The sequence below is a fragment of the Coregonus clupeaformis genome, chromosome 3 (assembly GCF_020615455.1).
Source record: "Coregonus clupeaformis isolate EN_2021a chromosome 3, ASM2061545v1, whole genome shotgun sequence".
NCBI classification, from domain to species: domain Eukaryota; kingdom Metazoa; phylum Chordata; class Actinopteri; order Salmoniformes; family Salmonidae; genus Coregonus; species Coregonus clupeaformis.
The window spans coordinates 36,687,748-36,831,926 of NC_059194.1; the positions used below are offsets into that span (position 1 = coordinate 36,687,748).

The window sequence follows — 144,179 nt, forward strand, 5'->3', positions numbered from 1 at the left end:
ACATTTTGGAACATTTGCGCTTATGGCCTACTGCCGTGTGCGCATTTCTGCGTTTATAATGTGAAGAAATAGCCTTATAGTTTATCTACATTTTAAAGTAAACATTCTGATCTGTTGCATCAGTCTCCCAAAAGTTTTTGTGATGTACAGTGGTTGAATTAATTTGGGATCTATCACATCCCCAAATGTCCCAGAGTATGTTTGGAATATTTATTTCTTGCACAGAAGGACAATCTGACCAATAGAATAGGTCAACTTTTGTACTATGGGGGATGGTACACTGACATAGGCTAGTGCTTTTGCTATTCGTTAGGCCTACTCATCTTGCTGGCTGACAAAAATGTGGATAGTTTTTCTAACATCTTCAATATGCGCCTAAGTAGGACACGCGCCATTGCTTCCCCGATGTGTCTGTCTTCACTTGTAGCCTACTTCAGAGCTGTGATGCCTCTGAGAAGGACCCGATCACGTGACAGCCATTGGCTAATAAGAATTGAGATATCTGAGAGAGCCATGTGAGTGAGAGGTGCTTTGGAGTAGGCTAAGGCGATTGTCAGCCGGGAGAAGAGGGGTTGCAACTTAATATTAGGAAGGTGTTCCTAATGTTTGGTAAACACAGTGTACACGGGGTACCAGTACCGAGTTGATGTGCAAGGGTACGAGGTAATTGAGGTAGATATGTACATGTACAGTGGGGGAAAAAAGTATTTAGTCAGCCACCAATTGTGCAAGTTCTCCCACTTAAAAAGATGAGAGAGGCCTGTAATTTTCATCATAGGTACACGTCAACTATGACAGACAAAATGAGAAAAAAAATCCAGAAAATCACATTGTAGGATTTTTTATGAATTTATTTGCAAATTATGGTGGAAAATAAGTATTTGGTCAACAACAAAAGGTTCTCAATACTTTGTTAAATACCCTTTGTTGGCAATGACACAGGTCAAACGTTTTCTGTAAGTCTTCACAAGGTTTTCACACACTGTTGCTGGTATTTTGGCCCATTCCTCCATGCAGATCTCCTCTAGAGCAGTGATGTTTTGGGGCTGTCGCTGGGCAACATGGACTTTCAACTCCCTCCAAATATTTTCTATGGGGTTGAGATCTGGAGACTGGCTAGGCCACTCCAGGACCTTGAAATGCTTCTTACGAAGCCACTCCTTCGTTGCCCGGGCGGTGTGTTTGGGATCATTGTCATGCTGAAAGACCCAGCCACGTTTCATCTTTAATGCCCTTGCTGATGGAAGGATGTTTTCACTCAAAATCTCACGATACATGGCCCCATTCATTCTTTCCTTTACACGGATCAGTCGTCCTGGTCCCTTTGCAGAAAAACAGCCCCAAAGCATGATGTTTCCACCCCCATGCTTCACAATAGGTATGGTGTTCTTTGGATGCAACTCAGCATTCCTTGTCCTCCAAACACGACGAGTTGAGTTTTTACCAAAAAGTTCTATTTTGGTTTCATCTGACCATATGACATTCTCCCAATCCTCTTCTGGATCATCCAAATGCACTCTAGCAAACTTCAGACGTGCCTGGACATGTACTGGCTTAAACAGGGGGACACGTCTGGCACTGCAGGATTTGAGTCCCTGGCGGCGAAGTGTGTTACTGATGGTAGGCTTTGTTACTTTGGTCCCAGCTCTCTGCAGGTCATTCAATAGGTCCCCCCGTGTGGTTCTGGGATTTCTGCTCACCGTTCTTGTGATAATTTTGACCCCACGGGGTGAGATCTTGCGTGGAGCCCCAGATCGAGGGAGATTATCAGTGGTCTTGTATGTCTTCCATTTCCTAAAAATTGCTCCCACAGTTGATTTCTTCAAACCAAGCTGCTTACCTATTGCAGATTCAGTCTTCCCAGCCTGGTGCAGGTCTACAATTTTGTTTCTGGTGTCCCTTGACAGCTCTTTGGTCTTGGCCATAGTGGAGTTTGGAGTGTGACTGTTTGAGGTTGTGGACAGGTGTCTATTATACTGATAACAAGTTCAAACAGGTGCCATTAATACAGGTAATGAGTGGAGGACAGAGGAGCCTCTTAAAGAAGAAGTTACAGGTCTGTGAGAGCCAGAAATCTTGCTTGTTTGTAGGTGACCAATTACTTATTTTCCACCATAATTTGCAAATAAATTCATTAAAAATCCTACAATGTGATTTTCTGGATTTCTTTTTCTCAATTTGTCTGTCATAGTTGACATGTACCTATGATGAAAATTACAGGCCTCTCTCATCTTTTTAAGTGGGAGAACTTGCACAATTGGTGGCTGACTAAATACTTTTTTTCCCCACTGTACGTAGGGAAAAGTGACTAGGCAACATGATAGATAATAAACAGTAGCAGCAGTGTATGTAATGAGTCAAAAGAGTGAGTGCAAGGGTCAATGCAGATAGTCCGGTTATCTATTGGTTATTTAGCAGTCTTATGGCTTGGGGGTAGAAGGTGTTTAGGGTCCAGTTGGTTCCAGACTTGGTGCATCGATACCGCTTGCCGTGTGGTAGCAGAGAGAACAGTCTATGTCTTGGGTGGCTGGAGTCTTTTACAACTTTTAGGTCCTTCCTCTGACACCGCCTGGTATATGTCCCCTTGCGCAAAGCAACCCTATACCATCTGAATGCGACCCCTATCAAATCACATTTTATTTGTCACATGCTAGACAACAGGTGTAGACTAACAGTGAAATGCTTACACACGGATCCTTTTCCAACAATGCAGACTTAAAGATAATCTAAAACAATTAATAAAACATTGAAATGGTGACTAAAGGAATAAATACACAGTGAATAACAAATACAAATAACGAGCAAAAATAACATGGCTAGGGAGTATATAGGGAGTAGAAAATAACATGGCTATACACAGGGAGTACCAGTACCGAGTCGATGTGCAGGGGTACGAGGTAATTGAGGTACATATGTACTGTACATACTCTATACAGTGCATTCGGAAAGTATTCAGACCCCTCGACTATCTCCACATTTTGTGACGTTACAGCCTTATTCTAAAATGGATTAAATCATTTTTTTCCCCTCATCAATCTACAAACAATACTCCATAATGACAAAGCAAACACAGGTTTTTTGAAATTTTAGCAAATGTATTAAAATAAAAAACTGATAACACATTTACATAAGTATTCAGACTCTTTACTCAGTACTTTGATGAAGCACCTTTGGCAGCGATTGCAGCCTCAAGTCTTCTTGGGTATGACGCTACAAGCTTGGCACACCTGTATTTGGGGAGTTTCTCCCATTTTTCTCTGCAGATCCTCTCAACCTCTGTCAGGTTGGATGGGGAGTGTCGCTGCATAGCTATTTGTGTGGCTGGGCCACTCAAGGACATTCAGAGACTTGTCCCGAAGCCACTCCTGTGTTGTCTTCGCTGTGTTCTTAGGGTCATTGTCCTGTTGGAAGGTGAACCTTTGCCCCAGTCTGAGGTCCTGAGCACCCTGGAGCAGGTTTTCATCAAGGATCTCTCTGTACTTTGCTCCGTTCATCTTTCCCTCGATCCTAACTAGTCTCCCAGTCCCTGCCGCTGAAAAACATCTCCACAGCATGATGCTGCCTCCACCATGCTTCACCGTAGGGATGGTGCCAGGTTTCTTCCAGACGTGACGCTTGGCATTCAGGCCAAAGAGTTCAATCTTGTTTTCATCAGACCAGAGATTCTTGTTTCTCATGGTCTGAGAGTCCTTTAGGTGGCTTTTGGCAAACTCCAAGCGGGCTGTCATGTGCCTTTTACTGAGTAGTAGCTTCCGCCACTATACTGTAAAGGCCTTATTGGTGGAGTGCTGCAGAGATGGTTGTCCTTCTGGAAGGTTCTCCCATCTCCACAGAGGAACTCTGGAGCTCTGTCAGAGTGACCATCGGGTTCTTGGTGACCTCCCTGACCAAGGCCCTTCTCCCCCGATAGCTCAGTTTGGCCGGGCGACCACCTCTAGGAAGAGTCTTGGTGGTTCCAATCTTCTTCCATTTAAGACTGATGAAGGCCATTGTGTTCTTGGGGACCTTCAATAATGCAGAAATGTTTTGGTACCCTTCCCCAGATCTGTGCCTCAACACAATCCTGTCTCGGAGCTCTACGGACAATTCCTTTGACCTCATGGCTTGGTTTTTGCTCTGATATGCACTGTCAACTGTGGGACCTTATTTATATAGACAGGTGTGTGCCTTTCCAAATCATGTCCAATCAATTGAATTTCCCACAGGTGGACTCCAATCAAGTTGTAGAAACATTTCAAGGATGATCAATGGGAACAGGATGCACCTGAGCTCAATTTCGAGTTTCATATCAAAGGGTCTGAATACTTATGTAAATAAGGTTTTTTATTTGTAAAAAATTTGCTAACATTTCTAAAAACCTGTTTCCACTTTGCCATTATGGGGTATTGATGAGGAAAAACATTCATTTAATCCATTTTAGAATAAGGCTGTAACAACAAAATGTGGAAAAAGTCAACAGGTGTGAATACTTTCCGAATGCACTGTAGGTAGGGGTAAATGGACTAGGCAACAGGATAGATAACATTTTTTGATAATAATGGACTTCCACTGCATGTTGGCCAGTGAATCTACAGTACATCAACATAGAGCTGTGAGTCAGTCATTTTGAGGTATCCCTATTCCCGTTCCTTTCTCTAGAGTGGGTCCCCTGCAGTGCCTGAGGCATGGTTCCTAAACAGACTGTGGGACTGCATTCCCGTTTGTTGCCTCGTTTCACCACTCATTCAGACTGGAGCCAGAGCATTATTGATGGCCTTCCTTCACTCTCCCAGCAGGAGGCGAATATCAGGCCCAACTACTGTATGTCTCTTCAACAGGAATAAACCATTGATTACAATGTGTAAATTCCATCTGGCAATGCAGCAGTGTTTGTGTTGCATTAGAATGTGAGGTGAATAGCAAACAGAAGAGTTGAGACCTTTTTTAATCAAGTTTTGTTACTGCATATGTTAGTTGGCCACATTTATAAGTGTTTGAACATATTTATCCCAGAGAGGTTCCCTGTGCAGAGGGTGCATGAGGGGCAATTAGCTCTGGGGTTACAGTCCCACAATACCTTGGGGGAAAGCCTCTCTCCGCCGGGCTCTTCTTGTTGTTGCTGGTTTGATGTCCATCTCTAAAGTCAGCTAAGGGTGCTAATTAAAGCTTAGCGCTGCTACAAGGTTACATTTGTGAAAGCTTTTGTGCAAGCTTAAATGTCTCTCTGAGGATTTCATTCATAAAACACTGCAAATTGCTGTAGCACTATTTGTGTTGAGGTGGTGTTACTTTGTATTACTATGAATGGACTGAATGGCAGATGTTGTTGCTTTTTAACCTGGATTTTGACATGCCTTTGCATCAGATATTGCCAAATATGTTTTGTTCGCCGCCATTTTTCCATGTATTTACCTTCACATTACTGTCGTCTGGAACTTCACTTTCAATGGTACGTTTTAGTTGCTTGTACATGTTTAGCTTAGCATTGCCAGATAATTTCGGCAGCTTGCAATAGGTATCTAGGTAATTAGCTTTCACAGTAGTTAGTGTCCTTTCATCACTTCGCCGACATGTCCAAACAAGCTAGCTTGCTAGCTGTGAACAGCTAACTTGTGCTTCTCTCAGATTGGTAGAACTCCACAAAACACCTCAGAAGTCGAATTACTTTAGTGATAACATTTTGGGGGGCAAGTATATGACGCTAGAGAAATGTTTTGTGGTATTTTTGTGAAAACCCGGGATGGTGTTATCGCCAGTCAGCACAACAAAGAGAAATTGTGCTCCTGTAACGTTATGGCAGCGTGATTGTGAAGCAATGTGTTGTTATGTGTAGCTAGCTAGCTAATTTAACCTGGTACCTGGTAAGTAAAACACCACGACATACCTCAAAAGTTATGTAATTCTAGTGATAAAATGTTGAGGAACAAGTATAATTCATGTGAAGAATGTAGAGAAATGTGTTAGGTGCTATTTTTGTGTGTGAAAACTGATATTTTTTTGTCAGCACAAAGAGTGAACCAAATGGATTAAAAGTCATATTTTCGAAAATATGCATGTTATAGTGATTATAGAGGTGACGATGTGTTTAGGAGTTTTACTACCAGTAAAAAATGACCCGAGAGTGCCAATGAACTAAAGAGGCATAAGATTACTAAGTACGGTATATAAATTAAATTCATCCATCCTCAATAGTAGGCTAATTGCCTTTTTGGAGGATCAAAACATTCTGGTGGAAGAACAAAATAGTTTTCGTAAATCCAGAGCCTGTATCGATCATATCTTCTCGGTCTGCACAATAGTCAGAAATAGATTACAGGAAGATAAGCCTACTTTTGCACGTTTCATTGATTTCCAGAAAGCTTTTTATTTTGTAAATAGGGATCTTTTAGCCTATAAAGACAGGAGTTTATGGGAAGTTTTATCACACAATCCAGTCTCTCTACAAAGCACCAACTGCCTGTGTGCGTGTTAATGAATATCGTACAGATTGGTTTCCAACACTCTCGGGTGTAAAACAAGGAGATGCCTTATCTGTTTGCTATGTTTATTAATGATTTGGCAAATAAATTAAACAGTTAAATATTGGGGTAAGATATGATGATGAAATGCTAAGTATCCTCTTATATACTGATGATAGTATTTTGATATCAGAAACTGAACAAGACCTGCAGAAAATGTTATTATGTACAGTCAATAGGTGCAAAAGATGGAGACTCATGATCAACCAGAATAAAAACACAGATAATGCATTTTAGAAAAACAGGTACTAAGAGAAGTGTTTTTCAGTGTTGTTGTGGTGGAGTTTACTAGCAATTCTGATGAACATATATGACCATTCTATAAGGCACATCTGCCCTGGCTGACTCAGAAAGTAGAGCTCTTGGGAGAGTCATAGGAATAACAAAACCACTCAAAGATATTGGTTATGGCACGTATTCCAAACTGTATCAGACATGCGTGTGTCCAGTTCTGGACTAATCAGCAGGAGTGTGGGGTGCTAAATGGTGTCTAAAAAACAAACTGTTGGATATGTCAATTGCCAGAATACCCAGCAAAGATTTTCAATGGGATCTCTCCATAGGGGGAGCTTGAGCAACCAAAATGTCTGACCTTTTCCAACAGTCTGACTGTGAACAGTTGTACAAAAACAAATTAAGGGAGACATAGACGCTATTAAAAAACAACTGATAATGCAATATAAAAATAATGTGTAGAGGAGATTAATCATGAACCCAAATTGAAAACATTTTGTTTGATTAAGGGTGAATTTGTGTATGAGAGATACAGTGGGGGAAAAAAGTATTTAGTCAGCCACCAATTGTGCAAGTTCTCCCACTTAAAAAGATGAGAGAGGCCTGTAATTTTCATCATAGGTACACGTCAACTATGACAGACAAAATGAGAAAAATAAATCCAGAAAATCACATTGTAGGATTTTTTATGAATTTATTAGCAAATTATGGTGGAAAATAAGTATTTGGTCAATAACAAAAGTTTCTCAATACTTTGTTATATACCCTTTGTTGGCAATGACACAGGTCAAATGTTTTCTGTAAGTCTTCACAAGGTTTTCACACACTGTTGCTGGTATTTTGGCCCATTCCTCCATGCAGATCTCCTCTAGAGCAGTGATGTTTTGGGGCTGTCACTGGGCAACACGGACTTTCAACTCCCTCCAAAGATTTTCTATGGGGTTGAGATCTGGAGACTGGCTAGGCCACTCCAGGACCTTGAAATGCTTCTTACGAAGCCACTCCTTCGTTACCCGGGCGGTGTGTTTGGGATCATTGTCATGCTGAAAGACCCAGCCATGTTTCATCTTCAATGCCCTTGCTGGTGGAAGGAGGTTTTCACTCAAAATCTCACGATACATGGCCCCATTCATTCTTTCCTTTACACGGATCAGTCGTCCTGGTCCCTTTGCAGAAAAACAGCCCCAAAGCATGATGTTTCCACCCCCATGCTTCACATTAGGTATGGTGTTCTTTGGATGCAAATCAGCATTCTTTGTCCTCCAAACACGACGAGTTGAGTTTTTACCAAAAAGTTCTATTTTGGTTTCATCTGACCATATGACATTCTCCCAATCCTCTTCTGGATCATCCAAATGCACTCTAGCAAACTTCAGACGGGCCTGGACATGTACTGGCTTAAACAGGGGGACACGTCTGGCACTGCAGGATTTGAGTCCCTGGCGGCGTAGTGTGTTACTGATGGTAGGCTTTGTTACTTTGGTCCCAGCTCTCTGCAGGTCATTCACTAGGTCCCCCCGTGTGGTTCTGGGATTTTTGCTCACCGTTCTTGTGATCATTTTGACCCCACGGGGTGAGATCTTGCGTGGAGCCCCAGATCGAGGGAGATTATCAGTGGTCTTGTATGTCTTCCATTTCCTAATAATTGCTCCCACAGTTGATTTCTTCAAACCAAGCTGCTTACCTATTGCAGATTCAGTTTTCCCAGCCTGGTGCAGGTCTACAATTTTGTTTCTGGTGTCCTTTGACAGCTCTTTGGTCTTGGCCATAGTGGAGTTTGGAGTGTGACTGTTTGAGGTTGTGGACAGGTGTCTTTTATACTGATAACAAGTTCAAACAGGTGACATTAATACAGGTAACGAGTGGAGGACAGAGGAGCCTCTTAAAGAAGAAGTTACAGGTCAGTGAGAGCCAGAAATCTTGCTTGTTTGTAGGTGACCAAATACTTATTTTCCACCATAATTTGCAAATACATTTATAAAAATCCTACAATGTGATTTTCTGGATTTTTTTTTCTCAATTTGTCTGTCATAGTTGATGTGTACCTATGATGAAAATTACAGGCCTCTCTCATCTTTTTAAGTGGGAGAACTTACACAATTGGGTGCTGACTAAATACTTTTTTCCCCCACTGTATATTATGTACAACCTACCTACAGTATAGGCAAGAGATCACTTTGTGAACAGGTAAGATCAGGGATATTGCCCCTGTATATTGAAACAGGTCGGTTTTGTGGTGAAATGGCAGAGGAAAGACTATGTAACTAACTATTGTGTTCTCGAAGAAATAGAAAATAAAATTATTTCTACCACAATATACGCTTGTCATTATTCCAGAAAGCCCACCAGATATACTCTGGCATTATGTTGCTGAGCGATGAGGAGAAACTGAAATGTTTTTTGTTGTCCGTTGTGTATTTCCGTTTGCGGAATGTTTAAATAAAGCCTTGAAAATAAGAAAAGGGGCGACCTATAATTAAATGATCAAATATTTAGCTCCTTTATAGTAAATGGCACATATGTGCAGTATATAGATTGTGTGTAGGCCTGTCTCTCACTTGAATCTTCTCTTTGTGCCAGACTAGGTTCAAACACCTTTTTAAAAAAAAATCTGTATTTATTTATCTTTATTTATTTTTATTATTTTTACTGCTCTATGGTTATAATTATTGCTTGGATAACTTTATTTACTATTATGTATTGATTTAATTTTCACTTTTTCATGCGTTGCACACTGCACAGAAAACTGGAAGAATCATCACTGAATTATCACAGTGAATGATTGTATTGTCTGTTTATCTGTCAATTAATCCCATAAGGGATGGGTTGCGAACACGTGAAAATTACACAAAAATAAAATGTCATTCATTCATTCACCAGTTGAGCAAGTATAGTGCTCACGAAGTCAAGTTATTCCAGATTTTGGAGAAAAGGAAAATAACAGTTAGCTAGCTAGCTAAAGTTAGTGATATAACATATTTTTATATAGTATTTGTTAGTGTCTTTAAACTCATGAGCTGTATTTGGGAGAGAGGATAAGGACACGCCATGTAATTATTTCCGTCACTGGTGGGTGCCTGTCACGCCATGGCTCTGGGACTCTGTTATGTTGAGCCAGGGTGTGTAGTTTCTATGTGTTTGTGTTCTGTGTTTAAGTTCTAGTTCATGTGTAGCTATGTTGGCCGGGGTGGTTCTCAATCAGAGGCAACGTGAATCAGCTGTTGCTTGTTGTCTCTGACTGGGAACCATACTTAGGCAGCCGTTTGGCAGTAGTGTATTGTGGGATCTTGTTCCGTGTTGGTTTGTGTAGGTAACCAAGGACTTCACGTTATCGTTTTGTTGTTTTGTTTCGTGTGGTGAAATAAATAAAGTATGTTCACTTATCGCGCTGCGCATTGGTCCACTTCCTTCAGCGATCGTGACAGAAGATCCCACCAATACAGGACCAAGCAGCGTGCCCAGGAGCAGACAGCCTGGACGTGGGAGCAGATATTGGACGGGCAGGGGTCCTGGACTTGGGAGGAAATCCAGGCCGGGATGGATCGCCGTCCGTGGGAGGAGACGGTGGAGGCGCGCCGGAGAGAGGAGAAGCGGCGCCAACCGGACCGGCGAGAGGCACATGGCTGCTGGAGGCAGATAAGGGGCGAGTTCGTGGACGAGGAGAGAAGGCCACCGGGTTACGGGAGCCATTGGTGAGAAGAGGGAAGGAAGATGTAGAGGCACGGCGAGAGGTACTGAGGTGTGTTGACAGTCCGGTCCGGCCCGTTCCTGATCCCCGTGTAAGGCCAGTGGTGTGTGTTCCCAGTACGGTCCGGCCTGTTCCTGTCCCTCGCACCAAGCCTACGGTGCGCGTCGCCAGCCCGGCCCGGCCTGTTCCTGCCCCTCGCACCAAGCCTACGGTGCGCGTCGCCAGCCCGGCCCGGCCTGTTCCTGCTCCCCGCACCAAGCCTACGGTGCACGACGCCAGCCCGGCCTGGCCTGTTTCTGCTCCCTGCACCAAGCCTATGGTGCGCGTCGCCAGCCCGGCCCGGCCCGTTCCTGCCCCTCGCACTAAGCCAGGGGTGCGCATCGTCAGCCCGGCCCGGCCTGTTCCTGCCCCTCGCACCAAGCCTACGGTGCGCGTCGCCAGCCCGGCCCGGCCTGTTCCTGCTCCCCGCACCAAGCCTACGGTGCACGACGCCAGCCCGGCCTGGCCTGTTTCTGCTCCCTGCACCAAGCCTATGGTGCGCGTCGCCAGCCCGGCCCGGCCCGTTCCTGCCCCTCGCACTAAGCCAGGGGTGCGCATCGTCAGCCCGGCCCGGCCTGTTCCTGCTCTCCGCACCAAGCCTATGGTGCGCGTCGCCAGCCCGGCCCGGCCTGTTCCTGCCCCTCGCACTAAGCCAGGGGTGCGCATCGTCAGCCCGGTCCGGCCCGTTCCTGCTCCCCGCACTAAGCCAGGGGTGCGCATCGTCAGCCCGGTCCGGCTCATTCCTGCTCCCCGCACTAAGCCAGGGGTGCGCGTCGTCAGCCCGGTCCGGCCCATTCCTGCTCCCCGCACCAAGCCTGTGGTGCGCATCGTCAGCCCGGTCCGGCCCGTCCCTGCTCCCCGCACCAATCCAGGGGTGCGCGTCGTCAGCCCGGTCCGGCCTGTTCCTGCTCCCCGCACCAAGCCAGTGGTGCGCTTCGTCAGCCTGGTTCGGCCCGTCCCTGCTCCCTGCACCAAGCCAATGGTGCGCGTCGTCAGCCTGGTCCGGCCCATTCCTGCTCCCCGCACCAAGCCTGTGGTGCGCGTCGTCAGTCCGGCACAGCCCGAGCCCGTTTCACCGGTGCCTGGTCAGGTACCGGTCAGCTGCTCCACACCGGAGCCTAAGCAATCCGCTCCACCGATGTCCAGTCCAGCTCCAGCCAGCGGGGCCAGACCAGACCAGGGGCACTACGGGGGGGTTATTAGAGGGTGGTGGTCACGCCCAGAGCCGGATCCGCCTCCAAGGAGGAATGCCCACCCGGCCCTCCCCTGTTCGGTTTATGTTTGGCGCGGTCGCAGTCCGCGCCTTTGGGGGGGGGGTACTGTCACGCCCTGGCTCTGGGACTCTGTTATGTTGAGCCAGGGTGTGTAGTTTCTATGTGTTTGTGTTCTGTGTTTAAGTTCTAGTTCATGTGTAGCTATGTTGGCCGGGGTGGTTCTCAATCAGAGGCAACGTGAATCAGCTGTTGCTTGTTGTCTCTGATTGGGAACCATACTTAGGCAGCCGTTTGGCAGTAGTGTATTGTGGGATCTTGTTCCGTGTTGGTTTGTGTAGGTAACCAAGGACTTCACGTTATCGTTTTGTTTCGTGTGGTGAAATAAATAAAGTATGTTCACTTATCGCGCTGCGCATTGGTCCACTTCCTTCAGTGATCGTGACAGTGCCAGAAGGTCTGTGTGCCAAGATAGCTTGGGGGCCACTTAGAAGGAGTACGTGATGGAATATCCTGGCTAGGGTGCCACACGATACAATGTAGGGGGATCCTATTGTAGGAGATGAGTGACACTCAATAATGGTTGGCAACTGTTGGATGGAATTAGCTCGGAAAGCATTATATAAACTGAGAGGTTTTCTATGTAAGTCATTCAGATGACAATAGGCTACGCCCATACAGCTTGTCATATGAATCCAGTACTGTAAATATTAAATAGCTATGAATAAACTCTCCATCTAAGTGTTTAACTATTCTCTTACATCCTGAAGTACTCGATACCAGAGAAACTCGTCAAAACAGTTAGCATCTTGCATACAAAACTGTAAACTGGCCTAATCTACTATGTCATTAACTTTTCATTCTGTTTTGCAGTAGGCTTACTTTTCAAGTCAGCATTTCTAGGGGGCCTTACACAACTACCAACCCTGAAAGAACCAGTTGGGAAGTCATTTATGTTTGTTGATGGATAACACATGTTACAGAAATGTTTTAGTTAGATGGTCCTTCTCCTGGCCCCTTAACCCTTTCCAATCATGGGAATTGGCCTCTTTGGAGAAGGCTAAATGTAAATGTTTCTTACAGAAGAAATATTAAAAGAATATGCATAAGCATGTTAACAATTGAAAGGGAACAGTTTGGAGATTATGGGAAAAGTATTAGACCAAAGGTGAGGACAGCGTATGTGAAGAGTGTGAAAGCGTGTATATGTGTGAGTGTGCTATCAATATACATGTGTGTGTGTGAGTGTGTGTGCGTGTGTGTGTGGGTAGGTAGAGTCCACTGAGTGTGCATAGAGCCAGTGCAAGAATGTCAATGCAAATAGTCCTGGTAGCCATTTCATTAACCAGAAGCTGTTCAGGAGCCTTTTGGTCCCAGACTTGGCACTCCAGTACCTCTTGCCATGCGGTAGCAGAGAGAACAGTCTATGACTTGGGCGGCTGGAGTCTTTGACAATTTTTAGGTCTTTCCTCTGACACCGCCTGGTATAGAGGTCATGGATGTCAGGGAGCTCAGCCTCAGTGATGTACTGAGCCGAACGCACTACCCTTTGTAGCGCCTTGTGGTCCGATGCCCAACAGTACATGCCCGTACATGCCCATACCAAGCGGTGATGCAGCCAGTCAAGATGCTCTTAATGGTGCAGCTGTATAACTTTTTGAGGATCTGAGGGCCCATGCCAAATCTTTTCAGCCTCCTGAGGGGGAAGAGGCGTTGTCGTGCCGTCTTCACGACTGTGTTGGTGTGTTTGGACCATGATGGTTCCTTAGTGATGTGGACATTGAAGAACTTGAAGCTCTTGACCCGCTCCACTTCACCTTACACAAGGCTGAATCCAAACATTACACTGTTGATTTTACAGTATTTGCATTTTACATTTACTGTACTTTTCGTTGTATTTGTTGATAATGAAATCTGAAAACACTCTGGATTCATTCAGTAACATGAGAATATTTCAGGAAAATGTGGGGTAGGTGCAACATAAGACAAAAAAATGACAAGGGTTTGAGTGAGAGGACTAACTGGTGTCTCCAAAATGTGCATTGTTCCTAAGTAATTTCAATGCACGCAGAGAAGAGTCTTCAACTATAAGGTGCTTTTTTGAGCTCTCCTAGCTGTGCCGTTGAGGAACTAGAGCAAGCGCACTTGTAATTGTTTTGCTTGGAACACAGCCCTGCATCCCCGCCATCACACAATTACTGTTGTTTACGCGATCCAAAAACTGCCCATTATAAATCGCAATCTGGGTCAGGTGGGCATAATTTGAAAGCTTGTTATTTTGCCAACATGACTCGCTAAGTTATAAAATACTATCTTACAGTGTTAGGCTTTCACAGGGCAATTCAGAGAAACAGATCGTAATTTTGGTGGGCATAGACAGGAGTTATGCGTGCATTCAGGTGCGTGTCCACTGTGAATTTTCTTCACAATAGACAAACATAGGCTCATTCTGTTCAGAACAACCCAGGGTATGACGCCATGTCATCTTGTAACTGTACATCAAACATAATGATCATAAATGTTGACACTGTATATGACATGAGTTTTATGATATGGAAATGTGAAGTGCACAAACAATAGTACGCAAGTATAAACACCATGGGACCATGCATCCGTCATACCACGCGTTCTGTCTCCTAGAGATGAACGTACTTTGGTGCGAAAAGTGCAAATCAATCCCAGAACAACAGCAAAGGACCTTGTGAAGATGACATTCTTGCCGCAAAACTGGGGGGTGCAGAAGGAATAAGAAGACACTGGAACAATCTCATCGGCCACCAGAAAAGCAATGATCAACATACTGGTTGGAAACATGATAGAAGTTGAGGGGAATGTTTTTTCTCTCAATATTATTGCAAGATGTTATTGTGCTTGGTATGTACCATGAATTCAACCCAACATCATTTCTCTATTTGCCTTGACTGCAGTTGACTTACCAAAACAGTTTATCCATATAAACTCTCTTGGTGAGTTGAATGCAGCCAAGGTAACTGATAAAATCAGATTATATATTGAGTAGAATATTCCTTTAAACCTGCCTGAGATATGCCATAGGTAGGTTTTTCAAGAGGCTCTCTCATCGTCAGACAAAAGAGAGGTACGGATTGAGAATCATATCACTTTGCCTGTCATTGAGAGATCCTGGATACAAGAAAGGCTATGTAAGTTACTGAACTACTCTAAGAAACACACAGACAGTAATCAAATGCAAATGTTTTTACTTCAAAGCATTACTTGGCATTCATTTCTTCTTAAAGCAACAGGATTACTATTGCACAAACAGAAGCTCCAACCTACTGAACAAAACAAACACATTGTCCGAAAATACAGGGATGAGTACTTGTCTAATGCTATGGAACCATTACATTGCCGCTACTGGTAGGGTGGCTAAACTCTAAAATTCCTGTCCAACAGGCAAAGAAAATGTACACCCCCGACAAAGCCACATGAGAAAAGTTCAGAGACCCAGACAAGTCAACATCAGGGAGCTTCAACCCTTAGAAGGGATGTGATTCACCTTAACAACCATCTAGAAGAACACAGTTACAGATCGACTGCTGAAGATGCAATAAATATTTCACTACAGACAGCGCCTCCTCTGCAACCTGGAGACGTCATCGATGGTCCTTACTGTATTTCCTCGGCTTTTGGAAACAAAAGGACTGCTAATATCTTATTGAATTATGAACACCAATTGCTTGTAACATGGTGGTCTATTTAAAATATTAATTGCACAGAAATTATAAGGATGCACAATGTTTTTCAGATAATTCACGATGCTCTTCGGCACAGAAACGACAGTTAAGCTGCTTGACCAGGTTGAATAAAGAGAAAACAATGCATTAACAATCCATAAATGTTTCATTCTTGTGCAATTCATATCTATAGGCCACATTGAGGTTTTCCTTAAATTATTTGTACCTGCCGTTAGTGCGTAGCCTAAGCCTAAGATTTAGGGCCTAACTGTAGAGCGCCAAATACACGCCAACTGCCAAATGCTTTTGGGAACTTGGGCAGAAAAAGTGAACAACGATTCACTGAGGCAAAAAGGACAATGTCTGAGTTTAATTCAATATGAGAAAAGGTGCTAAATGGAGAGTTGAAAATAACTAGCAGGGCCAGAACAAGCATCTAATGTTTGGCAAAGATTTGGTGAAGTGGTAAAAGCTTGTAAGAATTGTAGTTATTGTAAGGGCAGAAATTATTACGGTTGGTTAAGACAGGCGTCCAATCAAAACGGGGCAGAGGCGGGAGAGGGGCAGAGGTGGGAGCGGGAGCTCAACTAGGAGAGGATGCTGGGGGTGACTGGTTTGAAAAGAAAGTTGTTGACAGCAGCACAACTTTTGCAGCAGCAAACGTAAATTGGATAGTAGCAATGCTAGTTAGCTAGCTAGCTGCATTATAGTAGTTTAAAATGTTAGGCCAGCAAGTTCTCACATTTGCTTTTTTTGCACTGGGTTTAGCTATCTATCTATTGATTAGACACTAAATGTGAAATTTGACCCTAGTTGCCAGCTATCTTGCTACATTAGCTAGCTAGCTAGGAAGCTAGCTAATAGCTACCATATTGTAGTTTACAATGTTATGCTAGCAAACTAGTTATTTCGCTACCAAAAGCTACCTACTTGGAATTCCACATTTCATAAATATCTGGCTAATAAATTAGCTAAGCTAGCTCAACTTTCTTCTGCCCTGGGGGAAACTGTAAAACCTTGCAGCTTTGAGGACAACTAGCTAGCGTTCCACAAGGTTCGATTTTGGTTATGGTACTGTTCAGTTTATATATGTTACCCTTGGCAGTGTTATCAGAAAGCATGGCACTGATTTTCACTGCTACACAGACGATACACAACTTTACATTGCTGTGTCACCAAAGGATCTTAGCTCCACAGATAAATTATTAGACTGTATTAGTGATTTAAATACTTGGATGGCACACAACTTCCTCCAGCTAAATAAAGGCTGAGGTACTTATTATTGGGGCCAAAGCACAGAGAGAGAATCTGGCTCCACATTTTAATTCACACGCAATAAAGATAAATCACCAGGTAAAAAACCTAGGTGTCATTTTAGATTCTGAACTCAATTTTTAATCACACATTAGCAATGTAAACAAAATAGCATTTTACCACCTGAAGAACATTGCCAAGGTGTGGCCGTTTCTATCTCAGGCTGATACAGAGAGACTCATCCATGCTTTTATTACAAGCAGGCTTCACTACTGTACTGCTCTCCTGTCTGGTCTACCCAAGAAAGCCATTGGTCAACCGCAAAACATACAGAATGCTGCAGCACGGGTACTGACCAAGACCAGACAGAGAACACACATTACACAGGTTTTAAAGTCCATACACTGGCTGCCTGTGAGTTTTAAAATACATTTTAAGATTATTCTATTGGTTTTTAAATCAATCCATGATTGTGCACCCCAATACATATCAGACATGCTTTTTAGTTATGTACCAAGTAGGTCCCTAAGCTAGCTCAACTTTCTTCTGCCATGGGGGAAACTGTACCACCTTGCAGGTTTGAGGGCAATTAGCTATAAATATTTCTCTAGCTAGCGCAACTTTCTTCTGCCCTAGGGGAAACTGTACAACCTTGCTGCTTTGAGGGCGTCTATTAATGTTTCTCTAGGTAGCTCTACTTTCTTCTGCCCTGGGGGCAACTGTTCAGCCTTGGTGCTTTGAGGGCACCTATAAACATTTCTCTAGGTAGCTCTACTTTCTTCTGCCATGGGGGCAACTGTTCAACCGTGCTGCTTTGAGCTTGCTATCTTCCTAGCTAGCTAGCTAATGTAGCAAGATAGCTGGCAACTAGTCAAATTTCGCTTTCAGTATCTACTCACTAACAAGCAATTGTTGAAAAACTTGCTACTGTCTAACTGATGTTTTCTGCTGCAAACATTTTTTCTGCTGTCAATTGTTTATTTTTAGACCAGTCAGTCCTGCTCGCCAGCGTCCTCTCTGTGTTGATCTCCCGCCTCTGCTCTGTTTTGATTGGACACCTGACTGAACCAATCGTAATAGTTTTGCCCTTAGGGGGTCTTACAATAACTAAAACTCCTATGAGCTGGAAAAAGATTATGATATCAGTGTCAGCTATGTTATGTGTGATGATTGTGAGGCGCTATAGGCTACAAATTCGACAGTCACAGGACGAGGACTTCAAAATGGCACGCCAAGGGAACTGTACTGTTCAGATGGAATAGTAGCCTAACTGAAATCTGGACACTGACTCATATAATATTAACTCCTGCAGAATTAAGCATTTATTGTAGTAAAATGACTCAGGAACAGGAATGGAGAAACATTTTTCATTTCAGCATCTTGAGAGAAAGAATGCGTGGTTAGGTACCGTCTGTAAAGGTGGCGGTGTTATCTTTATCATCGTCATAAAAGCTGATAGCATTTCAACCACATAAAATATGCATCCAAGACTAACTGAAATCTTATCAAAAACATGTTGTGTCGTTTTAACAGCTTTTAATTTCCTTAAAACTGGTCAAACTGATCTCATTTGAAAATGTTAAAGTTTTTTGTTTTGCATTTTCTCCCCGGTCCCTAAACGTTTTTGCTGCGAAAGAGAAGCAGAGATGAAAGAGGAAAGAGAAAACAAACTTCACCGATGTCAACTACATTGAAGCATTCATTCTATGACATTATTCTGGTAAGCAAGGGTTTATTTACTCTTCTAGGGCAACAAGTAATGACAAAAGATAAGCTGCATATATCTAATTATAGAGTTGACTAACAAAATGATGGAAATTATAAGCAGAAAAATAGGCCCATCTAAAAGGCCTTTAAAAAATTCGTAGTCGGATGGTTTTTGTTACTCTGACTGTACATCGCATTTTCTATATTTGCGGGTTAGGGTCGGGTGCGGGCCTCAGGTTTTCTTTCAAATTGTCTTTCAAAGATAATTTGTAAAAATCCAAATAACTTCACAGATCTTCATTGTAAAGGGTTTAAACACTGTTTCCCATGCTTGTTCAACGAACCATAAACAATTAATGAATATGCACCTGTGGAAAGGTCGTTAAGACACTAACAGCTTACAGATGGTAGGCAATTAAGGTCACAGTTATGAAAACTTAGGACACTAAAGGGGGGGTGTACAAAAGATAGCCCTATTTGGTAAAAGACCAAGTCCATATTATGGCAAGAACAGCTCAAATAAGCAAAAAGAAACGATAGTCCATCATTACTTTAAGACAAGAAGGTCAGTCAATAAGGAACATTTAAATAACTTTTAAAGTTTCTTCAAGTGCAGTAGCAAAAACCATCAAGTGCTATGATGTAAATGGCTCTCATTAGGACCGTCACAGGAATGGAAGACCCAAAGTTACCTCTGCTGCAGAGGATAAGTGATCCTCTGTAGCTCAGCTGGTAGAGCACGGCGCTTGTAACGCCAAGGTAGTGGGTTCGATCCCCGGGACCACCCATACACAAAAATGTATGCACGCATGACTGTAAGTCGCTTTGGATAAAAGCGTCTGCTAAATGGCATATTATATTTATATATTATTATAAGTTCATTAGAGTTACCAGCCTCAGAAATTGCAGCCCAAATAAATGCTTCATAGACTTCAAGTAACAGATTCATCTCAACATCAACTGTTCAGAGGGGACTGTGTGAATCAGGCCTTCATGGTCAAATTGCTGCAATGAAACCACTACTAAAGGACACCAATAATAAGAAGAGACCTGCTTGGGCCAAGAAACACAAGAAATTGACATTAGACCGGTGGAAATTGGTCCTTTGTTCTGGAGTCGAAATGTGAGATTTTTGGTTCCAACCGACGCTTCTTTGTGGGTGAACGGATGATCTCCGCATGTGTAGTTCCCACTGTAAAGCATGGAGAAGGTGGTGTTATGGTGTGGGGGTGCTTTGCTGGTGACACTGTCTGTGATTTATTTAGATTTCAAGACACACTTAACCAGCATGGCTACCACAGCATTCTGCAGCGATACGCCATCCAATCTGGTTTGGGCTTAGTGGCACTATAATTTGTTCTTCAATAGGACAATGACCCAGCACACCTCCAGGCTGTGTAAGGGCTATTTGACCAAGAAGGACAGTGATGGAGTGCTGAATCAGATGACCTGGCCTCCACATTCCCCCGACCCCAACCCAATTGAGATGGTTTGGGATAAGTCGGACCGCAGAGTGAAGGAAAAGCAGCATACAAGTGCTCAACATATGTGGGAACTCCTTCAAGGCTGTTGGAAAAGCATTCCAGTTAAAGCTGGTTGAGAGAATGCCAAGAGTTTGGCGATTTGTAGAATCTCAAATATAAAATATATTTTGATTTGTTTAACACTTTCTTGGTTACTACATGATTCCATATGAGTTATTTCATTGTTTTTTATGTCTTCACTATTATTCTACAATTTAAAAAATCGTAAAAAATAAAGAAAAACCCTTGAATGAGTAGGTGTGTCCAAACTTTTGACTGGTACTGTACATCTTCCTCCAGAAAAGTGTTTGAAATTGATGTTGGCAGCACCAGAAATTGCTTCAAGGTCAAGGAACTGAGAGCTAAACTGAGGGATGTAGCTCAGTTTATAGAGCATGGCGTTTGCAACGCCAGGGTTGGGGGTTCGATTCCCACGGGGGGCCAGTATGAAAAATTAAAAAAATTATGTATGTAAGTCGCTCTGGATAAGAGCATCTGCTAAATTACTAAAATGAACAATGTACAGATGCTACTACATCTGCCAGTCATTGAATGACACACCTTGAACTTGGAATTGAATATTGTATGTGAGGAGTGTTCTTATAAGCTGATGAACTGAGCAGATTTTTGTTACACTTTGTCTATTTTCCAACAACATGGATGTTTACAATCACATTTTATTTGGATAGTCCCAAATGATGATCTACAGATGGTCAAATTATCTGTTTATAAGCTTGCTAACGTTCCGGTATAGGGTTAGGTTTAGAATAAGGGTTGGGTAAGGGATAGGGATAGGGCTAGGGTTAAGTTTAGGTTTAGGATAACAACAATATCAATATAAATAGCACTATATACACTACCATTCAAAAGTTTGGGGTCACTTAGAAATGTCCTTGTTTTCGAAAGAAAAGCAATTTTTTTGTCCATTAATATAACATCAAATTGTCAGAAATACAGTGTAGACATTGTTAATGTTGTAAATGGATATTGTAGCTGGAAACGGCTGATTTTGTATGGAATATCTACAAAGGCGTACAGAGGCCCATTATCAGCAACCATCAGTCCTGTGTTCCAATGGCACGTTGTGTTTGCTAATCCAGGTTTATCATTTTGCAATTATGTTAGCACAGCTGAAAACTGTTGTGCTGATTAAAGAAGCAATAAAACTGGCCTTCTTGAGACTAGTTGAGTGTCTGGAGCATCAGCAATTGTGGGTTCGATTACAGGCTCAAAATGGCCAGAAACAAATAACTTTCTTCTGAAACTCGTCAGTCTATTCTTGTTCTGAGAAATGAAGGCTATTCTATGCGAGAAATTGCCAAGAAACTGAAGATCTCGTACAACGCTATGTACTACTTCACAGAACAGCGCAAACTGGCTCTAACCAGAATAGAAAGAGGAGTGGGAGGCCCCGGTGCACAACTGAGCAAGAGGACAAATACATTAGAGTGTCTAGTTTGAGAACCAGGCGCCTCACAGGTCCTCAACTGGCAGCTTCATTAAATAGTACCCGCAAAACACCAGTCTCAACGTCAACAGTGAAGAGGCGACTCCGGGATGCTGACCTTCTAGGCAGAGTTGCAAAGAAAAAGCCATATATCAGACTGCCAATCTTAATCTTTTGTTTTTATTGGCCAGTGTGAGATACAGGGGGGGAAAAAAGTATTTAGTCAGCCACCAATTGTGCAAGTTCTCCCACTTAAAAAGATGAGAGAGGCCTGTAATTTTCATCATAGGTACATGTCAACTATGACAGACAAAATGAGATTTTTTTTCTCCAGAAAATCACATTGTAGGATTTTTAATGAATTTATTTGCAAATTATGGTGGAAAATAAGTATTTGGTCAATAACAAAAGTTTCTCAATACTTTGTTATATACCCTTTGTTGGCAATGACACAGGTCAAACGTTTTCTGTAAGTCTTCACAAGGTTTTCACACACTGTTGCTGGTATTTCGGCCCATTCCTCCATGCAGATCTCCTCTAAAGCAGTGATGTTTTGGGGCTGTCCCTGGGCAACACGGACTTTCAACTCCCTCCAAAGATTTTCTATGGGGTTGAGATCTGGAGACTGGCTAGGCTACTCCAGGACCTTGAAATGCTTCTTTTTATGAAGCCACTCCTTCGTTGCCCGGGCGGTGTGTTTGGGATCATTGTCATGCTGAAAGACCCAGCCACGTTTCATCTTCAATGCCCTTGCTGATGGAAGGATGTTTTCACTCAAAATCTCACGATACATGGCCCCATTCATTCTTTCCTTTACATGGATCAGTCGTCCTGGTCCCTTTGCAGAAAAACAGCCCCAAAGCATGATGTTTTCACCCCCATGCTTCACAGTAGGTATGGTGTTCTTTGGATGCAACTCAGCATTCTTTGTCCTCCAAACACGATGAGTTGAGTTTTTACCAAAAAGTTATATTTTGGTTTCATCTGACCATATGACATTCTCCCAATCCTCTTCTGGATCATCCAAATGCACTCTAGCAAACTTCAGAAGGGCCTGGACATGTACTGGCTTAAGCAGGGGGACACGTCTGGCACTGCAGGATATGAGTCCCTGGCGGCGTAGTGTGTTACTGATGGTAGGCTTTGTTACTTTGGTCCCAGCTCTCTGCAGGTCATTCACTAGGTCCCCCCGTGTGGTTCTGGGATTTTTGCTCACCGTTCTTGTGATCATTTTGACCCCACGGGGTGAGATCTTGCGTGGAGCCCCAGATCGAGGGAGATTATCAGTGGTCTTGTATGTCTTCCATTTCCTAATAATTGCTCCCACAATTGATTTCTTCAAGCCAAGCTGCTTACCTATTGCAGATTCAGTCTTCCCAGCCTGGTGCAGGTCTACAATTTTGTTTCGGGTGTCCTTTGACAGCTCTTTGGTCTTGGCCATAGTGGAGTTTGGAGTTTGACTGTTTGAGGTTGTGGACAGGTGTCTTTTATACTGATAACAAGTTCAAACAGGTGCCATTAATACAGGTAACGAGTGGAGGACAGAGGCGCCTCTTAAAGAAGAAGTTACAGGTCTGTGAGAGCCAGAAACCATGATTGTTTGTAGGTGACCAAATACTTATTTTCCACCATAATTTGCAAATAAATTCATTAAAAATCCTACAATGTGATTTTCTGGAATTTATTTTCTCAATTTGTCTGTCATAGTTGACGTGTACCTATGATGAAAATTACAGGCCTCTCTCATCTTCTAAAGTGGGAGAACTTGCACAATTGGTGGCTGACTAAATATTTTTTTCCCCCACTGTATGGCTTTTTCTTTGCAACTCTGCCTGGAAGGTCACCATCCCTGAGTGCCTATCTCCTCCCTATAGGCTGTCTTGTTGTTGTTGGTAATCATGCCTACTACTGTTGTCATCATCAAACTTGATGGAGTTGGAACTGTGTGAGGCCACGCAGGAGTGGGTATTCTGGGAATACAGGAGGGGCCTGAGGACGAACACTTGTGGGGCCCCCGTGTTGAGAATCAGTGTCGAGGAGTTAATGTTGCCTACCTTCACCACCCGGGGGCGGCCCGTCAGGAAGTCCAGGACCCAGTTGCATAGGGAGGACTTCAGATCGAGGGCTGTGAACTTTATAATGTGCTTATAGGGCACTATGGTATTGAAGGCCGAGCTGTAGTTGATGAACAGCATCCTCACATATTCATTCCTTTTGTCCAGGTTGGTAAGGGCAGTGTGCAGTGCAATGGCGATTGCGTCATCCGTGGATCTGTCAGGGCAGTAGGCGAATTGGAGAGGGTCGAGTGTGTCGGGGAGGGAGGAGGTGATATAGCCTTTGACTAGCCTCTTGAAGCACTTCATGATGGCGGAAGTGAGTGCTACTGGTCGGTAGTCATTCAGTTCAGTTACTTTCCCTTTCTTGGGCACAGGGACGATAGTGGACATCTTGAAGCCGGTGGGCATAGTGGCCTGAGCTAGGGAGAGATTGAAAATGTCGGAGAACACAACAGCCTGCTGGTCTGCACATGCTCTGAGAGCATGGCTAGGGATGCCGCCTGGGCTGGCTGCCTTGCAAGGGTTAACACGTTTGAATGAGTTTTATACGTCCTCAGTGGAGACTGTGAGTGTGTAGCCCACGTTATCATCGGGGGCTCTCGCCAGGAGCTCAGGTTAATTGAGTTCGAATCGTGAGAAAAAGGTGTTTAGGTCCTCCGGTAGGGTGCTGTTGGTGACCGCGATGGCTGGCTTTCTTTTTGTAACCTTGTGTCCGAACCACTGAATTGCTCCTTTGACTTGTGTTTCGCCATCTTGATCGATCTGCGTAGGTTGTATTTGTACTGTTTAACCAAACTATTGTCCCTGGTCACCTTGCCCTGTTTATAAGCAGCATTTCTCCTTTTCAGTTTTCCTACAAGGCTGCTATCTAAATCGGGAACATTTTGAAAGACACTATCGGTATCACGTCATCTATCGAAATTTTTATGAATCCGGTGACTGAGTCGACTTATTCATTGATGTTACAGTATCTGTGATGCGTGATTTGAAGGAGTCAGGCGCAGGAGGGTAAATCGCAGTATACAGAGTTTATTCCGTAATCCAGCGTAACCAGTCCAGTGCGCAAAACAGGCGCACTGGAACAAACATGCACACAGGGAAAATACCCCGGCAATACTAAATACTGAGCTCAACCGAGCTACTAATCCTCACAATGAACAATCACCCACAAGGACAAGGGGGGCAGAGGGAATACTTAAACACGTACTAATGAGGGGAATATGAACCAGGTGTGTGTAATTGACAAGACAAGATAAATGGAATGATGAGCTATGGAGCGGCAGTGGCTAGAATGCCGAAGCCTGCCCGAACAAGGAGGGTAGGTAGCTTCGGAGGAAGTCGTGAGGCGACTCGGAACATATTCCAGTCCACGTGATCAAAATAGTATTGGAGCAGTAATTCTGAATGGTCGGACCAACGCTGTACAGACCTGACCACCGGAACCTCCCTCTTGTTTTTGTTTGTAGGCAGGGAGAAGCAAGATAGAGTCATGGTGGATTTGCCTAAAGAAGGAGGGGGCCTTATACCCGTGTTGAAAGGTGGGTGGCAGTGGTCAAGAGAAGAATTTCCGCAAGTTAGACAGTCGATGTGTTGGTAATAATTTGGCAGCACGGTTCTCAAATTACTTTTGCTAAAGTCCCCCCGCAACAATGAGCGCTGCCTCCGGGAATGCGGTCTCCAGTTCGGGTCCAATTAAGATCTTTGAGAGCCTTTTTGGTGTCATCTTGGGGCGGGATGTACACAGCCATGGCGATAATCCCTGAGAACTCTCTCTGATGACCAAGTATTCCAAGTCGGGGGAGCAGAAGCTCGCAAGATCCTGTACATTTCCTCCTTTGCACCATGTGTTGTTGGTCATAAAGCAGAGAGGTAATGGAGGACGGTAATGGAGGACGGGTCGCCCGGCGTCTTAATCTCACTAAGACCCCGCCACGTCTGCCTCTTCGTCCGAGTCAGTTGCACTAGATTATGGTTGGAGTGAAAACCTACAGGATGGTAGCTCTCCAGGAAAAGGGTTGGAGAGCCCTGAATAAAAGTCCAACCAAAGAAATGTTAGTGGTCAAACATCCATTTTGTTTGTTACTGGATATTTTGTATCATGTCCAGTGCACATTATTGTACCTGTAGAAGACCACAACATAAAATGTTTTTTTTCTGTTTTCTTACCTTCAAATTCCACTCAAGGCAGATGGCTGTAATGAGGCCTCATTGTTATCTTACGCCTTGGGCTAGTCTGTCATGAGGGTATTTGGATGTCAAAAATCTTTAGACAATTTCACTGTTAAACAATCAGTGTAGAAATATTTGTTCTGTACTTTTTTACCCTGGGGGGTGCCACAGTTATGCCTATCTACAAGTATGATTTTCAGATGAATTCTCAGATGGAATTCATTTCAAATGTATTGGCTGCTCTGAATTACAAATTGTTATTAATTAAATAGGGACTGACTGTCAGATATGGAGGAAGAAATTGATACCATGTGAAAAGGAAGGGAAGAAAACAAGAATTTGTCAACTAAAGGGTATGGATTAGTTGTAGGGAGAGGATGCACCGTTACACTACCTACAGTGGCTTGCGAAAATATTTACCCCCCTTGGCATTTTTCCTATTTTGTTGCATGACAACCTGGAATTAAAATGAATTGTTGGGGGGTTTGTATCATTTGATTTACACAACATGCCTACCACTTTGAAGATGCAAATTTTTTTTTTTTTTTGGAAAGAAATAAGACAAAAAAACAGAACTTGAGAGTGCATAACTATTCAACCCCCCAAAGTCAATACTTTGTAGAGCCACCTTTTGCAGCAATTACAGCTGCAAGTCTCTTGGGGTATGTCTCTATAAGCTTGGCACATCTAGCCACTGGGATTTTTGCCCATTCCTCAAGGCAAAACTGCTCCAGCTCCTTCAAGTTGGATGGGTTCCGCTGGTGTACAGCAATCTTTAAGTCATACCACAGATTCTCAATTGGATTGAGGTCTGGGTTTTGACTAGGCCATTCCAAGAAATTGAAATGTTTCCCCATAAACCACTTGAGTGTCACTTTAGCAGTATGCTTAGGGTCATTGTCCTGCTGGAAGGTGAACCTCCGTCCCAGTCTCAAATCTCTGGAAGACTGAAATAGGTTTCCCTCAAGAATTTCCCTGTATTTAGCGCCATCCATCATTCCTTCAATTCTGACCAGTTTCCCAGTCCCTGCTGATGAAAAACATCCCCACAGCATGATGCTGCCACCACCATGCTTCACTGTGGGGATGGTGTTCTCGGGGTGATGAGAGGTGTTGGGTTTGCGCCAGACATAGTGTTTTCCTTGATGGCCAAAAAGCTCAATTTTAGTCTCATCTGACCATAGTACCTTCTTCCATATGTTTGGGGAGTCTCCCACATGGCTTTTGGCGAACACGAAATGTGATTGCTTATATTTCTCTTTAAGCAATGGCTTTATTCTGGCCACTCTTCTGTAAAGCCCAGCTCTGTGGAGTTTATGGCTTTAAGTGGTCCTATGGACAGATACTCCAATCTCAGCTGTGGAGCTTTGCAGCTCCATCAGGGTTATCTTTGGTCTCTTTGTTGCCTCTCCGATTAATGCCCTCCTTGCCTGGTCTGTGATTTTTGGTGGGCGGCCCTCTCTTGGCAGGTTTGTTGTGGTGCCATATTCTTTCCATTTTTTAATAATGGATTTAATGACGCTCCGTGGGATGTTCAAAGTTTCTGATATTTTTTTATAACCCAACCCTGATCTGTACTCCTCCACAACTTTGTCCCTGACCTATTTGGAGAGCTCCTTGGTCTTCATGGTGCCGCTTGCTTGGTGGTGCCCCTTGCTTAGTGGTGTTGCAGACTCTGGGGCCTTTCAGAACAGTTGTGTGTATGTACTGAGATCATGTGACAGATCATGTGACACTTAGATTGCACACAGGTGGACTTTATTTAACTAATTATGTGACTTCTGAAGGTAATTGGTTGCACCAGATCTTATCTAGGGTCTTCATAGCAAATGGGGTGAATACACATGCACCCATCACTTTTCCATTATTTATTTTTTAGAATTTTTTGAAACAAGTTATTTATTTCATTTCACCAATTTGGATTATTTTGTGTATGTCCATTACATGAAATCCAAATAAAAATCAATTTAAATTACAGGTTGTGATGCAACAAAATAGGAAAAACGGCATGGGGGGATGAATATTTTTGCGAGGCACTGTAGATATCACACCCACACCAACTGCCTCTAATTGAGTAATTTGAATGTCTTCACGTGATGTTGTCCCAAGGCTGACGGAATTACACTTTGCAGCATGGTGAACGCTGAGAACACCACCATCTACATCATGCTACCAGCCCGCTCATTACCCAGGCCCCTACATAGGAGAAGAAAGGATGTTGATTGCTGTTCTCTTTTAATATTATTCTCACCCCAGTTCCTTCTCTTTTCATTATAAGGGCTTGGTAATAACATCCCCTCTCTCTCCCGTAGCATGGCAGTGGCAGAGGCTCAGATGTAAATAGGCGCTCAGAGCCACGCCGCTTTGTGCTCCTGAGGTCGTGACAGATGTTCCCTCCGTGACAGATGCTCCCTCCGTCTCCTGGTGGGTAGTAGAGAGACAGTGGCCCATCCATCCATCAGCTCTCCCCATGCCAGGGCTGTGTGATGGATTCCTGTGGATGGGGGGGAGGGGGTTGAGCCTGAGATATACAACAGGCTAGCAGGGGCAGAGAGATGATGAGGGGAGGGGGAGGAGAGGGGGGCATCAGGACTCACTGACTGCTGTGTAATTAAGGCTGTGCTAATTGACGCGGCTGTTGCCGTAGTGACAGAGGACATGATCAGTGCGCTGGGCACTGAAGGGGCCCATATGGAGTTCTCAGGTGGCTCGTACTGGAGCCGCATGAACACCAGTACAAAAACTAAAGGGCTCAGGCTCATTATTAAAATAACACAATGTACAGGTAGATAAAGAAGGAATTACAGCGTATTATTTTCTAAACAACACGTCACTTGTCTTTTACCAGTAGGACTGGAATGATAGCATTCATTATGGGCGTATTATATGCTTTCTGGAAATGATTGACCAAACAAATGAATCAGCACCAATTAATTTCTGCTGACACAAAAGGGGTATTAGTCCTAATGCTCGCACACCTTAGTGGATTGCAGTCCTTACCATCCAACCATGGCTAGCCTAAATATGCTTATATGAATGCTTGCATCTGTTGATTAAGTGAGGGAGCCCATATACTGTAGATGTGCAGAGTGGAGGTAATAAGGGCATCAGGGACCATCTCTAAGTCCAACACAGCCACTGCAGCACTGGAGCTGGGCGGCCTGGGCCTGTGGCCTGCAGCCTTGACCTTGGAGCGTGCCTCATGCCCATGGCTGGTCCCCCATTCCAGTCCTGGAAACTAAACACACAGAGGGCTCTGCCAGAGGACACGGCTCATTTGTCAGCCATTCATTTTCCTAAAGGAGACAAAGCTCTGTTAGCTAAGCGACAGACAGGCCAATACATTACTCATCTGCTAGGGGATTCATTTGGGGGCCCAGGGCCGGGACGGGCCTAATTGTGTGGCTCCTTATTTAACTGGCACAGCCATGGCAGAGCACTGCAGAGCACAATCAGACTGCATTGCATCCCTCATCCTGGGTAAGAGGGCAGAACAGTGGGAGAGAGGAGAGTCGACTGCTGCCGCGGTCCAAAAAATTCAACCACTGCAACAAACCAAGACAGAGGTGGTTTGGCTGTAGAGTGTGAATACATGCCCAGTCCTGTGTGAGCAGTTAGTGAATTAGAGCCTGTGCTTTTGTTGGCAAACACAACAGGCATTCCTCAGCATAGTGTGATACAAATTCCTGTGATTTATTTTGGCCTAAAAGATTCTGGGAAAAAGGCCTTAATTTACAGAAACAATCCGTCAGACTTGTAAGGGGCCATGCTGAAATCTCCTTCTCAACATATTGGCCTTGTACTGTAAATAGTTGGTGTATCTGTGTGCCCGTGTGTGGGTGTGTTTGTGTGCGTGTGTAACAGGGTTGGTTATGTTTCCACTCGAAACTGCAGAAATAAGTATTTTATGTTTATGTATTCCTATTGGTTGGTTGAATTAACATATCAATAAGGTGTTATGCCATTGGTCATGCTTGCAGATAGGTGGATATCGCGAACGTCAATTCTTCTCAGTCTGATATTGACATGCAAGTGGTAGGTCACATTCTGAAATAGTGCATTCTATTTACAATCTGTATGAGTTCACTATGTACATTTCTTGATATACACAGTGCCTTCAGAAAGTATTCATACCCCATTACTTATTCCACATTTTGTTGTGTTAGAGCCTGAATTCAAAATATATGTTTTTCTCTCACCCATCTACACACAATACCCCATAATGACAAAGTCAAAACATACAATATTTTTGCAAATATATTAAAAAAGAAATACAGAAATATCTTATTTACATAAGTATTCACACCGCTGAGTCAATACATATTAGAATCACCTTTGGCAGCGATTACAGCTGTGAATCTTTCTGGGTAAGTCTCTAAGAGCTTTGCACACCTGGATTGTACAATATTTGCACATTATTATTTGTTAAAATTCTTCAAGCTCTTTCAAGTTGGTTGTTGATCATTGCTAGACAGCCATTTTCAAGTCTTGCCATAGATTTAAGTCAAACTGTAACTAGGCCACTCAGGAACATTTAATGTCGTCTTGGTAAGCAACTCCAGTGTATATTTTGTCTTGTGTTTTAGGTTATTGTCCTGATGAAAGGTGGATTTGTCTCCCAGTGTCTGTTGGAAAGCAGACCAAACCAGATTTTCCTCTAGGATTTTGCCTGTGCTTAGTTCTGTTCAATTAATTTTTATCATTTAAAAAAACTTGCCGATGACAAACATACCTATAACATGATGCAGTCACCACCATGCTTGAAAATATGAAGAGTGGTACTCAGTGATGTGTTGGGTTGGATTTGCCCCAAACATAACGCTTTGTATTCAGGACATGAAGTTCATTTCTTTGCCACATTTTTAGCAGTTTTACTTTAGTTCCATATTGCAAACACTATGCCTGTTTTGGAATATGTTTATTCTGTACAGGCTTCCTTATTTTCACTCTGTCATTTAGGGAAGTATTGTGGAGTAACATTGTTGATCCATTCTCAGTTTTAACTCCTATCACAGCCGTTAACCTCTGTAACTGTTTTAAAGTCACTGTCACGGATCCCCCGGTACTGCTGCTCATTCCTTTCACCAGCTCCGGAGGTCTACGTTACCGACCTTCTAGGCGTCACTGACCTGGTTCATTACCACCTACCCCGGACTGTCTTGTCTCATTACGCACACCTGGTTCCCATTCCCCCTGATTAGTATGTGTATATATGTGCCCTCTGTTCCCCATTGTCCTTGTCGAATATTGTGCTGCTGCTACGCTGTTTATTATTTATGCATCCACCTCGACGATGAAGGGGAGTGAGGTGTCGGGATGTGCCAGCACGGTAGCAGTGGAGAAGCGTGCCTGATTGTAGGCGCTCCTCAAGTCCAGTTTCGTGAAGTACTGCGCCCCATGTATTTGTTCGATGATGGTTGGGATGAGTGGTAAAGGATAGCTGAACTTAACGGTGGCTTTGTTCAGTGTTCGATAATCAACAGAGGGGCACAGTCCCCCAGCTTTCTTCTTAACAAAAAATAAGCTTGAGGAGGCTGGTGATGTAGAGGGGATAAAACCCTGCTGGAGGCTCTCCTGTACGTAGGTCTCCATGGTCTCGGTCTCCGCATAGGAGAGGGGATAGACGTGTCCTCTCGGGAGGACTGCGTCCGACAGCAGGTCAATGGCACAGTCCGGAGGAATACCAGGATCTGGAATGGGTTTTCTCATCGCCCCTGGGACTGTGCTATTTTGAGGATCTGAGGACCCATGCCAAATCTTTTCAGTCTCCTGAGGGGGAATAGGCTTTGTCGTGCTCTCTTCATGACTGTCTTGGTGTGTTTGGACCATGATAGTTTGTTGGTGATGTGGACGCTCTCAACCTGTTCCACTACACACCGTTGATGAGTATGGGGGTGTGCTCAGTCCTCCTTTTTTTTCTGTAGTCCACAATCATCTCCTTTGTCTTGATCACGTTGAGGGAGAGGTTGTTATGCTGGCACAACACGGCCAGGTCTCTGACCTCCTTCCTATAGGCTGTCGGTGATCAGGCCTACCACTGTTGTGTCGTCGGCAAACTTAGTGATGGTGTTGGAGTCGCGCCTGGCCATGCAGTCATGGGTGAACAGGGAGTAGAGGAGAGAACTGAGCACGCACCCCTGAGGGGCCCCCGTGTTGAGGATCAGCGTGGCAGATGTGTTGTTACCTACCCTTACCACCTGGGGGCGGCCCGTCAGGAAGTCCAGGATCCAGTTGCAGAGGGAGGTTGTTTAGTCCCAGGGTCCTTAGCTTAGTGATGAACTTTGAGGGCACTATGGTGTTGAACGCTGAGCTGTAGTCAATGAATAGCATTCTCACGTAGGTGTTCCTCTTGTCCAGGTGGGAAAGGGCAGTGTGGAGTGCAATAGAGATTGCATCATCTGTGGATCTGTTCGGGCGGTATGCAAATTGGAGTGGGTCTAGGTTTCTGGGATAATAGTGTTGATTTGAGCCATGACCAGCCTTTCAAAGCACTTCATGGCTACAGACGTGAGTGTTACGGATCGGTAGTCATTTAGGCAGGTTATCTTAGTGTTCTTGGACACAGGGACTACGGTGGTCTGCTTGAAACATGTTGGTATTACAGACTCAGTCAGGGACATGTTGAAAATGTCAGTGAAGGCACTTGCCAGTTGGTCAGCGCATGCTCAGAGTACACGTCCTGGTAATCCGTCTGGCCCTGCCGCCTTGTGAATGTTGACATGCTTAAAAGTCTTACTCACATCAGCTACGGAGAGCGTGATCACATAGTCATCCGGAACAGCTGATGCTCTCATACATGCTTCAGTGTTGCTTGCCTCGAAGTGAGCATAGAAGTGATTTAGCTCGTCTGGTAGGCTTGTGTCACTGGGCAGCTCGCGACTGTGCTTCCCTCTGTAATCGTTTTCAAGCCCTGCCACATCCGACGAGCTTCAGAGCCGGTCTAGTACGATTCAATCTTAGTCCTATATTGACTCTCTGCCTGTTTGATGGTTCTTCTGAGGTATAGCAGGATTTTTTATAAGCATCCGGGTTAGAGTCCCACTCCTTGAAAGCGGCAGCTCTCCCCTTTAGCTCAGTGCAGATGTTGCCTGTAATCCATGGCTTCTGGTTGGGGTATGTACGTACGGTCACTGTGGGGACGATTTCATCGATGCACTTATTGATGAAGCTAGTGACTGAAGTGGTGTACTCCTCAATGCTGTCGGAAGAATCCCGGAACATATTCCAGTCTGTGCTAGCAAAACAGTCCTGTAGCTTAGCATCTGCGTCATCTGACCACTTCCTTATTAACCGAGTCACTGGTGCTTCCTGCTTTAGTTTTTGCTTATAAGCAGGAATCAGGAGGATAGAGTTATGGTCAGATTTGCCAAATGGAGGGCGAGGGAGAGCTTTGTACGCATCTCTGTGTGTGGAGTAAAGGTGGTCTAGAGTTTATTTTCATCTGGTTTCACATTTAACATGCTGGTAGAAATTAGGTAGAACGGATTTAAGTTTCCCTGCATTAAAGTCCCCGGCCACTAGGAGCACTGCCTCTGGATGAGTGTTTTCCTGTTTACTTATGACCTTATATAGCTCATTGAGTGCAGTCTTAGTGCCAGCATCGGTTTGTGGTGGTAAATTAACAGCTACGAAAAATATAGATGAAAACTCTTGGTAAATAGTGTGGTCTACAGCTTATCATGAGATACTCTACCTCAGGCGAGCAAAACCTTGAGACATCCTTAGTATTACATTTTATGCACCAGCTGTTGTTTAAAAATATACACAGACTGCCACCCTTAGTCTTACTGGAGTCAGCCGTTCTATCCTGCCATTGTAGCGTATTTCCTGCCAGCTGTATGTTATCCATGTCGTCGTTCAGCCACGACTCGTGAAACATAAGATATTACAGTTTTTAATGTCCCGTTTGTAGGATAACCTTAATCTTAGGTCGTCCAATTTATTTTCAAATGACTGAACATTGGCTAATAGGATTGATGGAAGAGGCAGTTTACTCACTCGCCGTCAGATCCTTACAAGGCACCCCGACCTACGTCCACGATATCTCCGTCTCTTTCTCATACGAATGACGGGGATTTGGGCCTTGTCGGGTGTCTGTAGAATATACTTCGCGTCCGACTCATTGAATAATTTGTGTTTGTCCAACACGAGGTGAGTAATCGCTGTCCTGATATCCAGAAGCTATTTTTGGTCATAAGATACGGTAGCAGAAACATTATGTACAGAATAAATTACAAATAACGTGAAAAAACACACATAATAGTACAATTGGTTAGAGGGCTGTAAAATGGCAGCCATCTTCTCCGGCGCAATTCTCATGGAACGCCTGTAGGTCACGGTCAGTCTCACCTCCGGGTACCATCCTCAAGCTAATGGGCAGGTGGAGAGGGTAAATCAGGAAGTGGGCAGGTTCCTGAGGTGTTACTGTCAGGACCAGCCGGGAGAGTGGGCGGAATTTATACCTTGGGCTGAGTACGCTCAGAATTCCCTCCGCCACTCCTCCACTAACATCACTCCTTTCCAGTGCTTGTTGGGGTATCAGCCGGCCCTGGCACCTTGGCATCCGCGCCAGACCAAGACCCCTGCGGTGGACGAGTGGTTTCGGCTTGCTGAGGAGATCTGGAACGCTGCGCACACTAGTCTCAAGCTGGCCATGCGTCGGCACAAGGAACAGAACGACCTCCCCGCAGTTCTCTCCATGCGACCGGGTCTGGCTCTCCTCCCGGAACCTGCCCCTCTGCTTGCTCTGCAGGAAGCTGAGCCCGTGGTTTGAGGGGCCATTTAAAGTCCTGAGGAGGGTTAATGAGGTAACGTACCATTTGCAACTCCCTGCTGATTACTGCATTAACCCAACTTTTCATGTGTCTCTCCTCAGGCCAGTGGTGCCTGGGTCTCGCTGAGGCTGGATCCAGTGACGCCCTGCCTCCTCCTCTGGACATCGAGGGAGGCCCGACATACTCGGTCCGTGAAGTCCTGGATTTGAGGCGTCCGGAGGGGCTACTCAAGTACCTCATCGACTGGGAGGGGTATGGCCCAGAGGAACGGTGCCAGGTTCCTGCGGTGGACATCCTGGACGCTTCGCTGACCAGGGATTTTCACCGTCAGCGCCCTGACCGACCCACACCGCGTTCCTGTGGTCGTCCCCGAGGCCGGTGTCGTCCCGCTGCTGGTGCAGCGTGTCGGGGAGGATTCTATCAAGGATCCCCCCGGTACCGCTGCTCATTCAGAACAGGTGTATATATACTGAGATCATGTGACAGATCATGTGACACTTAGATTGCACACAGGTGGACTTTATTTAACTAATTATGTGACTTCTGAAGGTAATTGGTTGCACCAGATCTTATTTAAGGGCTTCATAGCAAAGGGGGTGAATACATATGCACGTGCCACTTTTCCGTTATTTATTTTTTCGCATTTTTTGAAAGAAGTAATTTTTTTTCATTTCACTTCACCAATTTGGACTATTTTGTGTATGTCAATTACATGAAATCCAAATAAAAAACATTTAAATTACAGGTTGCAATGCAACAAAATATGAAAAACGCCAAGGGGGATGAATACTTTTGCAAGGCACTGTATGTGCCCTCTGTTCCCCACCTCGCTCTTTTGTTTGGGTTACATCCCTGTGTTATACAGTGGGGAAAAAAAGTATTTAGTCAATCAATCAATCAATCAATTTTATTTTATATAGCCCTTCTTACATCAGCTAATATCTCGAAGTGCTTTACAGAAACCCAGCCTAAAACCCCAAACAGCTAGTAATGCAGGTGTAGAAGCACGGTGGCTAGGAAAAACTCCCTAGAAAGGCCAAAACCTAGGAAGAAACCTAGAGAGGAACCAGGCTATGAGGGGTGGCCAGTCCTCTTCTGGCTGTGCCGGGTGGAGATTATAACAGAACCATGCCAAGATGTTCAAAAATGTTCATAAGTGACAAGCATGGTCAAATAATAATCAGGAATAAATCTCAGTTGGCTTTTCATAGCCGATCATTAAGAGTTGAAAACAGCAGGTCTGGGACAGGTAGGGGTTCCATAACCGCAGGCAGAACAGTTGAAACTGGAATAGCAGCAAGGCCAGGCGGACTGGGGACAGCAAGGAGTCACCACGGCCGGTAGTCCCGACGTATGGTCCTAGGGCTCAGGTCTCTCAGTTGGCTTTTCATAGCCGATCATTAAGAGTTGAAAACAGCAGGTCTGGGACAGGTAGGGGTTTCGTAACCGCAGGCAGAACAGTTGAAACTGGAATAGCAGCAAGGCCAGGCGGACTGGGGACAGCAAGGTGTCAGCATGCCCGGTAGTCCTGACGTATGGTCCTAGGGCTCAGGTTCTCAGAGAGAAAGAGAGAACGAGAGAATTAGAGAGAGCATACTTAAATTCACACAGGACACTGGATAAGACAGGAGAAGTACTCCAGGTATAACCAACTAACCCCAGCCCCCGACACATAAACTACTGCAGCATAAATACTGGAGGCTGAGACAGGAGCGGTCCGGAGACACTGTGGCCCCATCCGAAGAAACCCCGGACAGGGCCAAACAGGAAGGATATAACCCCACCCACTCTGCCAAAGCACAGCCCCCGCACCACCAGAGGGATATCCTCAACCACCAACTTACAATCCTGAGACAAGGCCGAGTATAGCCCACAGAGGTCTCCACCACAGCACAAACCAAGGGGGGGCGCCAACCCAGACAGGAAGATCACGTCAGTAACTCAACCCACTCAAGTGACGCACCCCTCCTAGGGACGGCATGAAAGAGCACCAGCAAGCCAGTGACTCAGCCCCTGTAACAGGGTTAGAGGCAGAGAACCCCAGTGGAGAGAGGGGAACCGGCCTGGCAGAGACAGCAAGGGCTGTTCGTTGCTCCAGAGCCTTTCCGTTCACCTTCACACTCCTGGGCCAGACTACACTCAATCATATGACCTACTGAAGAGATAAGTCTTCAGTAAAGACTTAAAGGTTGAGACCGAGTCTGCGTCTCTCACATGGGTAGGCAAACTGTTCCATAAAAATGGAGATCTATAGGAGAAAGCCCTGCCTCCCGCTGTTTGCTTAGAAATTCTAGGGACAATTAGGAGGCCTGCGTCTTGTGACCGTAGCGTACGTATTGGTATGTACGGCAGGACCAACTCGGAAAGATAGGTAGGAGCAAGCCCATGTAACGCTTTATAGGTTAACAGTAAAACCTTGAAATCATTTCTTGGTTCTAGTCAGGATTCTAGCAGCCGTATTTAGCACTAACTGAAGTTTATTTAGTGCTTTATCCGGGTAGCCGGAAAGTAGAGCATTGCAGTAGTCTAACCTAGAAGTAACAAATGCATGGATTAATTTTTCTGCATCATTTTTGGACAGAAAATTTCTGATTTTTGCAATGTTACGTAGATGGAAAAAAGCTGTCCTTGAAACAGTCTTGATATGTTCGTCAAAAGAGAGATCAGGGTCAAGAGTAACGCCGAGGTCCTTCACAGTTTTATTTGAGACGACTTTACAACCATCAAGATGAATTGTCAGATTTAACAGAAGATCTCTTTGTTTCTTGGGACCTAGAACAAGCATCTCTGTTTTGTCCGAGTTTAAAAGTAGAAAGTTTTCAGCCATCCACTTCCTTATGTCTGAAACACAGGCTTCTAGCGAGGGCAATTTTGGGGCTTCACCATGTTTCATTGAAATGTACAGCTGTGTGTCATCCGCATAGCAGTGAAAGTTAACATTATGTTTTCGAATAACATCCCCAAGAGGTAAAATATATAGTGAAAACAATAGTGGTCCTAAAACGGAACCTTGAGGAACACCGAAATGTACAGTTGATTTGTCGGAGGACAGACCATTCACAGAGACAAACTGATATATTTCCGACAGGTAAGATCTAAACCAGGCCAGAACTTGTCCGTGTAGACCAATTTGGGTTTCCAGTCTCTTCAAAAGAATGTGGTGATCGATAGTGTCAAAGGCAGCACTAAGGTCTAGTAGCACGAGGACAGATGCAGAGCCTCGGTCTGACGCCATTAAAAGGTCATTTACCACCTTCACAAGTGCAGTCTCAGTGCTATGATGGGGTCTAAAACCAGACTGAAGCATTTCGTATACATTGTTTGTCTTCAGAAAGGCAGTGAGTTGCTGCGCAACAGCTTTTTCTAAAATTTTTTGAGAGGAATGGAAGATTCGATATAGGCCGATAGTTTTTTATATTTTCCGGGTCAAGGTTTGGCTTTTTCAAGAGAGGCTTTATCACTGCCACTTTTAGTGAGTTTGGTACACATCCGGTGGATAGAGAGCTGTTTATTATGTTCAACATAGGAGGGCCAAGCACAGGAAGCAGCTCCTTCAGCAGTTTAGTAGGAATAGGATCCAGTATGCAGCTTGAAGGTTTAGAGGCCATGATTATTTTCATCATTGTGTCAAGAGATATAGTACTAAAACACTTAAGTGTCTCTCCCGATCCCAGGCCCTCGCAGAGCTGTGCAGATCCAGGACAGCTAAGCCCTGGAGGAATACGCAGATTCAAAGAGGAGTCCGTAATTTGCTTTCTAATGGTCATGATCTTTTCCTCAAAGAAGTTCATGAATTTATTACTGCTGAAGTGAAAGCCATCCTCTCTTGGGGAATGCTGCTTTTTAGTTAGCTTTGCAACAGTATCAAAAATAAATTTTGGATTGTTCTTATTTTCCTCGATTAAGTTGGAAAAGTAGGATGATCGAGCAGCAGTGAGGGCTCTTCGGTACTGCACGGTACTGTCTTTCCAAGCTAGTCGGAAGACTTCCAGTTTGGTGTGGCGCCATTTCCGTTCCAATTTCCTGGAAGCTTGCTTCAAAGCTAGGGTATTTTCTGTATACCAGGGAGCTAGTTTCTTATGACAAATGTTTTTCGTTTTTAGGGGTGCAACTGCATCTAGGGTATTGCGCAAGGTTAAATTGAGTTCCTCAGTTAAGTGGTTAACTGATTTTTGTCCTCTGACGTCCTTGGGTAGGCAGAAGGAGTCTGGAAGGGCATCAAGGAATTTTTGTGTTGTCTGAGAATTTATAGCACGACTTTTGATGCTCCTTGGTTGGGGTCTGAGCAGATTATTTGTTGCGATTGCAAACGTAATAAAATGGTGGTCCGATAGTCCAGGATTTTGTGGAAAAACATTAAGATCTACAACATATATTCCATGGGACAAAACTAGGTCCAGAGTATGACTGTGGCAGTGAGTAGGTCCAGAGACATGTTGGACAAAACCCACTGAGTCGATGATGGCTCCGAAAGACTTTTGGAGTGGGTCTGTGGACTTCTCCATGTGAATATTAAAATCACCAAAAATTAGAATATGCCACCAATTGTGCAAGTTCTCCCACTTAAAAAGATGAGAGAGGCCTGTAATTTTCATCATAGGTACACGTCAACTATGACAGACAAAATGAGAAGAAAAAATCCAGAAAATCACATGGTAGGATTTTTAATGAATTTATTTGCAAATTATGGTGGAAAATAAGTATTTGGTCAATAACAAAAGTTTCTCAATACTTTGGTATATACCCTTTGTTGGCAATGACACAGGTCAAACATTTTCTGTAAGTCTTCACAAGGTTTTCACACACTGTTGCTGGTATTTTCACACACTGTTGCTGGTATTTTTGCTGGTATTTTGGCCCATTCCTCCAAGCAGTGATGTTTTGGGGCTGTCGCTGGGCAACATGGACTTTCAACTCCCTCCAAAGATTTTCTATGGGGTTGAGATCTGGAGACTGGCTAGGCCACTCCAGGACCTTGAAATGCTTCTTACGAAGCCACTCCTTTGTTGCCCGGGCGGTGTGTTTGGGATCATTGTCATGCTGAAAGACCCAGCCACGTTTCATCTTCAATGCCCTTGCTGATGGAAGGAGGTTTTCACTCAAAATCTCATGATACATGGCCCCATTCATTCTTTCTTTTACACGGATCAGTCGTCCTGGTCCCATTGCAGAAAAACAGCCCCAAAGCATGATGTTTCCACCCCCATTCTTCACAGTAGGTATGGTGTTCTTTGGATGCAACTCAGCATTCTTTGTCCTCCAAACACGACGAGTTGAGTTTTTACCAAAAAGTTCTATTTTGGTTTCATCTGACCATATGACATTCTCCCAATCCTCTTCTGGATCATCCAAATGCACTCTAGCAAACTTCAGACGGGCCTGAACATGTACTGCCTTAAGCAGGGGGAGACGTCTGGCACTGCAGGATTTGAGTCCCTGGCAGCGTAATGTGTTACCGATGGTAGGCTTTGTTACTTTGGTCCCAGCTCTCTGCAGGTCATTCACTAGGTCCCCCCGTGTGGTTCTGGGATTTTTGCTCACCGTTCTTGTGATCATTTTGACCACACGGGGTGAGATCTTGCGTGGAGCCCCAGATCGAGGGAGATTATCAGTGGTCTTGTATGTCTTCCATTTCCTAATAATTGCTCCCACAGTTGATTTCTTCAAACCAAGCTGCTAACCTATTGCAGATTCAGTCTTCCCAGCCTGGTGCAGGTCTACAATTTTGTTTCTGGTGTCCTTTGACAGCTCTTTGGTCTTGGCCATAGTGGAGTTTGGAGTGTGACTGTTTGAGGTTGTGGACAGGTGTCTTTTATACTGATAACAAGTTCAAACAGGTGCCATTAATACAGGTAACGAGTGGAAGACAGAGGAGCCTCTTAAAGAAGAAGTTACAGGTCTGTGAGAGCCAGAAATCTTGCTTGTTTGTAGGTGACCAAATACTTATTTTCCACCATAATTTGCAAATAAATTCATTAAAAATCCTACAATGTGATTTTCTGGATTTTTTTTCCTCAATTTGTCTGTCATAGTTTACGTGTACTCATGATGAAAATTACAGGCTTCTCTCATCTTTTTAAGTGGGAGAACTTGCACAATTGGTGGCTGACTAAATACTTTTTTTCCCCACTGTATATACACTGCCGTTCAAATGTTTGGGGTCACTTAGAAATGTCCTTGTTTTCGAAAGAAAAGCAATTTTTTTGTCCATTAAAATAACATCAAATTGATCAGAAATACAGTGTAGACATTGTTAATGTTGTAAATGGCTATTGTAGCTGGAAACGGCTGATTTTTTTTATGGAATATCTACATAGGCATACAGAGGCCCATTATCAGCAACCATCAGTCCTGTGTTCCAATGGCACGTTGTGTTTGCTAATCCAAGTTTATAATTTTAAAAGGCTAATTGATCATTAGAAACCCCTTTTGCAATTATGTTATCACAGCTGAAAAATGTTGTGTTGATTAAAGAAGCAATAAAACGTGCCTTCTTGAGACTAGTTGAGTATCTGGAGCATCAGCAATTGTGGGTTCGATTACAGGCTCAAAATGGCCAGAAACAAATAACTTTCTTCTGAAACTCGTCAGTCTAGTCTTGTTCTGAGAAATGAAGGCTATTCCATGCTAGAAATTGCCAACAAACTGAAGATCTCATACAATGCTGTGTACTACTCCCTTCACAGAACAGCGCAAGTAATTAATAACTTCAATTTGCCCAAAGGGATATTCAATGTATGCTATTTACCCATCTACCAATAGGTGCCCTTCTTTGCGAGACATTAGTAAACCTCCCTGGTCTTTGTGGTTGAATCTGTGTTTGAATATCACTGCACGACTGAGGGACCTTACAGATAATTGTATGACAACCTGCTGCCTTAGTGCTCCAGGAAGGGGCGCGGGCGTCGCATGTGGGCTTGGGCACAACACCACAGCCTGTTTCCAATGGATACCTATCCAATTACTTCCCACCTCCCACCTCTGCCACAGGAATGAGGGACAGGAGAGGGGGAAGAGGAGCAGGGAGGTGGAGGAGAGGTGCGGCTGCTGTTTCTTGTTACACAGGCCAATTACCCTTGTGCAAAGGGGACCTCTGTTTAGGAACCCAGCCTGGTGGACAGTTGGAGCAGGGACAGTAAGCAGCAACGACAGGCTCCATGTGCGATGGAGGAGTCAGAGTGAACAGCAGGGCTTATTATGATATGAGGCAGCAGCTCAGCCATGTCCTGCTGTCCTGTCATTAGCCCGTCACCCTGCCAGGTGTACTCTGCCTGGGAGGCTCTTTGGGCTCTGGGCAGCACTCCGATCCCCCCCTCTCCCCGGTCCAATGGATCCTCCCTGGAACAGGCTCTAATCCCCCTCCCCTGGGTGAATGAAAGAGACTGTGTCCCAATTGACACCATATTTCCTGTATTGTAATCTACTTTTGACCAGGGCCCAAATGTAGTGGACTATATAGGATATCGGATGCCATTTGGGACGCACACATAGAGAGAGAGGCCCTGTCTGAATGGCTGGCTGGCTGGCTGGAGAGGGGCCAGTACTCTCTCTCTGCCGGGGCTGGCTGGCATGAACCAAGCCAGATAGAAATAGAGCTATTAATGAGCAAGGCTGCTTTTAACTGGCAGCCATGGAGCCACAGCAAAAAATACTCCTCCAATAACTTGCCTGGAGAGAGACTCAGAGGGCCTGGAAGCACTGTGTGACGTATATGGGAGGAGAGTGACATTACTGCAAGTCTCTCTTTCAAGGACTGGAAGAAACTGTACGGTAAGTATCCTATCCTCGAAGCCTGAAGTCAATGTTAATGATATGGACAATTTGTGGGGAAAGTGGTGCTTTCCTTGCGGTGCTATCTCCCTCGTACATGTCTGAATGCCTCAATTGAAACTTCAAAAGATTCCCCAGCACCATTGTTGGTGGACATGTCCACTTTCTAGCAAATACAATAAGAAAATCAAACCACTCTGAAATGCAGGCAGTGGTAGTGTGGCTTTGATGTCCCCTCCTGTATAATAGGAATCAAACTTTTATCTTTGTCTGTATCTCTCTCTCCCAATAGTCATCAAGCAATAGAGTAGCCAGCACAAACATATTTTCATGATTTCACTAATATCATCACAATCAATAAATCATAGCACGTTTTTGGGCTAGTGTTTACCTGATAAAGTAGAATCCTGTTGAAAAATAATGTAAAAAGTACCATTTACATAACTAAAACACACATTGTGTGACGAGTACTGAGTATACGAAGGGGCAGGACGCAGACGAAGGAATTAACAAGGTAAAGGTTTACTTAATAAAGAGAATAACAAAGAGAGCGTAAACGACAGGACGCTAACAATTACACACAACTATGAACTAACAGTCCAGGGCTATATAGGGGTGGTGATGAGATGATGAGGTGCAGGTGTGCTGGAGGTGATTAGGGTGCGTTGGGTTTCCATTCCTGTGTTTGCCGAGGTGGTGCGCTCAGACCGGTGGCTCAGTAGACCAGTGAATCAGAGCGCCGGAGGGGAGCAACGGGAGGAGACGTGACACATTGAAAATGACACTGTTGCTGCTTCCTGTTTTCATGGCTTTTTGATTTATGGCCAAGTCTCAAAACACCAGTTTTAGATGTCCAAATTCAAAATAAATATACTGAATTAAGTTGTGATATTTTGAAGACCAATACATAATAGTTACTCCCTACACACGCGTGTCACACTTGTATTCAGATTACTTGTATTTTGCTAAATTAGTACCTTATAATCTGCAGATGCACCAATATTTACCAAGCGGTCACTCTAGACTGGAATTGTTTAGCTTCTTCTATTGTAATCAATAGCACACACAAATTAATCACTCACATAGATAGTGTATTGAAATCAATGGAACTGGGACAATAACCATTGCAACATGTACCGTTTGCGTTCTTCTAATAGACAAACCTCAATGAACTTGGGTATACTACGTATACTGAACAAAAATATAAATGCAACGCAAAGTGTTGGTCCCATGTTTCATGAGCTGAAATAACAGATCCCAGAAAAGCTTATTTCTCTCAAATGTTGTGCACAAATTTGTTTACATCCCTGTTAGTGAGCATGTATCCTTTGCCAAGATAATCCATCCACCTGATAGGTGTGGCATATCAATTAAACATCATGATCATTACACAGGTGCACCTTGTGCTGGGGACAATAAAAGGCCACTCTAAACTGAGCAGTTTTGTTACACAACACAATGCCATAGATGTGTCTTTGAGAGAGTGTGCAGTTGGCATGCTGACCGCAGGAATGTCCACCAGAACTGTTGCCAGAGAATTGAATGTTAATTTTTCTACCATAAGCCTCCTCCAATGTCATTTTAGAGAATTTGGCAGTACGTCCAACTGGCCTCACAACCGCAGACCACGTGTAACCACGCCAGCCCAGGACCTCCACATACGGCTTCTTCACCTGAGGGATGGCCTGAGACGAGCCACCCAGACAGCTGATGAAACTGTGGGTTTGCACAACCAAAGAATTTCTGTACAAACTGTCAGGGAAGCTCATCTGCATGTTGTCCTCAACAGGGTCTTGACCTGACTGCAGTTCGGCGCCATAACCGACTTCAGTGGGCAAATGCTCACTTTTGATGGCCACTGGCATGCTGGAGAAGTGTGCTCTTCACGGATGACTCCCGGTTTCAAGTGTACTGGGCAGATGGCAGACATCGTGTATGGTGTCGTGTGGGCGAGCGGTTTGCTAATGTCAACGTTGTGAACAGAGTGCCCCATTTACATTTTACATTTTAGTAATTTAGCCGACGCTCTTATCCAGAGCGACTTACAGTTAGTGAGTGCATACATTTTTCATACTGGCCCCCCGTGGGAAACGAACCCACAACCCTGGCGTTGCAAGCGCCATGCTCTACCAATTGAGCTACACGGGGCCCCATGATGGAGGTGGGGTGATGAAATGGGCAGGTATAAGCTACGGACGACGAACACAGTTGCATTTTATCGATGGCAATTCAAATGCACAGAGATACCGTGACGAGATCCTGAGGCCCACTGTCGTCCCATTCATCCGCCGCCATCACCTCATGTTTCAGCATGATAATGCATGGCCCCATGTCGCAAGGATCTGTACAGAATTCCTGGAAGCTGAAAATGTCCCAGTTCTTCCATGGCCTGCATACTCACCAGACATGTCACCCATGACAGCGTGTTCCAGTTCCTGCCAATATCCAGCAACTTACATTACATTACATTTACATTTTAGTCATTTAGCAGACGCTCTTATCCAGAGCGACTTACAGGAGCAATTAGGGTTAAGTGCCTTGCTCAAGGGCACATTAACGTCATTTAGCAGACGCTCTTAGCCAGAGCGACTCACAAATTGGTGCGTTCACCCTATAGCCAGTGGGATAACCACTTTACAATTTGGGGGGGGGTTAGAAGGAATACTTTATCCTATCCCAGGTATTCCTTAAAGAGGTGGGGTTTCAAATGTCTCCGGAAGGTGGTGAGTGACTCCACTGTCCTGGCGTCGTGAGGGAGCTTGTTCCACCATTGGGGTGCCAGAGCAGCGAACAGTTTTGACTGGGCTGAGCGGGAGCTATGCTTCCGCAGAGAAAGGGGAGCCAGCAGGCCAGAGGTGGATGAACGCAATGCCCTCGTTTGGGTGTAGGGACTGATCAGAGCCTGAAGGTACAGAGGTGCCGTTCCCCTCACTGCTCCATAGGCAAGCACCATGGTCTTGTAGCGGATGCGAGCTTCAACTGGAAGCCAGTGGAGTGTGCGGAGGAGGGGGGTGACGTGAGAGAACTTGGGAAGGTTGAACACCAGACGGGCTGCGGCATTCTGGATGAGTTGTAGGGGTTTAATGGCACAGGCAGGGAGGCCAGCCAACAGCGAGTTGCAGTAGTCCAGACGGGAGATGACAAGTGCCTGGACCAGGACCTGCGCCGCTTCCTGTGTAAGGCAGGGTCGCACTCTCCGAATGTTGTAGAGCATGAACCTGCAGGAGCGGGTCACCGCCTTGATGTTGGCGGAGAACGACAGGGTGTTGTCCAGGGTCACGCCTAGGCTCTTCGCACTCTGGGAGGAGGACACAGCGGAGTTGTCAACCGTGATGGCGAGATCATGGAACGGGCAGTCCTTCCCCGGGAGGAAGAGCAGCTCCGTCTTGCCAGGGTTCAGCTTGAGGTGGTGATCCGTCATCCATACTGATATGTCTGCCAGACATGCAGAGATGCGATTCGCCACCTGGTTATCAGAAGGGGGAAAGGAGAAGATTAGTTGTGTATCGTCAGCGTAGCAATGATAGGAAAGGCCATGTGAGGATATGACAGAGCCAAGTGACTTGGTGTATAGGGAGAAAAGGAGAGGGCCTAGAACCGAGCCCTGGGGGACACCAGTGGTGAGAGCACGTGGTGCGGAGACAGCTTCCCGCCACGCCACTTGGTAGGAGCGACCGGTCAGGTAGGACGCAATCCAGGAGTGAGCCGCGCCGGAGATGCCCAGCTCGGAGAGGGTGGAGAGGAGGATCTGATGGTTCACAGTATCAAAGGCAGCAGACAGGTCTAGAAGGACAAGAGCAGAGGAGAGAGAGTTAGCTTTAGCAGTGCGGAGAGTCTCCGTGACACAGAGAAGAGCAGTCTCAGTTGAATGACCAGTCCTGAAACCTGATTGGTTTGGATCAAGAAGGTCATTCTGAGAGAGATAGCAAGAGAGTTGGCTAAAGACGGCACGCTCAATAGTTTTGGAACTATTGCCATTGAAGAGGAGTGGGACAACATTCCACAGGCCACAATCAACAGCCTGATCAACTCTTTGCGAAGGAGATGTGTCGCGCTGCATGAGGCAAATGGTGGTCACACCAGATACTGACTGGTTTTCTGATCCATGCCCCTACCTTTTTTTAAGGTGTCTGCGACCAACAGATTAATATCTGTATTCCCAGTTGTGAAATCCATATATTAGGGTCTAATGAATTTATTTCAATTGATTGATTTCCTTATATGAACTGTAACTCAGTAAAATCTTAGAAATTGTAGTATATTGCGTTTACAGTATATTTCTGTTCAGTTATATACAGTATGTCGATAGATGACAACCTGTCGTAGCCATTTATCAACTTATATCTCTGTGAGAAAATTATTTTGGTAAATGGAAATATAAACTTTTTTGAATGGATAATTTCAATGAATCTAAATAGCAATAGGGGATGGCTTTATTTGAATGATAGCTTAACCTTCAAATCCATTAATTAATGTGAGGCCAGAGACGTTTATGGGAGGAGCACCCAATTTTTTTCAAGACACCGTGGTCTGAAAATGACAGCCATTCTAAGTCCCACTACCGACTGGCACATATGACAAAAACACTTGTAGTAAACCAAAGATATTGATCTGTTTTAAGCAATCGATTTTGTGAGAACGTGATGACTATAAACTTTATTACTAACATCACCAATCTGAGGTAAAAAAGGATGTGTATTTTCTGTAATTCTTGTGTTGTGAAAAAGTTAGTCTGTGTAATGTTCTGTCCACCATACGGAAATTAGCATCACATAAAATAATTAATAATGTCAAAATAATTCAATATTTTGATTTAAGTTGATAGTAAATGATACAACAATTACATCTATTTCTCACTACTTTAACCATGGAGAGAGTTAAAAAAATGATCCTAAACATAATTTAGCAAGGCGCTCTAGACTAGAGCTTTGATGTCCCCTCCTGTATAAAAGGAATAAACCATTTATCTTTGTCTGTATCTACCTCTCACAGTAGTCATCAAGCACCACACCACCGCTACAGGGATAGAGTAGCCAGGATAAACATATTTTCACGATTTCACTAATATCATCAACATCAATAAATCATAGCATGTTTTTACCTGATGAAGTAGAATCCTGTTGAACAATAATGTTAAAAACATTCCTAAAACACGGTTATATGGTAATTGACCAGCCCTAACAGAACAATCACACACTGTACATACACACACACACACACACACATATACAGTACCAGTCAAAAGTTTGGACACACCTACTCATTCCAGGGTTTTTCTCTATTTTTACTATTTTCTACATTGTAGAATAATAGTGAAGACATCAAAGCTATGAAATAACACATATGGAATCACGTAGTAACCAAAAAAGTGTTAAACAAATCAAAATATATTTTATATTTCAGATTCTTCAAAGTAGCCACCCTTTGCCTTGATGACAGCTTTGCACACTCTTGGCATTTTCTCAACCAGTTTCATGAGGTAGTCACCAGGAATGCATTTCAATTAACAGGTGTGCCTTGTTAAAAGTTAATTTGTGGAATTTCTTTCCTTCTTAATGCGTTTGAGCCAATCAGTTGTGTTGTGACAAGGTAGGGGTGGTATACAGAATATAACCCTATTTGGTAAAAGACCAAGTCCATATTATGGCAAGAACAGCAAAGAGCAAAGAGAAACGACTGTCCATCATTACTTTAAGACATGAAGGTCAGTCAATCCGGAAAATGTCAAGAACTTTGAAAGTGCATCAAGCGCTATGATGAAACTGGCTCTCATGAGGACTCATGAGGACTGCCACAGGAAAGGAAGACCCATAGTTACCTCTGCTGCAGAGGATAAGTTCATTAGAGTTACCAGCCTCAGAAATTGCAGCCCAAATAAATGCTTCACAGAGTTCAAGTAACAGACACATCTCAACATCAACTGTTCAGAGGAGACAGCATGAATCAGGCCTTCATAATAATAATAATTATAATAATAATATGCCATTTAGCAGACGCTTTTATCCAAAGCGACTTACAGTCATGCGTGCATACATTTTTGTGTATGGTCGAACTGCTGCAAAGAAACCACTACTAAAGGACACCAATAAGAAGAAGAGACTTGCTTGGGCCAAGAAACACTTGCAATGGACATTAGACTGGTGGAAATCTGTCCTTTGGTCATATGAGTCCAAATTTGAGATTTTTGGTTCCAACCGCCGTGACTTTGTGAGATGCAGAGTAGGTGAACGGATGATCTCTGCATGTGTGGTTCCCACCATGAAGGATGGAGGAGGAGGTGTGATGGTGTGGAAGTGCTTTGCTGGTGACACTGTCAGTGATTTATTTAGAATTCAAGGCACACTTAACCAGCATGGCTACCACATCATTCTGCAGCGATACGCCATCCCATGTGGTTTGCGCTTAGTACATTTTAGTCATTTAGCAGACACTCTTATCCAGAGCAACTTACAGTTTAGTGAGTGCATACATTTTCATACTGGCCCCCCGTGGGAATCGAACCCACAACCCTGGCGTTGCAAACGCCATGCTCTACCAACTGAGCTACACGAGACTATCATTTGTTTTTTAACAGGACAATGACCCAACACACCTCCAGGCTGTGTAAGTGCTATTTGACCAAGAAGGAGAGTGATGGATGCTGCATCAGATGACCTGGCATCCACAATCACCTGACCCTAACCCAATTGAGATGGTTCGGGATGAGTTGGACCGCAGATTGAAAAGCAGCCAACAAGTGCTCAGCATATGTGGGAACTCCTTCAAGATTGTTGGAAAAGCATTCCAGGTGAAGCTGGTTGACAGAATGCCAAGAGTGTCCAAAGCTGTCATCAAGGCAAAGGGTGGCTACTTTGAAGAATATAAAATATAAAATACATTTTGATTTGTTTAACACTTTTTTGGTAACTACATGATTCCATATGTGTTATTTCATAGTTTTGATGCCTTCACTATTATTCTACAATGTAGGAAATAGTAAAAATAAAGAAAAAACCATGGAGTGAGTAGGTGTGTCCAAACTTTTGACTGGTAGTGTATATTGTACACTCACACACCACCACACTCACAAAAGCCCACACACAAGCTCAGGTCACGCAGGCTCCGATTTGTGACAGTAAAAAGGGAGTACTTTTCCAGTTCCCTTGATTGACCTTCTGCTGTGTTAATCCTCGACAGTGAGCTTTGTGATACCTTGATGAAAGGAAGAGCAGAGTGTGTTCCCTGATATGTAATCCTAAAGCACGCCTAAAGAATGAAATCAAGATAACCACATTCCTTCGAAAGCTCTTGTATCCATGTCCGTTTCCTGCTTCCAGCCACCTGCAGTTGAAGTCGGAAGTTTACATACACCTTAGCCAAATGCATTTAAACTCAGTTTTTCACAATTCCTGACATTTAATCTGAGTAAAAATTCCCTGTTTTAGGTCAGTTAGGATCACCACATTATTTTAAGAATGTGAAATGTCAGAATAATAGAATAATAGTAGAGATAATTATTTATTTCATCACATTCCTAGTGGGTCAGAAGTTTACATACACTCAATTAGTATTTGGTAGCATTGCCTTTAAATTGTTTAACTTGGGTCAAACGTTTCGGGTAGCCTTCCACATGCTTCCCACAATAAGTTGGGTGAATTTTGGCCCATTCCTCCTGACAGAGCTGGTGTAACTGAGTCAGGTTTGTAGGCCTCCTTGCTTGCACACGCTTTTTCAGTTCTGCCCACAAATGTTCTACAGGATTGAGATCATGGCTTTGTGATGGCCACTCCAATACCTTGACTTTGTTGTCCTTAAACCATTTTGCCACAACTTTGGAAGTATGCTTTGGGTCATTGTCCATTTGGAAGACCCATTTGCGACCAAGCTTTAACTTCCTGACTGATGTCTTGAAATGTTGCTTCAATATATCCACATAATTTTCCTTCCTCATGATGCCATCTATTTTGTGAAGTGCACCAGTCCCTCCTGCAGCAAATCACCCCCACAGAATGATGCTGCCACCCCCGTGCTTCACGGTTGGGATGGTGTTCTTCGGCTTGCAAGCAACCCCCTTTTTCCTCCAAACATAACGATGGTCATTATGGCCAAACAGTTATATTTTTGTTTCATCAGACCAGAGGACATTTCTCCAAAAAGTACGATCTTTGTCCCCATGTGCAGTTGCAAACCGTAGTCTGGCTTTTTATGGCGGTTTTGGAGCAGTGGCTTCTTCCTTGCTGAGCGGCCTTTAAGGTTATGTCGATATAGGACTCGTTTTACTGTGGATATAGTACCTGTTTCCTCCAGCATCTTCACAAGGTCCTTTGCTGTTGTTCTGGGATTGATTTGCACTTTTCGTACCAAAGTACGTTCATCTCTAGGAGACAGAACGCATCTCCTTCCTGAGCGGTATGACGGCTTCATGGTCCCATGGTGTTTATACTTGTGTACTATTGTTTGTACAGATGAACGTGGTACCTTCAGGCGTTTGGAAATTGCTCCCAAGGATGAACCGGATTTGTGGAGGTCTACAATTCTTTTTCTGAGGTCTTGGCTGATTTCTTTAGATTTTCCCATGATGTCAAGCAAAGAAGCACTGAGTTTGAAGGTAGGCCTTGAAATACATCCACAGGTACACCTCCAATTGACTCAAATTATGTCAATTAGCCTATCAGAAGCTTCTAAAGCCATGACAACATTTTCTGGAATTTTCCAAGCTGTTTAAAGGCACAGTCAACTTAGTGTATGTAAACGTCTGACCCACTGGAATTGTGATAAAGTGAATTATAAGTTAAATAATCTGTCTGTAAACAACTGTTGGAAATATTACTTGTGTCATGCACAAAGTAGATGTCCTAACCGACTTGCCAAAACTATAGTTTGTTAACAAGAAATTTGTGGAGTGGTTGAAAAACGGGTTTTAATGACTCCAACATAAGTGTATGTAAACTTCCGACTTCAACTGTATATCTCATAGCATGATCATTTCAACTCTGTTCGCCGGATGGCTTTTTTATTCTGACGTCATCATCCAGAAATAAATATATTGCCTCTCATGAATTACATGCAAGAGGGGATTACGTGTCTTGGCTGCCTAAATGTGCAAACTCTGATAGATACACTTCTTTAATAAGTCATGTGTGTGCCTTTCAGCGTTTTGCATAACACAATGTTTATTGGTGTGGAAGTATTTACAGATCTAGGACTACTGTTCACAAATTGTATGAAAAATGGGTGAGTTCACTATAGTCAATTGGCACAAAGAGCATGTTTAATCAGATGCTAGGAATAGCTCAGCTAGGGGTGGCTGAGAATGGGCTGACATGCCAGCTTTTTCTGGAACATCATACAGCATGAGTTGAACCATGTCCCTGTCAAACTAATAAATAAACAACACCATTATGATTCATGCTCTCAAGGATGTGGGTATTAAGAGCAAACCTCTACGTATCGAGGCGAAGAAGAGTGTTGAATTAAAAGGAATTTAAACAGACCAATAGACTACAGTGTCCTGCTGCTTCTCTTCTCTATTCCACTGCAATGGATTCCAAAGACTTGCTTTGTCCCCAATTCTGTCCTGTCATTCCATCTGGGCATTGACAGATCATTAAGTAGTAAATCTATCAGCCTCTGCCATGCGTCTCTCGGGCTGACGCTCCAAATGCCATGGGGCTGTAGAAAGGGGAGAGCCTGCCCCAAACAAGGAGTGAAAAGTTGCTGAGCTGGGTCCAATATCCTCCCTTTACCCCCACCCTCAACTCAATAAACTGCTTGTCTGCTCTTTCCCTCTTGCAGAAGTGCCGATCAATCCCTCAGCTAGAGCCTGGGCCAAAACCCACCATGCCCCAGGGTTCGATACCTGGCACGGGCCTTCCCCTCCATCGTTACTGACGCCTGGGGACCGCTCCTCCAAAACAAGAGAGAAAAATCTAGCTCCAAATCACTGGCACACAGCTGCTCAATATGCAGTTAATCTATTTTTCATCCCTCTGATGATATTTGAATTAAGTCTAATTAGCTACGGGCTTCCTGAAACATTATATGTCAATTCCAGGCCTGGTGTTACTGTATGTGTATCAGCTGTCCATCTCAATTGTATTTAGCTATACTCGCATCCTGTAATAGCCTTGATTATTGTAAATCTAAAATAGTATTGCTTTGACCATGATTGGCATCCAGCAGGTTAACAGGGGTTATGAATGATATTGTAAAACTGCCAGATTTGGATTCATCTCTTTCCCTTGCCTAGGTTTTGCAACATTCACTTGAACTTTTACATCAAAAACAGAGATAATCTTTGCTCTTCATCTAGCTTAATGTACTGAATATATTCCCCCTTATCGCATATCACAACCTCCTATTACCAAGGTAACTGATATTAATTCAGTTCACCATTGATTTAAAGTTATATTTATTTATCTCCCATCAAGTGTGTATAGCTTCAGAAGCCAACAACATTACTGAGCAAAAGGAAAAACCCACCAAATTGATCACATCATGATGAAAATCTGTAATGTAAAAGCTATTATTTTTTCCCTTTCCCAGCCAAGCTAATGTCAGACAATCTGTGTGCCTCGTGCTATGGTTATGTACCCAGAGAGTAGAATGAAAGTGTCCCTGAGATTTCATCCTTCTCCACGCGTACAATGTGCCTCATAAAATAGAAGGGACATTATGTGCATTCACCTACACAAAGTATGTTCATAACGTCAACAGAAGGGAAACCTTTCCACCCCCACCACCACTTCACCATCCCCCCTCGGTCTGATTTAATTATCTGCTGTGCTCTCCAAAACCAGAATGAAAGCAGTCAGGAGCCATGGTAACCAACCAGTAGGCAAGTAGAGTATAGAATGGAGTCCTATTCACCACCACTTCTCTGTGACTCTAGTGACTGCTCCCCTAGCTGCTTCTCTGTAACTCCAGTGACTGACTGTTCCTCCACTGCTTCTCTGTGACTTGAATGACTACTCCTTTAGCAGCTTCTCTGTGATTCCAATGACTGACTGTTCCCCTGTGACTATATTGACTGCTCCCATAGCTGCTTCTCTGTAACTCTAGTGACTCCCCTAGCTGCTTCTCTGTGACTCCAGTGACTGACTGTTCCTCCACTGCTTCTCTGTGACTTTAGTGACTGCTCCCCTAGCTGCTTCTCTGTAACTCTAGTGACTGCTCTCCTAGCTGATTCTCTGTAACTGTAGTGACTCCCATAGCGGATTCTCTGTGACTCTAGTGACTGCTTCCCTAGCTGCTTCTCTGTAACTCTAGTGACTGCTCTCCTAGCTGCTTGTCTGTGATTGCTCCCCTAGCGGCTTCTCTGTGACTCTAGTAACTGCTCCCCTAGCTGCTTCTCTGTGACTCTAGTGACTGCTCTTCTTGCTGCTCTGTGACTAGTGACTGCTCCCCAAGCTGCTTCTCTGTGACTCTAGTGACTGCTCCCCTAGCTGCTGTGACTCTAGTGCCTGCTGTTCTAGCTACTGCAGGACACATCCCTACCTTTCCATAACTGCATCCCAAATGGCACCCTATTCCCTATATAGTGCCGCTATAGGCCCTGGTCATAGGTAGTGCACTTCATAGGGAATAGGGTGCCATTTGGGACGCAGACCCTGCCTCAGTTCAGACCTAGCCTTGGCAAAACCCATGTCTATGGACTCAACAGTGTTTGGGTGGATCCCAGCAGAGCAGAGGGATACACCCAGTGTTATGCTATTGTCTATTATCTATCCTCTTGCCTAGTCACTTTACCCCTACCTATATGTACATAGCTACCTCAATTACCTCGTACACCTGCACATCGACTCAAAACTGGCACTCCCTGTATATTGCCATGTTATTTTTACTCGCTATTGTTATTCGTTATTCACTGTGTATTTATTCCTCATTTCTATTTACATTTTTAAATTTTTAATTTTTAATCTTTATCTTTAACTCTGCATTGTTGGAAAAGTACCCTTAAGTAAACATTTCACTGTTAGTTTACACCTGTTGTTTACGAAGCATGTGATCAATACATGTTTATTTTATTTGCCTCACACAGCAGCCAAAAGACGGAGTCTGCTCCCTCCGCTTCTGAGCAGCGTGCATTGTGTTCATAATGTGAGTTAATAGCACAGTATAAGAAAGGCGCAGAACGTGTAATGATTTGGCTTGGTGGCAGTTATTGGAATCTCCCTCTGGTTTTTAATGATAGCACATCTTACACAATGGGGTGAGTGTAGAGCTATGATGACTGGAGGGTGTCAGGAAGCCTCCCTCCCTACCTAGTAACTACATTTGCACCACCGACCCGCACCCAGCCTGATGTGCCTGGTTCTGACCTATAGGAGCCCTAGGGGCATAGCGGGGTTCAATAACAACCGCTGGTCCAAAGACCAGGAGAGGAGAGGTCTCCACTCAGCAGAAAGGGATCAGTCAGATTAAGGGGAGTTTCAAGACCCATCTATTGTTGCTGCTCTAGTTTGTTAGATTTTCTGGCGAGGTAAGGGGATAAGAAACCTTGCCGCCTGGGCGACATGAGTTAAACAGAGAGACACAGCGACACCTACTGAAGGGGACGAGAATGCCAACAAACCACGAAATGACAATGAGTCTGTTTTCATTTGGGATCAAGATTATTGACTCTGTGTAAGTAATGTGAAGGACAAGGGAGCAGTCAAATGAAAATAATGTGGCTGGCCTGAAAGTTCACATAGTAGAAATTTGAAATGTGTGTTGTCGTTTTTTCTGCAGAGGTTGTGCAATTGAAAATGACTGTTTTTTTAATATGTGCATTTCATTTTCAATCTTAAAAGCAACTGCAACTGAGATAGACCTCTGCCTGACAAAGCAATTTAGTATAATTTCACCATAAAGGGCTCTAAAGTAACTTTTTCCACTGGTGGCACTCGTGCTACGAACCTTTTCAGTTGATGGCACCAGTACATGATTTGGTCGCACCAATTTTTGCAGCTGCGCGGCGATAATGACCTGACCTATGTCCGATAATGTACCAGCATTCCATACACAACCAGGCTAATAATGACTAGCCATCTTTTAAATTAGCATGCCCTTGCAGGGCTTGACATTCAGGTAAATTTGCCAGTGGCACAGTGCCAACTGAAAGCTGATGGCCTGAATGAAAAGAATACTGAAAGCAGATGATGTGTGCATTTAAATGTTATCTTTAATTTATCTTTCTCTTTTTTCTCTTTTGTTCATTTTGTTGGTTATTGGTGCAGGGGCGGTGGGGGGTGGGGGGGGGGGGATTATTGTATTTTCCAGTTTTCCAGTTATTTTCACTCTCAAAATCATTTTTTTACTAACCAAATTGGATGTTCTAAACAATGCTGAAATCACATCAGGAGACCACTTTTGAGGTCTGGGAACAATAAAAAAAAAAGACATGTGGAGTGTCAGGTGTAGTTTCCCTTTTAATTCAAGCAGCTAGCAAGAGACCATTGTGCTTGGCTAGCAGTGTAGACTACATGTGATGGCAGAGTTTGCAAAACAAATGCCCCGCGACTGATATAAATCATCATGATATCATTCTGCCATGTAGGCCTGCTTTACAGTCACATTTTTTGTTTTTTTTGTGGGGGGAAAGCCTTTACAAATGTTCATTCAAACAGCGCATGATGACTGAATTGCACATCGCAAAGATTCAACCAAGACTTCATACCAAACTTTTTGAATACCTGGTCTGCATTTCCATTGTTGCATACCCATTGCTGTTTGAATAAATCTTGATAATAAAAAAAGAAAGCAACGTGTGAACCAAAAATGTACGTGACCAGCTACATTTTCTTCACTGGCACCCTGGCGACAATAAAAAATTGGTGTCACACTGCCAAGTCAAAGAGTTGCAAAATCAAGTGTTTTGGTAACAGTTTTGAGCCCTGCCATAAGAGGCTTGACTAGCACAAGCACTGCAATAATGTATGCATGCCCCAGGCAAAATCACAAGGTGAGAAAAACGGTGGGAATTCTTAGATGAGAATCACGTCCTAGAGGATAATTGTGTTGCCCCAGCTTTGAGGACTCAGAGGGTCACAGATGTATTTGCCTGAACGGAAATCGGCTGCTCTTTCATGTTGGAGTGTGTTTTTGCTTTCCAAACAAGATGGCAGTGTTTTGTAAACAGTGGTGTTCCCTATCATGTAGAGGCGGGGGCGACATACAGCTCTCCCCTTCAGGCACACACCAGGCTGTGTTAACCTCCCCTGCTCCTCTGCCAGCTAACACAAACGAGCCCTGGCCACAGACTGAGCAGCCACACCACGCATAACTCAGCCACACCGCCACTGAAGTGCTGACTTTCTGCTTAGCAGGGATAAAGCAGAACAGGATGAGGAAAACAAGCCAAATCATGAGGGAGGAAATATCTGATATATACCCAAACCCACTCAGAGAAGTCACCTCTAGCAGAGGATAGCAGTGAGCTGCGGGGGAAGTTTATGGAGGCAGCGCGTGCCAACGGGGCTTAAGTTTGTGACGTGGGAGGTTCAGAGTCAGACACTCGCCAGGGGAGACAGACTGCAGTGTTGGCAACTGTCAATTGAGAGGGTGAGAGTCATGTGGTGAAGGCAGGCCCAGCACAGAGAGGCCCAGCTGGGCTTGACTAGCAGATCTGAGGCGAGCTGCACACGCAGACATGGATCTCATATATAGAACTGATCCAAGTACAAACACAACAGTGGTCCTTATGAACCTGCCCATGGAGCAATACACTCACTAGATATGACATCACCTGGGCTCTCCCCTAAGGTGGGGGCGGATAACCAAACACAATCATACCTTCAATTATCTCTACCATACAGTCCCCCGTTTCTGGGATTTACAGCTGATAGGGAGAGTATGATATTGACAAAACAGGAATAGATAAGACGTAGGGGGGTGGGAGGGGGGGGTTGTGTTTATCAAGACTTGTCTGAAAGACAGGGCATCTGATTTTATCTTCCAATTTCTGTGATGGGGATGATTTCATACCAATATACAGTGCATTCGTAAAGAATTCAGACCCCTTGACATTTTCCACATTTTGTTATGTTACAGCCTTTTTCTAAAATGGATTAAATTGTTTTTTTTTTCCCTCATCAATCTAAACACAATACCCCATAATGAAAAAGTGAAAACAAGTTTTTAGAAATGTTTGCAAATTATTAAAAATAAAAAACAGAAATACCTTATTTACATAAGTATTCAGACCCTTTGCTATGAGACTCGAAATTGAGGTCAGGTGCATGCTGTTTTCAAAGATCATCCTTGAGATGTTTCTACAACTAGATTGGAGTCCAGCTGTGGTATATTCAATTGATTGGACATGATTTGCAAAGACACGCACCTATATAAGGACCCACAGTTGACAGTGCATGTCAGATTAAAAAACCAAGCTATGAGGTCGAAGGAATTGTCCGTAGAGCTCCGAGACAGGATTGTGTCGAGGCACAGATCTGGGGAAGGGTACCAAAAAATGTCTTAAATGGAAGAAGTTTGGAACCTCCAAGACTCTTCCTAGAGCTGGCCGCCCGGCCAAACTGAGCAATCGGGGTAGAAGGGCCTTGGTCAGGGAGGTGACCAAGAACCCGATGGTCACTCTGACAGAGCTCCAGAGTTCCTCTGTGGAGATGGGAGAAACTTCCAGAAGGACAACCATCTCTGCAGCACTCCACCAATCAGGCCTTTATGGTTGAGTGGCCAGACAGAAGTCACTCCTCAGTAAAAGACAAGTCTCTGAATGTACTTGAGTGCACCCAGCCAGAGCCCGGATTTGAACCCGATCTAACATCTCTGGAGAGACCTGAAAATAGCTGTGCAGCGACGCTTGAGAGGATATGCAGAGAAGAATGGGAGAAACTCCACAAAGACAGGTGTGCCAAGCTTGTAGCGTCATACCCAAGAAGACCCAAGGCTGTAATCGCTGCCATAGGTGCTTCAACAAAGTACTAAGTAAAGGTTTGGAATACTTACAGTTAAGGTCAGAAGTTTTCATATACTTAGGTTGGAGTCATTAAAACCCGTTTTTTCAACCACTCCACAAATTTCTTGTTAACAAATTATACTTTTGGCAAGTCGGTTAGGACATCTACTTTGTGCATGACACAAGTCATTTTTCCAACAATTGTATACAGACAGATTATTTCATTTCAAATTCACTGTATCACAATTCCAGTGAGTCAGAAATTTACATACACTAAGTTGACTGTGCCTTTAAACAGCTTGGAAAATTCCAGAAAATAATGTCATGGTTTTAGAAGCTTCTGATAGGCTAATTGACATAATTTGAGTCAATTGGAGGTGTACCTGTGGATGTATTCCAAGGCCTACCTTCAAACTCAGTGCCTCTTTGCTTGACATCATGGGGAAATCTAAAGAAATCAGCCAAGACCTCCACAAGTCTGGTTCATCCTTGGGAGCAATTTCCAAACACCTGAAGGTACCACGTTCATCTGGACAAACAATAGTACGCAAGTATAAGCAGCCGTCATACCGCTCTAGAAGGAGATGCGTTCTGTCTCCTAGAGATGAACGTACTTTTGTATGAAAAGTGCAAATCAATCAATCAATTTTTGGAGAAATGTCCTCTGGTCTGATGAAACAAAAATAGAACTGTTTGACCATAATGACCATCGTTATGTTTGGAGGAAAAAGGGGGTTGCTTGCAAGCCGAAGAACACCATCCCAACCGTGAAGCACGGGGTGGCAGCATCATTCTGTGGGGGTGCTTTGCTGCAGGAGGGACTGGTGCACTTCACAAAATAGATGGCATCATGAGGAAGGAAAATGATGTGGATATATTGACGCAACATCTCAAGATATCAGTCAGGAAGTTAAAGCTTGGTCAAAAATGGGTCTTCCAAATGGACAATGACCCCATGCATACTTCCAAAGTTGTGGCAAAATGGCTTAAGGACAACAAAGTCAAGGTATTGGAGTGGCCATCACAAAGCCATGACCTCAATCCTATAGAACATTTGTGGGCAGAACGGAAAAACCATGTGCAAGCAAGGAGGCCTACAAACCTGACTCAGTTACACCAGCTCTGTCAGGAGGAATGGGCCAAAATTCACCCAACTTATTGTGGGAAGCTTGTGGAAGGCTACCCGAAATGTTTGACCCAAGTTAAACAATTTAAAGGCAATGCTACCAAATACTAATTGAGTGTATGTAAACTTCTGACCCACTAGGAATGTGATGAAATAAATCATTCTCTCTACTATTATTCTATTATTCTGACATTTCACATTCTTAAAATAAAGTGGTTATCCTAACTGACCTAAGACAGGAAATTCTTACTCAGATTAAATGTCAGGAATTGTGAAAAACGGAGTTGAAATGTATTTGGCTAAGGTGTATGTAAACTTCCGACTTCAACTGTATGTAAATATGATATATATATAATTTTTTTTATATACATTTGCAAACATTTCAAAAAAACGGTTTTTGCTTTGTCATTATGGGGCATTGTGTGTTGATTAATAAGAAAAAAATACTATTTAATCAATTTTAGAATAAGGCTGTAACGCAACAAATTGTGGAAAAAGTCAAGAGGTCTGAATACTTTCCAAATACACTGTATATGAATATAACATAGAGTTTCTGGTCATTTATCGTTATTCCATAAACCAATAATAATAGATTTCATCATGTTTTCAGATTCAGGGCTTTTCTGAAATATCCTTAAACAGCCTTGTGCAGTCTACTAAGAGGACATCAAAGATTTTGAGTGGAATGGAGAGCCATCTACTGGAGGAGAGGTGAATGAACTGAGGAACGCAATGCCATGTGTTGCCATTCTTTATAGAGGCATTTCCTGGTTTGACTGCAGCAGAGGCTGAGCTGTAACAGTATAGAATCCTGCACATGAGGCTGCCAGCTTTCCAGTCCATTCTCCTGGGCGCAGAAAGCCTCATGGTTGACTGAAATGCTCCATGGGCCTTGACCCATATTGTCTAGACCCATATTGTCTAGTCCCTAAGGTCCAAAAAGCGCCACATTCTAAAACAGGAAGCTGATATATTTTAAAGGTGCTCTTCTGCAGCAGGCAGGCATTCCATTCCTGGACACTTGGCTGGGTTGAATGTGGAAACAGAGCGGCCTGGACAAATGTAGATCGTTCTGGGGCAGGAGTAGAGCGGGGAATAGGAAGTGGTATTTGGAGGCCCATAAATCATGTGGTGGTCCCCAGGATGGAGTTGTCTGTGTGTGGACAGACCTGACCTGCCTGGTCCCTTCTGACTGCAGCCTGCAGCTCAGCAGCCAGATTTGGGCCTGCCATCAGACAGGGGAGCCTCTGTCTCTGTATAGGGCCTGGTGTGGGGGGGATTTCCCCAGGTACCATCCACCAGGCCCTTCCACTGAGCCACCCCCATACCCACTACTTCTCCCTCTAATACTATGAGCTAGTGCCACTGAGCTAAAATATGAGCCTGTCCTGTAATTGTGTGCCTGCTCGAAGGCCTGAGCTACTCATTGACTGTGGTGATTTCTTTGGTTGTCTACATTTAAAACGGTGCACTTTGAAAGCCTGAGTGCTGAGCTCATGCTTTCCTTCTCTGGCAGGCACAATGGCTTTTCCATGCCTGCAATTCATTTAGCAAGTTAGCGTTAGCCGGCGAGCGCCAGCCCAACGAGCCATCCACCCGCCACACAAGATGGCTGATGGAAGTCAGCCATACTGGATTTGTTAGTGAATGGGCTTGAATTGAAGTATCACTCAATCCGTCTCTCTGAAAAGCCTGCCGGATTTCTACTCCTCATTCATTTTTCATCTCAGACATGAGATGAGTGTAAAATTCCATACATTTTCCAGCTGCACAACTTCATTAATGTCAAAATAACAAGGGCAACCTGGAACTATTTAGACAGCAGCACAGCAGTTCAGCGTTGCACACCTTCTAATGACCCAGCTAGGAAATATGGATCATATCTTACAGATAAAATCTGATCTATAGTTACATTGACTGACCATAATCTTTCTCTGAAAAACATACATAGCACAAAGGGCTAAATGGAGACAACACCCCATGAAATCAGCATGAAAGACTGCCCGAACGCTCTTTGTCTGCGTGCGTGTGTGTGTGTGAACACCCGTGACAGCCATAACATGTGAAATCTTAGCTGAAGAGTGTGATAAAGGAGCCAGTCTAGCTAACGCTTTGAACACACCGACTGCATCATTGTGCAAAATAGTGTGCAGCATCATCTAGATATGTGTGCAACAAAAGTTCAACACTCACCATCTGCTACCATTTCTGTCAACCCGTTTACGCATACAGTTTGACGCATACGTTCGATAAATCCAACGTATGCACCACACAGAACGCACTGCAACTGCCTCTGCAACGCAATGCTGCAAGGCAAACACAGCGTTCCTTTGGAAATGAATGTACCTCTGGTGTATGCAATAACGCAGTCGGTGTGTTCGAAGTGTAAATCTCCATGGCATGATCCTTCTGCATGATCAACTCAGGCAATACGATCATCTGGATGGCATTGGATTAATGCCTGGCAGCCAAGCATTGTTAACTTATTAACGGAGGGAATCAGATGGCCCAGACCTCCATCTACAGAGACGGAATCATAACTGACACTGATCCTCCCTGAGAAACGCCTTCTGATCAGTGTTGCCAACTAATTTTCAGGGGAAGTTGCTAGAGGCAGGTTGATTTGTTGCTAAAAGTTGCTAAATGACGTTGTGATGCATGATGACGTCATTACTTAATAACGTAAAACTGCGTCATAACGTAGAATACACAATAACGTTACTCAAATTGACTGGCCATCTCAGCCATTTGTTTGTTTATTATCACAGATATTTTTTTGTAAAAGTAATATAAACACAACACATTTTATATGATCAGATATATTTATTTTTAAACACAACACATTGAATTATTGATCAATTACATTTTATTTATTTTCTTATTATCTAGTAAACCTACACATTCTGAACATTTATCGTTTTAAGCAGTGTATTGGTAGTTAGTTAACATGCTACCTAACTGATCAACAATTATAGGTACAAGCTAATTACAAGGTATATATGCTATCTTATTGAACAAGCAACTTAACTCAAATAATGATGTGTGTGCTAGGCATCTTTCTCCCGCTCTCTCCAGGTTGTTGTACTGCTTGGCTGGCCTGCTGCTGCCTGTGCACGAGCTGAGCGCCTGCTGCTGACATCACTCACAATGCACTTTTGCAGCCAGGCACGTGTGTTGTGACTGAGTGTGTGACAGAGAAAATCGTTTTTGTGTCATTTAGAGGGAAAATGCTTGCATTTAAGCGTTTGAGTCACTTTTCAAAAGTTGATAAAAGTTCCAAAAAACATTTAAAAAGTAGCTAAATTTGTTGCTAGGTGCTGTTTGAAAATAAAGTTGCCAGGGTAGTCTGAAAAGTTGCTAAATCTAGCAACAAAATTGCTAAATTGGCATCACTGCTTCTGATCATATCCAGCTCCACAACCTGGATCTTATCAATTTGTCAAGCTTCCTGCAGTCCACAGCAGCAAATGAGAGCAGAGGGAATGATGGCGCTCATGCTTTGCTTTACTACACTGACCCTACAGTGATGCTTATTATGACTTGAGATTATGAATATTACCCAACCTCTGCTTTGTGCATGAGACGGCTTGTCGGATGTTTTGCGTTGGAATGTGCATGTAGTGTTTCCCCTATGTGCCTTTAGCAGCGGCGCACCGCCGCTGCTAGATCGTGGCCACCACTGCAAAAAAAATATATATAATGTAGATATATAGATGTATGCCCCAGAAAGACCCCATCTCGCTTGCCTCTGAGCCAAATGGCAGCAATTCAATACAATGCACTATTTTCTGCTGAAGGGAGGTCATTGCAGGTTACTGTTATGCATTGTAATTTAGATTCAGTATAATCAATCTAATGTACACTAGTATCCAATAATTTTGTCAAATATGTGCATATAATATCCCTCCAGACCTCTCTCTGACTCCAATCTACTCTGACTCATAATGCTACAGCGTTGAGGGCTGTTCTGTCCCTTAAAAATGTGTTATGATAATTGATCATGAAGTATGAAGTCTGAGGCTTGTTGACTCATTTGCATATGTATAGATCTACAATCATTTATATTTCATCTGGCAGGCGTGTTCTGGCCCGGGGCAAAGCAGCTGTCTCCTCCTGTTTGTTCAAACACTCCACTTAGAAGGAGATGCTATAGAGATGGAACATGGCTGATCATTGTCAGAGGTTGTTGAAGCTGTGTAGCTCCATATTGGGCTGATGGTGATGATCATTGAGGGGGGCTGTGACTGTGGATATCTGGAAAAGACCAAGCATCTATATGTTAGAGAAGGAAGCACCACAGGGATTCAATATTGAGGGGAGTAAACTGCAATTTTCAGAGCAGTGAGCAGATCAATGGCTCTACCCAGTCTAGTGTACTGTATTTCCACAGCTTTGTTCCAACCAAAGAATCTATACAGCTACCCAGGGTGGATCAACATGTGGAAATGGCCAAAAACCATTCAGATACGGAGGTTAAAGAAGTAGCTGAGACAAAGAGTAGAAAAAAGTGTTTTGTTCAAAAAGACAGTTAAGGAGACATCATTTGGTGCATGGCAAGGTATGTTCACTCATCCAACTCCTGAGCTCAAAGGATAAAAAGACAAAGTACAAAACTGTGATTGATTTAGTCCATGAAAACATGATGGTTTACGTAGCTAGCAATTTTCAGGGAAGGAAGACAGTGAAAATGTTCCATGCTACGGCAGTTTAATCACAAGCAAGGCCACATCATCTCCCAATATGTGGACTCTGAGGAGAGGAGAAACGTGTCACAGATGGTTTCCACATCACACCGTTGGTCTTCCTCAGGCAGTTGAGAGAGCAGCCACTGAGACCAGCAGACACTAAACTAGCTCTTCCTGCTCCGCCTGGATGTGTCCTAGGTGAGCTGAGGCTAAGGACACGTGCTGTGGGAAAACGTGTAAATGGAACACAGTCCAAAAGAAGAGAACACGCCTACATGAAACAGGACTTCAAAAATCTCAACTGAAACATGACCACAAAAAGAGGCCACAAAACACACCACACGATCAAACAGAAGCAAAGCATGACAATGTTTTATTCTGCCCTAACACCCCAAGCCAGCAGTAAGGATGCTTGACTGCAGCAAGACTACACAAAATAACTTCAGAAGTCTATCCACAGCCTTTTGGGCTGTAAAAATAGGGTTTTATCGCCTTTTTTTCGTGACCAGAATCTTGTCTTGTGGATGTTACATTGCTTAGCAGGGCTTACATGTGAGATATACATTACGCTTCTTCTCGGATCCCATTATCTCCAACAGAAATCTTAACACACCTGTCTCATATACCTGTTGTTGTCTCTACCTTAGCCAAAAATAATTGAACTACTGATACAATGGCCAGTCGCCTAGTCTTGCTGTGTCCTGTTTTAAACATGTGCTACTTACTGTCTGTTAGAGTTTCTGAGTTGCTCTGACTCATGCCTGCTTGTCATTTCCCTCCATGCTTAGACTTGATTTCCATTCACATAATGGCCAAGATGCCATACTACAGAATACCAGAGAAACTACAGGGATGCAGAAGTAATGAGGAGAGGCATTTCCACACATCTGATGTAGAGCCTACAGCTCAGACTGTTATTCTGATTAGTGGAGTGTTGGCTTCTCCTCGTGGGCGTAAAGAGATACAGTGGAAAGGAGATTCCATGTCTCCTATACAAATCTATTATCCTGTTCTAATGAGCCAAGGCTTGTTTGGAGTCCCGGCTAGTGGAGATTGACCACATGCCAGCACTTTCAGCAGCTTGTCATAATAGCTCAACACTTTTTCACTCAAGTGTCTTAGATTTGTTGCTTTGCTGCCAATTTGTTGTAGCGTATCATGAATACATGTGCTGTATCGAAATGCATCCAAAGCATTTGCTGGAAGCTTTGTACCATAAACTGTATGTTGCATTAATTATTAAGTCTCTGTGAAGTGCATGTATCAGTGTTGTAGTACGTCACAGCTGTCTCGGTCTCGAGTCCTGTCTTGAGTCCACATATTGAGTGTCTCGGTCTTGGATACATTTGTACTCTGTCTTGACTCGGTCTCGGACAGTGAGGACTTGTAATTTCTTCTGAGACCAGCAGAGTACAAATCTCATAATTATCAGCTTCTATTCAGTCAGCGCATAAAACCGCTTCGCCAGGCTAAATATATACACTCCTTTCTTGAAACATGAATATCTTAATAGCCTTTATATCTATTATAGACATGTTTGCGCAGTGGCGAACCTATATCTTACTTATATATTTTTTTATTATTATTTATTATTATTATATACCTTCATTATGTGACAGGTTCGTGATTCTGAAAGGACAGCAACGGTAATACCAGCGCACTCATGTAGGAGAGTGCACTTCTTGTAAAATACAAAGTGCCAGTGGTGTAGTGGAGGGTATACGCAGGTATAAGCCTCATACCCACTTATTTTAAGTGGGCATTGCTTATACTCACTTCTTAATCCCTACTGATGCGTATCAAAGTAGTGAAGGTATACGATTTATCAATTGGTAATACAATAGAGAAATCATGCACAAAGTAGAATATACAATCGCAAAGCACGTGAAATATATTCACATGCACGCCGCACAAGTTTCAGCGGAATATCATCCCCAGACAGCACACATACATCTCGCAGACATCGGCCCGATGTATACTTGATACATCGCGCCGATGTAGTATGGCGAGCCATTTGCACTTTGGCAAGATGTCACCGAAACGTCGGCATTAGATCGCATTCGCCCCTCAGCCGCTGTTTGGACAATGCATGTCAAAGCTGCATGCTGCCTAGCCACTCTACAGACGACATTAAAAATAACATTATTTGAGGTCGATCCAACAGTAAATAATGTTTCACTACACAATTCAAATTACCCTTACCAAATGAGTGTAAACATCGAATTTGAATGGAAAATATAAGTAAGATTAGCTAAATTATACTGGCAATAATAAAAAAAAACTGGTGATTTTGTTTGTGGGTAAAATGAAGAGAAGATTCAAGTTAATGTCAAGTTTATTAGGCTATTGCTATACCATCAAGTTCTTAAAAGAACTCCAGCACAAAGAGAGAAACAAGGCACAGAGAAACAGAAACATCACATTTAACAAAAAGATTGCTTATGCAGAGGGTGTGCAGTTGGTTCGATAAAGATGGAATCAAGGTTTTATTATAGGCTAAGAGCAGTGAATATGTGATTAATATATTTACAAAAAAAGCTAACGTTTGAGTCCAAGAACGCAGTAGACAATAGACAAAAAGGATGTAATGTCCAAATAAAGAGCAATATACCAAATTATGTCACTGGTGTAGAGAGGAGTAGGCGTAGATGTAGAGCATATATCTGAGATGTAGAGCATAGATCAGACCAAACATTACCAGGAAAGCATCCGGCAGTCTGGGGAGGTCAATCACCATAACTTCACTCTCCAGGACGACAGAGATCTTGACCGGATTGTATTGGACTGGATTTTCTGTGTTGTCACCAACGATTGTCAGCAGGGCTACCGGTCACCAAGCTCTGGCTTGTCTGAATCCTCCACCTGAAATACACAATGCACTTCAGATGAGAATACTAGACAGACTTGTTATGTAGCAATATATCTACGCTGACCTATGGTTGGCTAGATAGACCATACTCATCCATCTAATCCTGCGATGCAGTGCCTTAGACCACTGCGGCACTCGGGAGATACATGCCTTGTGTGGGCATCATGTAGTTCCTAAAGGGATACATAAATGTCAATTTTATGACATAGGCTTACTAATCTAAGCTGGTACCAGAGAAATATTTGAATATTTAGCCCTAAATCACTTGTGACATGTGCTGAGCTTGGTTTAATTAGGAACGTGGTATAATGGAACAGTTCCAAAAGGACAAACTTTCAGGTGCCTTTTAAATACCTATTAAGCCTAGTCCTGGACTAAAGATCAAGCTCAATGGAGAATATCTATAGAAAATTATTTTAGTCCAGGACTAGGCTTAATCTGTGTCTGGGAAATCTCCCCACAAGGTTTAATACGTAGTTGATATTTGCATTAGACCAAGATCTTTTTCCAGTGCAATTGTAGTGGACTAATGATCGGAGTGCTCGGTCTTACCTGTAGATCATGACACCTCAGAATGTCAACCAAAGCGTCAGCAGTCCTTCCAGTCTTTGATGCCCTCTGTCTATACAAGGTAATCAACTGAGGGGTGTGACAGTCAATCTCAGCATAGAAGATGTTTGGCAGGTTCTGGTTTGTAATTAGCTGAAAATCTGCATACACCTACATTTGGAATAGACAGACAACAAAGGACAGTATTTAGAAGTTATCACAAGTTTGGAACACAGTTTCACAATTTAATTCAGTATAACTAATATATTAAAGCAGGTCAAAAATGTGGGTAAAACAGCATTGCAATTCCCTGGCGCTGCAGGGGGAATGTGGTCTGCGTCTTTCCTATCGATCATGGATAAGTTCCTTTCCATCTTTTGAACTTCTTGGACCATTTCCTGCCTCAGTGTTTCAAGACTGCCCGAGTCCTCTCCCAGGGGGAAGTTTGCAGAAAGTTAACTTCAGCCCGCTTAGGTCTCTGTTTGAGTGCGGTGGTTCATTCTCTGGATTGCTTCTGCTTGTTTTTGCTGCGTTTACAGAGACCTCCTGACATCCTGCTATCCTCAACTTGGTTCTGTAGTTATCCATCTTGAATTTGATGCTGTTCTTCCATCCATTCCACCCAGTGTCAGATCCTGCATCTTTCAGACAGGGATGTTTCGTAACAACAGCATCAGCTGCCTTTCCTATCTCTCGGTCATTTGGGTAAGCCTTGAAACTGCACACAGTAGCAGCAACTTTCTCTATGATGTCATATTTTGTCTCTAGACAACTGAAGATATTTTCCATTCCTTTCAAAGGCAGCATTTCCTTCTCTAAGCTTCAACTCTACCTCTAATGCAAAAGTAGGCACAGAAAAAATGTCTGGTGGCCACCTACTGAGGTGCTCTGGGGAAGAAACATTGGAAAGTATTTCTGTGTCAGCTGTAGAACTTGTATCTCCTCCTTCCACTAAAAGGTGCAGTGCTGCCTTTTGTGGCAACTCCTCAATGTCCATCAAACAGGTAAGTTGTCCATCAAAGTCAGGGTCTTCATACTGCAAGTGGAAGTCGTCGTCAAACTCAAACTTGGCCTTCAAAAGATTTATCAAGTCATCAACAGATGCTGGACGGGAGCTGAGGTTTATCTTCCTTGTATGGTCAGCATTTACAATGCGAAGTATCATGCTTGAGGAGCTGCAGCTGCCATTGCTGAGGAAGAATACAACATTGAGAGGTTGCACTTGGAATATCAAAACAATTCAAATGGTAACACTAGGTACATCATGGTATAACGTAGATGCTGGGAGTTGAGAAGCAGGTGCAGGTGGTCCTCTGTAGCTCAGCTGGTAGAGCACGGCGCTTGTAACGCCAAGGTAGTGGGTTCGATCCCCGGGACCACCCATACACAAAAATGTATGCACGCACGACTGTAAGTCGCTTTGGATAAAAGCGTCTGCTAAATGGCATATTATTATAATATAACAAAGAACATAGGAGTAGCGTCTTGACATGAAAACACAGAAACAATACTGTCTGGGGAAAGAACCTAAGGGAGTGCCAGATAAAGGGGAGGTAATGAGTGAGGTGCGCGTAATGATTGATCATGTGCCTCATGATGAAGCGCAGGTGCGCATAATGATTGATGCCAGATGTGCATAATGATGGTTACCAGGGCCGGTTGTTTGTAAACCGGCGACGTCGAACGCCGGAGGGAAGGAGCGGGAGTAGACTTGACAAATGGCTTCATTAAACAAATAATGACTCACCATAACATTTTCAACTCTGTCTCACTCGAATGAACCTCATGGGGGTCAACAGCAGCTGGCCATCAATGTTGTATGCAGAAAAGGTGATAGTGTCGTTGAGCTCAGATTGCAATTGGACAGACAGGCTAACTTTTGTAGATGATAGCTCGTAGGAACAAATATGTTCTACATACCATGACTCAAAGTGACTGCAGAGGCAATACATTGTTATTCACAAGATATATCTGAGCAATTACAGAAAATTATATTCATAACTTTAGATTTATGTTTCACACCCAAGGCAAATATCAACGTCAGAAAATAAGTATGTTATTTCAATAGTACATAACTAATTCAGAATTTGTTTTAACTTTCAAAAATCTAAGTACTGCATTGTAATTAGACAGCATGCCATTGATTGAAGCTTAGGCTGCGCCATTTTGTGCATCTGTCACATTGCACTCAGCAATTGCAGACATGCACCAAATGAGGTAGCTAGCTAGCTACCTCAGCTAGCAAGCTAGACAAGTAGCGTAGATAGCAAGCAAACATAGTTGCATATAACCAGGAAACATGGCGTAGCTAATAAGCACATTTTACAAAATATGCTTCAGAAAAAAATTATCACATGACACCAAAATCCTTCTGTTTAAGCAACTAGCTAGTTAACGTTATCCATCAACGCTTTTTTACAGCACGTTGGTGAGTTAGCTAACGTGTTTGTCACGTTCATTGAATGACGGGTCAGACCAAGGTGCAGCGTGATATACATACATGTTTATTTACTGATAAACACCACGACAAAACAACAAACTAAAACAAACCATGAAGTCCAAGGTAGCACACACACACACCATACCTTACATGGAACAAGATCCCACAACTAGACAGTGCCAATAGGCTGCTTAAGAATGGTCCCCAATCAGAGACAACGAGCGACAGCTGCCTCTGACTGGGAACCACACCGGCCAACATAGAACTAGACATACTAGATCCTCATACATAGAACAAGCACAACAAGGAATATACACACCCTGACTCAACATATAAGCGTCCCCTGAGTCAGGGCGTGACAGTGTTTGGCGCATTTTATAATTCAGATAGGGATAGAGATCTTGACAATGGATATATTCTCCAAAGAAACGCTACCACACATAATGTTCAAACATTAAAATGTATAGCTACCGTTATCTATCGAAGCAAAGTAATTAACTTACCGCTTGAACCCTCACAAGCGTTGCGAAATACAAGGTGATGTGCTATACGCAATTGGCACTGCCCTTTCTCTCCATTCTTGTGACCATTTGATCTTAACAAACCGTGCCTTGCCTATGTCGATAGAATCAAGCCGATAATGTTGGTTAACATTATATTTGTCAAACATGACTGGTGTTTAACCTAGCCTATATTTTTATAATTAAAAGTCTAATTAAAGTTTGGCTACATTTCTGGCGCCTCCCTCATGTCAGCATCGCAGTCTCATCACAGTTGAGCTACATTTATACTCATTCAAGTCACGAGTGTGTCCCGCAGTTGAAGGGTTTATTTATCTCCTTGTCACTTTCTGGAAGTCACCCTCAGTTTTGTCTGCAACACATGACAACAGAGGGCCCTCCGAGCAAGTTGGTAGGGGCAAGGGGTTCGTTTAGGATTCAACGAGAGTCCACTGGCAGACTTGAACCGACAGCCTGTTTGAGAGAGGGAGACAAACAATAACTTATTGTAGATGGGAATATGAGAAGCTACATCTCTGCTGTAGCTTGATCAGTAGGCCTACGTTTAATCACTTTCTTGTTCTGCTCTCTCTTCCACTAGTCCACTGGGCCTTATTCACCTCCCTTTTGCTCTGTCTTGGCTCAGACTGAGCCAATTTTGAATGGTTTATTTCTAACAGAGCTGCATTTCTAGGAACTGACACTAGAAGGGAAAATATTAAGTAAAAAAGTATCAGTATATTTCTAATTAACAAGAGTGGTGATGGGCTGCATCCCAATAAGCGACACTTTTCCTAACGTATGCACTTGTACACTCCTTCTCATTGGTCTTAAGGGTATTGCATTGGTGTGGGTATTGGCTGGAGGAACGATTTCATTTATTTGACAATTAAAAAAGTACAAGGCTGCTCCAGCTGGAGACAACCGAACATGTATAACAAAATGATTGAGGATAAGAAGAAGGCAAGATGGAATGTTATAGCAGCGGGTGCTGTGGGTGGGCTCTCTCTGATGTTTTCTAAGAGCTTCTGTATAATAACACCCATTTGATTTACAAAGGCGTTTGCTTTCACTTACTAATCATAAAACAGAAAAATATCACAGTAATGGTTGCACCTACCCACTATGATGTCCTTCACTGGTCGCATCTTGATGCCAATTTTCTGTCCTCTCCCACACCAATTTAATTGGTCTAGGTCAGATCTGAAAACCTTCTCGCACACCTGTCACTCTGTTTTTTTTTTACATCATTACCCCCAGTTATGGATAACTTTGAGATCTGAAATGAAAATAAAATGTTAATGCAGACAAATATATTGTCTTTCAAATCTGCCTGTTATACTTTCAGAACATACTAGTTGAAGTCTCACCAGATACAGTGAGGGAAAAAAGTATTTGATCCCCTGCTGATTTTGTAAGTTTGCCCACTGACAAAGAAATGATCAGTCTATAATTTTAATGGTAGGTTTATTTGAACAGTGAGAGACAGAATAACAACAAAAAAATCCAGAAAAACGCATGTCAAAAATGTTATAAATTGATTTGCATGTTAATGAGGGAAATAAGTATTTCAACCCCTCTCAATCAGAAAGATTTCTGGCTCCCAGGTGTCTTTTATACAGGTAACGAGCTGAGATTAGGAGCACACTCTTAAAGGGAGTGCTCCAAATCTCAGCTTGTTACCTGTATAAAAGACCTCTGTCCACAGAAGCAATCAATCAATCAGATTCAAAACTCTCCACCATGGCCAAGACCAAAGAGCTCTCCAAGGATGTCAGGGACAAGATTGTAGACCTACACAAGGCTGGAATGGGCTACAAGACCATCGCCAAGCAGCTTGGTGAGAAGGTGACAACAGTTGGTGCAATTATTCGCAAAATGGAAGAAACACAAAGGAACTGTCAATCTCCCTCGGCCTGGGGCTCCATGCAAGATCTCACCTTGTGGAGTTGCAATGATCATGAGAACGGTGAAGAATCAGCCCAGAACTACACGGGAGGATCTTGTCAATGATCTCAAGGCAGCTGGGACCATAGTCACCAAGAAAACAATTGGTAACACACTACGCCGTGAAGGACTGAAATCCTGCAGCGCCCGCAAGGTCCCCCTGCTCAAGAAAGCACATATACAGGCCCGTCTGAAGTTTGCCAATTAATGATTCAGAGGAGAACTGGGTGAAAGTGTTGTGGTCAGATGAGACCAAAATCGAGCTCTTTGGCATCAACTCAACTCGCCGTGTTTGGAGGAGGAGGAATGCTGCCTATGACCCCAAGAACACCATCCCCACCGTCAAACATGGAGGTGGAAACATTATGCTATGGGGGTGTTTTTCTGCTAAGGGGACAGGACAACTTCACTGCATCAAAGGGACGATGGATGGGGCAATGTACTGTCAAATCTTGGGTGAGAACCTCCTTCTCACAGCCAGGGCATTGAAAATGGGTCGTGGATTGGTATTCCAGCATGACAATGACCCAAAGCACACGGCCAAGGCAACAAAGGAGTGGCTCAAGAAGAAGCACATTAAGGTCCTGGAGTGGCCTAGCCAGTCTCCAGACCTTAATCCCATAGAAAATCTGTGGAGGGAGCTGAAGGTTTGAGTTGCCAAACGTCAGCCTCGAAACCTTAATGACTTGGAGAAGATCTGCAAAGAGGAGTGGGACAAAATCCCTCCTGAGATGTGTGCAAACCTGGTGGCCAACTGCAAGAATTGTCTGACCTCTGTGATTGCCAACAAGGGTTTTGCCACCAAGTACTAAGTAATGTTTTGCAGAGGGGTCAAATACTTATTTCCCTCATTAAAATACAAATCAATTTATAACATTTTTGACATGCGTTTTTCTGGATTTTTTTGTTGTTATTCTGTCTCTCACTGTTCAAATAAATATACTATTAAAATTATAGACTGATCATTTCTTTGTCAGTGGGCAAACGTACAAAATCAGCAGGGGATCAAATACTTTTTTCCCTCACTGTATGTCTCTGCACACTAATACAGTTCCCACCCAGCACTAACACCTGACTCAACTAGTCAACTCCTCATTTTTGTTGAAAAGGTGTGGTTGAGGTAGGCTAGAACAGCCTTTCTTAACCCATTCCCAGGGCGCTACAACCATTTCATATTTGCTGTATTCCAACACTATGCACACAGCTGCTGGATGTGCTAGTGTTAGGGTATATCAAATATATGGAACAACTGATGGACCCTGACTGGGTCGAGAAAAGGGCTGTGCTAGAACACATAAAGGTTATTAAGAATTATACTATAACACAGAGTTGTTATGAATCCCTCTATGTAGCCCATGAAAGTGTTAGAGAACATACACTTGTGGATGAAATACATCCACAGGTACACCTCCAATTGACATCATTTGAGTCAATTGGATGTGTACCTGTGGATGTATTTCAAGGCCTACCTTCAAACTCAGTGCATCTTTGCTTAACATCATGGGAAAATCAAAAGGAATCAGACAAGACCTCAGAAAAAATACCTCCACAAGTCTGGTTCATCGTTGGGAGCAATTTCCAAATGCCTGAAGGTACCGCGTTCATCTGTACAAACAATAGTACGCAAGTATAAACAGCATGGGACCATGCAGCCGTCATACTGCTCAGGAGGGAGAAGCGTTCTTTCTCCTAGAGATGAACGTACTTTGGTGCGAAAAGTGCTAATCAATCCCAGAACAACAGCAAAGGACCTTGTGAAGATGCTGGAGGAAACAGGTACAAAAGTATCTATATCCATAGTAAAAGGAAGAAGCCACTGCTCCAAAACCGCCATAAAAAAGCCAGACTACGGTTTGCAACTGCACATGGGGACAAAGATCGTACTTTTTGGAGAAATGTCTTCCGGTCTGATGAAACAAAAATAGAACTGTTTGGCCATAATGACCATCGTTATGTTTGGAGGAAAAAGGGGCAGGCTTGCAAGCCATCATGCTGTTGGGGTGATTTGCTGCAGGAGGGACTGGTGCACTTCACAAAATAGATGGCATCATGAGGAAGGAAAATTATGATCTCAGTATATATACACCTGTTCTGAAAGGCCCCAGCATCTGCAACACCACTAAGCAAGGGGCACCACCAAGCAAGCGGCACCATGAAGACCAAGGAGCTCTCCAAACAGGTCAGGGACAAAGGTGTGCAGAAGTACAGATCAGGGTTCGGTCATAAAAAAAATATCAGAAACTTTGAACATCCCACAGAGCACCATTAAATCCATTATTTAAAAAATGGCACCACAACAAACCTGCCAAGAGAGGGCCGCCCACCAAAACTCACGGACCAGGCAAGGAGGGCATTAATCAGAGAGGCAACAAAGAGATAAAAGATAACCCTTAAAGAGCTGCAAATTTCCACAGCGGAGATTGGAGTATCTGTCCATAGGACCACTTTAAGCCGTACACTCCACAGAGCTGGGCTTTACGGAAGAGTGGCCAGAAAAAAGCCATTGCTTAAAGAAAAAAATAAGCAAACACGTTTGGTGTTCGCCAAAAGGCATGTGGGAGACTCCCCAAACATATGGAAGAAGGTACTTTGGTCAGATGAGACTAAAATTGAGCTTTTTGGCCATCAAGGAAAAAGCTATGTCTGGCGCAAACCCATTACCTCTCATCACCCCGAGAACACTGCTGGAGCAGTTTTGCCTTGAAGAATGGGCAAAAATCCCAGTGGCTAGATGTGCCAAGTTTATTTGGACATAATCCAAGAGACTTGCAGCTGTAATTGCTGCAAAAGGTGGCTCTACAAAGTATTGACTTGGGGGGGGTGAATAGTTATGCGCGCTCAAGTTTTCTGTTTATTTTTCTTATTTCTTCTTTGTTTCACAATAACAGATATTTTGCATCTTCAAAGTGGTAGGCATGTTGTGTAAATGAAATGATACAAACCCCCCAAAAATCCACTTTAATTCCAGGTTGAGGTAATAGATGAGAAATGCTGATTAAAAACATCAGCTATATCTGCTGGCATTTGAATGACATAGTTATTGAGTATTATTTGCTTAAAAGGTTTGATTATTAAAAGGTTGATTATTTGTGTATTTCCAGAACTGCTGTGGATTTGTCTAACTCTTCGTAAAATTGTCCATATAGAAGGAGGCTTTTAAATTTTAGCTTTAGTTTTTACTAGCGTTTCTTAATTTTCTATAGGACTCCCAATTAGATGGATCTTATTGGTTCTACGATACATAGCCCAGGCTTTATCCCTCTCTCCACGGTGCATATTGATCACATACCTTTGTGAATTCAGTAAGAAAGTAATCCCATGCATTTTGGACTGTTGGGATCAGTTGGAATCTTTGCCAGTTTATAGATAAAGTCATCAATGAAATAGTAAATATTGATATTTTTACATTGTCTTCAATGAATCAATTTGGGTGGTGCTTTAGGTAGTTTAATTTTACAAACACAGTAGATGATGGAATGATCACTGAAGGATTAACACCTGGTAACAGAATAACTGTAACAGAATGACATGATGGGTCATTATGACTATATTCTGGTTGGTCTGGACCGGACCAATTACAAACAATTAAGCAATTATACATGAGGTCATGTGTTATGACATTTTTATCATGGCTGTGTACTGGTTATAGCCATGAGACGAAGCAGAGACCACCACAGCCATGATAAAAATGTCATAACACATGGCCTCGAGTGTATTATTGCTTTAATACAACAGGTTACCATCATTAAAAATCAAGATTATTTCCCAAACCATCAATTTTTCAACAGAACGTGATGCTACATTAGTTCTATTCGTATTGACTGCCATGTAAAGCAAAACTACCCAAGCGCTGGTTGATAGTTCCAGAACCTTGGTTTCTAGGGACGCTGTCCATGGTTCTGGAAACAGCGCGAGTCTGGTCTATGCATAGGAAAACTGAATGCCAGATCGAACCATTGTATAGGGGTGCTGTCCATGGATCTGAAAACAGCGCTGAAACATTGTAGCAAAGACATTGATACAGCAGATCAGAATAGAAACCACAATGACACATTTTTTCAGATGGTCACAGCATCGACAGCTATTTATTTATGATAGACATTGAATTGCACATTTCCATTCAGTGTGCAGTTAGTGAAGTAGCTGAGAGAGAGAGAGAGAGAGAGAGAGCGTGAGTGATTAATAATGACAATATGACAATGATTCTATTTATGTTTATTCTATTAATATACGTAGGTAAACGATGCCACTTTATATGAATGTGGCCATGTGCATGTTGTCTCATATATCATGGGCAGGAGAGGCTCAATGGGAATTCCAAACCACCCCGTTGTATAATCACAGAAAATCACAAGTCATAATCACAAGTTTGCCACACAGAACAGCACAGTAGAGCACAGTACAGTATAGTTTGGCACAGTACAGTGCAGTACAGTACAGTACAATTATGTACAGTACAGTAGAGTTCAGTACTGTAGGCTACAGTACAGTATGGTTTAGTACAGTACAGTGAACTACAGTACAGTAGAATACAGTAAATTATACTGTGCTCTACTTAAGTGTGTGCTACTGAACTAAACTCTACTGTACATAACTGTATTGTACTGACCTATACTCTACTTTGTGTACTGCTGTGCTGTCCAAACTTGTGAAACAGACTTGGCCATGCAGTAACGGAGACACATTTCCAAAAAAAGGCTTTTGAGGTACGCTTGTTCCCGTTTGGTGGGTGTGGCGATGTGTGGCCTGATTAATATGGGTGTGGTAATTAGAAATCGCGAAACGTGTTCAGCACACCATACACAATTGCCCTGTAGTCATTCAGTACAGTACCGTGTCCGTTGAATTAAACTCTCTACACTATTCAGTTGTACTGAACGCACACCTGGTCTACTCAGAATTCGCCCATGAAGAGTATTTCTTTGAATATCCCATGCCTTGCATTTGGCATACAACTATAGATGGCCTCTTGGACACGTTGTCTCTTTCCCATCCATTGTCTCTCAGCCTGAAGATGAAATTGACAACCATTAGGAAAATCAAAAGTATTTGTGGATGTGTAGGGGTTCACGCTGTTACAACATGGTAGGTATGGGACCAAAAAAGAGGAGAAGTTTAGGTTAAATGGTTTCCAGATCTATGGACGGCCAGGCGAGGTGTGTGCTCGCAACACCACATACCTCCAGGAACAGGTCTGGATGACCAAAGGTTGGAGTCAGAGGGATGATGGTCGCTTTTTGAAGGAATGGAGAGGATTGAGAGAGAAACACTTATTGGAAGCAAGCCTATATCCTGCCAGAGACTTCCATCAATGTAATTGTCTGCATCACTTCCAATCCCCCATGTTTTTTATATACAGTGGGGGAAAAAAGTATTTAGTCAGCCACCAATTGTGCAAGTTTTCCCACTTAAAAAGATGAGAGAGGCCTGTAATTTTCATCATAGGTACACGTCAACTATGACACACAAATTGAGGAAAAGAAATCCAGAAAATCACATTGTAGGATTTTTAATGAATTTATTTGCAAATTATGGTGGAAAATAAGTATTTGGTCACCTACAAACAAGCAAGATTTCTGGCTCTCACAGACCTGTAACTTCTTCTTTAAGAGGCTCCTCTGTCCTCCACTCGTTACCTGTATTAATGGCACCTGTTTGAACTTGTTATCAGTATAAAAGACACCTGTCCACAACCTCAAACAGTCACACTGCAAACTCCACTATGGCCAAGACCAAAGAGCTGTCAAAGGACACCAGAAAAAAAAATTGTAGACCTGCACCAGGCTGGGAAGACTGAATCTGCAATAGGTAAGCAGCTTGGTTTGAAGAAATCAACTGTGGGAGCAATTATTAGGAAATGGAAGACATACAAGACCACTGATAATCTCCCTCGATCTGGGGCTCCACGCAAGATCTCACCCCGTGGGGTCAAAATGATCACAAGAACGGTGAGCAAAGATCCCAGAACCACACGGGGGGACCTAGTGAATGACCTGCAGAGAGCTGGGACCAAAGTAACAAAGCCTACCATCAGTAACACACTACGCCGCCAGGGACTCAAATCCTGCAGTGCAAGACATGTCCCCCTGCTTAAGCCAGTACATGTCCAGGCCCGTCTGAAGTTTGCTAGAGTGCATTTGGATGATCCAGAAGAGGATTGGCAGAATATCATATGGTCAGATGAACCCAAAATATAACTTTTTGGTAAAAACTCAACTCGTCGTGTTTGGAGGACAAAGAATGCTGAGTTGCATCCAAAGAACACCATACCTACTGTGAAGCATGACGGTGGAAACATCATGCTTTGGGGCAGTTTTTCTGCAAAGGGACCAGGACGACTGATCCGTGTAAAGGAAAGAATGAATGGGGCCATGTATCGTGAGATTTTGAGTGAAAACCTCCTTCCATCAGCAAGGGCATTGAAGATGAAACGTGGCTGGGTCTTTCAGCATGACAATGATCCCAAACACACCACCCGGGCAACGAAGGAGTGGCTTCGTAAGAAGCATTTCAAGGTCCTGGAGTGGCCTAGCCAGTCTCCAGATCTCAACCCCATAGAAAATCTTTGGAGGGAGTTGAAAGTACGTGTTGCCCAGCGACAGCCCCAAAACATCACTGCTCTAGAGGAGATCTGCATGGAGGAATGGCCAAAATACCAGCAAAAGTGTGTGAAAACCTTGTGAAGACTTACAGAAAACGTTTGACCTGTGTCATTGCCAACAAAGGGTATATAACAAAGTATTGATAAACTTTTGTTATTGACCAAATACTTATTTTCCACCATAATTTGCAAATTAATTAATAAAAAATCCAACAATGTGAATTTCTGGAAAAAAAATTCTCATTTTGTCTGTCATAGTTGACGTGTACCTATGATGAAAATTACAGGCCTCTCTCATCTTTTTAAGTGGGAGAACTTGCACAATTGGTGGCTGACTAAATACTTTTTTTCCCCACTGTACATAAATATCCTTAAAAAATATATATTCCCCTTTATTACATTCCAACCCCGCCACCCTTTAAAACTAGTGAACAACAATGCTTAGGCCTCTACTTCCAGCTTATACTTACTATCTACATTTTATGGACACAGTCAATTTTACAATAATTATATTTTGTTAGTTTTTTTCTCCTTAACTTCTTCTATTCTCAACCTCTCCGATCATTTTCATGATGTCCATCCGGTTTGCTTCTATATAACATATCTTTCTAACTGTGCTCTTTCCCAAAAGCTCCCAACATACAACCTACATACTTATTATGGACACAGTATGCTTACATTATTAGTTATCTTGTTATTATTTTGTTGTTAGTTGTTATTAGTCCCATCCTTCAGCTCCATTCAACACCTCCCATCTATCTCTTAACACCATCCACATAGGATTTATATTTGCCATATATATTTCAACTGTACTGTGATGAACCTTTCTATTATCATTGTTTCTACAGATTGTGAATTAAAAATAAACATTTTTGCTAAAAGTATTATTATATTATTGATCGATTGACTATGACTTTTCAGATCACCCAGTAATGCTATCTGCAAGGTTAGCTCCAGGTAAATATTGCAATCCTTTAGCCATTCCTGGACCTGTGTCCAAAAACAAGCTACAAATGGACAGTACCAAAACAAATGATCTAATGATTCTGTCTCTTCGCGGCAAAATCTGCAGAGCTGAGAAGATTGTATCCCCCATATCAATAACATTCTATTGGTAGCAAGAATTTTATATAATAATTTTAATTGAAAGATTCTAATTTTTGAATCCGGTGTCGTTTTGCGTATCAGTTCATAAACACTATGCCATGGGATCGGTACGTCAAAAATCTCTTCCCAACTATTTTGCAATCTATATGGGACGGCTGTCAATCCTTTGGTCCTTAAATGAAACTGATATACTTTTTTATTTATCACAGTTTTCCTTAACCAATTATGTTCTTTAATGCTAGGCCGACAGACAAGTTCCTTACTTTCTCCCCCTTCCACTTTCCTCTTCCATTTTTGCGGTAAGGCTGCAATTATTTGGTTGTAATTTTGGGGAGAGCAGACATTTCCATGTGTTTTTGTTAGCTGCATGTGCGACATTACTCCACCAGTTCTACCGATGATATCATTTATCATTCTACCTTTTTTTTAAACATTTTGTCCAAAAAAAGTTTTTTTGTCAATTAGTATATTTGAGTTTAACCACAATATTTGTTGCATTATTTGTTCTGTCGTTTCTGGAGGATTAAATTGAAATTGCAACCAACTTTTTATGGCTTGTTTTAGAAATAGTGATATTTGGGAGATGATTTCCTTTTCAAATAACTGAAAGTGAGTGGTTGTAATCTGAATAAAGGGAAAAAGGCCATTCTTGAACATTGGGTGAGACAATCTTACTAATTTGCTAGAGAACCAGTTCGGATTTAAGTATAACTTTTGTATGACTAAAGCTTTTAGTGATAGGTCTAATGCTTTAATATTTAATCATTTCTGTCCTCTGAATTCATATTCATTATATAAATAGGCCCATTTAATTTTGTCTGGCTTGCCGTTCCAAATAAAATGGAATATTTTATTCTCATATAATTAAAAAAACTGTTCGCTAGGCGTAGGCAAGACCATAAGCAAATAGGTAAACTGGAATAATACTAAAGAGTTAATCAGGGTGATTTTTCCACAAATTGACAGGTATTTACCTTTCCATGGTAGCAAGATCTTATCTATTTTTGCTAACTTTCTATTATCATTTATTGAAGTGCTGTCACGATCGTTAGACGGAGTAGACCAAGGCGCAGCGTGATGAACGAACATCTTTCTTTATTTAATGAATACACGATAAACAAAACAACAAACGATGACGTGACGTCCTAGGTTAACAACCAACACGGAACAAACCAAACGGAACAAACCAACTGGAACAAGATCCCACAACTATTGTGGGAAAACAGCCTCTATAAATATGGCTCCCAATCAGAGACAACCAGCAACAGCTGACACTCGTTCCCTCTGATTGGGAACCACTCTGGCCAACACAGAAATACAATGCATAGAATAAACACACCCTGGCTCAACATATAGAGTCCCAGAGCCAGGGTGTGACAGTACCCCCCCCTAAAGGCGCGGACTGCGACCGCGCCTCAACTTAGACCAAACAGGGGAGGGCTGGGTGGGCATTCCTCCTCGGAGGCGGTTCCGGCTCCGGGCTCGCCCACCACCCTCCAATAATCCCCCCGTCGCGCCCCTGGTCCGGTCTGGCCCCGCTGGCTGGAGCTGGACTGGACATCGTAGGAGCGGATTGCTTAAGCTCCGGTGTGGAGCAGCTGACCGGTACCTGACCAGGCACCGGTGACCCAGGCACGGGTTGTGCCGGACTGACGACGCGCACCCCTGGCCTGGTGCGTGGAGCAGGAACGGGCCGGACCGGGCTGACGATGCGCACCCCTGGCTTGGTGCGTGGAGCAGGAACGGGCCGGACCGGGCTGACGATGCGCACCCCTGGCTTGGTGCGTAGAGCAGGAACGGGCCGGACCGGGCTGACGACTCGCACCCCTGGCTTGGTGCGTGGAGCAGGATTGGGCCGGACCGGGCTGACGATGCGCACCCCTGGCTTGGTGCGTAGAGCAGGAACGGGCCGGACCGGGCTGACGACTCGCACCCCTGGCTTGGTGCGTGGAGCAGGATTGGGCCGGACCGGGCTGACGACTCGCACCCCTGGCTTGGTGCGTGGAGCAGGAACGGGCCGGACCGGGCTGACGATGCGCACCCCTGGCTTGGTGCGTGGAGCAGCAATGGGCCAGACCGGGCTGGCGACGCACACCGTAGGCTTGGTGCGAGGAGCAGGAACAGGCCGGACCGGGTTGGCGACGCACACCGTAGGCTTGGTGCGAGTGGCAGGAACAGGCCGGGCCGGGCTGGCGACGCACACCGTAGGCTTGATGCGTGGAGCAGGAACAGGCCGGGCCGGGCTGGCGACGCGCACCGTAGGCTTGGTGCGAGTGGCAGGAACAGGCCGGGCCGGGCTGGCGACGCGCACCGTAGGCTTGGAGCGGGGAGCAGGAACAGGCCGGGCCGGGCTGGCGACGCGCACCGTAGGCTTGGTGCGAGTGGCAGGAACAGGCAGGGCCGGGCTGGCGACGCGCACCGTAGGCTTGGTGCGAGGAGCAGGAATAGGCTGGGCCGGGCTGGCGACGCGCACCGTAGGCTTGGTGCGAGGGGCAGGAACAGGCCGGGCCGGGCTGGCGACGCGCACCGTAGGCTTGGTGCGAGTGGCAGGAACGGGCCTTACCGGGCTGACGACTCGCATCATAGGCTTGGTGCGAGGAGCAGGAACAGGCCGGGCCGGGCTGGCGACGCGCACCGTAGGCTTGGTGCGAGGAGCAGGAACAGGCCGGGCCGGGCTGGCGATGCGCACCGTAGGCTTGGTGCGAGTGGCAGGAACGGGCCTTACCGGGCTGACGACTCGCACCGTAGGCTTGGTGCGAGGAGCAGGAACAGGCCGGGCCGGGCTGGCGACGCGCACCGTAGGCTTTGTGCGAGGAGCAGGAACAGGCCGGGCCGGGCTGGCGACGCGAACCGTAGGCTTGGTGCGAGGAACAGGAACAGGCCGGACCGTACTGGGAACACACACCACTGGCCTTAAACGGGGATCAGGAACGGGCCGGACCGGACTGGCAATACACCTCAGTACCTCTCGCCGTGCCTCTACAACTTCCTTCCCTCCTCTCACCAATGGCTCCCGTAACCCGGTGGCCTTCTCTCCTCGTCTCCCATTTCGCCCTGTGGCAGCCTCCTGCTGCCCAGTCGCCCATGCCATGTGCCCCCCCCTAAAAAATTTCTGGGGTTGCCTCTCGTCCGTCCGACGACGACACTGTTGACGCCGTTGCTCCTCTCTCGCCAGGGCCTTAATCTTAGCCCATGGCCCTTTGCCCCCGAGCATGTCCTCCCAGGACCACGATTTGCCCACCTGGGCCATCGCCAACCTCTCCAGCTCCTTTCCCGGCGCTTCCTCCCATGTCCAGGCCGCCTGCTCCTGGACACGCTGCTTGGTCCTGGTATGGTGGGATCTTGTTCCGTTTGGTTTGTTCCGTGTTGGTTGTGTTAACCGTAGGACTGCACGTATCGTTTGTTGTTTTGTTCGAGTGTTTATTCTCTTTAAATAAATATGTTTGCTCATCACGCTCCGCCTTGGTCTACTCCGTCTAACGATCGTGACCAGTGCGATCATTGATTTCCTTTGGGATATGTATTCCGAGTATATCCACATCACCATCAGACCATTTTATTGGTAAACTACATTGTAATGTCAAAATTGTATTTTTTAGTGATCCAATACGTAATATAGTACATTTGTCATAATTTGGTTGTAATCCAGAGAGGTTAGAAAATGTATCTAGATCCTCTATGAGGCTGTGGAGGGATTCTAGTTGTGGATTTAAAAGAAAACATGAATCATCAGCGTACAATGACACCTTTGTTTTTAAGCCCTGTATTTCTAATCCTCTGATATTATTGTTGGATCTGATTTTAATAGCTAACATCTCAATGGCCACAATAAATAGATATGCCGATAGTGGACAACATTGTTTCACTCCTCTTGACAGTTTAAAACTTTCTGAGAAATAGCCATTATTTACTATTTTACAGATGGGTAACTTTGTGTGAGCAGGAGACTTGTCATCTCATCTGCTTGGGATTTCCCCCCAAACTAAGACATTTCGATCGATCTCGCCGGAACCTAATGTAGCTACGGTTAGCTAGCTATTCAATGGAATATGAGCTTGTCATGCGGCCCTGCATGGTGAGTAAAATTCAATTACTAGCAACAAGTGAGTGTTCTCCAGTCCAAATATTTAGATAGCTAACGTTACCGGCATGGAGTAGCTCACAGAAGAATGACATCGGTAGCCGGTAGGGTAGAAAATACGTTTCAACTTATGATATCTACCAGTAAATGCTAACTAAGGCAACAATGGGTATGCAAATAAGGTATTGAAAAAGTTTAGTCCGAAGTGTTGGTTTGTAGGCTATTTGTGATACGCAATTGTCATCATGCACTGTTTGCATCAGGGGCGTACACATGGATGGGCCTGGGTGAATAGGATTTCATGTTGCTAAAATGCTGTCAGTTCAACTATAAATGCAACAATGTTTCACACACATAAGTTATTTTCAAAGAGATGGCTAACAACAGCAAGCACTCTGCAACTCAGCAAGCACTCCACTCACCAGATAATGATCATTTGAAACTTAACTTCTTGTTGAAAGTTATTCTTGAAAAGGGAGAAGCTAACAAATTAGCAACAACATCCTCTTTGATAACACCTGCTGCAGCCGCTGCAAACTAGCCAACAACAACAGCTAGCTAGCTAGACCGTGGGAAAACTACTGCTCACTATTGCGCAGTGACCTGTTGGCCTTCAGAAGTTTCCATACGTTTTTGTAAAAACGGTCCCACTCATTAAGTCAAAATGTGATTGATTGATTCCACTGTCACTCCAAAATGTTGCCCTAATACAGCTTCTGATTGCCTAGCCAATGACTGACTAAGCTAGCTAGATTTATCTTATCCCTTTCCAACAAAAACTGAAGAGATTAAATCAGAACATCATTGAAAATAATATAATAATGATCATTATTATTATAATTATAATTATTATAATTATTAAAATCCTTAGCCCTTCTCTGAAGGCCCATTGTTCCCCTCTGTGTTTGGGTTAGTAATAATTTGTAGAGTGGCTCTATTTTCCCTCAGCATGCATTTTTTCACTATTCTGAATGTCTAAAGAATCCATATGTTGTTCAGAAATAGGAATACAGAAATACTGGATATTTTCTTATTATGGTGGTGATTTGACAAAATTACAATCATGGTCTTGCATTGGACTCGCATTTTTCAGGTCTCGGTCTTGACTCGGTCTCGGACCCCTTGTCCCCCTCCCAGTCTTGACTCGGTCTCGCCCCCCCTCGGGTCTTGGTCTTGATTGGGACTCGATTTGCTCCGGTCTTGGTCTTATTTATTTTATTTATTATTATTTTGAATCGGTCTCGCTTTAGGTGGTCTCGAACACAACACTGGCACGTATCACCCCACTCACATAGATTTACTTTGATATTATTCTGCCTTTTCCATGAAAGAATCCACAGGAGAGGTAGCCCTTACACTCGTACCCGTATACAGGTTGAAAGTTACAATTTGGACTGATAAGTGCCTAAATTGGAACGCAGTGGCTGTATAGTAACATGCTATACATGACATCAGAGCTCAGGGTCTCCTCTTCACAGTTCTGTATGGGTTTTGACTGACAGCCGTTCTGAACTTGAGCACCGCACGCGACAAGAAGTTGCCCCCATCCCTCCTGGTAATTGGGCACTTTAGCAATTGTTTTGTTGTCTGAGTGAAGGAAATGCTGTAAATTACGAGGACTCAGTGTATTTTCAAAGATGAGACATTGAGGAATAAATATCGCTTTGATGTCATACAAGCAAGCCAAACACCAGTGAGTCCAAATGTGCACTTCACATTTCCATTTAATAAAGCTCATGTAATATACAGTGTCAACGTTGATGATCCCTAGGTTTGATTTACAGTTACAAGATGATATGGCCCTGGGTTGTCCTGAACAGAATGAGCCTATGTTTGTTATATTGTGAAGAAATTTGCCACGGACCACGCATCTGAATGTACTTAAGACTCCGTTCTACAGTGTGCACACCAAAATTGCGATCTGCTTCTCTGAATTGCCTAACACTGTAAGATTGTATTTGATAATTTAGCTAGTCATGTAGGCAAAAGAACAAGCTTTCAAATTATTCCCACCTGACCCAGAGGGTGAGGGTGAGAGCAAGAGAGAGTGAGATGATAACCCTGTGCCCCTGAAAGGCCTCCTTTCTATCAGCTATCTGGATGAGCCGCCCAGAGGGGGCCTCTCAGCAGGTTAGTGATATTTAAAATGTGGATCTGCCAAATCCCTTTGCTACCTTCATCTGGGAGTGATGAGGGACTGGGGATGCCACGGCACCACCTGCTGGCACGCCTTCAGCTACCCCAGGCAGGGAGAGTGGGGCAGAGGGTGTGGAGGGCGAGGGTTGGCACACACAGCCGGGAAATGAAAGACATTCGTGCTTTGCTGTGCCCTCTTTCTCACACACACACACACACACACACACACACACACACACACACACACACACACACACTGTGTTAGTAGGGAATGTCACGTCCCATGTTTGTTAGGGGTGCATTGTTTGACAGTAATAGTGTGATGTATATTTATGTGTTCCTTCCAGAGACATCTGCTGTCTTCTTCACCATGTCTCTATAAAACAATGGGAGGTTAAATCATGATGATGCGTTGATGATTCATCATCCCGTTCCAATAAAGCTCCCGCTATTGAAGTGAACTTGGCTGACTTAACCGCCATGAGTGCGTTCACCTGCTCCCCTACAGTCCGGCTGCCAGGGCTGCACACACACAGGGCAGTCAGTGTGTATAGTATCCTGTCCTATCCTTCCCCCCTGGTCTGGTCTGACTGTAGAGAGATTTACAGCCCCTGCAGAGGAGGAAGAGAGGGAAAGAGAGAGGGATGACGGAGCATGGATGAGCTGTGGATCTTTTGTTCTCAGAGCTCCAAACATCTCCCCAGCTGCCCAGACCACCCAGGGATTCTTGGCCCTGCTCCATCCCAGCCAGGGAGTGAGTCTGTCTGCAGCAGGTCTCAGTTAGGACCAATTTCCATCGGCCCACTCCTGAAGGACGGACTTGATCCACCGCGTTATTTGAATTGGACGAGAACAAACAAAGTGTAAAATAAATGGAGGGACGGACACAATTGATTCATTTATAGTCCTACACACGTTCCGAGGGCATCACAATGGATATTCACTGTCTAGACAGTAGACACCTATTAGCATTGTATCAATGAGGTAGATAGATAACCAATGGTCTTAGGCCTAGCTCTTTTTTAATTGATATGGAGACATTTCTCAGTGACTCTGCGCTTCTCTAATTTGCTTTCTCCATTGACACTCTAAGGTAGGTACGGTGTCCCAGAAGGGTCAGGTGTTATTCAGATAAATAATCCCACCATGAAGACAGAATGTCACAAAGAGCAGTGACCCGTGAAAGGGTTAATCGTTATAAATGAGTGTCGAAGCCAAGTGGAAACATCTGAGGAAGATCAATTACTGAGACAAATACAGTCCAGTCAGAGATTAGATTATCCCTCACTGTAACGCCCTGGCTCCGGGACTCTGAATATTGAGCCAGGGTTGTTCATTCTTTTGGGTGTATTTCTATGTGTTTGGTCAAGTGACTCCCAATCGGAGGTAACGAGTGTCAGCTGTCGGCTCGTTATCTCTGATTGGGAGCCATATTTAATCTGTTTGTTTTCCGTTGGGGGTTGTGGGTTTTTGTTCATTGTTCAGTAGTTGTCACTGAGGACTTCACGGATCGTGTTTGTTTTGTCGTGTGTTTCAATATTAAAATCATCATGTTCACTCCCAACGCTGCGCTTTGGTCATACTTCATAGGCGATCGTGACAGAAAAACCCACCACAACGAGACCAAGCAGCAGTTGGATAACGAGTGGTGGAGCCAGAAGAGCGAAGGTTGGGAGAGGACTATGGAGGCCTGGTCCACCGAGAGGAGAGACCCCCAGAAATTTTTTAGGGGGGGGCTCACGACGTCGGGGCAGAAGGTGTACGGCCCGGAGGAGTGCAAGAGGTTGGCAGATATGGCCGCCAGTTTAAGGGGGCCACTGGTTACGAAGGGGATGGAAAGTGTGGAGGCACGGCGAGAGGTACTGGGGGGTGTTTCCAGTCCGGTCCGGCCCGTTCCTGATCCCCGTGTAGGGCCAGGGGTGTGTGTCCCCAGTGCGGTTCTGTCTGTCCCTGCTCAACGCACCAAGCCTACGGGGTGCGTCGCCAGCCCAGCCCGGCCTGTCCCTGCTCCACGCACCAAGGATACGGTGTGCGTCGACAGCCCAGCCCGGCCTGTCCCTGCTCCACGCACCAAGGATACGGTGTGCGTCGACAGCCCTGCCCGGCCTGTTCCTGCTCCACGCACCAAGGATACGGTGTGCGTCGACAGCCCTGCCCGGCCTGTTCCTGCTCCACGCACCAAGGATACGGTGTGCGTCGACAGCCCTGCCCGGCCTGTTCCGGCCACTCGCACCAGGGATACGGTGCGCGTCGCCAGCCCGACCCGGCCTGTTCCGGCCACTCGCACCAGGGATACGGTGCACGTCGCCAGCCCGGCCCGGCCTGTTCCGGCCACTCGCACCAGGGATACGGTGCGCGTCGCCAGCCCGACCCGGCCTGTTCCTGCCACTCGCACCAGGGATACGGTGCGCGTCGCCAGCCCGGCCTGGCCTGTTCCTGCCACTCGCACCAAGCCAGGGGGGCGAGTCGTCAGCCTGGTAAGGCCCATTCCTGTTCCACGCACCAAGCCAGGGGCGCGTGTCGTCAGTCCGGCTCCGGCCAGCGGGGCTAGACAGGACCGGGGGTACTTTGGGGGTTGGAGAGGGAGTGGGGATCAGGGCCGGAGCCGGAGCCGCCGCCGAGGAGGTGTGCCCCCCCAGCCCTCCCCCTTGTGTAGCCCCTGTTGAGGCGCGGTCGCGGTCCGCGCCTTTAGGGGGTACTGTAACGCCCTGGCTCCGGGACTCTGAATATTGAGCCAGGGTTGTTCATTCTTTTGGGTGTATTTCTATGTGTTTGGTCAAGTGACTCCCAATCGGAGGTAACGAGTGTCAGCTGTCGGCTCGTTATCTCTGATTGGGAGCCATATTTAATCTGTTTGTTTTCCGTTGGGGGTTGTGGGTTTTTGTTCATTGTTCAGTAGTTGTCACTGAGGACTTCACGGATCGTGTTTGTTTTGTCGTGTGTTTCAATATTAAAATCATCATGTTCACTCCCAACGCTGCGCTTTGGTCATACTTCATAGGCGATCGTGACACTCACGAAAGCTGGGTATGCCTCAAAACTCTATAAAGGAAAATAAATAAACTGGCATGGCCCACACAGGCTTACAGAAAAATTAGCTCTTATTAAATTCACAAGGAAAAGATTACAAGACAAAAACATTCAGTAGAAGTTGTGATAACAACTATGTTCAGTGAACTTTGAACTTCCTATCCACTGAGCTGTTGACCACTTGATTTGTGGCGGATTACGAGAGAGAGAGAGAGAGAGAGAGAGAGAGAGAGAGAGAGAGAGAGAGAGAGAGAGAGAGAGAGAGAGAGAGAGAGAGAGAGAGAGAGAGAGAGAGAGAGAGAGAGAGAGAGAGAGAGAGAGAGACAGAGATCGTACCCAGCTGGACAAGGTGAGAGAGGCATCGTTGATGAACGGCATGGTTCATGATGATTTAGGAGACCCCCTGTAAGTATGTGATTGGCTAAACTCTTCATTTGTCTCACTGAATCACTGAATTAATTACCTAATTTAGTAATTAAATAATCTACTTGTCATGCATCACACTGCTGGGTTATTTTCAACACTGGCGAATGGAGAAAAGTTCCTCTGCTCCTCCACTCCGTAAAAAAAATTGAGATCATTAGAATGATTGGCTGGCTCATTGTGAAACAGCAAGTATATATCATTGGCATCTTAATAATTGAGATGTGAAATGCATGATCAGACCATCACCCACCACGGAGTGCACATAAACCAGTGTTCCCCAACTGGCGACCCGCGGGATGAATTTGACCCACAGTTGATTTTATTGGACCCCCAAGTTGTCTGAGCAACAAAAAATATATATATACAGTGAGGGAAAAAAGTATTTGATCCCCTGCTGATTTTGTACGTTTGTCCACTGACAAAGAAATGATCAGTCTATAATTTTAATGGTAGGTTTATTTGAACTGTGAGAGACAAAATAACAACAAAAAAATCCAGAAAAACGCATATCAAAAATGTTATAAATTGATTTGCATTTTAATGAGGGAAATAAGTATTTGACCCCCTCTCAATCAGAAAGATTTCTGGCTCCCAGGTGTCTTTTATACAGGTAACGAGCTGAGATTAGGAGCATACTCTTAAAGGGAGTGCTCCAAATCTCAGCTTGTTACCTGTATAAAAGATACCTGTCCACAGAAGCAATCAATCAATCAGATTCCAAACTCTCCACCATGGCCAAGACCAAAGAGCTCTCCAAGGATGTCAGGGACAAGATTGTAGACCTACACAAGGCTGGAATGGGCTACAAGACCATCGCCAAGCAGCTTGGTGAGAAGGTAACAACAGTTGGTGTGATTATTCGCAAATGGAAGAAACACAAAATAACTGTCAATCTCCCTCGGCCTGGGGCGCCATGCAAGATCTCACCTCGTGGAGTTGCAATGATCATGAGAATGGTGAGGAATCAGCCCAGAACTACACAGGAGGATCTTGTCAATGATCTCAAGGCAGCTGGGACCATAGTCACCAAGAAAACAATTGGTAACACATTACGCCGTTAGACGTTACACATTTGTATTATCGTTAGACATAAAATACTGTAAAAACACCAGCAAATCAGCTCCAAGTTATTTTAATTTTGGAAATCTGTTCCAAGGTATTCACACGCATAATAGAGAGATACAGTGCCTTCAGAAAGTATTCACACCCCTTGACCTTTTCCACATTTTGTTGTGTTATAGCCTGAATTTAAAATGGATTAAATTGATATTTGTTTGTCATTGGCCTACACATAATGTGGAATTATTTTGTTAGAAATTGTTACTATTAATTAAAAATGAAAAGCTGAAATGTTTTGAGTCAATATGTATTCAACCCCTTTGTTATGGCAAGACTAAATAAGTTCAGGAGTAAATATTGAGTTGTATGGACTCACTCTGTGTGCAATAATAGTGTTTAACATGATTTTTTAATGACTACCTCATCTCTGTACCCCACACATAAAATTATCTGTAAGGTCCCTAAGCCGAGCAGTGAATTTCAAACACAGATTCAACCACAAAGAGCAGGGAGGGTTTCCAATGCCTCACAAATAAGGGCACCTATTGGTAGATAGGCATATTTTCTTCACAATATAACAAACATAGGCTCATTCTGTTCAGGACAACCCAGGGCCATGTCATCTTGTAACTGTAAATCAAACATAGGAATCATAAACATTGACACAATTTATTATTAATTACTCTTTGGTTGGTGTATTAATATACTCAGTCACTACAAAGATACAGGTGTCCTTCCTAACTCAGTTGCCGGAGAGGAAGGAAACCACTCAGGAATTTCACCATGATGCCAATGGTGACTTTAAAACAGTTACAGAGTTTAATGGATGTGATAGGAGAAAACTGAGGATGGATCAACAAGATTGTAGTTACTCCACAATACTAACCTAATTGACAGAGTGAAAAGAAGGAAGCCTGTACAGAATAAAAATATTCCAAAACATGTATCCTGTTTGCAACAAGGCACTAAAGTAATACTGCAAAAAATGTGGCAAAGCAATTAACTTTTTGTCCTGAATACAAGTGTTATGTTTGGGGCAAATCCAATATAACACATTACTAAGTACCACTCTCCAAATTTTCAAGCATAGTAGTGGCTACATCATGTAATGGGTACGCTTGTAATCATTAAGGACTGGGGAGTTTTTCAGTATAAAAAAGAAACGGAATGGAGCTAAGCACAGGCAAAGACCTAGAGGAAAACCTGGTTCAGTCTGCTTTCCACCAGACACTGGGAGATTCATTCACCTTTCAGCAGGATAATAACCTTAAACAGAAGGCCAAATTTACCCTGGAGTGAATGCTTCTGAGTGGCCGAGTTACAGTTTTGCTTGAAAATCTATGGCAAGACCTGAAAATGGTTGTCTAGCAATGATCAACAACCAGTTTGAGCTTAAAGAATTTTGAAAAGAATAATGGGCAAATGTTCCACAATCCAGGTGTGGAAAGCTCTTAGAGACTTACCCAGAAAGACTCACAGCTGTATTTGCTGCCATATGTGCTTCTACAAAGTATTGACTCAGGGGTGTGATCTCATTGTGTGAGTGCATAATGCTCAATTGAATGTTAATTGATTGATGATGCCATATGGATGCTGTAGGCGTGAGATGAACAGCTCCAGCTCTTTAGGCAGTTAGAGTAAGTTGGTTTCTGGTATAACAGTTATTTCTGCCATCGATTTTAGACCAGCAGGCAAAACAAGACCTGATTCCCCTTGAGGCAGATCTGTTTACCTAGAGGCAAGGATGGATCAAACACCACAGGTGTTAAAAGGAGAGACTGTTGCAAAGTAGCCTGGCTCAAGCAACCCACTGATACTTTGATCTTCAAATGGACCTGGTCGAGGACAACTCTCTTTACCTGGAGGTAAGATGGATCAAACAGGAGTTGCTAAAAGGAGGAGACACTGTTGCAAAGTAGCCTGGCTCAAGCATCCCAATGATCTTCAAATGGACCTGGTCCGGGACAATTGCTCAGTCACTGGAACACGTTGTCCACAGGCTTCGCTCACTGCATGCACAGCATAGTGTTGCATAGCAGTTGCACACTCAAAGGGCAGTCAGTCCCAGTTCTTGGAGAGCACTGCTGAGGTGCCTGATTTGGTATGCTGATGCCACAGGGCTGGGGTGATGAGCTGAGAGATCTAGCGAGAGCGAGAGCGAGAGCGAGAGCGAGAGACTGAGAGAGAGAGAGAGAGAGAGAGAGGAGAAAAAAGGCCTACAAGCAGCCAGAGGCTCCTGGATCCAAGCACAGCCCCACACCACACCCTCTGAGACGCACACAAATTAAATATTTCTGTGAAAATCTCCAGTGACTGGAGCTGCTACCAATGTGGAGCCCCTCATTAACAGCCCAACATACACACAGAGACACAGTTCATTTCATTTCTTCATACAAATCAGATTTGTACTGTAATGATCAATGGTAATTAGAAAGAGAGGCGAGCCATGGGAATGGGAGAGTGCTTGCTCACTGAGACTGAGACCTTCATAGAGGACGAAACTGAGAGAACCAGACATAGGAGTGAGCAGTCAATGACTGTGTCTCAAATGGCACCCTATTCCCTATATAGCACACTACTTTTGACCAGAACCCATAGGGTGCACTAGACAGGGAATAGGGTGCCATTTGGGATGTAGACTGTGGCAATGGAGTGTTTCACCATCAGATTATCACCTCCATTTAAACTCCTTACAAGAACTGTAAATGTACTTGCAACCTCAAATTAAGTAAACACACTCCATCTCTATCTAGGATGATGTCTGGTAGATCTATCTGGTAACTAACTGGGTCAGCAAAACCACTCCATCAATTAACCAGCAAGTTCTGCTGGTATCTGAAATGCTTATGTATGTATGACTGTCTGAACAGCCTCCCTGAAATATAATTTTCAACAAAAAAGACTAAAGTATTTTTTTGACAACTCTATGATACCTGAAGGGGTTAACATGCACACCACAATATTTTTCTCACTTGTGGTGCAAGGAGTTGACACCTGAACATTGACCAAAAATTTGTATAAGTTCCAGGCCATCCCTAGCATTTTGTTTTACACGTGTTAAGTCCATTGTGAAGAAGAAACAGAGTGTGCAACTATGCATGCATTAATATCAGAGCCCCGAGTGGGTGGCTAACGTCTCACAGACAGACAGTGTGCTGACAGCAGTGTTCTGGGAATGCAAGAGGAACCCATTCATGTAAGGTGAGAGCTCCCCTGAGCATTATCTCTTTCATAGCACTGTTCCCCTGTCAACCCCTGCAGCACCGCAAGCAGAAGGCAGACATTCTTGCAGCTTGTTTTATCTGTGTCGGCAGAGCAAAGGAGGTCCCAAAGTGAGGATGAATTAAAGATACACTAATTTGTAAGACAAAAAAAACTTTCACCACAGTCTAGAATGGAAGCGAAACAGAGCATTAAATGTATAAAAGATACCTGTCCACAGAAGCAATCAATCAATCAGATTCCAAACTCTCCACCATGGCCAAGACCAAAGAGCTCTCCAAGGATGTCAGGGACAAGATTGTAGACCTACACAACGCTGGAATGGGCTACAAGACCATCGCCAAGCAGCTTGGTGAGAAGGTGACAACAGTTGGTGCGATTATTTGCAAATGGAAGAAATCCCTCGGCCTGGGGCTCCATGCAAGATCTCACCTCGTGGAGTTGCAATGATCATGAGAATGGTGAGGAATCAGCCCAGAACTACATGGGAGGATCTTGTCAATGATATCAAGGCAGCTGGGGCTTATAGTCACCAAGAAAAACAATTGGTAACACACTACGCCGTGAAGGACTGAAATCCTGCAGCACCCGCAAGGTCCCCCTGCTCAAGAAAGCACATATACAGGGCCGTCTGAAGTTTGCCAATGAACATCTGAATGATTCAGAGGAGAACTGGGTGAAAGTGTTGTGGTAAGATGAGACCAAAATCGAGCTCTTTGGCATCAACATAACTCGCCGTGTTTGGAGGAGGAGGAATGCTGCCTATGACCCCAAGAACACCATCCCCACCGTCAAACATGGAGTTGGAAACATTATGCTTTGGGGGTGTTTTTCTGCTAAGGGGACAGGACAACTTCACCGCATCAAAGGGACGATGGACGGGGCCATGTACCATCAAATCTTGGGTGAGAACCTCCTTCCCTCAGCCAGGGCATTGAAAATGGGTCGTGGATGGGTATTCCAGCATGACAATGACCCAAAACACACGGCCAAGGCAACACAGTGGCTCAAGAAGAAGCACATTAAGGTCCTGGAGTGGCCTAGCCAGTCTCTAGACCTTATTCCCATAGAAAATCTGTGGAGGGAGCTGAAGGTTCGAGTTGCCAAATGTCAGCCTCGAAACCTTAATGACTTGGAGAAGATCTGCAAAGAGGAGTGGAACAAAATCCCTCCTGAGATGTGTGCAAACCTGGTGGCCAACTACAAGAAACGTCTGACCTCTGTGATTGCCAACAAGGGTTTTGCCACCAAGTACTAAGTCATGTTTTGCAGAGGGGTCAAATACTTATTTCCCTCATTAAAATGCAAATCAATTTATAACATTTTTGACATGCGTTTGTCTGGATTTTTTTCTTGTTATTCTGTCTCTCACTGTTCAAATAAACCTACCATTAAAATTATAGACTGATCATGTCTTTGTCAGTGGGCAAACGTACAAAATCAGCCAGGTATCAAATACTTTCTTCCCTCACTGTATGCATTGGGGCAGGTAGCGTTCTCCAGGCATCCGCCAAACCCAGATTCGTCCGTTGGACTGCCAGATGATGAAGCGTGATTCATCACTTCAGAGAACGTATTTCCACTGCTCCTGAGTCCAATGAAGGCGAGCTTTACACCCCTCCAGCCGACGCTTGGCATTGCGCATGGTGATCGTAGGCTTGTGTGCAGCTGCTCGGCCATGGAAACCCATTTCATGAAGCTCCAGACGAACAGTTCTTGTGCTGACGTTGCTTCCAGAGGTAGTTTGGAACTCGGTGGTGAATGTTGCAACCGAGGACAGACGATTTTTCCGCGCTACAGCACTTCGGCCTACCACTTCGCGGCTGAGCCAGTGTTGTTCCTAGACATTTCCACTTCACAACAACATCACTTGTTGACCGGGGCAGCTCTAGCAGGGCAGAAATTTGACGAACTGACTTGGAAAGGTGGCATACTATGACGGTGCCACGTTGAAAGTCACTTTGCTCTTCAGTACGGGCCATTCTACTGCCAATGTTTGTCTAAGGAGACTGCATGGCTCTGTGCTTGATTTTATACACCTGTCAGCAACGGGTGTGGCTGAAATAGCCGAATCCACTAACTTGAAGGGATGTCTATATACTTTTGGCCATGTAGTGTATCTAACTGATACTAACATGTTCAAATATATCTGAAAATATGCAAAACACGATTATCCTTTTATCCTCATTCATATTAATGAAATGCAATGTAAAAGCCAACAAGATATGCCAACAGGATAGAAAGAATCACAGAAAAAGAGAGACAGAGCGAGAAAGACTGAGTAGAAGAGAAGGAGAGGTGAGGGAGGGAGGGAGGGAGAGAATAGAGGGGATGGAGGAGAGAGAGGCCAGAGCACACCATTCCTCCCCTGTATAGCCAGGCTCTCAGGAAGAGAGGAGTGGGGAGAGTTAAACTCTAATCGAGATGGGTATGGCTGGGTGGACCATAGCAGAGAGCAGAGGCCGCTACGGTGTCACCCCTCTAACACAGACCCAACTCTCCTCCATCACTCATAACACAGATCTAGAGCGGCTTGGTTTACCATGGAGGGTCACTAAACACAGACTGCATAACTCACTCCTCTACCAAACTGGTGTCTAACATTCCAGGCTACTTTGAAGACCGCTGTTGTCAAACTTTTTCTTGGAGGAATTCCCAGGTAAGCAACATACAGTATTTGACAAGAATTTAAGGATATTGCCATATAGTGAAGTTGACATTGTTGTTTGTTGGTGCAAAAAATTATTGCTGATGTACAAAGCTAATTTCTTAGGTGATTAGTCAACTGACGCCAAATCTGATAGAATTATTCTACATTTTACATTTTAGTCATTTAGCAGACACTCTTATCCAGAGCGACTTACAGTTAGTGAGTGCATATATTTTCATACTGGCCCCCCGTGGGAATCGAACCCACAACCCTGGCGTTGCAAACGCCATGCTCTTCCAACTGAGTTACAAAAGAGCACTTGCCTGAAGAATATTTGATTCGTCAACACATAGGCTAATTTAGCACACAAAGCATTTATCTATAATAAAATGTCCAGTCTAGTTGAAAACTACACTGCAAAAAAGTGAAATCTAATCAAGTCTAAATATATGTTATGTTGAGTGATAATTAACTTAAAATTAGTATTTTTCTTCTTTTTTTTTCTTACCAAGCTACATTATCTAACGGTCATTGGCTGATCATTTTGCTTATTTTAACCTAAAAAAGGCTTAATACAAGTAATTTATCTTATTTGAAGATATTTTTCAAGATATTTTACGTTAATAAGGCGACTACGGTAAAATATAGTGAAAAATATTTTTTTATTAGATAAATTACTTGTAGGCTTGCTTAGATTTCACTTCTGCAGTGTTACTCAACACTTACAGTATATCAAGACTTCACAATTCAAAGAGAAGAAAGAACCAGTTTCTGACTTGTGGAAAACAGGCTCTAGTTCAACATTTTTTTAATTTTTTGTCTTTTTTTTTTTGTCATTTAGCAGGCGCTCTTATCCAGAGCGACTTACAGGAGCAATTAGGGTTAAGTGCCTTGCTCAAGGGCACATCGGCTGATTTTTCACCTAGTCGGCTCGGGGATTAGAACCAGCGACCTTTCGGTTACTGGCACTACGCTCTTAACCACTAAGCTACCTGCCGCCGACATGTCATTTTATTATCCCGAAACATCAACATTTGAAATAGCACCTTCAAAGGCCAAAACTAACTCATTTTGCTTGAAATCTCAATAAAAAGTGTGAAGGTTCTTCATAACACACATTACGACATATAAGAAACATATGGGTGTCATATATTACATATGTACACTGAATATAAATATAAACACAACATGTAAAGTGTTCGTCCCATGTTTCATGAGCTGAAATTAAATATCCCAGAAATGTTCCATGCGCACAAAAAACGTATTTCTCCAAAATGTACATCCTTGTTAGAGAGCATTTATCCTTTGCCAAGATAATCCATCCACCTGACAGGTGTGGTATTTCAAGAAGCTGATTAAACAGCATAATCATTACACAGGTGCACATAATATTTCTGCCACCGTCTCTTATGACCAAAAAGAGCTTCTGGGTATCAGGACAGCGATTACTCACCTCGTATTGGACGAAGATTTTTTCTTCAACGAGCCAGACGCGAAGGACATCCTATAGACAACCGACAAGGCCCAAATCCCTGTCATTCGCATGAGAAAGAGACGGAGATATCGTGGACGTACAGTTGAAGTCGGAAGTTTACATACACCTTAGCCAAATACATTTAAATTCAGTTTTTCACAATTCCTGACATTTAATCCTAGTAAAAATGCCCTGTCTTAGGTCAGTTAGGTTCACCACTTTATTTTAAGAATGTGAAATGTCAGAATAATAGTAGAGAAAATGATTTATTTCAGCTTTTATTTATTTCATCACATTCCCAGTGGGTCAGAAGTTTATATACACTCTATTAGTATTTGGTAGCATTGCCTTTAAATTGTTTAACTTGGGTCAAACGTTTCGGGTAACCTTCCACAAGCTTCCCACAATAAGTTGGGTGAATTTTGGCCCATTCCTCCTGACAGAGATGGTGTAACTGAGTCAGGTTTGTAGGCCTCCTTGCTCGCAAATACTTTTTCAGTTCTGCCCACACATTTTCTATAGGATTGAGGTCAGGGCTTTGTGAGGGCCACTCCAATACCTTGACATTGTTGTCCTTAAGCCATTTTGCCACAACTTTTGAAGTATGCTTGGGGTCATTGTCCATTTGGAAGACCCATTTGCGACCAAGCTTTAACTTCCTGAATGATGTCTTGAGATGTTGCTTCAATATATCCACATCATTTTCCTTCCTCATAATACCATCTATTTTGTGAAGTGCACCAGTCCCTCCTGCAGCAAAGCACCCCCACAGCATGATGCTGCCACCCCGTGCTTCACGGTTGTGATGGTGTTCTTCGGCTTGCAAGCAACCCCCTTTTTCCTCCAAACATAACAATGGTCATTATGGCCAAACAGTTCTACTTTTGTTTAATCAGACCAGAGGACATTTCTCCAAAAAATACGATCTTTGTATCCATGTGCAGTTGCAAACCGTAGTCTGGCTTTTTTATGGCGGTTTTGGAGCAGTGGCTTCTTCCTTGCTGAGCGGCCTTTCAGGTTATGCCGATATAGGACTCGTTTTACTGTGGATATAGATACTTTTGTACCTGTTTCCTCCAGCATCTTCACAAGGTCCTTTGCTGTTGTTCTGGGATTGATTTGCACTTTTCGCACCAAAGTACGTTAATCTCTAGGAGACAGAACGCGTCTCCTTCCTGAGTGGTATGACGGCTGCGTGGTCCCATGGTGTTTATACTTGCGTACTATTGTTTGTACAGATGAATGTGGTATCTTCAGTCATTTGGAAATTGCTCCCAAGGATGAACCAGACTTGTGGAGGTGTACAAAAAATTTTTCTGAGGTCTTGGCTGATTTCTTTTGATTTCCCCATGATGTCAAGCAAAGAGGCACTGAGTTTGAAGGTAGGCCTTGAAATACATCCACAGGTACACCTCCAATTGACTCAAATGATGTCAATTAGCCTATCAGAAGCTTCTAAAGCATGACATATTTTCTGGAATTTTCCAAGCTGTTTAAAGGCACAGTCAACTTAGTGTAGGTAAACTTCTGACCCACTGGAATTGTGATAAACTGAATTATAAGTGAAATAATCTGTATGTAAACAATTGTTGGAAAAATGACTTGTGTCATGCACAAAGTAGATGTCCTAACCAACTTGCCAAAACTATAGTTTGTTAACAAGACATTTGTGGAGTGGTTGAAAAACGAGTTTTAATGACTCCAACCTAAGTGTATGTAAACTTCCGACTTCAACTGTAGGTCTTGTAAGGATCCGACGGCGAGCGAGTAAACGGCCTTTTCCATCAAGCCTATTAGCCAATGTTCAATCATTTGAGAACAAATTGGACGGCCTAAGATTACGGTTATCCTACCAATGGGACATTCAAAACTGTAATATCTTATGTTTCACAGAGACGTGGCTGAACGACGACATGGACAACATACAGCTGACGGGATGTACGCTACATCGGCAGGATAGAACGGCTGACTCCGGTAAGACAAGGGGTGGCGGTCTGTGTATATTTGTAAACAACAGCTGGTGCACAAAATCTAATACTAAGGAAGTCTCGAGGTTTTGCTCGCCTGAGGTAGAGTATCTCATGATAAGCTGTAGACCACACTATTTACCAAGAGACTTTTCATCTATATTTTTCGTAGCTGTCTATCTACCACCACAAACCGATGCTGGCATTAAGATTGCACTCAATGAGCTGTATAAGGCCATAAGTAAACAGGAAAATGCTCCTCCAGAGGCAGCGCTCCTAGTGGCCGGGGACTTTAATGCAGGGAAACTGAAATCCATTCTACCTAATTTCTACCAGCATATTAAATGTGCAACCAGAGGAAAAAAAACTCTAGACCACCTTTACTCCACACACAGAGACGAATACAAAGCTCTCCCTCGCCCACCATTTGGCAAATCTGACCATAACTCTATCCTCCTGATTCCTGCTTATAAGCAAAAACTAAAGCAGGAAGCACCAGTGACTCGGTTAATAAAAAAGTGGTCAGATGATGCAGATGCAAAGCTACAGGACTGTTTTGCTAGCACAGACTGGAATATGTTCCGGGATTCTTCAGATAGCATTGAGGAGTACACCACATCAGTCACTGGCTTCATAAATAACTGCATCGATGACGTCGTCCCCACAGTGACCGTACGTACATACCCCAACCAGATGCCATTGATTACAGGCAACATCTGCACTGAGCTAAAGGGTAGAGCTGCCGCTTTCAAGGAGCGGGACTCTAACCCGGACGCTTATGCCCTCTGACGAACCATCAAACAGGCAAAGAGTCAATACCGGACTAAGATTGAATTGTACTACACCGGCTCTGACACTCGTCGGATGTGGCAGGGCTTGAAAAATATTACAGATTACAAAAGGAAGCACAGCTGCGAGCTGCCCAGTGACACAAGCCTACCAGACGAGCTAAATCACTTCTATGCTCGCTTCGAGGCAAGCAACACTGAAGTATGCATGAGAGCACCAGCTGTTCCTGATGACTATGTGATCACGCTCTCCGTAGCCAATGTGAGTAAGACTTTTACGTAGGTCAACATTCACAAGGCAAGACAGATTACCAGGACGTGTACTCCGAGCATGTGCTGACCAACTGGCAAGTGTTTTCACTGACATGTCCCTGACTGAATCTGTAAAACCAACATGTTTCAAGCAGACCACCATAGTCCCTGTGCCCAAGGACACTAAGATAACCTGCCTAAATGACTACCGACCCGTAGCACTCACGTATGTAGCCATGAAGTGCTTTGAAAGGCTGGTCATGGCTCACATCAACACCATTATCCCAGAAACCCTAGACCCACTCCAATTTGCATACCGCCCGAACAGATCCACAGATGATGCAATCTGTATTGCACTCCACACTGCCCTTTCCCACCTGGACAAGAGGAACACCTACGTGAGAATGCTGTTCATTGACTACAGCTCAGCTTTCAACACCATAGTGCCCTCAAAGCTCATCACTAAGCTAAGGATCCTGGGACTAAACACCTCAGCATTCAGGATTAGACCTAACCGTTGTAGGAAAAAGGGGACTGAGCACGCACCCATTCTCATCGACGGGGCTGTAGTGGAACAGGTTGAGAGCTTCAAGTTCCTTGGTGTCCACATCACCAACGTACTATCATGGTCCAAACACACCAAGACAGTCGTGAAGAGGGCACGACAAAGCCTATTCCCCCTCAGGAGACTGAAGAGGTTTGGCATGGGTCCTCAGATCCTCAAAAGGTTATACAGCTGCACCATCGAGAGCATCCTGACTGGTTGCATCACCGCCTGGTATGGCAACTGCTTGGCCTCCGACCGCAAGGCACTACAGAGGGTAGTGCGTACGGCCCAGTACATCACTGGGGCCAAGCTTCCTGCCATCCATGACCTCTATACCAGGCGGTGTCAGAAATTGTCAAAGACTCCAGCCACCCTAGTAATAGACTGTTCTCTCTGCTACTGCACGGCAAGCAGTACCAGAGAGCCAAGTCTAGGTCCAAAAGGCTTCTCAACAGCTTCTACCCCCAAGCCATAAGACTCCTGAACAGCTAATCATTGCTACCCGGACTATTAGCACTGCCCCCCCATCCCCACCCCCCTCTTTTACTCTGCTGCTACTCTGTTTATTATTTATGCATAGTCACTTTAACTCTACCCACATGTACATATTACCTCAATTACCTCGACTAGCCGGTGCCCCCGCACATTGACTCTGCACCGGTACCCCCATGTATATAGCCTCCCTACTGTTATTTTATTTTACTGCTGCTCTTTAGTTATTTGCTTTATTTTTTTTTTACTTAACACTTTGTAAAAAAAAAAAAAACTTTAAAAAGTGCATTGTTGGTTAAGGGCTTGTAAGTAAGCATTTCACTGTAATGTCTACACCTGTTGTATTCGGCGCATGTGGCAAATAAAATTTGATTTCATTTGATTTGTGCTGGGGACAATAAAAGGCCACTCTAAAATATGCAGTTTTGTCACACAACACAATGCCACAGATAGCGTGCAATTGGCATGCTGGCTGCAGGATTGTCCACCAGAGCTGTTGCCAGATAATTTCATGTTAATTTCTCTACAATATGCCGCCTCCAATGTCTTTTTAGAGAATTTGGCAGTACGTCCAATCGGCCTCACAAACGCAGACCATGTGTATGGCATCGTGCAGTTTGCTGATGTCAAAGTTGTGCCCAATGGTGGCAATGGGGTTATGGTATGGGTAGGCACAAGCTATGGATAACGAACACAATTGCATTTTATCATTTGCAATTTGAATGCACAGAGATACCGTGACGAGATCCTGAGGCCCATTGTCATGCAATTCATCCGCCATGTTTCAGCATGATAATGAACGGCCCCATGTCGGATCTGTACACAATTCCTGGAAGCGGAAAATGTCCCAGTTCTTCCATGGCCTGCATACTCACAGATGTGTCACCCATTGAGCATGTTTGGGATGCTCTGGATCGAGTGTTCCAGGTCCTGCCAATATCCAGCAACTTTGCACAGCCATTGAAGAGGAGTGGGACAACATTCCACAGGCCACAATCAACAGCCAACTCTATGCGAAGGAGGCAAATAGTGATCACACCAGATACTGACAGGTTTTCTGATCCACACCCCTACCTTTTTTTAAAGGTATCTGTGACCAGCATATGCATATCTGTATTCCCAGTCATGTGAAATCCATAGATTAGGGCCTAATGAATTTATTTCAATTGACTGATTTCCTAATATGAACTGTAAGTCAGTAACATTTTTGAAATTGTTGCATGTTGTGTTTATATTTTTGATCAGCATAATTTTGACTCCCAAACAGAACATTTTTATATGAATTAGATATATTATACAGCGAGGGAAAAAAGTATTTGATCCCCTGCTGATTTTGTACGTTTGCCCACTGACAAAGACATGATCAGCCTATAATTTTAATGGTAGGTTTATTTGAACAGTGAGAGACAGAATAACAACAACAAAATCCAGAAAAACGCATGTCAAAAATGTTATAAAATGATTTGCATTTTAATGAGGGAAATAAGTATTTGATCCCTCTGCAAAACATGACTTAGTACTTGGTGGCAAAACCCTTGTTGGCAATCACAGAGGTCAGACGTTTCTTGTAGTTGGCCACCAGGTTTGCACACATCTCAGGAGGGATTTTGTCCCACTCCTCTTTGCAGATCTTCTCCAAGTCATTAAGGTTTCGAGGCTGACGTTTGGCAACTCGAACCTTCAGCTCCCTCCACAGATTTTCTATGGGATTAAGGTCTGGAGACTGGCTAGGCCACTCCAGGACCTTAATGTGCTTCTTCTTGAGCCACTCCTTTGTTGCCTTGGCCGTGTGTTTTGGGTCATTGTGATGCTGGAATACCCATCCACGACCCATTTTCAATGCCCTGGCTGAGGGAAGGAGGTTCTCACCCAAGATTTGACGGTACATGGCCCCGTCCATCGTCCCTTTGATGCGGTGAAGTTGTCCTGTCCCCTTAGCAGAAAAACACCCCCAAAGCATAATGTTTCCACCTCCATGTTTGACGGTGGGGATGGTGTTCTTGGGGTCATAGGCAGCATTCCTCCTCCTCCAAACACGGCGAGTTGAGTTGATGCCAAAGAGCTCGATTTTGGTCTCATCTGACCACAACACTTTCACCCAGTTGTCCTCTGAATCATTCAGATGTTCATTGGCAAACTTCAGACGGCCCTGTATATGTGCTTTCTTGAGCAGGGGGACCTTGCGGGCGCTGCAGGATTCCAGTCCTTCACGGCGTAGTGTGTTACCAATTGTTTTCTTGGTGACTATGGTCCCAGCTGCCTTGAGATCATTGACAAGATCCTCCCGTGTAGTTCTGGGCTGATTCTTCACCGTTCTCATGATCATTGCAACTCCATGAGGTGAGATCTTGCATGGAGCCCCAGGCCGAGGGAGATTGACAGTTCTTTTGTGTTTCTTCCATTTGCGAATACCGTAATTTTCGGACTATATGCCGCGCCTTTTTTCCCATTTTTCGACCCCTGCGGCTTATATAACGGTGCGGCTAATCTATGGATTTTTACAGCTAACGGCCACTAGAAGACCTCCTAAATCTATGGATTTTACAGGTTACAGTCCACCAACTTTAACTCTATGGGCTCTATGACCGGTCCGCGCCCCCCACCTTTAAGCGGCGGGCTCCAGCAGGAAAAGCTGGAGGCCGGAAAAGAGTGAGACAGGTAGCGCGCAAAAGTAAAAGTGGAACCGAGAGCAAGACAGACAGACATTACGAGAGCGAGACAGTTTGTGCAAAGGAAGTTTTCATGCACAAACCCTCATTATGGAAAACAAACGTAGAAATGCATATGATGCAGCTTTTAAGTTAAAGGCAGTCAAAGAAGGAAATACACCTGCTGCACGTAGCCTTGGCATCAATGAGTCAATGGTGAGACGTTGGAGACGCCAGCGGGAAGAACTGTCTCAATGCAAAAAGTCAAAAAATGCTTTCAGAGGTAATAAAAGCAGATGGCCCGAACTTGAAGACTTTCTTGAAGATTGGGTGAACACACAGAGAGCAGACGGCCGAGGTGTTTCCACCGTGCAGATCCGACTGAAAGCTGAAACAGTCGCCACCGAAATGAAAATAGAAAATATTGAATGGCATCTCCTTTAAAGTCAACAAGAAAGGGTGGATGATGGAAAGCGTAATGAATGAGTTGCTGAATGAGTGCTACGTCAAGCGCCCTGGAGGATTCTTTCGGCAAAAAAAAGCTTTGCTCGTTTTGGACAGCATGAGGGCCCATATAACGGATTATGTGAAAGCAGCCATCAAGAGCACAAACTCCATTCCAGCTGTGATTCCTGGGGGCACAACGAAGCATCTGCAGCCACTCGACATCAGTGTCAATCGTGCGTTCAAAGTGGCACTACGCGTTCAGTGGGAGGCGTGGATGACTAGCGGCGATAAATCATTCACCAAAACTGGTCGCATGCGAAAAGCAACTTTCGCTCAAGTTTGCGAGTGGATCCTGATAGCGTGGAGGAGTGTCAAAACATCCACGATCATTAACGGGTTCCGAAAGGCTGGACTGCTGCATGATGAAGAGGAGGACGCCGCCACAGCTGAGGCCCTTCAGAGGCTGTTCGATTCCGACAGTGACGAAGAGGAGTTCGTTGGTTTTGAGAGCGTCAACGAAGGAGAGAGGAGAGTGGCTGACGAAGCCACCCTGAGCCTGTTTGTTTCCGACACTGAAGATGAGGACTTTGGTGGTTTTAGTACGCAGGAAGAAGACGGAGATGAGGATTAATGACTTGACTTTTCTGGTTACAGCCGTGTACTGCACCTTAGCCTAAAAGATGAAGACGAGGATTAATGACTTTTCTGGTAGGCTGATTACCGTATATTTTAAGCAGCCGTGTTGCTGCAACTTTAGGTTTACGCGCTTACTGTCGTGTTACAGGCACTTTATTTTGCACTTTAAAAAAAACACATTTAATTTAGCCATTGATATTGCTTCGTCAAACGCTGTAAGCTTTGTTTTTTGTTATGGTACTACTGTAGGCTATAATGTAGATAAATATTCAAAGATGTGCACACTTTTTCAAGGTTTTTCAAAAATAACCAAAGTTAAGTGGTTAAATGATTGTGACGCTATTAACTAATTTTGCTGGAATACGTTATGCAAATATGCAACTTGTTTGTTGAAATGTTAATAAATGGGAGCTTCCTCAAGCAGCCATCTCTTTCCCGACAATCCCCTCTGTGCACGAACCCTTACATATGGTAATTAAACATTAAAACACCTGCGGCTTATAGTCCAGTGCGGCTTATATATGTACACATCATTCAATTTAGCTGTTGCGGCTTATACTCCGGTGCGCCTTATAGTGCGGAAAATACGGTAATCGCACCAACTGTTGTCACCTTCTCACCAAGCTGCTTGGCGATGGTCTTGTAGCCCATTCCAGCCTTGTGTAGGTCTACAATCTTGTCCCTGACATCCTTGGAGAGCTCTTTGGTATTGGCCATGGTGGAGAGTTTGGAATCTGATTGATTGATTGCTTCTGTGGACAGGTGTCTTTTATACAGGTAACAAACTGAGATTCATCAAGGATCTCTCTGTACTTTGCTCCTTTCATCTTTCCCTCGGTCCTGACTAGACTCCCAGTCCCTGCTGCTGAAAAACATCCCCACAGCATGATGCTGCCACCACCATTCTTCTCCGTAGGGATGGTGCCAGGTTTCCTCCAGACGTGACGCTTGGCATTCAGGCCAAAGAGGTCAATCTTGGTTTCATCAGACCAGAGAATCTTGTTTCTCATGGTCTGGGAGTCCTTAAGGTGCCTTTTGGAAAACTCCAAGCGTGCTGTCATGCCTATTACTGAGAAGTGGCTTCCGTCTGGCCACTCTACCATAAAGAACTGATTGGTGGAATGCTGCAGAGATGGTTGTTCTTCTGGAAGGTTCTCTCACCTCCACAGAGGGACTCTGGAGCTCTGTCAGAGTGACCATCGGGTTCTTGGTCATCTCCCTGACCAAGTGACCAAGGCCCTTCCCCTCCGATTGCTTAGTTTGGCCGGGTGGCCAGCTCTAGGAAGAGTCTTGGTGGTTCCAAACTTCTTCCATTTAAAAATGATGGAGGCCACTGTATTCTTTGGGACCTTCAATGCTGCAGAAATGTTTTTGGTACCCTTTCCTAGATCTGTCCCTTGGCACAAGCCTGTCTCGGAGCGCTACGGACAATTCCTTCGACCTCATGGCTTGGTTTTTGGTGTGGGACCTTATATAGACTGGTGTGTGCCTTTCCAAATCATGTCCAATCAGTTGCATTTACCACAGGTGGACTCCAATCAAGTTGTAGAAACATCTCAAGGATGATCAATGGAAACAGGATGCCCCTGAGCTCAATTTAGAGTCTCATAACAAATGGTCTGAATACTTATGTAAATAAGGTATTTCTGTTTTTTATTTTTTATACATTTGCGAGAATTTCAGAAGACCTGTTTTTGCTTGGTCATTATGGGATGTTGTGTCTAGATTGATGAGGAAAATAATGTATTTGATACATTTTAGAATAAGGCTGTAACGTAACAATGTGGAAAAGGGAAGGGCCCCGTGTAGCTCAGTTGGTAGAGCATGGCGCTTGCAACGCCAGGGTTGTGGGTTCGTCTCCCACGGCGGGCCTGTATGAAAAATTTATGCACTCACTAAATGTAAGTCGCTCAGGATAAGAGCGTCTGCTAAATGACTAAAATGTAAATGTAATTAGGAGCACTCCCTTTAAGAGTGTGCTCCTAATCTCAGCTCGTTACCTGTATAAAAGACACCTGGGAGCCAGAAATCTTTCTGATTGAGAGGGGGTCAAATACTTACTTCCCTCATTAAAATGAAAATCCATTTTTGACATGCGTTTTTCTGGATTTTTTTGTTGTTATTCTGTCTCTCACTGTTCAAATAAACCTACCATTAAAATTATAGACTGATCATTTTTTGTCAGTGGGCAAACGTACAAAATCAGCAGGGGATTAAATACTTTTTTTCCCTCACTGTACTTTAGCTAAACAAACTACAGTAGCCTCCAGACAGTGGGGGTATCAGAGTTTACACACCTCCGCCAGCTGGAGATGCTTATGCTCCATGGGAATGACATCACGACTGTGTCTCCAGGAGTGTTTTACAGCCTGCGCTCTCTGGAGGTAAGGCCTCCCGACAGGCTGGCACCAAGGAGGGTCTCTTGTCTCACTCACGACAAGAAAGATAACAAAGGCTACATACACTACATGGCCAAAAGTATGTGGACAACTGCTTGTCGAACATCTTATTCCAAAATCATGGAAGTTAATATGGAGTTGGTCCCTCCTTTGCTGCTATAACAGCCTCCACTCTTCTGGGAAGGCTTTCCACTAGATGTTGGAACATTGCTGCAGGGACTTACTTCCATTCAGCCACAAGAGCATTAGTGAGATGGGACTGATGTTGGGGGCGATTAGGCCTGTCTAACAGTTGGCGTTCCAATTCAACCCAAAGGTGTTCAATGGGGTTGAGGTCAGGGCTCTGTGCATGCCAGTCAAGTTCTTCCACACCGATCTTGCCAAACCATTTCTGTATGGACCTTGCTTTGTACATGGGGGCATTGTCATGCTGAAACAGGAAAGGGCCTTCCCCAAACTGTTGCCACAAAGTTGGAAGTACAGAATCGTCTAGAATGTCATTAAGATTTCCCTTCACTGGAACTAAGGGGCCTAGCCCGAACCATGAAAAAGCCCCAGACTATTATTCCTCCTCCACCAAACTTTACAGTTGGCACTATGCATTCAGGCAGGTAGCATTCTCCTGGCAACCGCCAAATGCAGATTCATCCGTCGGACTGCCAGATCGTGAAGCTTGATTCATCACTTCAGAGAACACATTTCACTGCTCCAGAGTCCAATGGCGGCGAGCTTTACACCACTCCAGCCGACGCTTGGCATTGTGCATGGGGATCTTAGGCTTGTGTGCGGCTACTCAGCCATGGAAACCCATTTCATGAAGCTCCAAACAAACAGTTATTTTGCTGATGTTGCTTCCAGAGGTAGAGGGTGTTGCAACAGAGGACAGACAATTTTTACATGCTACACGCTTCAGCACTCGGCGGTCCCATTCTGTGACCTTGTGTGGCCTACCACTTCGCGGCTGAGCAGTTGTTGCTCGTAGACATTTTCACTTCACAATAACAGCACTTAGAGTTGACCGGGGCAGCTCTAGCAGGGCAGAAATTTGACGAACTGACTTGTTGGAAAGGTGGCATCCTATGACATACGTTGAAAGTCACAGAGCTTTTCAGGAAGGCCTGTCAGCAATGGGTGTGGCTGAAATAGCCGATTCTACAAATTTGAAGGGGTGTCCACATACTTTTGTATATTTGGTGTACATAAACCTCAGTGTTATCCTGTCTCACTATCCCTATAAAATGTTCTCTCATTTGTTGAGAGGCAATCATATGGTAAATCATGTTCCTTGCCAGATTCTGAAGCTGAGCTACAACAAGCTGAAGACCGTCACACCTGGTATATTTGAGGGCTTGGTCAGCCTGGTGCGACTCCACCTCGACCGCAACAACATAGACTTCAACGAGCCATACACCTTCAGTGGGCTAACGTCATTAAAACTACTACAGCTAGAGGGGAACAAGCTGAGGGACCTCCACCCACACAGATCCGTCACCCTCTCTCTCCTGGGAAACTTCTGGACCTCTGGGCTGCATCACCGCCACCTTTCTGACAACCAGCTGCACTACCTCCAGCCTGGGACCCTGCAGCCCCTCAGCAAGCTGGAGCTACTCTCCCTGCATGGCAACCCCTGGACCTGTGACTGCCATCTCAAGTGGCTGCTAGAGTGGAAAACCAAGCATGAGGGTGAGGCCTCTCACACATACTCTCTCTCTACGGTTGTTTGTGCTGTATAGTCCTGAAGAGTCTCCCATCCACTCCAACATTTGTCGCTGTGCTTTGATTACGTTTTCACTCCACAACAATGATTAGGCCCATGTGTAGGCTCTTTTCATGCATGCACATGGATGATAATACATCATTGTGAGTGTTTATGTGCTGTTTCCTCTGCCCGAGTTAGTTGCTCATATATATCAATAGTTGCATGACTCTATCACTGAACAATGTTCTAATTAGTGTGCACATAATCTGTAACTTTCTCGGAACCCAGTTTCAGGTAAACAAACAGAAAAATGCACATTCTGACACCTACACTCTCTCTCTCTCTCTCTCTCTCTCTCTCTCTCTCTCTCTCTCTGTCTGTCTTTCTCTCTCTCTCTCACAGGAGTGATTAAGTGTAAGAAGGAGCGGAAAGCTGCATCCGGTGAGAACTGTGCTGTGTGCTCCTCGCCACAGCCCTTAAATGGCAGCCAGGTCCTGAGGTTGTCTGCTGGCCAGCTGGCATGTGAGCGGCCCTCCCTGGTGTCCCCTCTGAAGCAGTGGTACAGCCCCGGCTGGGACGGCCAGGACTCAGAGCCTGACCTGCCTGACACCAGGGACCTGGAGCGTCCCCTGGGCCACCTCGCCTGGTCAGCCTGCTGGAGTGTGAGATCAACCGGGACACTCTGCAGAACCTCTGGAGGCTGGTGGCCTACTACCAAGAGAGCCCCGCCCTCCTGAAGAGGGGGTTGAGGAGAGAGAACACCAGCAGAGTCACGTTTCAGTACTCCCAGGGTCACAACGAGGAATCCCCTTACTTTACAGATCTCAAAGGACACTTAATGTCTGAACCAGCATGGCTCCTCCAACTCAGGGTCACCCTGCAGCTGAACAGGTGGCAAACCACCACGATAAAACTGGTGCTGGACTTTACCAAGTTCATCTCCAAGCACATCAGTGGTAGGGGAGAACAGGAGGACGTGACTTCCTCCTGGGCCCTGATTCAGAGAGGAAGTCCCGAGAGAGTTCAGTCTGTGCTGGAGGGCTCTGAGGTCAGTTTGGGGTGTACAGTAATCAGTTCGGGTCACAGTCTGTAGAGTGGATGCTCCCAGATCTATCTATCCTGGAAGAATCAATATCACTGTCTGGTCCGCATCGAGACTGATGTGGACATGGTGCCTGTGAGATTGACAGTGAAAGAACGCCTGCTCAGCCCGAACTCTCTGAATAGGAAGAAGATGGAGGTGGAAAACAGGGAGTCCCTCTCACTCTGTGACCTCAGCACAGCCCTGCGAGACACGCTGGTACATCCCTAAAAATCAGATCCTACTACCATCGCAACCGAAGGGGAGGGTCTACGTCAATCAAAATGTCACTCATGAGGACGCTGGGGAGTACAGCTGTTTGGCTGCTAACCTCTATGTAGTAGACATGTTGGCTCATCTCACAGGAGAGAAAAATGTGGATGCAAAAGAAGAGGGTGAGAAAGAATCATCAGGTGTTGAAACAGCCAGAGGAGACTCACCTTTGTTTGGGAATAAGAAGGATCAAGGTGAGGGGTTGGGATTCAAGGAGATAAAACACCCACATGCTACACAGTCTCGAAAGAGGGTGGGTGGACAACAGAGGTACCCTGGAAGGTTTCTACGCCCTGGTATGAAAGGGAAGAGAATCAAGAATAACAAGAGGAAAGTCTGTCAAGGAGCTCAACCCCAACCACTGGGCTGAGATCCTAGCCAAAGCTAACGCTAAGCCTCTGACAGCACCACCTACAAGACAACCACTAACTACACCAACAACAAAAATGGCAATGACAGCCAAAACCCCTGTGACCACTCTCTAACCCACTACTACTACCACTACTACTAGAAAAACTACAACTACTACAATTTCGACCACTGCCACAACAACTACTACTCCTCCTCCAGCTGCAACCTCAACTAAAAAGCCCATCATGAGCCATTCTAAAACTAAAAATGCGAGTCACTACACAGAAACAGAAGAGGAATTGAACTTTTCCGAAAAGCAACCTGAATCTTTACGACCTCCACCTAGAAAACAGGCCCCAAGACGGAAAGCACCACCTGTGAACAGTGGTAGAGGAGATCCAAACAGAGACTCAAACAGAGCTAGAGGACAAGCATGTCGAGAGAGAGAAGAAGAGGGTGAACCCCAAAAACAATCCTGTTTGGACTAACAGACGGAGACTCCCTTACAGACGGAGCAGACCCCAACAGAGACGGTTTCGATCTCAGAACCCCTCCCTCCCCTGATCACACAAACTACAGATGACCCTCCCTCAACCCACAACAACAGTGGAAAAACATTAATCTACTGCATCACGCAATGACAATTCTAAAATGGAGGACAATATTACAGAACAAATACCCACTATTTCAACACATGATGACAATGAGCCCGTTGAGCCAATCATTGAGCCCAGCACTGCTATAGTAAAATCAGATATCATTCACATAAAATCATTAACAGCAGAGGTGAAAGACCCTAGTGTATTTAACCCTTCAAACAGAGAGCATGTACATGCACCAGAGACAATCACCACACCAGAGCCTGAAAATATGCCTCCCCCAACTGAGATGCCTCGATAGGAGAGGACACGGGATAACTCAAATAAACAGGATGCTATCAGACAGACTACCCAAAACAGGCAAACATCCACAAAGATAACAACTACAAAGCCCACTCTTATTAATTATTACATTAATTTAGAACCTCCTATGTCACGTGACACAGTTACTATGGAAACACAGGTCCTGACTAAAGACAAGGGAGCTACACAGCCAGAAACACCTATAACAGAAATCCACATTCAAAATCCACCTCCTAAAAAATAACAAGTTGATAAAACACAAACACATTTGAGAACACCCGCTGCAAAAGGCATTACTCCTCTGGAGGACATTGTAAGAAACAGATACACAAACACAGACAAAAAGAAGGAGGATCACTTTAAAACTAAACCTGAGAGTCACAGTCTCCCCATCCACCCGTGGATCCACCAACAGCACGTCCAAAGGAGGGTTCAAACCACCTCTCCGCCCGCTCTCCCACCCCCTATTGCCCTTATAGCCGCTTCCCAGTGTGGCCCTCAGTTCATGGTTCAGGGCCATATCCTGCCTTTACAGAGAGCACGGCAGCCGCTGGCACTACAGCCACTGGGGCCCGAGGAGGCTCAGCCGTTCCCCAACCTGATGGGTAGTGGGGTGAAGTCTAGGATCACCTCTGTGAACACAGTCAGTGTGTCTGCCCTGGCTGAGGGCGATGTGCTGCTGCCCTGTGAAGCATCAGGACACCCACAGCCAGTGCTCTCCTGGACCAAATAGATTAACAAAATGGCACCACCTGAGTGTGCTCAACTCACAAGTGACTAATATTTCATGCTGTAATATTTGACAGAGAGACCCTTGACAAAAGCTCCACAATGATTCACAGCATTAACATTATGATGCAAGACTAATCCAGAGTATCAATTATGTGGTTCTCTCTACTTTCAACAACAGGTGCTACCATCCAAGCCAACACAAAACACGGACAGAGATTTGAAGTTCTAAAGAACGGCACCTTTGAGATAAAAAATGTTCAGCTACAGGACAGAGGCCAGTACCTCTGCACGGCACAGAACAAATTTGGCTCGGCCCGATTGGTCATTACCCCTGGCTGTGCTGAATCAGCCTCCCAAAATCATAGGTCCCCACTCAAAAGAGGTCCCAGTGTATTTGGGCAAGCCTATAAGCTTAGACTGTGTAGCCTCAGGCAAGCCTCAGATCTCCTGGATTCTTCCAGACAGGACCTTAGTGCGTGATGTGGGAGTTCTTGACAGGGCAGCCTCTTTGCTGGCTAATGGCACCCTGAGGGTCCAATCAGCCAACTTCTCCAGTAAAGGAGACTATAAGTGTATCGCTAGTAATGTGGCCAAGGCTGACACGGTGACCTATCACATTCACGTGGCAGCGCTACCACCCACCATCAATGAGGAGGCCTCGGAGAACATCGTCATCCAGGCAGGGAGAAATGTGTACGTCCACTGCACTGCCAAGGGAGAGCCTGTGGACCCTCCCTGCAGGGGTACACGTCAAACCCTCCCAGTTCCTCGGTAGGAGACTGTTTGTCTTCCCCAATTGGACGCTGTACATCAAGAACATCTCTCCGGCCACTCTGGGAGGTATGAGCGCTCTGTGACTAACGCTGTGGGTGCAGCCAGGAGAGCTCCGCACCTGGACGGCAGGCAGGAAATCCCCAGACACGACAGTCACAGCACCCCTCCCAACAGCACAGAATCAAAGCCATGTATGGCTCCACTGTGTACCTGCACTGTCCAGTGTCCACTGGCTCTCCCCGTGGCACTCTTTGGCAGCTACCATCCAAAACATTGCTGGAACATCGCTACAGGTAACTCCCCCATGCTAGTAATCAAACCTACATGTATATGGCAGTTTTCCTATTAAAAAAATAAGACACTGTGCTGATATTGATTAGGTATAAGAGAGCTGAAGGATTGTTATAGTTATAAATTAAGCTAAATTATAATTAAGACATTCGGAAGTCATATTTTTCCCATGAGTTCTATCTGCTGAGATTTTGTGGCATCATTTGAATCGCTTTCTCCTCTGTGACATGAAAAATTAATTCTGAACTATATTACAACACTCAATTTCGGGGAGGTTCAATTAAATGCAATTAGTGGAATTAATGTAAATAAGTTAACGGCTGGAGCCTAACCAAGGTCAACCAGCCTGTGGTTTCAGGGTCAGAAACCCTGATGGGTCCCGCTGTCAGAGACAGACAATACTGTGATTGAGAATATCGATACATTTGCAGGCATCTGTCGAGTACACCCAATTAATTCCTGCTCAACATGGTTCCCAAACAGTGAAGCACTAGTGGCACAGCATTCAGTAAGCAAAGAGAAGCAACAAATGACAGAAGCATTGTGGTACAAATACAAAGTAGCTATTGTGTAGTTATATGATGGAATTACGCTATAAATGAAAATCCAGTGTAAATGGTGTAAATTATTGAAAATCATTTGATTAGAATGTAGATATTCTTACAAAATCATATACAATTGTTCTCAATGTCACTTACATCATATTTTATTTAATGTGTCTATCTCTTTCATTCTCAGCACTGAGAGACCTGTCACTGTGTTCTCCAATGTAACCTTACAGATCCTGCAGCTGACTGAAATGGATGGAGGCAACTACCTGTGTATGTTCCAGAGGACCAACGGTGAGGACATGGAGCTGTTCCAGGTGGAGGTGCTCATTACAGATTGAACACCTGGGCACAGCCCAGAAGAGGGTGACCTACAGGGAGAACTTCCAGATGGACTGTGTTGCCTCAGGCCTCCCTGACCCAGAGGTGTCCTGGAGCCTCCCTGATGGAACCATGATCAACAACGCCCTCCAGTTGGACGACAGCGACACACGTTCTCGCCACTATGTCATCTTTGGGAATGGAACACTATTGCTGCTGCAAATGGAAAATAACGATGAGGGGGACTATACGTGCCATGCTAAGAACGAGCTGGGGGAGGATGAGATGAAGGTGAGCGTAAGAGTAGGCCCTGACTCCCCCCGAATCACATCCAAGGCTCAGCTCTTGCTCACGGCCCAACTAGGAGAGTCTGCCTATATGACGTGTCAGATGACTGGGGATCCTCCACTGACCATTGTGTGGCTCTCCCCAAGCAATGACGTCATCACATTGTCTTCAAGCAAATACCAAATCATAGGTGATAGGACTTTCTTTAGAGATAAAGAGGGTGACTTTGGCCGACCAAGGGAAGTATGCTTGTGTGGTAAGGAATTCTGCTGGGGATGACATCAAGAACATGAAGATAGAAGTAGAAGCAAGAGAGCCGCACATCAATGACCAACGTGGAAGAAGCAGTATGAAAGTGTTAGCAGTATCTTATCAGACAACACTGCTCAACGCGTCGCCTGGGCCACACCCTACGGCCTCTCTCTGCCAACACCTTAACTGGGAGGACGCTTCCAAGTCCACAAGAACGGGAGCCTGGAGCTGCGTGGAGTGAGGAAGATAGACCAGGGTCAGTATGTACAGTACCAGTCAAAGGTTTGGACACACCTACTCATTCAACGGTTTTTCTTAATTTTTTACTATTTTCTACATTGTAGAATAGTAGTGAAGACATCAAAACTATAAAATAACACATATGGAATCATGTAGTAACCCAAAAAGTGTTAAACAAATCAAAATATATTTTATATTTGAGTTTCTTCAAAGTAGCCACCCTTTGCCTTGATGACAGCTTTGCACACTCATGGCATTCTCACAACCAGCTTCATGAGGTAGTCACCTGGAATACATTTCAATTAACAGGTGAGCCTTGTTAAAAGTTTATTTGTGGAATTTATTTCCTTCTTAATGCATTTGAGCCAATCAGTTGTGTTGTGACAAGGCAGGGGTGGTATACAGAAGATAGCCCTATTTGATAAAAGACCAAGTCCATATTATGGCAAGAACAGCCCAAATAAGCAAAGACAAATGACAGTCCATCATTACTTTAAGACATGAAGGTCATTCAATGCGGAAATAGTCAAGAACTTTTAAAGTTTCTTCAAGTGCAGTCGCAAAAACCATCAAGCGCTATGATGAAACTGAAACTCATGAGACCCGGCACAGGAAAGGAAGACCCAGAGTTACCTCTGCTGCAGATGATAAGTTCATTAGAGGTACCAGCCTCAGAAATTGCAGCCCAAATAAATGCTTCACAGAGTTCAAGTAACAGACACATCTCAACATCAACTGTTCAGAGGAGACTGTCTTGAATCAGGCCTTCATGGTCGAATTGCTGCAAAGAAACCACTACTAAAGGACACCAATAAGAAGAAGAGACTTGCTTGGGCCAAGAAACACGAGCAATGGACATTCGACCTGTGGAAATCTGTCCTTTGGTCTGGAGTTCAAATTTGAGATTTTTGGTTCCAACCGCTGTGTATTTGTGAGACGCAGAGTAGGTGAACGGATGATCTCCGCATGTGTAGTTCCCACTGTGAAGCATGGAGGAGGAGGTGTTATGGTGTAGGGGTGATTTGCTGGTGACACTGTCTCTGATTTATTTAGAATTCAAGGCACACTTAACCAGCATGGCTACCACAGCATTCTGCAGCGATACGCCATCCCGTCTGGTTTGGGCTTAGTGGGACTATCATTTGTTTTTCATCAGGACAATGACCCAACACACCTACAGGCTGTGTAAGGGCTATTTGACCATGAAGGAGAGTGATGGAGAGTGATGGAGTTCTGCATCAGATGACCTTGTTACGGTCCGGCACTGTTGGTCCTGTTCCTGCTGGTTTTCCTTTCCCTTTTTCCCTGTGTGTGTTGTTTGTGTCTGTCTCCCCCTGCTGTGCAGTCCAGTCAGAGGATCTAGGTCAGGGGGCGTGGCCATTCTCTCACAAGATCAGTTACATCCAGCTGCAGCTTATTGTCAACAATCAACCAGCAGTTATCTACCCGGGCTGGACACCTCTCCAGCGCCAGTTCGTTCCTACACTACCTGTGGTAACTTGGCCCCGTACAGCAATCTCAGTCTAGTTGTTACTATCTCAGCATTATAGTTGTTTCTGCCACGTTTTGTAACCTGTCTCTCCTTCGACCAGATCCCGTCTGTTCCTGCTGCCTGCCTACCTGCCATTCCCACGCCGCAACCTGCTCATCTGTTGTCTGATATCCTCGTCATCCAGCTCTCCGGACTACTGGCTCTCCCCCCCACTCAGCTCCTACCCCGGTCTGAAGCTATTCCACCCTGAACGGTTTCTCTCTGCCAATTCACGCTGAATAAACGACATCCTAATTCACCCTCTGTTGTCCGTGTGTCCGTCTCTGCACCTGAGTCCCCACCAAGCCTAATAGAACGAACTGGCCAAACATGGACTCAGCAGAGATGCCACATGAAACAACGGATGATGGCGTACAACGCGCCCTCCATTCACAGGGAATGTTATTGGGACAACACGACCAACTCATCCGGACTCTTGTGGATAACAACCAGCAGTTGTTGGATCAAGTATCTCATCTCACCTCTCAGGTAGCTAACCTGGTAACACTCACTACCCTTCCTCCCTCTGCTTCTCCTCCGCCTGTTCCTCCTACAGTGGCTCCAGGCTCGGCTTCCGCTCCTGCCCTTCGGGAACCCCCCTACAACCTCACCCGAACCTTTCACCGGGGACCTGAACAAATGCCGTGGTTTCCTGCTTCAGTGCCGCTTGGTGTTCCAACAGAAGCCCCTGTCTTTCTCCACGGAATCCTCAAAGGTACATTACGCACTGGGGTTAATGAGGGGCAAAGCTTTGATTTGGGCAGAAGCGGCTTGTTCTACTCAGCAGATTGCCAGCCTGTCGTTTGACGATTTTTCCTCTCAATTGAAAGTTGTGTTTGATCACCCGACCATGCCGGGACCGCCACAAAGAGACTATTGAAGCTACGACAGGGCACGGGTAGCGTGGCTGAATACGCCATTGATTTTTGGACCTTGGCAGCCGATTCCAAGTGGAATGACGAAGCTCTTCAGGGAGCGTTTGTTAACGGTCTAAGTGACACGATTAAGAATGAACTAGCTGTTCGTGATGAGCCTGCTAACCTTCATGTTCTCGTTTCCCTTGCTACACGAATAGACAACAGGCTACGGGAGAGGAGACAGGAGAGGGGCGGTCGGGTCCACACCGCAGGCGGGGCCCCCTCGCTTTCGGCAGCCCGAGCTACACCACCACTCGGACACCGCCCACACACCTCAGCGGATCCCCCCACGGAACTAGACGAGCCCATGCAGCTGGGCCGTGCTCGTCTGTCCCCTGCCGAAAAGGAACGGCGCATGCGGGCTGGTGAGTGCATGTACTGTGGGGACCGCACTCATTTCCTGGTTAACTGTCCGGTTCGCCCAAAAAGACCAAGCTCGCAGGTAAAAGTGGGCGTACTTGCGAGTGCTACACCTGACTCAATGCCCACAGCACCCCGTCTAGTTATCCCAGCTACAGTCCAGTTCAGGAATCTATCTCTCCCACTAGCTGCTCTAATCGACTCTGGTGCTGAGGATAGTTTCCTTGACGTCAACCTGGTCACTCAGGCTGAGATCCCTGTTCAGCCCCTGCCTAAGCCTATAACAGTAACCGCTATTGACGGCCATCAGTTTGCCAACATCACCCACCAAACTGTCCCCGCTTTCTCTCATGCTGTCCGGCAATCACAAAGAAACCATCCAGTTTAAAGTAGTCTCCTCCTCGGCCTCCCCCCTTATCCTCGGTTTCCCTTGGCTTAGCCTTCACAACCCCCCATATTGACTGGCAAAACCACAAGATACACAGTTGGAGCACTCACTGCCATTCTGTTTGCCTTGGGTCGGCTATTCCGCCCTCGGTCGGCTCCCCTGCTTCCCCTGTCAAAACCCCAGACCTCTCTTCAGTTCCTGAGGAGTACCTGGACCTGGCCGAGGTATTCAGTAAGTCCAAGGCACTTTCATTACCACCTCATAGGCCATACGATTGCGCTATTGAGTTACTGCCTGGAGCCCCTTTGCCGTCCAGTCGGCTTTTCAATCTGTCCCGTCCTGAGAGAGAAGCTAGGAAACCTACATAGGCGACTCCCTAACCTCTGGCATCATTCGTCCCTCATCTTCCGCTGTTGGAGCTGGGTTCTTTTTTGTAGAGAAGAAGGACAAAACATTACGCCCCTGCATTGACTACAGAGGACTAAATAACATCACAGTCAGAAATACATACCCCCTGCCTCTCATCAACTCAGCATTTGAACCCCTTCATGGTGCCACTGTGTTTACCAAACTCGACCTACGTAACGCTTACCACCTCGTTAGGATCAGGCGGGGAGATGAATGGAAGACTGGGTTCAATACCCCTCTCGGACACTTTGAATACCTAGTCATGCCATTCGGTCTCACTAACGCCCCAGCAGTGTTTCAGGCCATGGTTAACGATGTGTTGAGGGATTTTCTACACCGTTTTGTGTTTGTCTATTTGGATGACATTCTAATTTTCTCTAAGTCACAGGATGAACACGTCTCCCACGTCCGTCTGGTTCTCCAACGCCTCATGGAAAACAAACTGTATGTGAAAGCAGAAAAATGTGAGTTCCACCGGCAGTCCGTCCCCTTTTTGGGCTTTATTATCGAGCGGGGACAAGTGTCACCAGACCCTGACAAGATCAGAGCGGTTGTGGAGTGGCCCACACCCACGTCTCGGAAGCAGCTACAACGCTTCCTGGAGCTTCGCCAACTTCTACCGCCGCTTCATCAGGGGTTTCAGCCGAGTGGTTGCCCCCTGACCAAGCTCACCTCCCCTAAGGTGCCATTCCTGTGGACGCCTGAGGCCGAGTCAGCCGTGAGTACATTGAAGGAACTGTTCACCACCTCACCTGTTCTTATTCATCCAGACACTAGTTTGCAGTTTATTGTGGAAGTGGACGCCTCTGATTCGGGGGTGGGGGCTGTCCTGTCACAACGTTCCCCCCACGGACCAGAAGCTCCATCCTGTGGCCTTTTTCTCCAGGAGATTGACCCCTGCTGAGAAGAACTACGACGTGGGTAACCGGGAGTTGCTTGCTGTCAAGTTGGCGTTGGAGGAGTGGAGGCACTGGCTAGACGGAGCAGAGCAACCCTTCATAGTCTGGACAGACCACAAGAACCTGGCTTACATCCAGTCGTCCAAGAGGCTGAACTCCCGTCAGGCCAGATGGGCTCTGTTCTTCAGCAGGTTCAAGTTTATTTTAACATATCGTCCTGGCACACGTAATGTCAAGCCTGATGCTCTCTCTCGCCAGTTTACAGACAATGAAGACTCCAGCAATCCTGAATCTATTCTGCCCGCTTCCTGTTTGGTGGCGGCGGTTCACTGGGAAATCGAGTCCCTCGTCCGATCGGCACAAGAGTTGGAACCTGGACCGGCCGATGGCCCCCCCGACCTTCTCTATGTTCCCGCAGCCGTGCGGCCGCAAGTGCTCAACTGGATCCACACCTCACGCTTCTCCTGCCACCCTGGTATGAACCGTACACTGTCGCTACTGAAGAGGCACTTTTGGTGGCCATCCGCCGAGGCTGACGTCCGGGAGTACGTGGCGGCCTGTTCCATCTGTGCCCAAAATAAGGCTTCCCACAGGGCTCCTTCGGGCCTGCTGCGGCCTCTCCCAGTCCCGAGTCGTCCTTGGTCTCACGTGGGCTTGGACTTCGTCACTGGACTTCCTATGTCTGAGGGTAATGACACCATACTCACCATCGTGGACAGATTCTCTAAATCTGCCCATTTTGTTGCATTACCAAAATTACCATCTGCCAGTGAGACAGCCGACCTCTTTGTCCTACATGTATTCCGTCCCCATGGAATACCTGTGGACATAGTGTCCGATAGAGGCCCACAGTTCATTTCTCGGGTATGGAAGGAGTTTTGTTCGGCTCTGGGTGCCACTGTCAGTCTCTCATCAGGTTTCCATCCCCAGTCCAATGGCCAGACTGAGAGGACCAATCAGGACCTGGAGGCTGCTCTCACGCTGTGTGACATCCCAGAACCCGTCCACCTGGGCCAAACATCTCCCGTGGGTCGAATATGCCCACAATTCCCTCACCTCATCTGCCACCGGCCTCTCACCATTTGAGGCGGCTTTGGGGTACCAACCGCCATTGTTCCCGTCTCAGGAAAGGGAGTTAGCCGTCCCGTCAGTTCAGGATAACCTTCTGTCGCTGCCGCAAGGTGTGGGTGGACACCCGTGAGGCTCTTCTACGGACAGCAGAGCGTAACAAGAGGGTGGCGGACAGGCACAGGGTAGTCGCTCCCCAGTTCCAGCCTGGTCCGCGAGTCTGGCTCTCCTCCAGCAACATCCCCTGCGCACTGACTCCCGTAAGCTGTCGCCCCGGTATTTGGGTCCTTTCGAGATCGACTCCATCATCAACCCCTTCGGCTGTTCGGTTGAAGCTTCCCCAGGCCATGAGAGTCCATCCTACATTTCACGTGTCCCAGCTGAAGCTGGTCTCCTCCAGCCCTTTGTGTCCGCCTGTGGATCCCCCTCCGCCACCGCGATATTGACGACCATCCAGCCTACACGGTGCGGAGACTGCTGGACGTCCGGAGGCGTGGTAGAGGGTTTCAGTACCTGGTGGACTGGGAGGGATACGGTCCCGAGGAGAGGTCCTGGATTCCCCGACGATTTATACTGGATCCGCAGCTGGTGGCTGACTTCCATAGGGACCACCCTGACAAGCCGGGTGGGTCGCCGGGTGGCGCCCGTTGAGGGGGGTACTGTTACGGTCCGGCACTGTTGGTCCTGTTCCTGCTGGTTTTCCTTTCCCTTTTTCCCTGTGTGTGTTGTTTGTGTCTGTCTCCCCTGCTGTGCAGTCCAGTCAGAGGATCTAGGTCAGGGGCGTGGCCATTCTCTCACAAGATCAGTTACATCCAGCTGCAGCTTATTGTCAACAATCAACCAGCAGTTATCTACCCGGGCTGGACACCTCTCCAGCGCCAGTTCGTTCCTACACTACCTGTGGTAACTTGGCCCCGTACAGCAATCTCAGTCTAGTTGTTACTATCTCAGCATTATAGTTGTTTCTGCCACGTTTTGTAACCTGTCACTCCTTCGACCAGATCCCGTCTGTTCCTGCTGCCTGCCTACCTGCCATTCCCACGCCGCAACCTGCTCATCTGTTGTCTGATATCCTCGTCATCCAGCTCTCCGGACTACTGGCTCTCCCCCCCACTCAGCTCCTACCCCGGTCTGAAGCTATTCCACCCTGAACGGTTTCTCTCTGCCAATTCACGCTGAATAAACGACATCCTAATTCACCCTCTGTTGTCCGTGTGTCCGTCTCTGCACCTGAGTCCCCACCAAGCCTAATAGACCTGGCCTCCACAATATCCCGACCTCAACCAAATAGAGATGGTTTGTGTAGCGGGTGAGGAGGACTGAGTCAGGGGCAGGAGGTGTGAATCACAGAATATGGTTTATTCGTCCAGTACAGCAGTTCGCAGCAACACAAAAACCAAATACAGTGCGACTTCAATGCGCACTGGGGAAACAAAACACACGGGTGAATATCCCGACGACAAAAGTAACATGAATGCTCAACCGAGCTAGCGACACCTCCACATGGAAACAATCACACACAAAGACATGGGGGGCAGAGGGAATACTTATACAGGGACTGATTAGGTTATGAACCAGGTGTGTGTAAAAAACAAGTCAAAACAAATGGAATGATGAGATGAGGAGCGGCAGTGGCTAGAAGGCCGGTGACGACGAACGCCGAAGCCTGCCCGAACAAGGAGAGGAGGCAGCTTCGGAGGAAGTCGTGATAGTTTGGGATGAGTTGGACCTCAGTGTGAAGGAAAAGCAGCCAACAAGTGCTCAGCATATGTGGGAACTCCTACAAGACTGTTGGAAAATAATTCCAGGTGAAGCTGGTTGAGAGAATGCCAAGAGTGTGCAAAGTTTGTTTGGATCCTGCCAAACGGCACAGTTCTGTCGCCTGGCACTAGACTCCAATGCTTCACTCACTATCCAGGAAACGGGACGTTGCGCATCGCCCAACCAGTGACAATTGACAAAGGTGTTTATCGTTGTCTGGCCAAAAACGTGGCTGGGACAGCAGAGAAGCGATATGCTCTCGAACCAGGAAGAAAGCCTGTGATTCTAGGCACAACAGGGGGCATGAAGATCACGTTTGGCCAAATTCTGAGACTGCCGTGCTCATTGGATGGCTGACCACAGGCCTTGATTACATGGACCCTACCAAACGGCCTGGTCCTGGACAAGCCCCAGGTTAGTGGGATAATTACTTTTTCATCAAACGGCACACTCCAACTCAGATAGGTTGTCACATTTGACAGGGGAAACTACGTCTGCAAGGCCACCAACACATTTGGATCATCTACGTTTTCATACCCAGTTGCAGTTATGGTGTATCCTCCACGTATCACAAACCATCACTAGAGTCCACAGGGGCTCGCCAGTAACATTTAACTACATACAATGCCTTGCAAAAGTATTCAGCCCCCTTGGTGTTTTTCCTATTTTGTTGCATTACAACCTGTAATTTAAATGGATTTTTATTTTGATTTCATGTAATGGACATACACAAAACAGTCCAAATTGGTGAAATGAAATGAAAACAATTACTTGTTTCAAAAAATTCTAAAAAATAAATAACTAAAAAGTGGTGCGTGCATATGTATTCACCTCCTTTGCTATGAAACCACTAAATAAGATCTGGTGCAACCAATTACCTTCAGAAGTCACATAATTAGTTAAATAAAGTCCACCTGTGTGCAATCTAAGTGTCACATGATCTGTCACATGTTCTCAGTATACATCTGTTCTGAAAGGCCCCAGAGTCTGCAACACCACTAAGCAAGGGGCAACACCAAGCAAGCTGCACAATGAAGACCAAGGAGCTCTCCAAACAGGTCAGGGACAAAGTTGTGGAGAAGTACAGATCAGGGTTGGGTTAAAAAAATATATCAGATACTTTGAACATCCCACAGAGCACCATTAAATCCATTATTAAAAAATGGAAAGAATATGGCACCACAACAAACCTGCCAGGCAAGGACGGCATTAATCAGAGAGGCAACAAAGAGACCAAAGATAACACTGAAGGAGCTGCAAAGCTCCACAGCGGAGATTGGAGTATCTGTCCATAGGACCACTTTAAGCCGTACACTCCACAGAGCTGGGCTTTACGGAAGAGTGGCCAGAAAAAAGCCATTGCTTAAAGAAACAAATAAGCAAACACATTTGGTGTTCGCCAAAAGGCATGTGGGAAACTGGTCAGAATTGAAGGAATGATGGATGGTGCTAAATAAAGGGAAATTCTTGAGGGAAACCTGTTTCAGTCTTCCAGAGAGTTGAGACTGGGACGGAGGTTCACCTTCCAGCAGGACAATGACCCTAAGCATACTGCTAAAGCAACACTCGAGTGGTTTAAGGGGAAACATTTAAATGTCTTGGAATGGCCTAGTCAAAGCCCAGACCTCAATCCAATTGAGAATCTGTGGTATGACTTAAAGATTGCTGTTCACCAGTGGAACCCATCCAACTTGAAGGAGCTGGAACAGTTTTGCCTTGAAGAATGGGCAAGACTCCCAGTGGCTAGATGTGCCAAGCTTATGTAGACATACCCCAAGAGATTTGCAGCTGTAATTGCTGCAAAAGGTGGCTCTACAAAGTATTGACTTTGGGGGGGTGAATAGTTATGCATGCTCAAGTTCAGTTTTTTTGTCTTATTTCTTGTTTGTTTCACAAGAAAAAATATTTTGCATCTTCAAAGTGGTAGGCATGTTGTGTAAATCAAATGATACAAAACCCCCAAAAATCATATTTAATTCCAGGTTGTAAGGCAACAAAATTGGAAAAATGCCAAGGGGGGTGAATACTTTCGCAAGCCACTGTAACTGCAGGTATACCAAAGTCTGAAATTACATGGACTCTACCTGGAAGAACCACACTTGTTCACAACAACTGTTTCACACCACAGGGAGGAATTCACATGACAGTTGAGGGCAACTTGGTCATACAAGATCCAGTGCTTATGAATTCAGGGATTTACAAATGCAACACAAAAAATGCTCTAGGAAGTGACTTTAAAGCAACATATCTTCAGGTGATCTGAGACACAACCAAATAGAAGTGGCTAAATTAATCTTATCTGACCATTTCAATTGAATGTGAAACCTAATCGTCTAGAATACCATATGTACAGTGCAATTATGTAACCGTGTAATTACTGTGCATATTATCAGGGGTAAAATATTCTGAACAGTAATATCACTATAATGAGGTAAAGATAAAAAAGTGTGCTTAAATTGTTGGCTGAAATATAAGCATATGGAACAACAAAAATCGAACTCTGATGTACCTTAGGGAATGCTTTAAAAATATATATATATAAAGATTTGTGTCTGTAAATATCTAAGTATACTTTTGACTGAACTCTCATTGTTGGTTTAACTATATGCCTTTTTTTTTACTAAGATAAAGTTTACAGGTGACTAGTGTTCCTCCTGACCATCCAAAAAAATACATGTGAATCCCTTACACAGGAATCTGTCTGTATGCCCTCTCTGATTGTAAGCAGTGCGAATCCCATTCTGAGGCATGCTTTCAGATTTCATACAAACCATTTGGAACAAATGAGCCTTTCATAGAGAGAGTCAAAGGAAGCTTTGCGTGATAGAAATGTTAGAATTGTTTTCTACAGAGCTAATCAAAATGGAGACCCAGCATCTAATTCTACCAGCTCTTTTGGAACCAATATTTCATTAGGTGAGTGATATGAATTTGTTTATTACATTGTTAATACATATTTGGTACATTTTACTTAATGACTAGACCTACATATTTAATTATAATAGACCTAGGATATCCAGTGCAAATGGGAAACATGCATCACTGGTGCACTTACTTGAAACCTCTCAGTATAGATTTTCACCTTTCAAGCTGCATTATACATCAGACAATTGTCTTGCCTGGACCACAGGTCCCACAGCCACAAAGTCATAAACCCCGCCTATTTATAAACATTATCTTCTTAAAATCTGATTTTAAACCTAACCCTAACCTTAACCACATTGCTAACCTTATGCCTAACCCTAACCTCAAATTAAGACGAAAAAGCTAATTTTAGTTTTTATGAATCTTTACGATATTGCCAATATTGACTTTGTGGCAGTGGTAACTAGTGGAAACACTGATCAGCAGAATGGATCACATGATTTGTCTGTGTGAAATCAAACCTGTGTGAGACATTTGTAGGTAAAATTTGTAGGCGTGTAAAAATATCTACTGCAGCGGTATAAACAATAACGACATTTTGATTGGCAATCTAAATATTGTTTAATATTAGCCTACTGAATTATTAATTTCCTCTCTGATATGACCTGATAGGCTATAAATCACATTAAACATTACCATTGTGTTTACTGACTATAAACTATTGTATATACATACATAGCTATTTAGAAATACGGGAACTTTGAAATAATTGTATTTTCCCTTCTTCCATGAGGAAGCTGCTTGTGGGGGAGTGGATTGCTGTTGTTGCCCTGCCTGGTAGCCCTACCTTCCTTCCCCCATCCGCGAGTCCAGTACACAACTGTGTACATCATCTTAACGTAATGGCAAATGAATCTCTTGAAAATGATGGAGGGACCGGTTCGAGAAATTCAAGAAATACACATTTGACATCATCTGTGGATCTCAGCACATCCTTAGAATCGAGTGTTCAGACTCGAATATTTAAAATAATTGTAATCGGGGATTCAAATGTAGGGAAGACCTGCTTAACCTTCCGCTTCACCGGTGGGAGCTTTCCAGAGAAGACAGAGGCGACAATCGGTGTGGATTTCCGGGAGAAAGCAGTGGAAATAGAGGGCGAAAAAATAAAGGTAATATCCTAATTAAGCATCTGATCGAGACAGGGCCGCTTTTCTTTGTTTCCTTGTGTTAATTAACCATTTATGTGTTCATTGTTTCAACCGTTATGAACCTATGCATGACATGTCAATAAACCGAGGAGATAATTATTTCTCTCCAGAGTCCATAAGCAGTTAAAATGTTCCATTTATATTTAGATAGGTTGTTAGGTTGAATGTTTCTATTAAGTAATAGATCCATCAACAATGTTTGCATGGTTTTTGAGTTAAGGAATTTACAGTATAATATCAGATCATGTACTGTTTCATTGCACCTGCCTCTAAGGACTAGGCCTACAAACGAGTCGACAAACCTCTGAATGCCCCCGGCCTAACCTACCTGACATGATGACCTAGTCCCAGTGTTTTTAGCAACAGACAGTGACATAGCTAATGTGATGTTTTAACAATATTTATCGTCACCTGTTTTCTCATTGAGATTCACCCTCAAAATAAAACACCGAGGTAAAGACAGATTCAGGTTGGATATTCGTCGCCTGTAGTTTTCCTTACGTCCACCAACAGCAGTTAGGGACCGTCAACATAGTGACACATCTAATTGTTCAAATTTCAATAGCTCTTTAACCATTACTCCTAAAACTTTCAAAACTGGTTCTAGCTAACCCGATGGCAGAGACACATATTGCACACACTTTTTTTTGTTGATTTACATATCGCACTATTTTAAATGATTTATTTAAATTTTTAAAATTCAATAGTGCCTTGGTCATGTGACCCACACACCTCAAACAAGGTTCATAATGTACACTCAGTGGACTCACTAGACTTATATATTGCACACCCTTTTGTTCTTCCATTTTCATCTCAGGTGATTTTATGAGAACTTTTAAAAGTTTCAAATGTCAATAGCTGCTTGGTCATGTGACCTACAACCCTCAAACTGCTGTCAGAATATCCACTGACAAGCCTTATATATTGCACACCCTTTTGTTCATCCATTTTCATCTCAGGTGATTTTACATTAATTTTTCTGTTTTTCATTGTTTCAAATTTCAATAGCTCTCTGGTCATGTGACCTATAACCCTCAAACTGCTGTCAGAATATCCATTGACAAGCCTTATATATTGCACACCCTTTTGTTTGTCAATTTTCATCTCACACGATTTTACATACATTTTTCAAACTTTCAAATTTCAATAGCTCCTTGGTCATTTGACCTACAACCCTCAAACTACTTTCGGAACATCCACTCACTTGCCTTATATATACGGGGTTCTGGTCCACATTCAATAAATTATAATGGATTTAATGGTGCTCCGTGGCATGTTAAAAGTTTCTGATATTTTTTTATAACCCAACCCTGATCTGTACTTCTCCACAACTTTGTCCCTGACCTGTTTAGAGAGCTCCTTGGTCTTCATGGTGCCGCTTGCTTGGTGGTGCCCCTTGCTTAGTGGTGTTGCAGACTGGGGCCTTTCAGAACAGGTGTATATATACTGAGATCATGTGACAGATCATGTGACACTTAGATTGCACACAGGTGGACTTTATTTAACTAATTATGTGACTTCTGAAGGTAATTGTTTGCACCAGATCTTATTCAGGGGCTTCATAGCAAAGGGGGTGTTCCGTTATTTATTTTGTATACTTTTTTGAAAGAAGTAATTATTTTCATTCCACTTCACCAATTTGGACTATTTTGTGTATGGCCATTACATGAAATCCAAATATAATAATAATATAATATGCCATTTAGCAGACGCTTTTATCCAAAGCGACTTACAGTCATGCGTGCATACATTTTTTTTTTGTGTATGGGTGGTCCCGGGTATCGAACCCACTACCTTGGCGTTACAAGCGCCGTGCTCTACCAGCTGAGCTACAGAGGACCACATAAAAATTAATTTAAATTACAGGTTGTAATGCAACTAAATAGGAAAAACACCAAGGGGGGTGAATACTTTTGCAAGGCACTGTAACTACTCTGTCAGTCAGATACTCTCATTATTTCCCCAAATGACTTCTGAGTGTGGGTGTCCACTGTGCAGCAATGTCCACCCCTACTGGGTTAAAAATTCATGTAAAACTTTGAAAGTTTCATTTACAATTGTGTGAGATGAAAATGGACAAACTAAAGGGTGTGCAATATAGAAGGGTAGTCAGTGGACATTCTGAACCTTGTTTGAGTCCAGTAGGTCACATGACCAAGGAGCTATTGAAATTAGATAGTTTGAAAAAAAATCATGTAAAATCGTGTGAGATGAAAAGGGACAAACAAAAGCTTGTGCAATGTAGAAGGGTAGTCAGTGGACATTCTGAACCTTGGTTAGGTCAGTAGGTCACATGACCAAGGACCTATTGAAATTTGAATGTAAAAAAAGTTTGTAATTTGTTTACGCTCCCTTACTAATTCAACTCTGAATACCAGAATGCTCCTCACATTTCCATGTGTTTATTAGCTGTGGAAAGCGAATGAATGTCCAAATCATGAAAATAAGACCTGTGCAATGTTGTGCACAACTTTTCCAACATCATGACACTTATTTGGAGTCTGTGGCTCAAGTGATTTGAAAGCTATTGAGGTTTGAAAGTGTGAATATCTGGCGAATATCCAAGCTGAAACTGTCTTTACCTCAGTTAACAAAACCTGTCCTCAGTATGAAAGCATTAGCAATAGAGCATCTTTGTTCAAATATCTATTATTCTATTTATTTTATTCAGAAATGGAAGACATGCACTAATGCAGTATTCAAAACATTGGGCCTTTGATCTTTTATAAAAGCATACATGTGGAATTAATCTGTCCTCCCTTTTCACATGGAAATTTCACGTCCACTGGCCTCATAATGCAATGATCCTCCAAACATAATTATTAAACTAAGCCGTTGTTACCTACATTTTCCTTTGTACATTGTCCAGTCTAGTATTTATTCTGATTATGTCTCAAACCTTTTAATATAGTATGTAGACATGTTGTCCCATCTCTCTCTGACCAATACCCACGATTACTCTCTGACCACTGGATCTGTGATTACTCCTCAACAGGTGCAGGTGTGGGACACTGCAGGACAGGAACGCTTCAGGAAGAGCATGGTAGAACACTACTACCGCAATGTGCACGCTGTCGTTTTTGTTTACGACGTCACCAAGATGAACTCATTCCAGAACCTGAAGACGTGGATCCAGGAGTGCAACGGGCACCGCGTCTCACCCACTGTGCCTCGGGTTCTGGTGGGCAACAAGTGTGACCTGGTTAGTCAGATCCAAGTGCCCTCCAACACTGCCCTCAAGTTTGCAGACGCCCACAACATGCTGCTGTTTGAGACCTCGGCCAAGGACCCCAAGGAGAGCCAAAACGTGGACTCCATTTTCATGTGCCTGGCATGTCGGCTGAAAGCCCAGAAGTCCCTGCTGTACAGGGATGTGGAGAGGGAGGATGGAAGGGTTAGGCTTTCACAAGCGACAAACGTTAATAAGAGCAACTGCCCTTGCTGAGGGAAATACTGTGACTCTCCTCCACTCTGCAATGATTCCTCCTCTCCTTTTAAGACTGCTGTCACTTGAATTGAAGAATTTAACATAAACAAACAACATAAGAAGATACTGTTCTAATGTTAACATTTCTAATATTCGATTGTTGTCTGTATGTATACACCTCTTTTTGACCCTCTCTTGCTTTACTCTCTTTCTTTGATATATTATCATTATCACATTCTGTGTTTCCTCCTAATAATGGCCTTAAGGCAAGAGATGTTATCCAATGGTGTGTTATATATGTTTATTTATTTTGTATTTGAGTTGTAAAGGTCTGTACATGTTTGCTGTCAATATTATTGTTTCATGCAATATACATGTGTGTAACATGATTGTCACAATCTCACAAAGGGACTTTCATGAAGACTATTCCATGTCAGACTATTTGGGTATTACGTATGTGCATCGTTATACATCTGGAGAGTATTGTTTGTGTTTTTTAACAATCTGTTTTTAATATTAAGACATATCCGCTAATAATCCTTCACAATGAATTATCATAGCCATAACACAGATGATGGGGGAGACAATTATTCTAGTTTCTGGTTTTGTCATATAGTTATCCCAATACGCTCCCCCTCTGCCCACCAGAGGTTTCTCAGATTTCAGGTCTGCTATCCTGCTTTCTGTTTTCTCTCCATTGATCATCATCATATTTCTGACTCCCATTGATCATCATCATATTTCTGACTCAAGTCTCCCCAAAACATGCGATTTGTAAATATTCAACAGATATCATGTGTCCCTGAATGTATCTTGCAGCTGGTGAACACAAAGCACATACTACTGAAAATAGCGTTTTGAGAAGAGGATCTTTCACTAAGGATCTTCCACACATTTCTAAAGGTTATAAATAAAAAAATGTACACTAGATGTAGTGGAAATTGGTAGTCATAGTCTGGCTTTCATGAAAATAGCATTTAATATTACTTAGCATAAGAGTCAAATTTTACACACTTTATAATATCAAAATTGTTTATTGGCTCTTTTGGGATATCTATTGGATCTATTCATAAGACACTGGGACATTTTAAAGCATCTTAGTGCTCCAAATGACATGAACTATTCAGCAAGAATTGACTTTATGCCATTAAAATAATAAAACAAATATTTTCCTTACTGTTGGTTTGAAAGCATCTCCCCAACATAATGAATGAAGGATGATAGCTACATATACAGCTACAATGTATCTATACAATCAGAGAGGAAGAGGCAAAGCGAGAGGTAAAGCGAGAGGCCCAACTCGGCCCACAGGCCAAAATCTGTCTTCTCCAGCAGGTGGCGTTTAAAATAAAAAAAGGTCAATGAGAGAGTGGAATTTGTATGGAGGTCAATAAGAGTGTAGAATTTGGTCAACAAAAAGTGGAATGGCTTATTTGCTATGTGAGGCATATTTGATTGAATAGAAGATTTGTAATGCTTAGATTGTTATGAGTGTACTAATAAGTAGGACACGTCACAACTTTGAGAAAAGCAAACTTTATATCGGAGTTGTGCCTGTTCTAACCTTAACCCATACCATTTTAAATTTCAACTTCAATGGGGCAGGGACGTCCCATTGGTGGGCATTGCATAGTTTTTTTGGGGTGGGCATTGCATATACTAATTTCTTAATCCCCACGATGCATATCAAAGTAGTGTAGTGACGGTATACTCCGTATCAATTACTAAGGCTGATGAAACAGATAAAAATGTTTAGCTGAAAAAAATGTACGCGCAGCAATGTACACACGGCGGTAGGCCAAGCAATTTAATAGACTTTGAGATGGAAATATCCATTAGAAATGTTGAAAGATGGGAGATCTAAAGATGCAACAAATATCATGGATTACTAATATGACTAGGATAATGCCTTTGGCTGCTAGATAATGAAAGAAAGTTGATTTGAAAACCAATAGACCATAGACCAATTGCCTCCACGTTTCTATGGTGGGATTGTGGCTATAGGCTACTTTGAAGCAAGGTAAGACATGCCTCATAATAGGTTGTAAAACGTCCAGGTTTCAAACAATTAAGGAACAGTAGATGGAAGGGCTTTGCCAAAAACCATCTCAATTAAATGTTAACTAGCTACAAATTAGCCTATGCCTACCTGGAAGAATTATATCATGATTATTTGCATCAATCCAGTGGCCATTTGTTTTGCTCCATCTCATGTGCGCTACAGAAACACTGCTAACCAAACAACAGTGCTAGGTGCCTGCTCAGTGGAATTAAAGTGTAACTACATTCAAAAATCTAAATGTCTTAGATTTTCCCCAGACCTCAAAAGTGGTCTCCTGATGTGGTTTAAGCATTGTTGTTAACTTAGAACATCCAATGTGTTGTTTTTCTATTAAAAAGTGTAGCCTACGTAAAACCTTTTTAAAAAAGAAACTTGTGAATTTCTGATTCAGTTGACCGTCTCATTTATCTATTTCAATAGTAGGCCTACTATTAGCCTACTTGCACAGTACAGCTTGGGTTGGCCTGACTGAAAGACCAATATGGGATTTATCATTTTAGGTAATTGAGAGTCACAGGGCACCGTTCCTTCGCCGGGCAGAACGGTTGGGAAGTTTTTGGCAAAATTAGTGTATACCAACTTCTCCAGGCACCACTACACAATTGCCGACACTGTATTTCCTGTTAGCATTCCTATGATCTGGAGAAGCACGTTTTGCGAGCATGGAGAGGCCAGAGATAGCCAGACTAATAAATTGGGCTAGGCAAAAGAAGGTGGGTATTGGAAAAAGGCCATTAGTGCATGTTCTGCAAGCAGTACAGCGGATAAAGGCGCGGCATGAGCGTGTTGAACGGAGAGATGTGGTTATGGACAGTGAGAAGAAGGAGAAGAGTCAAATGCAGTGGAAAGATGTGTGTTGAGGAAGAATGGCGCCAAGTAACCTGACGAGAGTGAGGATGAATTACCTGTGGTGGCAGGTGTGGTGAAGAACTCCCCGATGGTCATGAAGAACTCCCAGAGTCTCGCCCCGATGGTCATGCAAAGGATGATTCGGGCCCAGTGGGAGTGAAAGTTTGGGAGAAAGTGGATCCCTGTCTTTTGGCTGATCCATATGTAGTCTCAGGCTGGGTAGAAAATAAGTTGGGTACTGTTAAATCGGTGAAGGTAGCTCGAAGTGGATTTTCTGTGTTTCTTCTGTCCAGCGGGAGCTTCGTGTCACGCGCCTAGGGACAAGACCTGTGACTTTGAAAGGAGTGATTACTGAGGTGGCATTAAGTGTTGAGGTGGAGTAACTGAAATGTAAGATTCCTTGTGTCTGTGACGCCCGCCGTTTGGTGCAACGCAGCTCCAGTGGCGAGCGTGGTAAAACTAAGAAGACACTGTCTGTCCTTTTAAGTTTTGAAGCAGAGGTTTTACCTGATAAAGTAATGTAAGGATATGTCAGTTATCCTGTGGGAGCTTTTGTGCCGAACCCACTAAGGCATTTCAGATGCCAACCTTATGGTCATGTTGCAGCAGTGTGTGTGAGGGAGATTCCAAGATGTGATAAGTGTGCAGGAGGGCATGGGACAAAGGAATGTGTAGTATCAGTGGAAAAAACTGTGTGTCAATTGTGGGGGTGCCCATGTTGCTGGGGATCAGAAGTGCCCAGTGCGAGAGAGACAGGTTGAGGTTGCCAGGGTCAGAGTAGAACAGAAGGTGTCGTATGCTGAGGCAGTATAGAGAGTACAGGATGATGGGTCAAGGGTGAGTACTAGGCCTAGGCCAATACAGAGTGATACCAATTTGTGCTTCAGTAAGGCTGGCTTCTTAACGTTCATTGCCATGGTTATCAACTGTACTGCAGAAATGGAACGTAAATTACAGAAAATATATGTTGTGGTGGCAGATGCAGAGAAGTACTTGGGTGTATGAGGTTTTACTGCAGAAGAGTTACAAGGTGTGTTGAACGCAGTGGCGATTTTAGCATGTAAATCTTGGTGGGGTAAACTAAACCTTTTTTTTTATGCATGCCAGCAAAGCCACTACACAATATTTATTTATTTTATTAGGCCTATGTGGTCTAAAAAGGATGAAAATATAATCACGAGGATCCACCTTTATAGACAATATACAGATGCACAGACAGTGCATTGCGCAAACAAAACAACCCTCACAATATCAACTGGAATTAGATGGGTCTATTACTGAATATTTTGTAGATTTTCAATTTTTTTTCAATGGGAAGAGACTCACTGGCAAACATGGTTACAGACCCAACAACATTATATAGTATCCCCTCCTCATGAAGAAAAGCACATGAGCTAATTATAATACACAAAGTAAGCAAAACAATGAAATCATTCCAACATTGCCTAAAATGATGAATAAGATACTAATGATAAGCAATATAACAATTGAGATGTTGTCACGCCCTGGCTCTGGGGACTCTAGTATGTTGAGCCAGGGTGTGAGTTTTCATTTGTTTTTGTTCTAGTTTTGTATTTCTATGTTGGCCAGTGTGGTTCTCAATCAGAGGCAACGTGTATCAGCTGTTGCTTGTTGACTCTGATTGGGAACCATACTTAAGCAGCCAGTTTTCCCACAGTGTTTGTGGGATCTTGTTCCAGTGTGGTTTGTGTTAGACCGAGGATGTCACGTTATCGTTTGTTGTTTTTGTTCGTGTTATCATTATTTAATAAATATGTTCACCTTTCACGCTGCACCTTGGTCCTCTGTACCCGACGATCGTGACAGATGTACAAACTATGGCATAAGAGAACAATAAGCGGATAAGAGGCAAGCCGTAATTTCGATTAAGACATTCATGAGCGAGTAGTCGATATAACTATTTGCTCAGCACTTTTAAAATGTACTGCGACAGAATTCAGAACATGGGCCATTCTTACAGTAATCTCCCTGTACACAAAGTCAGAACCATAGGATGTTAGGCCTACTGCTGCTAGGTAGCTCTCTCTCTGCTCTCCTCCTCCCCTCTGTCTGTCCTTGATTGCAGGAGTGAAGTCTCGTGTGCGGGAGTCAGGGTTCCAGCTGCAGCTCATTCACCATAATCACCTCAGCCTTTAAGACCCGGTCAAACTTTCCACTCATCGTCAGATCATAGTCAAGACAACCATATATTTGGAACCTGACTCCTGCCTCCGCTTCACTCCTGCCACCACCATCCTGCTCTCCACTATCGGGCCTCTCCTTTGGACTCACCACGGACACTAGGACATTACGGTACCACACCTGCCCTGACCTGGATCTGTACCCTCCCTGTAACCTGGACTTGCTCTTCCCCATTTATTGGAAACCTGGACTATTGAACATTATAATAAACCTGTTAAAACTTCTCTGGCTTGGTGTACTTGTCTGCATTTGGGTTCTATCCAGTTAAATCATAACAGTATGATCTGACCAACATGAACCCAGCAGACAGTAGCTCGGATACCACCCCAGAGTGCACTCAAATTTGGACTGCCATAGCCAATCAGGGCATTCTACTTGGCCAACATGATACCCTGTTTAAGACGATTGCTGAGGACAGTCAGGTGCTGCTTAATCAGGTTCAATTACTCACCAATCAAGTGTCTGCCCTTACTACCCCTTCAGCCCAGATCAGAGAGCCTTTTGTTCCTGCTCCAGAGCGCTATGACGGGAACATGGGAACCTGTGGCGATTTTTTGACTCAATGCTCGTTAGTGTTTGAACAACAGCCCTCACCTACGCCTCAGAAAGAGCCCGTATTGCCTACCTTATCAACTCTACTAGCGGTTCCGCTCGTGCCTGGGGATCCGCGGTCTGGGAGAGTCAGTCGGACATTTGCAACGCTTACGTGGTCTTCACCACGGAGATGAGGAAGGTTTTTGACCACCCCGTACGAGGCAAGGAGGCTGCGAAACGGTTGTTTTCTCTTCGGCAGGGGGCTCGTGAGTGTGGCGGAGATGGCAGTGGAGTTTCGGACTTTAGCAGCAGTGAGTGGTTGGAATGACGAGGCATTACAAGGAGTGTTCATCAATGCTTTGTCTGAGATTTTAAAAGATGAATTGGTGTCATATGATGAATCGCCTACGCTGGATAATCTTATTTCACTCACTATCAGGTTGGATAATCGGATTCGGGAGCGCCGCCGGGAGAGGAGTGTTAGTTCCAAGCAACCTGTCTGTCATCAACAAACTCCTCCCTGCATCGTCCCTACGGAGAGAGCCGTGTCTTCCCGAGTCGATACGAGGAGCACTGAACCCGAAGCCATGGAGGTGGGTCGGGCACGGTTGTCCTCAGAGGAGCGTGCACGTCGTATTCAGGCTCGGGTCTGCCTGTATTGTGGAGAAGCTGGTCATTTCGTTCCTTCCTGCCCAGTTCGTCCGGGGAAAAGGGCCGGCTCATCATTTATGGGAGAAGTTTTGGTGAGCCGAGCAGCGGATTCTTCCTCTTCTCCCCGCATTCTGCTCCAGGCATCCCTCCAGTGGCAGTCCCAGAATTTCTCTGTTAGTGCGCTGATTGACTCTGGTGCCGACGAAAGCTTTTTGGATAGAGAGTGGGCTCAACAAATGGATTTGGAGACTGTTCCTATGGACTGTCCGCTGCAGGCTAAGGGTCTAAATGGACAATTGTTGACCCGCATTACCCATCAGACTGTTCCTGTTTGTCTTAGAGTGTCGGGAAATCATCAGGAGAACATTCAATTCCATATTATCGACTGCCCACAGACTCCCCTGGTCCTTGGTATCCCCTGGCTCATAAAACACAATCCACACATTGATTGGGTGACAGGTAGCATTGTTTCATGGAGCACATTTTGTCATGTGAATTGTTTGTGTTCTGCTCAGACTCCTGCCAGTACTGTGCCTCAACCTCCACTGGAGTCCATGGATCTTTCTGCTGTTCCTGACGTGTATCATGACCTGGCATCCGTTTTCTGCAAACACAGAGCTACTTCTCTTCCTCCTCACCGGCCTTACGACTGCGCCATTGACCTCCAGCCAGGAGCCCCGCTCCCCAGCAGTCGCCTGTACAATCTCTCCCGGCCGGAGACGGAGGCTATGGAGAACTACATTCGGGACTCCTTGGCGGCAGGTATTATGCGTCCTTCCTCGTCACCTGTAGGAGCGGGATTCTTTTTTGTTGCTAAGAAGGATAAGACCCTCAGACCCTGTATTGATTACCGTGGACTTAACAACATCACCATTAAGAACAAGTATTCTCTGCCTTTGATTAATTCTGCTTTTCCCCTCCTTCATGGTGCTACCATCTTTACGAAACTGGATCTACGAAATGCGTATCACCTGGTGCGCATTCGTAAGGGTGATGAATGGAAGACTGCCTTCAACACACCCTTGGGACATTTTGAGTATCGGGTTATGCCTTTTGGGTTGTCTAATGCCCCTGCTGTTTTTCAGGCACTAGTCAATGATGTCCTTCGGGACATGTTGAATCGGTTTGTTTTTGTCTATCTGGATGATATCTTGATTTTCTCAGAGTCCTCCCAGGAACATGAACTGCATGTGCGCCAGGTGTTGCAAAGGTTGTTGGAGAACAAACTGTTTGTGAAGATGGAGAGATGTGAATTTCATGTGTCTGAGACCTCTTTTTGGGTTACATCATAGCTCAGGGGGAGCTGCGGATGGACCCAGCTAAGATCTCTGCTGTCACGGACTGGCCAGCTCCCTCTACCCGCAAACAACTTCAACGATTCCTGGGGTTTGCGAACTTCTATAGGAGGTTCATCAAGGACTACAGCCGCATTGCGGCGCCTCTCACCGCTCTCACCTCCATCTCACGACCGTTCGCTTGGAATGAAGGGGCCGAATCAGCGTTCGAAGAACTGAAACATCGCTTCGCCTCGGCTCCCATTCTGATGCAGCCGGACCCCGACCGCCAGTTTGTCGTGGGAGGTGGATGCATCCGACACTGGGGTAGGTGCAGTGTTGTCACAACGTTCTCCTGAAGATAACAAACTGCATCCCTGTGCTTTTCTCTCAAGGAAACTTTCTCAGGCAGAGAGGAATTATGATGTTGGAAATCGTGAACTGCTCGCCGTTAAGCTGGCTCTCGAGGAGTGGCGACATTGGTTGGAGGGGGCGGAACAACCCTTCATCGTTTGGACGGATCATAAGAATCTGGCTTACCTCCAGTCAGCGAAGCAGCTCAACCCCGTCAAGCCAGGTGGGCACTATTTTTTGGGAGATTCAATTTTTCTCTGTCTTACCGTCCTGGGTCACGCAACGTCAAGCCTGACGCCCTGTCTCGTGTTCATTCGGCTGTTGATACTGGTAGTAACCCTGAACCCATTTTGCCTCCTACCTGCAGTATTGCAGTCATCACATGTGACATCGAGGGGATTGTTAGACAGGCTCAACATCATCAAGCTGACCCTGGGAGGGGTCCTCCCTAACCGGATGTTTGTCCCTGAGTCTGCTCGCTCCCAGGTACTTCAGTGGGCTCACTCGTCTCCCCTTACCTGTCACCCTGGAGTTTCGCGGACCCTTGACTTTGTGCGACGGAAGTTCTGGTGGGCCACGATGGAGGCGGACACTCGAGCCTTCATTGCTGCTTGTACGGTATGTGCACGAAGTAAAAAACTCCACCCAGGCCAGCGCTGGTCATCTACGACCTCTACCTATACCCAGCCGGCCCTGGTCGCATATCGCTATGGATTTTGTCACTGGACTTCCCCCTCATCTGGTAAGACTGTCATTCTTACGGTGATTGATCGTTTTTCTAAGTTCGCTCATTTTTTGGCCCTACCTAAACTGCCCACTGCCAGAGAGACGGCTGATATTTTGGTTGAACATGTGTTCCGCTCTCATGGTCTACCCACGGATATTGTCTCTGACAGGGGTCCCCAGTTTGTCTCCCCAGGTGTGGAAAGCTTTCTGTAAAGCTTTGGGCATTACATCCAGCCTGTCCTCTGGATATCACCCCCAGACCAACGGGCAAGCCGAGAGAGCGAACCAGGAGATGGAGACCGCACTTCGCTGTGTCACTGGGTCTAACCCTGGGTCATGGAGCTCCATGCTCCCCTGGGTGGAATATGCTCATAACACCTTGACTAACACTTCCTCTGGTTTGTCTCCTTTTCTGTGTGCTCTGGGTTATCAACCTCCCCTGTTCCCTTCCCAAGAGAGGGAACTTGCGGTACCCTCGGTGCAGTCCCACATGCGCCGCTGCTGCAAGGTCTGGAGGAAGGCCAGGGTAGCTCTGTCCCGAGCTTCGGCGTACATGCAGAGGCAAGCCAACCGTCACCGGTCCCAGGCTCCCGAGTTACTCTCCTGGTCAAGAGGTATGGCTGAAGTCACGGGACCTTCCATTGAAGGTGGAGTCGAAGAAGATGGCGCCTCGTTTTATAGGACCGTTCAAGATACTGTCTATTGTTAACCCCTGCGCGGTTAAGCTACAGCTTCCTGCCTCCCTACGGGTTCATTCCACCTTTCATGTTTCCCAGATTAAGCCTGTGTCGGTTAGCCCTTTGTGCCCGCCCTCTCGTCCCCTCCTCCGCCCAAGATCGTGGGTGGGGTCCGGTCTACACTGTCCGGCGACTTCTGGATGTTCGCCGCCGGGGTCGTGGTTTCCAGTACCTGGTGGATTGGGAGGGTTATGGTCCTGAGGAACGTTCCTGGGTGCCCAGGAGCTTCATTGTGGATCCTGCTCTGGTTCGTGAGTTTCATAGGTTACATCCTGATAAACCCTGTCGGCCGCCAGGTGGCGTCCGTAGAGGGGGGGGTACTGTTAGGCCTACTGCTGCTAGGTAGCTCTCTCTCTGCTCTCCTCCTCCCCTCTGTCTGTCCTTGATTGCAGGAGTGAAGTCTGGTGTGCGGGAGTCAGGGTTCCAGCTGCAGCTCATTCACCATAATCACCTCAGCCTTTAAGACCCGGTCAAACTTTCCACTCATCGTCAGATCATAGTCAAGACAACCATATATTTGGAACCTGACTCCTGCCTCCGCTTCACTCCTGCCACCACCATCCTGCTCTCCACTATCGGGCCTCTCCTTTGGACTCACCACGGACACTAGGACATTACGGTACCACACCTGCCCTGACCTGGATCTGTACCCTCCCTGTAACCTGGACTTGCTCTTCCCCATTTATTGGAAACCTGGACTATTGAACATTATAATAAACCTGTTAAAACTTCTCTGGCTTGGTGTACTTGTCTGCATTTGGGTTCTATCCAGTTAAATCATAACATAGGATAAATAATGGGGGCATATAAGCAGACAATAAAAGCTCTTACAATATTCAATGATGACATTTCTCTAAAACAGGCTATAGGCTACATGTGCACCACCAGGTCAGAACAGTAGGCTAAGTTCTGAGGGGGAGAGGGACCAAATTCTTAGGGTAAGACACATGGGCTACTAACAGCTTACTACACAACATTAGTGTTACTTACTTAGCTACTGTATACATACATTATCTCCCTGGCATATTACATCATTTATGCAGCAGTATACAAGACATATTTTTGGACTCACCGTTGTTGTGCTGTGCTCACTTGAACGCGGCGTGGTGGTCCTTCTTGTAATCAAACTTTGTGGTGCTTTAAAGACAAAAAAACAAGGTTGAATCATGACGTCAGTGATCTTGAAGTCGGAGCTCTAGAAAGAGGTCTGAGTTCCCGACTTGGAATTCCGAATTGAATGACAGCTCAAAACGTATTTTCCTACTCCAAGCTCGTTTTTTCCCGAGTTCCCAGTTGTCTTTTTCTCTTCATATGACAAGGTTTGAAAAATATTTGCCAGTAGATTGTGGATGTGATTCATGATGATATATGCTTGTCTAGCTTGCTAGCTAAGATTGTGAAAGTATGATGTTGACATGATCAGTCCAATCAAAGCTATGGTAGATATAACGTGATTTGACCTGTGGCCAATGCCCTTCAGCCTTCTTGGAGGGGCACTTCTACTGTAAATCTATGGCAGCACCCAAAGGGGCTTGAACTGCCTAGCTCTCCCTGTAGATTTGGCAGTGACGCAATGTCCCCATGAGTGACAGAACACTGAGCAAATCACGGCGCAACTAGAGAAGATTACCAACGCCTACGCTCTGTATTTTTGCTGGCTGCCCTCCACCACAGAAAGCACTGAGCTAGGGTGAAACACCTGCATTTTGGAGCTGCCTTACTCAAGAAAGAGACCATGTTTGTATGCGGCTTTATTAACTCAATGATTTTTTTTTTTTTACATTGTTTGCAAACTAATGTGTAACACAAATTAATGCCAAAATAACATGCGAAAATGTTTTTTAGGATATGTTAGGGTCAAAGTAGTGGAATGGGGTGGTGATTTAATTGTTTTATAAAATAGTGGTATATATATATATATATACAGTTGAAGTCGGAAGTTTACATACACTTAGGTTGGAGTCATTAAAACTCGTATTTCAACCACTCCACAAATTTCTTGTTAACAAACTTTAGTTTTGGCAAGTCGGTTAGGACATCTACTTTGTGCATGACACAAGTAATTTTTCCAACAATTGTTTACAGACAGATTATTTCACTTATAATTCACCGTATCACAATTCCAGTGGGTCAGAAGTTTACATACACTAAGTGCCGTTAAACAGCTTGGAAAATTCCAGAAAATGATGTGATGGCTTTAGAAGCTTCTGATAGGCTAATTGACATCATTTGAGTCAATTGGGGGTGTACCTGTGGATGTATTTCAAGGCCTACCTTCAAACTCAGTGCCTCTTTACTTGACATCATGGGAATATCAAAAGAAATCAGCCAAGACCTCAGAAAAAAAAATGTAGACCTCCACAAGTCTGGTTCATCCTTGGGAGCAATTTCCAAACGCCTGAAGGTACCACGTTCATCTGTACAAACAATAGTATGCAAGTATAAACACCATGGGACCACGCAGCCGTCATACCACTCAGGAAGGAGACACGTTCTGTCTCCTAGAGATTAACGTACTTTGGTGTGAAAAGTGCAAATCAATCCCAGAACAACAGCAAAGGACCTTGTGAAGATGCTGGAGGAAACAAAAGTATCTATATCCACAGTCAAATGTGTCCTATATCGACATAACCTGAAAGGCCGCTCAGCAAGGAAGAAGCCACTGCTCCAAAACCACCATAAAAGCCAGACTATGGTTTGCAACTGCACATGGGGACAAAGATTGTACTTTTTTTGAGAAATGTCCTCTGGTCTGATGAAACAAAAATAGAACTGTTTGGACATAATGACCATCGTTATGTTTGGAGGAAAAAGGGGGGTTGCTTGCAAGCCGAATAACACCATCCCAACCGTGAAGCACGGGGTGGCAGCATCATGCTGTGAGGGTGCTCTGCTGCAGGAGGGACTGGTGCACTTCACAAAATAGATGGCATCATGAGGAAGGAAAATAATGTGGATATATTGAAGTCAAGATATTAGAGTGGCCATCACAAAGCCCTGACCTCAATCCTATAGAAAATTTGTGGGCAGAACTGAAAAAGCGTGTGCGAGCAAGGAGGCCTACAAACCTCTCAGTTACACCAGCTCTGTCAGGAAGAATGGGCCAAAATTCACCCAACTTATTGTTGGAAGCTTGTGGAAGGCTACCCGACACGTTTGACCCAATTTAAACAATTTAAAGGCAATGCTACCAAATACTAATTGAGTGTATGTAAACTTCTGACCCACTGGGAATGTGATGAAAGAAATAAAAGCTAAAATAAATCATTCTCTCTACAATTATTCAGACATTTCACATTCTTAAAATAAAGTGGTGATCCTAACTGACCTAAGACAGAGACTTTTTACTAGGATTAAATGTCAGGAATTGTGAAAAAAATGAGTTTAAATGTATTTGGCTAAGGTGTATGTAAACTTCCGACTTCAACTGTAGGTGCAGGGCTGCCAACTTTTGAAAAAAGCTTGGAGTGAGATTTGCTATGTGAATTTCATTGCCCCCTAGCACAAACCTTAGAGGGGGGGAAATGTTACTGTTTTAAAGGTAATTTCCTGCAATTGTATGTATTATGACATGGCTTAGGCCTATGACCAGGGTGGAATTTGTTTTAATAAAAAACACAGGTCAGGTGTATTCAGGATGCTTTGAACATTAAATGAACACTCAAAATTGGATGACTTTGTTACTTTGCGATTTTTCGGGGATGAAATTTAAAGTATGCTAATATTTTTTGCAACATATTTCTTTAGGTGGTTTGACACTTTATTCAGACAGTAATTAAATGAGATAGGGAGACAGGCAAATGCTAGAAACAGTGGGAAGGTTAGAAGCAGAGATCCCTGTTCTCAGGTGGAAAGTTGTATACGACATGTGCCATGGAGTGTTACCATTACACCAAGGATCTGCACAGGAAATATTGTTTGATGGCAGTGGGTAACCAAATCATTTTTACATTTTAGTCATTTAGCAGACGCTCTTATCCAGAGCGACTTACAGTTAGTGAGTGCATACATTTCCATACATCATAGATTGCAGTCTCCTTGTCTATAGACTGCTTTCAAGGCAAGGACACAAACATTTTGTATTTTGTAATTTGGGTGAACTCTCTCTTTAAAATAGGTCTGGAAGAAAATCCTGCTTGCTCTCCAGGAGGGTTGGCCACCCCTGATCTATGTTTCCAAAGTA

General features: G+C 44.4%; 1 protein-coding gene and 1 pseudogene across 1 annotated transcript; both read left to right on the top strand.

The window, feature by feature from the left end:
• Positions 1-34,174: 34,174 nt before the first annotated feature.
• LOC121545538 lies at positions 34,175-113,059 on the top strand (annotated as a pseudogene).
• A 12,872-nt stretch (positions 113,060-125,931) lies between these two features.
• rab33a (RAB33A, member RAS oncogene family) lies at positions 125,932-132,531 on the top strand. The gene is made up of 3 exons (XM_041855232.1): positions 125,932-126,020; positions 126,767-127,141; positions 130,176-132,531. The coding sequence occupies exons 2-3, from the start codon at positions 126,872-126,874 to the stop codon at positions 130,623-130,625; spliced, it is 720 nt and encodes a 239-aa protein (XP_041711166.1). The 5' UTR covers positions 125,932-126,020; positions 126,767-126,871; the 3' UTR covers positions 130,626-132,531.
• The last annotated feature ends 11,648 nt before the right edge of the window (positions 132,532-144,179 follow it).

Coding starts and splice junctions, on each gene's coding strand:
- rab33a (XM_041855232.1), top strand. CDS start 126,872: ATGGCAAATGAATCTCTTGAAAATGATGGAGGGACCGGTTCGAGAAAT. Junction 127,142..130,175: donor TAGAGGGCGAAAAAATAAAG/GTAATATCCTAA, acceptor ACTCCTCAACAG/GTGCAGGTGTGGGACACTGC.